At 44.3% G+C, this 122,144-nt stretch overlaps 1 protein-coding gene across 3 annotated transcripts; it reads right to left on the reverse strand.

The window, feature by feature from the left end:
- Positions 1–6,975: 6,975 nt before the first annotated feature.
- Positions 6,976–104,397, reverse strand: ASB2 (ankyrin repeat and SOCS box containing 2). Of its 3 annotated transcripts, none has more exons than XR_013269933.1 (11): positions 104,175–104,397; positions 88,403–88,655; positions 75,689–75,799; positions 55,361–55,527; positions 51,568–51,723; positions 48,654–48,899; positions 46,486–46,660; positions 38,654–39,215; positions 27,213–27,366; positions 8,510–14,708; positions 6,976–8,037 (listed from the first exon to the last, which is right to left on the reverse strand). XR_013269933.1 is itself a non-coding variant. In XM_077466669.1 (10 exons), the coding sequence occupies exons 1-10, from the start codon at positions 104,356–104,358 to the stop codon at positions 14,569–14,571; spliced, it is 2,148 nt and encodes a 715-aa protein (XP_077322795.1). In that variant the 5' UTR covers positions 104,359–104,397; the 3' UTR covers positions 6,976–14,568. The 3 variants fall into 3 exon arrangements, 1 of the variants encoding a protein (XP_077322795.1); XR_013269932.1 differs by having other exon boundaries at positions 8,128–14,708; XM_077466669.1 differs by having other exon boundaries at positions 6,976–14,708.
- Positions 104,398–122,144: the final 17,747 nt, after the last annotated feature.

A 122,144-nucleotide genomic window follows, 5' to 3' on the forward strand; every position in this document is an offset into this window, starting at 1 on the left:
GAGTAATGACCCCCGAAACACTTTGCACAATAACATTTTTTATAGGCTGTATGAACTAGTGTTGGGCTCCCATATTTTCATACACATACATCAGAAGCCTACCTGGGGTCCAACGCAAAGTCCAGGTTGATATCCCTCACCCTATGGGTATCGCTCTTCAAGCCCTGATGAAGGAGTAATGACCCCCGAAACACTTTGCACAATAACATTTTTTATAGGCTGTATGAACTAGTGTTGGGCTCCCATATTTTCATACACATACATCAGAAGCCTACCTGGGGTCCAACGCAAAGTCCAGGTTGATATACCTCACCCTATGGGTATTGCTCTTCCCGCCCCGATGAAGGAGCATTAAGCCCCCAAAAGATGGAACCTCCCAGTTTACAGATCCCTGTGAATGGATGACGTGGCTTTGTGGGCGGAGCCGCACTAAGTTTTAAATAACACATTGTTGCAGGAGGAAGAAGCACCCGCAATTCAGGTAGGAGGAGGGAGGAGTTGAAGGGGGGGGGGGGGGAAATGCGACCACGGTTAATGTCACACCCAAAAGAAGAGTCTTTAATGCCTCATTCATACAGTCAGTGCCCTATGAAGAGTAATCTACATTGGATTGCTTTTCAGAGGAGATCTGACAGTCAGTGAGGAGGCATTATGTTGCATTGCCCTATGTTATCACCTGGTGATCTGGCCGGTAACACACCTCCTGTATTAGAGCGCCCCCCTCTGGATGAAGGAGAAACAGAGACAACTCTGGGGGGGAGTGTTAGATGGACTAGCAGATTTAGATACACTAACAAATTGAAGCCAAACAACAACTCACACTTTATACTTAGTTATAGTAACAAGTTTTATTCCTTTTTGGTTTTACATAAATAACAACTGATCATTGTAAGCACCCCATCTTGCAAATGATTTGTCTCATCCCTGTAACAGCTACATCCTCAGGGCAGCTTGATCATTTGAAAAAAACAAGAGGCTTACTGACTGGATCACCAGGTGAAAAAAAAGAGAGAAAACTAATGCAGCCATCAAATCTAAGAATTGGTAAGCTGCAATATAATAATACGTACAGGTGGGCATACGTACAGGGAGGCATACGTACAGGGAGGCATACGTACAGGGAGGCATACGTACAGGGGGCATACATACAGGGGGCATACATACAGGGGGCATACATACAGGGGGCATACGTACAGGGGGCATACATACAGGGGGGCATACATACAGGGGGGCATACGCACAGGGAGGCATACGTACAGGGGGCATACGTACAGGGGGCATACATACAGGGGGCATACATACAGGGGGCATACGTACAGGGGGCATACATACAGGGGGCATACATACAGGGGGGCATACATACAGGGGGGCATACGCACAGGGAGGCATACGTACAGGGGGCATACATACAGGGGGCATACATACAGGGGGCATACGTACAGGGGGCATACATACAGGGGGCATACATACAGGGGGGCATACATACAGGGGGGCATACGCACAGGGAGGCATACGTACAGGGGGCATACATACAGGGGGCATACATACAGGGAGGCATACGTACAGGGGGCATACGTACAGGGAGGCATACATACAGGGAGGTATACGTACAGTGGGCATACGTACAGGGGGCATACGTACAGGGGGCATACGTACAGGGGGCATACGTACAGGGGGCATACATACAGGGAGGCATACGTACAGGGGGCATACGTACAGGGAGGCATACGTACAGGGGGGCATACGCACAGGGGGCATACGTACAGGGGGCATACATACAGGGAGGCATACGTACAGGGGGCATACATACAGGGAGGCATACGTACAGGGGGCATACGTACAGGGAGGCATACGTACAGGGGGCATACGTACAGGGGGCATACGTACAGGGGGCATACGTACAGGGAGGCATACGTACAGGGGGGCATACGTACAGGGAGGCATACGTACAGGGAGGCATACGTACAGGGAGGCATACGTACAGGGGGGCATACGTACAGGGGGCATACGTACAGGGGGCATACGTACAGGGGACATACGCACAGGGGGGCATACGCACAGGGAGGCACGTACAGGGGGGCATACGTACAGGGGGGAATACGTACAGGGGGCATACGTACAGGGGGGCATACGTACAGGGAGGCATATGTACAGGGGGCATACATACAGGGAGGCATACGTACAGGGGGCATACGTACAGGGGACATATGGACAGGGGGGCATACGCACAGGGGGGCATATGTACAGGGGGCATACATACAGGGGGCATACGTACAGGGAGGCATACGTACAGGGGGGAATACGTACAGGGGGGCATACGTACAGGGGACATACGCACAGGGGGCATACGCACAGGGAGGCATACGTACAGGGGGCATACGTACAGGGAGGCATACGTACAGGGAGGCATACGTACAGGGAGGCATACGTACAGGGGGGCATATGTACAGGGGGCATACGTACAGGGGGCATACGTACAGGGAGGTATACGTACAGTGGGCATACGTACAGGGGACATACGCACAGGGGGGCATACGCACAGAGAGGCACGTACAGGGGGGCATACGTACAGGGGGGAATACGTTCAGGGGGCATACGTACAGGGGGGCATACGTACAGGGGGCATACGTACAGGGGGCATACGTACAGGGGGCATACGTACAGGGAGGCATACGTACAGGGAGGCATACATACAGGGGGGAAACGTACAGGGGGTCATACCTACAGGCGAGCATACGTACAGGGGGTCATACCTACAGGTGAGCATATGTACAGGGGGGCATACGTACAGGGGGCATACGTACAGGGAGGCATATGTACAGGGGGCATACGTACGGGGGGCATACGTACAGGGGGGAAACGTACAGGGGGTCATACCTACAGGCGAGCATACGTTCAGGGGGTCATACCTACAGGTGAGCATATGTACAGGGGGGCATAGGTACAGGGGGCATACGTACAGGGGGCATACGTACATGGGGTCATAAATGCCCGCTTCTCCTCCTCTCCCTCCTGCAGACATTCGTCTGCAGAAGAGAAATGGAGGGAATCGGTTCCTCTATGTTGCTCCCGCCACCTCCCTATCCCTGTCCTGCTGTCCCGGGCCCCTGTGTGCTTCCCTGCCCCCCCCACAGTGCTGCCAGGTTTCCCCCTCCCACCTCCGGCTGCTGCAGCGTGGGACATGTCATGATGGAGAGCAGGTAAGGAGCCGGTAAATGTGTCATTCTCGGGGCCCCTTCCTTGTCTTATTGAGTCAGTAATCGATAATGATCACTGACTTTTTTTTATTATTCATTTATAGCGGAGACATAGTAAACTGTTTTTTCCTATGCTTCCGTTTGTGAATGAACAGGAAGCCTCTGTACAGAGCTATTCCTATTCATTCATTCTGTGCGGCTAAGGTTTGCGGAGAAAGGACCGATGAATCTTTACTTGGTCCCTTTCTGTGTCTCAAAAGTGAGGCATCAGGGGTTTAGACCCCTACAATTTCACCAAATGGGGGGGTCTAAAAAATATGCAAAAAATAAAATAGTAAAAAACAAAAAAAAAACACAAAAAAAGAAAAAAGAAAAAAATGACTGACACCAGTGGTGGAATTACCAGGGTCACAAAGGACTGGGCCCTGGTGTTCCGCCACCGTGGGGGTAGGGGGAACCCCTGAAATGGCAGGAAAGGGGGAGCCCGCTGCAGGACGGTAATAAAAGGGTCCCACGATGGGAGTAAAGGGCCCTGGAATCAGTGGGAAGGGCCCCTGGTCGGTGGCCAGGGGAGCCCTTCATGGTTTCTCGCACCAGGACCACGAAGGTTCAAGTTATTCCTCCGACTTTAAGTATTTAAAGCATTCGTTATCCCAGCATTTCATATTCCTGATATGTGGCTGCCGCCCCATGTACTGCTATGAGAAAGTCTCCTGGTCTCTTTGTATCGCCTTCCTTTGTGTGAAATCCCCGGCGTCCCTGCCAGTCCCTCTGCTTTACCAATTCAAAAACTGACCACACTAAGCAGGAGAGCACATTGTGGTCAGTTCCCTGGCTATGCTGGGAGACTGCTCTCTTTCAAAGATCAGATTTGTCCTGACACGCCTCCCTATTCACTGGGAAGATCAGTGTCCTGTTGTTTCTCTCCCCCCCTGCTCTCATTCAGCTGAAAACCGAGGGAATAAAAAATAAAAAATAAATAAAAAAGAAAAAAGGAATTTATAACGTATTTTTATATCTCTTCTCTCAAATGTTTTGCCTTTTATTACTATTTTAAACTGAACGCGTTGTTTTACACGGTGATCGTTTCCGATCGCTTTACGTTCCACGTAATATATCACAATAAATGCCCCCCCCCCCTCCCCGGGGTAGAATGAGGACATCCATCGGAGATTTATTTATTTCCATCAGATAATGTAATTTCCAGATTCTCCATATCCCTCGGGGGGGGGGGGGGGGGGGGGGGGGGGGTCTCTGTGTATCTTGGCTCCCCTCCCCCGGCTTTATATCCCTCTATCTTGACAAATTCACACGGAGTTTTTACATTGTAAACATTTATTTATAATTAGATCTGTAAACAAACAATACCAAATAAAAAAAAAAATGGTAAAAAAATGTTTTATTCAAATCCTACAATAAAAACACTCTGGTGGGGGGAGGGGGAGGGGGAGGGGGGAGGGGGGAAGTGCTCTCAGCAAGACAAGTGGATTGCACATTTCATTCTCGAAATACTTTAATTCTGTAAATCCCGGCCAATCACAGAAGGCGTACTTATTAAGGAGGAACTCCAGCGAAGAAAAAAAAAAAAAAAAAAAAGAGAATAAAATAGTTTGGGGTTCTGGAAAAAAAAATTGTGAAAAGTGTCCCCCCCCCCCCCCGATATGTCCCGACCTCTAATTCCCCCCTCCCCCACCTTTACATACACCCCCCCCCCCCAACACAAGCCCCTCCCAGATCGCCCGCAGTACATTTACGTCATTACTTTGACGTTAAATGCCGCTGTTATGGCGGCAGTTAGCTGCCACCCCACCCCCAACCCCCCCAGTATTTTGTTGTTCTGCGTCCAATCAAAGCCGTCCCTGCGGCACATTCGCTCCGGGATCACTTTTACACCCCTTTCACACTGCGGCGGCTTTCAGGCGTTTCAGCGCTAGAAATAGCGCTTCAAAAAAACTGCCCCCACGCCACCCAAATGTGAAAGCCCCGAGTGCGGCGCGCTTGCGGGACGATAAAAAAAAAAGTCCAGCAAGCAGCGTCTTCGGGGCGGGTTGGGAGCGCTGTATACGGCGCACCCAAAACGCCCCTCCCCCGCCCCCGCCCATTGCAATGAATGCGCCTGAAAAGCGCTTTCGGAAGTGCCGCAACACGGGCGTTTTCCTCCCCCCCCCCCACCCCAAAAAAAATTGCATTTGTGAGACCGCTGTGTAAATAAGGTGCGACATAAAATATTGCAACGACCGCCATTTTATTCTCTGGGGTCTCTGCATAACGTTTGGGGGGTTCTAAGTAATTTTCTAGCCCAAAAAAAAATATTAAATTTAAATTTCCCCAAAAAATAAAAATAAAAGCCTGGTCTTAAAGTGTTTCATTTAGCATTGGCGGTTGTGGGGGGTGGGGTTTCTCTGCCAGCCTCGCTTGAAATTGCACCAGGTGGGCACTGGAGGGAAAATGACAAATTTCATACATCCTCATACATGTGCCTCAACCCCCTTTCTTGTTTTTTTTTTTTTCCTTTTCTAAGTTTCTCCGGAGTTCCTCCTAAACATTTCCTCCTAAATATGTATACATTGCAACAATGTACAGCGATACAAAACAAACGTGACGTCTCCTTCATAAGTGCAACAAATAAAAAATAAAAATCAGTGTAATAAAAACACAAAAGATACAGCAAAATCGCTATTATAAAGGGGCACTCCGCCATCTGAAGGTACCAGACAGATAATAAATGGGCAAAATGGGGGGGCAGGGCGGGGTTAATGTTTTTTTTTTAATCATTATTAAACCATCTATATACCCAGTGAAGGGACTATCCTCAGGTGACACAGAGAGAAATGAAACAGATCCTCCTACGTAAGTTGTACTTGTTTATCTGCTGCCCTCTCTTCTGTACATCCATCCAAAGTGCAGGATTTATACAGCTTGTCTGAGCTGTCAGAAAGAAAGAAAAAAGGGGGGGGGGGGTGGAGAACTGAAATGACCCTCTGCACAGATCAGTAAGGAGAGCTAAGTGAGAGCTGATTGGAGGAAAGAGACCCCCCCCCTACCCCCTCCTCCCCGCCCCCTTTACACAGGGTTTTGTTAATTTGAGTATTTCCGAATCAATGAATTTGTCGAATTTTGTCAAAAAAACTAATTTGGAAACTAAATGAATTGCACATGTCTACTACCCAGAGGGGTGACTGGTCTCAGAGACTAAACAAATTCACCTACATAAGTTGTACCTGTTTATCTGCTGCCATCTCACCTCGACAGCCATTCAAACTGCAGAATTTATCCAGCTTTTCTGAGCTTTCAGAAGGCAGTGGGTCGTGGCGGGGGTCGATGGTCCGCTCCGCAGAGCTCAGTGAGAGCTGATTGGAGAGAAGGGACACCCCCTTCACACAGCGTACAGGGACTAGGGCAGTGATGGCGAACCTTGGCACCCCAGATGTTTTGGAACTACATTTCCCATGATCCTCCAGCACTCTGCAGTGTAGTGGAGCATCATGGGAAATGTAGTCCCAAAACATCTGGGGTGCCAAGGTTCACCATCACTGGACTAGGGTCACCCCTTCAAAACCGAACACCTATTGATTACACGGGTTCTGTGGCTGATTAAGCTGTAAATTAAACTCACTTGGTGCCTTATCTGCATTAAATTAGCTTCAGAACCCGAGTAATTCATATGAGTTCAGGTTTAAAGGGATGAGGGGGCCAGCCTAACAGGGACAGAGCTGAGGCTGTCAATCGCAGGCTGCGTGCTGGAGCTCCCCCGTCACTTTTCATCTCTTGGTGTCAGAAGTGAATCCTGCTGACAGCAGCGGAAGGGAGGCAGCAGACAGAAATTACGCTCAGTGCTCTGGACTGAGACAAGCACACGCTATAGAGGGATGTGCTTTGTTCAGATTTCACGTCTGAGGTTTACAAAGACGTTAAAGCAGAGGGGGAGGGGGGAGCTAAAACTGGCAGCCCCCCAGCTGTTGCGGAACTACAAGTCCCATCATGCCTCTGCCCATGGGAGTCACGCCTGTAGCGGTCAGCCTTGCTGGGAATTCTAGTTCTGCAACAGCTGGAGGGGCCGCCAGTTTGAGACCCCCTGCGTTTAAAGGGAGGTTATACGTTCCTCCTGCTTTCTAAACGGAAAGCCCATGTGAAAGGGCCCCCCCTTTTTTTTTTTAAGTGAACTTCTCCTTTAAGAAGGGATACTGATTCGTTAGTCTGACATTCACCAAAGGCGGGCGAATCATCTGTCTGCATGTGTTTTAAATACACAAGTGATTGGTTCACCACCAGCGAATGTTTGGGGGAAAGTATAAGTTTAGGACCCCCTCCTATTCATTCGGCCTGTGCTTGCAGTGCTCATTTTTTGCCACCAGGGGTCCCCGCTTCCCCATTATTTCTCATCTAGGTAAATTCTGTATATATTCTGTATGTATTCTATAAATTCTGTATACAATGTATATGTACAATTATCTGTGTGCCGCCTATTTACAAGAAGGTGCCTAAAAAAAAAAGTCAGTTCTTAGCAAAAAAAAATACAATGTATCTGTGAACTCTGCAGATCCATAAACTAATGAAACAATCTTTGTACATAAAGAAAACCTTTGTCCTTGTGATACTTTGTGATAAACTGGGTAATGCTAGGTGGAGACTTTTTATTGCTTCGATATATAAATACGATCATCAGAAAGCCGGGAAATGTAGAAAGTTATCATGTGGATCATAATTACATTGTGTTCATTAGTGATACGTGGTTCCAGCAGCGTGCTTTGTAAAAGATTAAACTAAGAATGAACCCAACACATGGGGGGGGGGACCTCCCTGACATGTGACGCAGTCCGTGCCGCCGCAGGGGGGAGACCTCATTGAGGTGTGACGCAGTCCGTGCCGCCGTGGACGGGGGGGACCTCCCTGACATGTGACGCAGTCCTTGCCGCCGCAGGGGGGAGACCTCATTGAGGTGTGACGCAGTCCGTGCCGCCGTGGAGGGGGGAGACCTCCTGGGGGGCAGAGACCTCCCTGACATGTGACTCAGTCCGTGTGCCACGGAGGGGGAGAGACCTCCTGGGGGGGAGACCTCCCTGACATGTGACGCAGTCCATGCCACCGCAGGGGGAGACCTCATTGAGGTGTGACGCAGTCCGTGACGCCGCAGGGGGGAGACCTCATTGAGGTGTGACGCAGTCCGTGCCGCCGTGGAGGGGGGAGACCTCCTGGGGGGCAGAGACCTCCCTGACATGTGACTCAGTCCGTGTGCCACGGAGGGGGAGAGACCTCCTGGGGGGGAGACCTCCCTGACATGTGACGCAGTCCATGCCACCGCAGGGGGAGACCTCATTGAGATGTGACGCAGTCCGTGCCGCCGCAGGGGGGAGACCTCATTGAGGTGTGACGCAGTCCGTGCCGCCGCAGGGGGGAGACCTCATTGAGGTGTGACGCAGTCCGTGCCGCCACAGGGGGGAGACCTCATTGAGGTGTGACGCAGTCCGTGCCGCCGCAGGGGGGAGACCTCATTGAGGTGTGACGCAGTCCGTGCCGCCACAGGGGGGAGACCTCATTGAGGTGTGACGCAGTCCGTGACGCCGCAGGGGGGAGACCTCATTGAGGTGTGACGCAGTCCGTGCTGCTGTGGAGGGGGGAGACCTCTTGGGGGGAGACCTCCTCGACATGTGACTCAGTCCGTGTGCCACGGAGGGGGTTGAGACCTCCTGGGGGGGAGACCTCCTTGAGGTGTGATGCAGTCTGTGCCGCAGCAGAGGGGGGGAGACCTCCCTGGCGTGTGACGCAGTCCATGTGCCACAGAGGAGGGGGGAGACCTCCCTGACGGGTGACGCAGTCCGTGTGCCACAGGGGGGGGTGGGGAGACCTCCCTGACGGGTGACGCAGTCCGTGTGCCACGGAGGGGGGAGACCTCCCTGATGGGTGATGCAATCCGTGCCGCCACGGAGGAGGGGAGAGCTCCCTGACGCAGTCCGTGCCACGCAGGGGGGCGCCCGGCCATAACATCTGCTGTAGAAAATAAACATAGCTGTTAATGGGGACAGTTGACTGGAACTTAAAATTTAAATGTTGACGGTGCCCCCCCCCCAAGCAGAACACCGAAAAGTCCTTTTACTGTAGCTGTCTGTTGTTGCCCACCCTCCAGTCACCAGTTCCTCTTTAATGACCACAAGTGGTGGTTGGTGGGGGTTTTTTTTGGGGGGGGCGCCAAACAACCACACTTCCCAGTTGGTCGACACCCCCCTTGCTCCCCGATGTTAGCCTCTGGCTCTAATTACGTTCTTAAAAAAAAATTAAACCCCCCCCCCCCCTTGGAATACATGCATCCAGTGCCCAGCATGTAGATTAGGGGGCCGGACGCATGGATAGGGGGGCGGAGACCCGTGCACCCCTAATGGACGGGCCACCACTGCCTACTAAGGGCGACCTTCATAAGCCCACCACCACACCTACCAACATTTTGAGATGGGAATGAGGGACACCTACTAGCAAATGTATGTAGGTATAGGACACACCCCCTGCCACACCCCCTTAAAGGAGAATTAACCCCCAAAAAAAGGTTAATTAAATCTACAAGTGCTTTTTTTTTTAACCACTACTATGCGTTATATCGGCTTTTTTAAATGTAAAAATGCAGCAATTTAGAAATTGAATGAAAGGTTTAGCGCTGGAAAACAGTTTTTGAAAGATAAAAAGTGCATTTTATATACAACTATAAAGATCAGACCAAAATGAGGGACAAATGAGGAGGAATGAGGGACAGAGGGACATTGCTCCAAATCTGGGACAGTCCCTCCAAATCCGGGACAGTTGGGAGGTATGCCACCACCCCCTGGGTACAGTAACTTCTCTGGGTACACTGACCGCCCCCTGGGTACACTGACCACCCTGGGCATACCTCCAACTTTTTGAGATGGAATTGAGGGACATCTATCTGCAAAAGTAGGCAGGCATAGGACACACCCCTTGCCACGCCCCCTTAAAGGGAAATTGTACAAAAAACAAGATCGGTTAAACCCACAAGTGCTTTTTTTACCACTACTATTCCTATATATTGGCTTTTGGAATTTACAAATGCAGCAATTTAGAAATCAGATGAAAGGTTTAGCGCTGGGAAACACTTTTTGATAGATAAAAAGTGCATTTTATATACAGCTCTATGGATCAGGTCAAAATGAGGGACAAATGAGGAGCAATGAGGGCCAGAGGGACATTGCTCCAAATCAGGGATAGTCCCTCGAAATCAGGGACAGTTGGGAGCTATGACCCTGGGTACACAGATCACCTTGGGTACACTGACCGCCCACTAGGTACACTGACAGCCCACTGGGTAAACTGACAACCCTGGGGACACTGACCACCTTGGGTACACTGACCGCCCCCGGGGAACACTGACCACCCCCTGGGGAACATTGACCACCCACTGGGTACACTGACCACCCCCCCGGGGAACATTGACCACCCACTGGGTACACTGACCGCCCCTGGGTACACTGACCGCCCCCCCCGGGGAACACTGACCACCCACTGGGTACACTGATCGCCCACTGAGTACAGTGACCACCCTGGGTACACTGACCACCCTGGGTACACTGACCACCCTGGGTACATCAACCAAACACTTGGAAACTGTAATATAAAACATCTACTAATGACATTCACAAAGCTACGTGCAAACTAGTCTCTAAAGTAATCACATTGAGTTGGACTTCTGTAACGTTGAAGATGTTCCACCATTCATTCTCATGGCCTCCTGATCTTACATGATTGTCAGAAACATTCTTCACGATTTATAGCCATGCAGGTAACACCTTCCATGATCACCATGAAATTTGTGAAGTTGATCGACCAAGAATAGGATGGGAGGTGTGGAACATTTGGGAACCCCCCTCCCGTCCTGTTCCTATAATCCAGCATGGTCCGACAAAAGTGTGGATGCAAGAGATCTGTTAAGATGCGCCCGGCGCGCACTTGTGCGCATGCGCACGCCTATGGGCAACGGCAAAATCCTATGCGCACAAAGTAATTCCACGTGCGCCAATGCACATGCGCGCGCCAATGCGCATGCGCGTGCGTCAACGTGCACGAGAGCGCCCCTAGCGGTAATTGGCGCCAGACGGCCTATTTAAAGGATGCTCTGACTTCTTGAAGGTGCTGACTCGTCTTCAGCTGTGTCCTGAAACTCTGGCTGACCATCATCTCAGCTTCCCTGGGTCCGGTTCTTCACCTGATGCATTACCTGCACCTCCAAGCCTGCAACTCTACTTGCAAGTACTGCACGCAACATCTACAGGCACTCGTGCTCCTCCTGACCCTAGCTACCATAGGTTCCACCTCCAGTGGGGCTGAGGCCGGAGATACAAGAGAGGCCGACCTCGTCATTTCAGACTCCTACCAGATACATGACAGTGGACATCTCTTAAAACTCTCCGAGTCACATGGTTGAAAATGTAAACTGCTGTCAGATTGCCAGAGTAGAGACGTGAAATCAGTTATCATATCTGCTAGGCGGTGTTGAAGGTCACCACTCCATTTTAGAGAACAGATGGGTTCTTCCACATCTTTGTCCTATCAGTCCAGAATGAGAACCTGAACATTACACAAGACCAGCACAATGTGGCCACTAATATACAGACACGAGAACCTCCACAGACATATATGTAAAAGCTTTCACACCTGCAGGGACGATAACAGATACGTGAAGCCTATAAAGTTGTCACCCAGTGTCAGGACCTGGATCACCTGTTGGTGGCCATATTGGCTCTTTCATTGTCTGTTGTGTCCCCTGTTGGTGGTACTGTCAGTCCCTGGGCAGAGGGTTGGAGTACCAGTATCCAGCACCAGGTGGAGACTGATTACTGGGATCTGCTGGCTGCTAGGAGACACCCGCTGGTGGACACTGGAACTAAAACCCTCTGCCCAGGGAAACACAGTGCAACCAGCAGGGGATCCAGGTCCTAACACCCAGCCTATTCTCTGCGAGCTGCCATTTTATGCTGCAGGAGGCTTAAAGGGAAATTATAATGGTTTGGGGGTCTATTTATATTTATTGTCTGTCTATATATATCTGCTTGTATTATTATTTATATAAAATCTTTGTTTTATAAATAAATATTCAATACAGGGCACAAATATCACAGTAGATTCCCAGAGGGAGCACAGCAGTAGCTGCTTGCCTTCAGACTGTCTGTATGTATTGTAAATTGCTACACTGCGGGGATGAGGAGCCACTGCTAAGAGTCGTTCAGCTGTGTGTAAATTTCAGCTTGAGCTATTGGGCTTTCTAAACAACATGATGTTTTCAGTTCTCCATTATGGCTTCTCTTTAATTGTTCTCCTTTCCAAAACATTCACCTATTTATCCACCGATGACTTTCTTATCTATTGCTAGTTGACCCTTTGATATCCACAGATTTAGCTGAAGCCAAAAAAAATATATGAGTTTAAATCAGAATTATGATTTATTCCTATTCACTACTTACCAAGTCACCGACTTGGAACGAGAAGGTGTGTGTTGTGTCCTGACACCTTCTATGTACTGCTTGCTCAGGGTCAGCAATTCACCAAGAAGAGAGGAAGAAGAGAAGTTGGCTGTTCCCTAGCCTGCCTTTCAGAAATAGGTCATTATTATAAGGAAGCCACCAACCCAGTAACCAGAAAACCTTTACAAACACCATTATAATACTGTTGGATATCAACACCAATAGGACAACCTAACACCAATAGGACAACCCAACACCAATAGGATAACCCAACACCAAAAGGACAACCCAACACCAATAGGACAACCCAACACCGAATGGACAACCCAACACCAATAGGATAACCCAACACCAAAAGGACAACCCAACTCCAATAGGACAACCCAACACCGAATGGACAACCCAACACCAATAGGATAACCCAATACTGAAAGGACAACCCAACACCGAATGGACAACCCAACACCGAATGGACAGCCCAACACCGAAAGGACAACCCAACACCAATAGGCCAACCTAACACCGAAAGGACAACCCAACACCAATAGAACAACCCAACACCAAAAAGGACAACCCAACACCGAAAGGACAACCCAACACCAAAAGAACAACCCAACACCAACAGGCCAACCCAACACCAACAGGACAACCCCTCACCAATAGGCCAACCCAACACCAGCTCCTTACATTGGTGGTCAGTGGGAAGAATGCTCTTTACATGGGTGATTAGTGGGAAGAATGTCCCTTACATTGGTGGTCAGTGAGAAGAATGTTCCTTACATTGGTGATCAGTGGGAAGAATGTTCCTTACATTGGTGGTCAGTGGGAAGAATGCCCCTTGCATTGGTGGTCAGTAGGAAGAATGTCCCTTATATTGGTGGTCAGTGAGAAGAATGTTCCTTACATTGGTGATCAGTGGGAAGAATGTTCCTTACATTGGTGATCAGTGAGAAGAATGTTCCTTACATTGGTGATCAGTGGGAAGAATGTTCCTTACATTGGTGATCAGTGGGAAGAATGTTCCTTACATTGGTGATCAGTGAGAAGAATGTTCCTTACATTGGTGATCAGTGGGAAGAATGTTCCTTACATTGGTGGTCAGTGGGAAGAATGCCCCTTGCATTGGTGGTCAGTAGGAAGAATGTCCCTTATATTGGTGGTCAGTGAGAAGAATGTTCCTTACATTGGTGATCAGTGGGAAGAATGTTCCTTACATTGGTGATCAGTGAGAAGAATGTTCCTTACATTGGTGATCAGTGGGAAGAATGTTCCTTACATTGGTGATCAGTGGGAAGAATGTTCCTTACATTGGTGATCAGTGAGAAGAATGTCCCTTACATTGGTGATCAGTGGGAAGAATGTTCCTTACATTGGTGGTCAGTGAGAAGAATGTTCCTTACATTGGTGATCAGTGGGAAGAATGTTCCTTACATTGGTGGTGAGTGGGAAGAATGTTCCTTACATTGGTGGTCAGTGGGAAGAATGTTCCTTACATTGGTGATCGGTGGGAAGAGTGCCCCTTACTTTGGAGGTCAGTGAGTAGAATGTCCACCTTACAGATGGCTAAATTGATGTCATACTGTTGACTCTCCCAGTGGTGTTGGCCTACAGAACAGGCCCCATCAGATGGGAGGTCACAGCTCAAGCAAACCCTAGCAACCTCTGGAGGAATTCTCAGGTTCCACGTACCCTGGAACGCTGTCCTATAACTTTTACACTTTTGTAACTTTTTTGATAACTTTACAGTGCATCGCTCCGTCACAGACTTCTGCAAACATCACCAAGCCGAAGTCACCACTTCGCAGCAAACCGTCTCTTGTTTGACCAAAGCAAATCCAGTCTTTAGTTTTTCAGTGGCCACTGAATTATGTTTTCCGGATACCTTCGTATCAACGTCTGTCAGAGAGCTATCACTGGCTGGAGCTGTCGTGGCCTAAATACCGGATCAGCCGACACGGGAGAGGCAAAGAGTCCAAGAGCCTCAGACGGTTCCTACCCAGCATGCTGCGAATTTTCAGGCGGCACAAGTGAGTGAGCGGCCTAGGAGGCTCTGAAAGTCAAGCAAGAGGGTCAAAGCATTAAAAATGCTATCATTTTGTTTTTTTTAAGGCTAATAGTTAGTTAAGATTTAATAACACCTATTACAATAATATCAATAACAATAATTAAAACTAATAATAAATGACATAAAAATAATAAATTCATTAAAAAGATAAATAATAAATTAAATAATACATTAAAATTACAATTATTATTAAAATATTATTATATAGCTAGTATTATATAGTATTATTATAGCGTGGCGTCATATATTATAATATTATATTATTATATTATATTATACTATATTATTCTCCTCACAATGTTTATACTCTCGTGCCCCAAATCCCAAAAACTTGTATAAACACAAGCGCTTAGTAGGCAGCAGTGGACATCATAAAAAATCTGCAGCTGCTTAAAATTACTATTCGTATGAGTAGTATTCTAAAACTGAGAAATTATTGTACCATATACCAGAAGAGACAATCTGTGACCATACAGTCACAGCTTTCCACTGGTACACTGGACAGCAGCGCTATATATAACAGTGAACCTTTGCTGTAAATACATTCAAATAATAATATGTGTATACATGTGCAATTTCTGTATGATCATCACATATATCATACACTGTGCAATCACTTTACGATATTGTTATAAAATCCGGATGAGGATATTTTTACTCCCCCCTTACTCTTCTCCCAAGTTCAAAAGCAATGTCACTACAGGAGGCAATGCACCGCTGTAGCCTGTGTGTACAAGCCACAATTCATTCCAGGAGAGTAAAACCACACATTTCGAACAAATAGTCTTTTAGTGTTGGAAAAGACTGATCACCGCCACCGTCCTTCTTATCACACCTCCACACGTGGTTTCCACAAACGGGGGGTTCTTAGTGACAGGTGGAAAGACACCCCCTTTTGGTAGAACTCTTACCGGAATATATAGGTCAAATCAGCACTTCATATATACTCAGTGTGGTCCACTCTTTCCATCATTCTCCCTTAGATCATGGTTGTGACTGTTACTTCAACCGTCCCAATAGTTGTAACGTGAATGGAGAATCAAAAAATATATATATAGTGTGATACCGTAAAACACTCCAATTTATTTAAATACAACAAAGAATACACTCACAAACAATAATTCAAAATCAGGCATATTCAGATTATCACCACAGCATAATCCACTGGATCACCTTCCCCCTGGACTGCATCGGGCATACAACTGAATGTGTACCTCTAACCTTCTCTTATGGTGCGTCCTTGTATCGTTACCCTGACGCGTTTCGTCCGTTAATGGACATCATCTGAGGGTGCCGATACATCTACTTCCTTCCTATATATACCCTGTGTCATCTAGGTAATCTGCCACAGCATATTGGCTCGATAGCGTGATAATTTCCCGCTTACCTTTTCGAAAAATACTGCGTCGCCATCTTAGTGACATCACTAAACGGCGACGCGCGTTCACGTGGGAAAACAAAGCGACCGCGCATGCGCCCTTCTTCGGATGAGGGAACCTGCCCTTCCGCCCACTCTTTAATGTGACTACAGCGCACGCGCACGCCTCGTACAGCGCCATATTATGTTAATAACATTAAATCAAGGGAAGATGCACTTCCGCCCATAGTTCCTATGAACTCACAACATCTAATACGCATGCGTGTTGATCACAAAGATACTCCTAGCGAGTTACGATTGCCGGGGGAACCATACTGTAAATAGCAGCTATAACCCCCCCTCCGTGTAATGCTAATAATGAATCAAGTCAAGATCAACATTACACTATATCGAAAATGGCTACATTTTTACTACCATTCACATCGCATTGCAATGCTGGCGTGCTGTATATTCTACCAGAACCTTAATGATATTAATAAAATCACTAACAATAATACTTCTCAGAGTATCTACAACTCTACCCGAACTATATGCAGTATGGAACATCAAAAAAAGTCCAGAATATTAGTCCCGTGTGAATAAATGTGCGAACTAAAAAACTAATAAAATCCAAAAAAGCAATGAAATATGTATACATATATATGTATATATTAAAAACCCTCCCTTACTCTTACTGAGTCCTCATAATAGACCAGCCCATAAAATCCCATTAAGTATACTCATAGAAGTGTCAATATATATATATAAAATCCTAAATATATATAAAAAATATTAAATATTATAAATGTAAGAATGGGAATTACGTATATACCTATATAGTTACGAGAGTGATAAAATAAAATGAACAATCCACAGTACATCTAAAAGAACACGTATAAAAACATATGAAAAGCCCCCCAAAATATAAAAGCGAGGGTACAGAATCAATAATTACTTATAAAACAATTTACATCTAGTTCAACATTCAATCCCTTTGGCGATAAAGTGTTCATAGAGTATATCCATTGTGATTCTCTCTTTGAAATCTCCCTAACCATATTTGAACCCCTCCAACTCGGCGAAACTTTATCTACTCCCCAAAACTTTAACAGAAAGGGATCTTGGTTGTGGTGTTTTTTAAAATGGAGGGAAACGTTATGATCTTTATATCCTATTTTTATATTATACTGATGTTCAGATACCCTCTTTTTTAAGGTGCGTTTAGTTCTACCTACATACATGAGATTGCATGGACATTGTAACACGTACACTACATGTGTCGTGTTACAAGAAATGAATTCCTTAATCACAAAAGTGCGATTATTACCTGATGAAGTGAACTCGGTCAGCCCTCTAATTGGATGTGTTGTCTTCGCACATGTCGAACACCTCCTACAAGCAAAAAAAGCCACCTTGTTCCCAAAACGGGACTGGGCGTTTAGGAGGATTCAAAACTTTTTTTACTAACTTATCACCCAAGTTTGGAGATTTCCTATACACGAAAGATGGATTCACTGGCAAAACCTGATTTAAATTCTTATCAAGATGTAAAATGTGCCAGTGATCCTTAAAGACTTTCTCTACATCTTTATACTGGTGGTGGAAATCTGAAAAGAAACTCCACTCCTGTTTTGATCCCTCTATTTTTGGTTTGTCGACCAAACATTCAGTCCTAGTTAAATTGCCCACTTCTAAAATTGTTTTGTTAAGCATACCTTCATCGTAACCCTTCTCTAAAAAACGATTCTTAATAACCTCTGATTGCACCACAAAATCTTCATTCTCTGTGCAATTTCTGCGTATCCTCATTATTTGCCCCTTAGGGATGTTTCTCAACCATCGGGGATGATGGCCACTCGAGATCGGTAAAAAACTGTTACGATCTGTCGGTTTAAAATACACCTTTGTCACTAACCTTTGCTCACGCCTCATTATTTCTACATCCAGAAAATGAATGGTGTCCTTACTAAATTCATATTCTAAACGAATATTGTTAGTGTTAGCGTTCAGGTGTCTCATAAAATCATGTAATGAGGTCTCTGTGCCTTCCCACACCATAAGCAGATCATCAATGAACCTCTTGTAAAACTTTAAGGAGCTGTTCTGATTGGAAAATACTGCCTTGTCTTCCCATTCTGCCATGAATAAATTCGCTATGCTCGGCGCAAATTTAGCGCCCATAGCGACACCCCTTTTCTGAGCATAAAAACTTTGATCGTACCAAAAATAACTATGGGATAAGCAGAAGTCTAAAGATTGACCTAAAAAAACTTTCTGCTCATGAGGTATATCCTCTCGTTGGCTCAATGCCCAATTCAGGGCTAAAAGAGCGTCATCGTGTTGAATCACACTATAAAGAGAGGAAACATCTGCTGTTACCAAAAATATCTCCTGGGTATCAGTCAGCGTTACCTGATCAATTAATTGTAATAGATTCTTTGTATCTTTCAAATAGGCTCTTGTGTTCTGCACGCTTGTTTGCAAGAAACGATCTAAATATTGGCCTAATCTGGCCGTTACTGAATCTATACAATTAACTATTGGTCTTGCAGGAGGTACTGTAGAATCCTTATGAATTTTTGGCAACGTGTAAATGATAGGTACTTTACAAAAAATAGGAACTAAATAGCGACTCTCTTTCTTGTTTAAAACTTTATTTCTAGAGCCTATAGAAACTAGTTTCTCTAAATTCCGATGATGTGCTGTTGTCGGATCGCCACTCAATTTGACATAAGTGTCCGTATCGGCTAACATAGTTTGTAATTGGTCCTCATAAAATAATTTATCTAAAATTACCACTCCTCCACCTTTATCTGCTGGTCTCACTATAATCTCTTTCTTCTCTTCCAGTGACTTAATCCCTTCCCTGATATAAAAAGGATTAATATTTTTCTTAGGTACTATAGCTTCCAAATCCCTAATCACTAAATTTTTAAAAACCTCTATGTGGTGGTTAGTAGAACTGGCAGGATTGAACAGTGATCGATTTTTCAGACCACTGTCCACCCCTATCACACCACCCTCACTTTTATTTTCTTGTACGCGATTCATATTTAAAAAATATTTTTTCATATTGACCTTCCGTATGTACTTATGAATGTCCATATACACATTAAATTTGTTAATGGGCTTTTTAGGGGCACATTTAAGACCTAATTGTAAGATATTAGATTCTTGCGAAGTTAGTGTTACCTTACTCAAATTGTAGATTCCGATTGGTCGTGATCCCTTCTTCTTTTTTTGTTGAATTCGTTTGCCTGCTCTACCCATCAACCATCATCCCCGATGGTTGAGAAACATCCCTAAGGGGCAAATAATGAGGATACGCAGAAATTGCACAGAGAATGAAGATTTTGTGGTGCAATCAGAGGTTATTAAGAATCGTTTTTTAGAGAAGGGTTACGATGAAGGTATGCTTAACAAAACAATTTTAGAAGTGGGCAATTTAACTAGGACTGAATGTTTGGTCGACAAACCAAAAATAGAGGGATCAAAACAGGAGTGGAGTTTCTTTTCAGATTTCCACCACCAGTATAAAGATGTAGAGAAAGTCTTTAAGGATCACTGGCACATTTTACATCTTGATAAGAATTTAAATCAGGTTTTGCCAGTGAATCCATCTTTCGTGTATAGGAAATCTCCAAACTTGGGTGATAAGTTAGTAAAAAAAGTTTTGAATCCTCCTAAACGCCCAGTCCCGTTTTGGGAACAAGGTGGCTTTTTTTGCTTGTAGGAGGTGTTCGACATGTGCGAAGACAACACATCCAATTAGAGGGCTGACCGAGTTCACTTCATCAGGTAATAATCGCACTTTTGTGATTAAGGAATTCATTTCTTGTAACACGACACATGTAGTGTACGTGTTACAATGTCCATGCAATCTCATGTATGTAGGTAGAACTAAACGCACCTTAAAAAAAGAGGGTATCTGAACATCAGTATAATATAGAAATAGGATATAAAGATCATAACGTTTCCCTCCATTTTAAAAAACACCACAACCAAGATCCCTCTCTGTTAAAGTTTTGGGGAGTAGATAAAGTTTCGCCGAGTTGGAGGGGTTCAAATATGGTTAGGGAGATTTCAAAGAGAGAATCACAATGGATATACTCTATGAACACTTTATCGCCAAAGGGATTGAATGTTGAACTAGATGTAAATTGTTTTATAAGTAATTATTGATTCTGTTCCCACGCTTTTATATTTTGGGGGGCTTTTCATATGTTTTTATACGTGTTCTTTTAGATGTACTGTGGATTGTTCATTTTATTTTATCACTCTCGTAACTATATAGGTATATACGTAATTCCCATTCTTACATTTATAATATTTAATATTTTTTATATATATTTAGGATTTTATATATTTATATTGATACTTCTATGAGTATACTTAATGGGATTTTATGGGCTGGTCTATTATGAGGACTCAGTAAGAGTAAGGGAGGGTTTTTAATATATACATATATATGTATACATATTTCATTGCTTTTTTGGATTTTATTAGTTTTTTAGTTCGCACATTTATTCACACGGGACTAATATTCTGGACTTTTTTTGATGTTCCATACTGCATATAGTTCGGGTAGAGTTGTAGATACTCTGAGAAGTATTATTGTTAGTGATTTTATTAATATCATTAAGGTTCTGGTAGAATATACAGCACGCCAGCATTGCAATGCGATGTGAATGGTAGTAAAAATGTAGCCATTTTCGATATAGTGTAATGTTGATCTTGAGTTGATTCATTATTAGCATTACACGGAGGGGGGTTATAGCTGCTATTTACAGTATGGTTCCCCCGGCAATCGTAACTCGCTAGGAGTATCTTTGTGATCAACACGCATGCGTATTAGATGTTGTGAGTTCATAGGAACTATGGGCGGAAGTGCATCTTCCCTTGATTTAATGTTATTAACATAATATGGCGCTGTACGAGGCGTGCGCGTGCGCTGTAGTCACATTAAAGAGTGGGCGGAAGGGCAGGTTCCCTCATCCGAAGAAGGGCGCATGCGCGGTCGCTTTGTTTTCCCACGTGAACGCGCGTCGCCGTTTAGTGATGTCACTAAGATGGCGACGCGGTATTTTTCGAAAAGGTAAGCGGGAAATTATCACGCTATCGAGCCAATATGCTGTGGCAGATTACCTAGATGACACAGGGTATATATAGGAAGGAAGTAGATGTATCGGCACCCTCAGATGATGTCCATTAACGGACGAAACGCGTCAGGGTAACGATACAAGGACGCACCATAAGAGAAGGTTAGAGGTACACATTCAGTTGTATGCCCGATGCAGTCCAGGGGGAAGGTGATCCAGTGGATTATGCTGTGGTGATAATCTGAATATGCCTGATTTTGAATTATTGTTTGTGAGTGTATTCTTTGTTGTATTTAAATAAATTGGAGTGTTTTACGGTATCACACTATATATATATTTTTTGATTCTCCATTCACGTTACAACTATTGGGACGGTTGAAGTAACAGTCACAACCATGATCTAAGGGAGAATGATGGAAAGAGTGGACCACACTGAGTATATATGAAGTGCTGATTTGACCTATATATTCCGGTAAGAGTTCTACCAAAAGGGGGTGTCTTTCCACCTGTCACTAAGAACCCCCCGTTTGTGGAAACCACGTGTGGAGGTGTGATAAGAAGGACGGTGGCGGTGATCAGTCTTTTCCAACACTAAAAGACTATTTGTTCGAAATGTGTGGTTTTACTCTCCTGGAATGAATTGTGGCTTGTACACACAGGCTACAGCGGTGCATTGCCTCCTGTAGTGACATTGCTTTTGAACTTGGGAGAAGAGTAAGGGGGGAGTAAAAATATCCTCATCCGGATTTTATAACAATATCGTAAAGTGATTGCACAATGTATGATATATGTGATGATCATACAGAAATTGCACATGTATACACATACCATTATTTGAATGTATTTACAGCAAAGGTTCACTGTTATATATAGCGCTGCTATACTATATTATTATACTATATTATTATATTATATTATTATTATTATGATATTATTATAGCATGTTGTAAATCTAAATCCCTGCAAGACTTTACCCTCTACAAATCTGCCCTTCTCAAATACAACTCCTGCCTCCGAACTGCTGAACAATCCTATTACAACCCTCTCATCAAAACCTCGTCAACTCTTTTCTACCCTTAATTCCTTACTTCACCCCCCACTGCCCCGACCCACCAACTTGCTTAGCACTCAACAGATTGCCAACCATTTCAATAGCAAAATCGAGACACAATTCGCAAGGAGATATCCAACATTCAACTTCCTCCCCTACCCAACACATCGGGTCCAACACCACACTCAATACTCTCCTCCTTTTGCCCACTTACCACAGATGAAGTTGATGAACTCCTCTCCATGGCCCATCTCACTACCTGTCCCCTGGACCCTGTCCCCTTAAAGTTACTGCGACCACCTTCCCCCTCTATCCTCAACTCCCTAACCCTCATCGTCAACCTCTCCATCTCCTCCGACACCTTTCCTTCCCCGCTCAGACATGCACTGGTTACCCCCCATACTCTAAAAACCCTCACTAGACCCCACCTGTTTGAATAACTTAAGACCCATCTCCCTGCTCCCGTTTGCCTCCAAGCCCATCGAATGCCTTGTCCATGACCAAATGAGTCGCTACCTCATGGACAACAACCTTCCCGACCCCCTACAGTCTGGCTTCCGCCCACAACATTCTACTGACACTCACCAATGACCTACTAACTGCTAAAACCAATGGCCAACACTCCATACTCCATACTCTATCCTCCATACTCCATACTCCATACTCCATACTCCATACTCTATCCTCCATACTCCATCCTCCATACTCCATACTCCATACTCCATACTCCATACTCCATACTCCATACTCTATCCTCCATACTCCATACTCCATACTCCATACTCCATACTCCATACTCCATACTCCATACTCTATCCTCCATACTCCATCCTCCATACTCCATACTCCATACTCCATACTCCATACTCCATACTCCATACTCTATCCTCCATACTCCATCCTCCATACTCCATACTCCATACTCCATACTCCATACTCCATACTCTATCCTCCATACTCCATACTCCATACTCTATCCTCCATACTCCATCCTCCATACTCCATACTCCATACTCTATCCTCCATACTCCATCCTCCATACTCCATACTCCATACTCCATACTCCATACTCTATCCTCCATACTCCATACTCCATACTCCATACTCCATACTCTATCCTCCATACTCCATCCTCCATACTCCATACTCCATACTCCATACTCTATCCTCCATACTCCATCCTCCATACTCCATACTCCATACTCCATACTCCATACTCTATCCTCCATACTCCATCCTCCATACTCCATACTCCATACTCCAAGCCCTTGTACACACGGTAGGAGATTCCGACAACCAAATCCGTCTGAGTTATTCCGATGGATTAATTCCGGAAGCGGTCCGGAAGTGATGTTGCATACACACAGTCGGACTAAGTTGTCGGAAAATCCGATTGTACATAAAGTGATGACGTTATTTCGTTATGACGGGACTACGTTCAGGCTAGTAGCCAATAGCTTTGGTGTAGGAATTTGATCTGAGCATGCGTGGCACTTTGTCCGTCGGAGTAGGCTACACATGATCGGAGTATGTCCGATCGGAGCATTTTGTCTGAAAATTTTACCGGCAAGTTGGAAAAGTTGGTCCGTCGGATATTCAGACGGAAACAGTCCGATGGAGACCACACACAGTCGGAATATCCGACAAAACGGTCCGATAGGACACATTCCGTCGGAATCTCCGACCGTGTGTACAAGGGCTGGGACCTCTCTGCTGCCTTTGACACAGTTGACCACCTGCTCCTCCTCAGAAAATTACACTCCCTTGGCCTCCGTAATTTTGCTTTATCCTGGTTCTCCTCCTACCTATCTCAGCGCACTTTCAATGTCACTTATAACTCCATCTCCTCCGCTCCCCTTCCTCTTTCTGTTGGGGTACCCCAAGGTTCTGTCCTTGGGCCTCTCCTATTCTTCATCTATACCTCTTCCCTGGGCCAGTTGATAACCTCCCATGGCTTCCAATACCCCCTCTATACCGACGACACCCAGATCTATCTCTCCACCCCTCCACTCACCCCCTCCATCTCCTCAACTCACCCCCTCCATCTCCTCAACTCACCCCCTCCATCTCCTCATCGATCTCCAACTTACTGAATGACATATCAGTATGGAGGTCACACCACTTCCTCCAACTCAGTCTTTCTAAAACTTCACCATTAATATCCACAACACAACCATTGGTCCCTCCACACATGCCTGGGTGTAATCCTTGACTCTGACCTCTCCTTCTCCCCACATCCAATCACTGGCTAAATCCTGCCGCCTTCCCCTCCACAACATCTCCAGAATTCCACCTTCCTGACTAATGACATCACAAAGCAACTTCTTCACTCCACGATTATTTCCCACCTTGACTAATGCAACTCTCTCCTTAATGGGCGACCCTTACACAGGCTCCTCCCCCTTCAGTCTATTGTGAATGCTGCTGCCAGACTAATACACCTCACTAATCGATCCGTGACTGGTGCTCCTCTCTGCCAATCCATTCACTGGCTTCCCCTCCCCCACCGTATAAAATTCAAAATGCTGACCATAACATATAAGGCCATTCACAACATCGCCCCCCCCATCTACATCACCAACCTCATCTGCAGATATCGCCCAAATCATCCCCTCCACTCCTTCCAGGACCTCCTGCTCTATATCTCCCTTGTTACCTCCTCCCATGCTCGCCTTCAGGACTTCTGCAGAGCCTCTCCCATCCTCTGGAACTCCCTGCCCCGGTATATCTGATCAGCCCCTAACCTGTCCACCTCTAGGAGAGCCCTTAAAACTAATTTATTAAGGGAAGTCTATCCCACACCCACCTAACTGTCCCTGAGCCCCCCCATCAAATCATTCTTTGCATCTATTACCTTTTGTACCACCACCCCCTCCCTTTAGAATGTAAGCTCTACGAGCCGGGCCCCCCTGTACCTTTTGTATTGTACTGTAATTGTGTTATCCCCCCTATACATTGTAAAGTGCTGCGTAAACCGTTGGCGCTATATAAATCGTGTATAATAATAATAATTATTATTATTATTATTTCTATTTTTATTTTAATGTATTATTTAATGTATTATTTATCATTTTAATTGTATTTATTATTTGAAATGTATTGTTAGTTCTAATTATTGTTAATATTATTATTAAAATTATTATCATTTTATTATTATTATACAGGGTTTATATAGTGCCAACAAAATGAAAGAAGACATTACAGTTACAATAACATTTGGTACAAGAGGAATCAGAGGGTCATGCTCTATTATTATATAACTATTTTTAAATATTATTATAATTATTATTAATATATTCTTTTTTAATGTATTATTTTGTTTATTTATCATTTTAATTAATTTAGTATTTATTATTTTATTTAATGTTTTATTAGTTATAATTATTAATAATATTTTAATACTAATAATTGTTATTATTATAAATATTATTATATGACTATTAAATATTATTAATTATTATTATTAATAACAATAATAATAATAATAATAGTAATAATAATAATACTTAATAGTTATATAATATTTAAAATAATAATAAGAAGAAGAGTAAATATTATTGTATAACTATTATTAAATATTATTATTATTATTATTATTATTATTATTATTAATAATAATAATAATAATAATAATAATAATAATAATAATAATAATAATAATAAATAATAGTTATATAATAACATTTATAATTATATAACTATATATTACTATTATATTATAATTATTATTACCATTATCATAATTGTTATTATTATTATTATTATTATTATTAATAATAATAATAATAATAATAATAACAATAATAATTAATAATATTTAATAGTCATATAATAATATTATAATTATAATAAAAATGATTAGTATTATTAGTATTACAATATTAACAATAATTATAACTAATAATAAATTAAATTTAAGAATACATAAGAAATTTATTAAAATGATAAATAAACACAATAATACATTAAAAAACATATATACTATAACAAAAAAATATTTATTAATAGTTATATAATAATAGAGCATGGCCCTCTGATTCCTCTTGTACCAAATTTTATTGTAACTGTAATGTCTGCCTTCATTTTGTAAAACGCTACATAAATCCTGTATAATAATAATAATATAATAATAATCATAATAATATTAACAATAATTATAACTAACAATAAATAAAAAATAATAAATAAAATTCAAATAATAAATGAAAATACATAATAATAATAAAATAATAATAATAGGATTAACAATAATTATAACTAATAATAAATTAAAATAAATAACAAATAAAAAATGTATAATAATAATAAAATGTAATAATAGTTAAAATTTACAAAATAATGTTTATAATAATAACATCTAATAATATTTAAAATGCACTAAATAATATTTATAATAATAATAAAAATTAACAATAGTTAAAATCTACTAAATAATATTTAGTAAATACGGAATAACAATAGTGAAAGGAAAAATTCATAGTGGAGACGTTAAAGTGCAATTAAAGTGTTTCTAGCACCGGATATATTTTAAGTTACGAACACTCATGCTTAGTAATAACACAATACTCCCCTGACAATTCCTTCATCAGCTTTTCCCTCCTGGGGGACCAGACCAGATCCTCCAGGGTCATGATCTACTTCCTGGACTGAGATGACAAATCTAAAATACAAATCCTGGTGCCTGTGCAGTTCCTGTCTGTGTTCACAAAAAGTCTGACACAGATCAGACCCTACTGCAGCCTCCCACCTCCGATCAGTGATTGGTCCGATCACTGGAGACTGAGGAAATGCTTCCTCCTGCCTGCAGGCTACGCATAGCTATTAGTGTGGAGCTCCGGGGTGCCTTTTTAGCTAAGAAAAGGTGGAGCTTTTGTGAAATAGTGATACTATTGCTCTTTATAGTCAGAAATGTAAAGCTACAGAGAGATCCCCTCCGAATACCAAATTGCAGGAGATTTATATCGATCGATCGATAGACTTACGTGATTTTATCTTGATGCCTTCCCAGTCCGCATAGCTGTCCAAATGTTCCTGCAACCGGGAGCAGAGCGTGACATTCCCTACATAATCCAGGAGGACGTCGATGATGGGACCGGCCCAGCGGCTGAGCTCGGCGGTGGAAACCATCTCACAAAACTAAGGAGGAAGAACACATCCATCACCAATATTTATTGGAAGCACCTGAATCAGATCCTGCCCTAAAAGAGGAGCTGACAATCGAGTCCCGTATGATGGTCCACAAGGACAGTTTGAGTAGAAGACAAAGCCCAATATTTTAGTACTCTTCTCTGTGTCCCCATTGGGGAGATTCCTCATCACTTCCTGTCCTGGAGACGTGGAGGAAGACTACACTCAGGGACAGGCAACAGGGGCGGCTGCCTTGGGCACTGTGAGGAGGAAGGGGTCACCACAAGGAGATTGGGTGAGGGAATTTGAGTTGGGAGGGGGAATTCAGGGTCGGCTGGGGGTAAAATATTTGTGCTCAGCAGAGGGGTGGATTTGTAGGGGGGGGGGAATTATTCTTAAGAGGTAAGCATGCAGATTAGTGCTCCATTTTTTTGGGGGGTATTAGGAATTATTAGGGTGTATTTGTGCTAGGAGAGGACATTTTTTTGGGGAGAATTTGTGCTAGGAGGGGGGATGGGGGAGGGAAGTTTTGGGTGGGGAGGGGGGGGGGAATTTGAAGGATTTGACCCTTCAAATTTAAAGGGTGGAGGATTTGTTCTAGGAGTGATTTTTTTTGAAGGGGGGGATTTGTGCTGGATGGGGTGGATTTGTACCGGGAGGAGGGGGAAATTATTCTTAGGGGGTAGGCATGCAGATTAGTGTTCAATTTTTTTTTTTGGGGGGGGGGATGCATACTCAGAGGTGCAATTTAAAGGGTGGAGGATTTGTTTTAGGAGTGATTTTTTTGAGGGGAGAGGCATTTATGCTGGGGTGGGGGGGGCAGATTGTACTGGGAGGAGGGGGCAATTATTCTTAGGAGGTAAGCATGCAGATTAGCGCTTGATTTATTTTATTTATTTTTTGGGGGGGTATTAGGAAATATTTTGGTGTATTTGTGCTAGGAGAGGAAAGTTTTTAGGGGAGGATTTGTGCTAGGAGGGGGGATGGGGGGAGGGAATTTGTGCTGGGAGGGGAGTTTTGGATGAAGGGGTTTGAGGATTTGAAGGATTTGACCCTTCACTCTAAAATTTAAAAAGGTGGAGGATTTGTTCTAGGATTGAACTTTTTGAGGGGGGCATTTGTGCTGGGGGGAGGGGTAAATTATTCTTAGGGGTTAGGCATGCAGATTAGTGCTCAATTTTTTTGTTGGGGGGGGTTGCTGACATATAATGCTCATACATCATGGGGGGGGGGCACAGTTTAGCAAATTCTCCCTGAGCCTACATGAAAGGTCTCTAATGATGGGGGGGGGGGGCCTAATGATCCAACGTATGGAAGATCCGGTCGTTTAGGTGGATCCAAGCTAATATATTGGCAGAACCCTGAAGAAGGCACCCAGAAAACCTGATGTGATGATGGGGGGGGGGGGGTCTCTGATGTAAAAGATGTGCTCTGAAATGATGGGGAACCTCTGAAATGATGGGGGGGGGGGATAGGTGGATCCAAGCTAATATATTGGCAGAACCCTGAAGAAGGCGCCCATAAAACCTGAAACGTGATGGGGGACCTCTGATGTGATAAAGGGCCTCTGATGTGAAGGACATGCTCTGATATGATGGGGGACCTCTGAAATGATGGGGGGGTGTCTCTGGGATGATGGGGGACCACTGATGTGATTGGAGGGCCTCTAATATGAAGGACAAGCTCTGATGTGAAGGGTAACCTCTCATATCATGGGGGACCACTAACGTGTTTGGGGGACTTTGATGTGATGGGAGGCCACTGAGATGATGGGGGGTCTCTGATGTGATGGGTGGTCTCTGATGTAAAAGATGTGCTCTGATATGATGGGAAACCTCTGAAATGATGGGGGGGGGATAGGTGGATCCAAGCTAATATATTGGCAGAACCCTGAAGAAGGCTCCCAGAAAACCTGAAACGTGTTGCATGGAACATCAACCATCGAAAACATGAGCAGAAAAATGTGCCTTGACCACATTTAGGTTCCTCCCCCACCAACACCCAAACAAAGTAGTATTCTTGCTCCAGGTTGGTCCACAATCTAGATTATGGGAGATCCTCTGATATGATGGGGGGCTTTGATGTGGTTGAGGGCCACTAATGTGAAGTGGAGACTTTGATGTGAAGGGGAGACCTCTGAGATGATGGGGGACCTCTGATGTGATAGAGGGCCTCTGATGTGATAGAGGGCCTCTGATGTGAAGCACATGCTCTGATATGATGGGGGACCTCTGAAATGATGGGGGGGGGGGTCTCTGGGATGATGGTGGACCTCTGATGTGATGGGAGGGCCTCTAATATGAAGGACAAGCTCTGATGTGAAGGGTAACCTCTGATGTCATGGGGGACCACTAACGTGTTTGGGGGACTTTGATGTAATGGGAGGCCACTGAGATAATGGGGGGTCTCTGATGTGATGGGTGGTCTCTGATGTAAAAGATGTGCTCTGATATGATGGGGAACCTCTGAAATGATGGGGGGACTAGGTGGATCCAAGCTAATATATTGGCAGAACCCTGAAGAAGGTGCTCATATCCTCTGATGTGATGGGGGACTTTGATGTGGTTGAGGGCCACTAATGTGAAGTGGAGACTTTGATGTTATGGGGGAGACCTCTGAGATAATGGGGGACCTTTGATGTTATAGAGGGCCTCTGATGTGAAGGACAGGCTCTGATATGATGGGGGACCTCTCAAATGATGGGGGGGGGGGCTCTGGGATGATGTGGGACCTCTGATGTGATGGGAGGGCCTCTAATGTGAAGGACAAGCTCTGATGTGAAGGGTAACCTCTCATATCATGGGGGACCACTAACGTGTTTGGGGGACTTTGATGTGATGGGAGGCCACTGAGATGATGGGGGGGTCTCTGATGTGATGGGTGGTCTCTGATGTAAAAGATGTGCTCTGATATGATGGGAAACCTCTGAAATGATGGGGGGGGGATAGGTGGATCCAAGCTAATATATTGGCAGAACCCTGAAGAAGGCTCCCAGAAAACCTGAAACGTGTTGCATGGAACATCAACCATCGAAAACATGAGCAGAAAAATGTGCCTTGACCACATTTAGGTTCCTCCCCCACCAACACCCAAACAAAGTAGTATTCTTGCTCCAGGTTGGTCCACAATCTAGATTATGGGAGATCCTCTGATATGATGGGGGGCTTTGATGTGGTTGAGGGCCACTAATGTGAAGTGGAGACTTTGATGTGAAGGGGAGACCTCTGAGATGATGGGGGACCTCTGATGTGATAGAGGGCCTCTGATGTGATAGAGGGCCTCTGATGTGAAGCACATGCTCTGATATGATGGGGGACCTCTGAAATGATGGGGGGGGGGTCTCTGGGATGATGGTGGACCTCTGATGTGATGGGAGGGCCTCTAATATGAAGGACAAGCTCTGATGTGAAGGGTAACCTCTGATGTCATGGGGGACCACTAACGTGTTTGGGGGACTTTGATGTAATGGGAGGCCACTGAGATGATGGGGGGGGGTCTCTGATGTAAAAGATGTGCTCTGATATGATGGGGAACCTCTGAAATGATGGGGGGACTAGGTGGATCCAAGCTAATATATTGGCAGAACCCTGAAGAAGGTGCTCATATCCTCTGATGTGATGGGGGACTTTGATGTAGTTGAGGGCCACTAATGTGAAGTGGAGACTTTGATGTTATGGGGGAGACCTCTGAGATAATGGGGGACCTTTGATGTTATAGAGGGCCTCTGATGTGAAGGACAGGCTCTGATATGATGGGGGACCTCTCAAATGATAGGGGGGGGGGCTCTGGGATGATGTGGGACCTCTGATGTGATGGGAGGGCCTCTAATGTGAAGGACAAGCTCTGATGTGAAGGGTAACCTCTCATATCATGGGGGACCACTAACGTGTTTGGGGGACTTTGATGTGATGTGGGGCCACTGAGATGATGGTGGGGTCTCTGATGTGATGGGTGGTCTCTGATGTAAAAGATGTGCTCTGATATGATGGGAAACCTCTGAAATGATGGGGGGACTAGGTGGATCCAAGCTAATATACTGGCAGAACCCTGAAGAAGGCTCCCAGAAAACCTGAAACGTGTTGCATGGAACATCAACCATCGAAAACATGAGCAGAAAAATGTGCCTTGACCACGTTTAGGTTCCTCCCCCACCAACACCCAAACAAAGTAGTATTCTTGCTCCAGGTTGGTCCACAATCTAGATTATGGGAGATCCTCTGATATGATGGGGGGCTTTGATGTGGTTGAGGGCCACTAATGTGAAGTGGAGACTTTGATGTGAAGGGGAGACCTCTGAGATGATGGGGGACCTCTGATGTGATAGAGGGCCTCTGATGTGATAGAGGGCCTCTGATGTGAAGGACAGGCTCTGATATGATGGGGGACCTCTGAAATGATGGGGGGGGGGGGTCTCTGGGATGATGGTGGACCTCTGATGTGATGGGAGGGCCTCTAATATGAAGGACAAGCTCTGATGTGAAGGGTAACCTCTGATGTCATGGGGGACCACTAACGTGTTTGGGGGACTTTGATGTCATGGGAGGCCACTGAGATAATGGGGGGTCTCTGATGTGATGGGTGGTCTCTGATGTAAAAGATGTGCTCTGATATGATGGGGAACCTCTGAAATGATGGGGGGACTAGGTGGATCCAAGCTAATATATTGTCAGAACCCTGAAGAAGGTGCTCATATCCTCTGATATGATGGGGGACTTTGATGTGGTTGAGGGCCACTAATGTGAAGTGGAGACTTTGATGTGAAGGGGAGACCTCTGAGATGATGGGGGACCTCTGATGTGATAGAGGGCCTCTGATGTGATAGAGGGCCTCTGATGTGAAGGACAGGCTCTGATATGATGGGGGACCTCTGAAATGATGGGGGGGGGGTCTCTGGGATGATGGTGGACCTCTGATGTGATGGGAGGGCCTCTAATATGAAGGACAAGCTCTGATGTGAAGGGTAACCTCTGATGTCATGGGGGACCACTAACGTGTTTGGGGGACTTTGATGTCATGGGAGGCCACTGAGATAATGGGGGGTCTCTGATGTGATGGGTGGTCTCTGATGTAAAAGATGTGCTCTGATATGATGGGGAACCTCTGAAATGATGGGGGGACTAGGTGGATCCAAGCTAATATATTGTCAGAACCCTGAAGAAGGTGCTCATATCCTCTGATGTGATGGGGGACTTTGATGTGGTTGAGGGCCACTAATGTGAAGTGGAGACTTTGATGTTATTGGGGAGACCTCTGAGATAATGGGGGACCTTTGATGTTATAGAGGGCCTCTGATGTGAAGGACAGGCTCTGATATGATGGGGGACCTCTCAAATGATGGGGGGGGGGGCTCTGGGATGATGGGGGACCTCTGATGTGATGGGAGGGCCTCTAATGTAAAGGACAAGCTCTGATGTGAAGGGGAACCTCTGATGTCATGGAAGACCACAAAAGTGTTTGGGGAACTTTGATGGGAGGCCATTGAGATGATGGGGGGGGGGTCTCTGATGTAAAAGGTGTGCTAATATATTGGCAGAACCTTGAAAAAGGTGCCCAGAAAACCTGAAACGTGTTGGATGGACCATCAACCATCGAAAACATGAGCAGAAAAATGTGCCTTGACCACGTTTAGGTTCCTCCTCCACCAACAAACAAAGTAGTATTCTTGCTCCAGGTTGGTCCACAATCTAGAACTAGGTGCTCTCCTAGCTCCCCACCAAGGTATATATATATATATATATATATATATATATATATATATATCGCAAGCAAACAATGGAGGTCCAGTGTCGGATATGTGTGCGTCTTTATCGTCCCGTTCTTTTGCTTCTTTCTAATTTTGCCCCTTTCCATTCGATTCATCGTACCCATCGCCCTTCAGGGATGAAGGAAGTTCTTAGGATGGAATCTCATGTTTTTGGTGTTTTCGGTTGAACGCGATGTGGAGATCTCTGGATTGATAACAGCTGATCTCAGGTTTGTCCTCTGGAAAAAGGGGGGTTCTGATTGGCTTCAAAAATGGTGGCCGTGGGCGGCCCCCCAAGAGTTGAGCATTGAGTACTAAAGGCAGGCCCATCCACGTGGGGCACCCCTCAGTCCATGCGCCCGTCCCCTAATCTACATGCGGGATACCGGACGGATGGATTCCAATTAGAAGCACATGATTAGAGCCTGAGGCTCTGATTGGCTTAAAAAAAGGGCCGCCTCGGGGCGCAGAGCACTGCTCCCTGAGCCCACCCAGTTGTGTGACAATAGTGAATTAATATTCGCTATTGTCTTCCTGATTCTCCTCCTGGCTAATCAGGAAGCAGGCGCTGAGACCCGATTGGCCGAGAGGAGACGTGATCCTATTGGCCGCCAAGGAGGAGGAGGAGATGCAGGGGAAGCGGCTGTGAAGCCGAGGTCAGAGACGCTGCCCACCGCCTCGGAGGAAACGCTGCCCGCGGCCTAGATGACGTAAGTGTGGATTATCCGACCAACCAACTGGGGGGGGGGGGGTGACATGCGGCTGATTGGCTGATCCAAGGGTGGATTGTTTGCTGCCCCCCAAAAAAAAATAACTCCAGCTGGCACAGGCTGCCAATGACTCTGATGTGTATGGGGCCCTGATATATAGGGGTACTCTCGTGTATAGGAGTACTGTGATGTATAAGGGTCACGTTGCAAAGGATGAGGCTTCTGATGTGATAAGAGGATTCTCTGATGGGGGGACTCTGATGTGAAGGGTGACCTCCGATATCATAAGGGACCACTGGCGTGATGGGGGAGGGTCTCTGATGTGAAGGGTGACCTCCGATATCATAAGGGACCACTGGCGTGATGGGGGAGGGTCTCTGATGTGAAGGGTGACTTCCGATATCATAGGGGACCACTGGCGTGATGGGGGGACTTTGATGTAAAGGAAACCTCTGAGATGATGGGGGACCTCTGATGTGATGTGAAGGGGGGACTTTGATGTGATGGGGGACCTCTGAAATTATGGGGGAAGCTAAGATTATGGGAGATTCTCTGATATGATGGGGGACTTTGATGTGGTTGAGGGCCTCCAATGTGAAGTGGAGACTTTGATGTGACGGGGAAACCTCTGAGATGATGGGAAGGACAAGCTCTAATGTGAAGGGTGACCTCTGATGTCATGGGGGAGCACTAACAAATTGGGGGGACATTGATGTGATGGGAGGCCTCTGAGATGATGGGGGGTCTCTGATGTGATGGGGGGGTCTCTGATGTAAAAGATGTGCTCTGAAATGATGGGGGGACTCTAAGTTTATGGGAGATCCTTTGATGTGATGGGGTACATTGATGTGACTGAGGGCATCTAAAGTGAAGTGGAGACTTTGATGTGATGGGGGGACCTCTCAAATGATGGAGTACCTCTGATGTGATGGGGGGCCTCTGATGTGATGGGGGGCCTCTGATGTAAAAGGTGACCTCTGATGTCATGGGGGACCACTGATGTGTTTGGGAGGACTTTAATGTGATGGGGGGCCTCTTAGATGATGGAGGATCTCTGATGTGATAGGGGGGTCTCTGATGTGATGGGAAGGACCTCTGATGTAAAGGGGAGAGTTTGATGTAATGGGGGGGGACTTCTGATGTGAAGGACAGGCTATGATATGATGGGGGGAATCTGAGATTATGGGAGGGCCTCTGAGGTGATGGAGGACCTCTTATGTGAAGGATGGGCTCTGATATGATGGGGGACCTCTGATGTGAAGGGGGGACTTTTATTTGATGGGGGGGCCTCTGAGATGGAGGATCTCTGATGTCAAGGGGGGCCTCTGATGTGAAGGACAGGCTTTGATATGAAGGGGGGCCTCTGAGAATATGGGGGATCTCTGATGTGATGTGGGGACCTCTGATGTGAAGGACAGGCTTTGATATGAAGGGGGTTCCTCTGAGATGATGGGGGATCTCTGATGTGATGGGGGGACCTCTGATGTGAAAGACAGGCTTTGATATGAAGGGGGTTCCTCTGAGATGATGGGGGATCTCTGATGGGATGGGGGGACCTCTGATGTGAAGGACAGGCTTTGATATGAAGGGGGACCTCTGAGAGTATGGGGGATCTCTGATGTGATGGGGGGACCTCTGATGTGAAGGACAGGCTTTTATATGAAGGGGGACCTCTGAGAAGATGGGGGATCTCTGATGAGATGGGGGACCTCTGATGTGAAGGACAGGCTTTGATATGAAGGGGGACCTCTTAGATGATGGGGGGGGATCTCTCATGTGATGGGGATCTCTGATGAGATGGGGGACCTCTGATGTGAAGGACAGGCTTTGATATGAAGGGGGACCTCTGAGATGATGGGGGATCTCTGATGTGATGGGGGGACCTCTGATGTGAAGGACAGGCTTTGATATGAAGGGGGACCTCTGAGAATATGGGGGATCTCTGATGTGATGGGGACCTCTGATGTGAAGGACAGGCTTTGATATGAAGGGGGTTCCTCTGAGATGATGGGGGATCTCTGATGTGATGGGGGGACCTCTGATGTGAAGGACAGGCTTTGATATGAAGGGGGACCTCTGAGAAGATGGGGGATCTCTGATGAGATGGGGGACCTCTGAAGTGAAGGACAGGCTTTGATATGAAGGGGGACCTCTTAGATTATGGGGGGGGATCTCTCATGTGATGGGGGATCTCTGATGAGATGGGGGACCTCTGATGTGAAGGACAGGCTTTGATATGAAGGGGGACCTCTGAGATGATGGGGGATCTCTGATGAGATGGGGGACCTCTGATGTGAAGGACAGGCTTTGATATGAAGGGGGACCTCTGAGATGATGGGGGATCTCTGATGTGATGGGGAAACCTCTGATGTGAAGGACAGGCTTTGATATGAAGGGGGACCTCTGATGAGATGGGGGACCTCTGAAGTGAAGGACAGGCTTTGATATGAAGGGGGATCTCTGATGTGATGGGGGCACCTCTGATGTGAAGGACAGGCTTTGATATGAAGGAGGACCTCTGAGATGATGGTGGATCTCTGATGTAATGGGGGGGACCTCTGATGTGAAGGACAGGCTTTGATTGGAAGGGGGACCTCTGAGAAGATGGGGGATCTCTGATGAGATGGGGGACCTCTGAAGTGAAGGACAGGCTTTGATATGAAGGGGGATCTCTGATGAGATGGGGGATCTCTGATGAGATGGGGGACCTCTGAAGTGAAGGAAAGGCTTTGATATGAAGGGGGTTCCTCTGAGATGATGGGGGATCTCTGATGTGATGGGGGGACCTCTGATGTGAAGGACAGGCTTTGATATGAAGGGAGACCTCTGAGAAGATGGGGGATCTCTGATGAGATGGGGGACCTCTGAAGTGAAGGACAGGCTTTGATATGAAGGGGGATCTCTGATGAGATGGGGGATCTCTGATGAGATGGGGGACCTCTGAAGTGAAGGACAGGCTTTGATATGAAGGGGGGCCTCTGAGATGATGGGGGATCTCTGATGGGATGGGGGACCTCTGATGTGAAGGACAGGCTTTGATATGAAGGGGGACATCTGAGAGGATGGGGGGTCTCTGATGGGATGGGGGGACCTCTGATGTGAAGGACAGGCTTTGATATGAAGGGGATTCCTCTGAGATGATGGGGGATCTCTGATGTGATGGGGGGACCTCTGATGTTAAGGACAGGCTTTGATATGAAGGGGGTTCCTCTGAGATGATGGGGGATCTCTGATGTGATGGGGGGACCTCTGATGTGAAGGACAGGCTTTGATGTGAAGGGGGTTCCTCTGAGATGATGGGGGATCTCTGATGTGATTGGGGGACCTCTGATGTGAAGGAAAGGCTTTGATATGAAGGGGGTTCCTCTGAGATGATGGGGGATCTCTGATGTGATGGGGGGACCTCTGATGTGAAGGACAGGCTTTGATATGAAGGGGGTTCCTCTGAGATGATGGGGGATCTCTGATGTGATTGGGGGACCTCTGATGTGAAGGACAGGCTTTGATGTGAAGGGGGTTCCTCTAAGATGATGGGGGATCTCTGATGTGATGGGGGGACCTCTCATGTGAAGGACAGGCTTTGATATGAAGCGGTACCTCTGAGATGATTGTGGATCTCTGATGTGATGGGGGGACCTCTGAAGTGAAGGACAGGCTTTGATATGAAGGGGGACCTCTGAAATGATGGGGGGGATCTCTCATGTGATGGGGGATCTCTGATGAGATGAGGGACCTCTGAAGTGAAGGACAGGCTTTGATATGAAGGGGGACCTCTGAGATGATGGGGGATCTCTGATGTGATGGGGGGACCTCTGATGTGAAGGACAGGCTTTGATATGAAGGGGGACCTCCGAGAAGATGGGGGATCTCTGATGAGATGGGGGACCTCTGAAGTGAAGGACAGGCTTTGATATGAAGGGGGACCTCTGAGATGATGGGGGATCTCTGATGTGATGGGGGGACCTCTGATGTGAAGGACAGGCTTTGATATGAAGGGGGACCTCTGAGATGATGGGGGACCTCTGATGTGAAGGACGGGCTTTGATATGAAGGGGGTTCCTCTAAGATGATGGGGGATCTCTGATGAGATGGGGGACCTCTGACGTGAAGGACAAGCTTTGATATGAAGGGGGACCTCTGAGATGATGGGGGGATCTCTCATGTTATGGGGGATCTCTGATGAGATGGGGGACCTCTGATGTGAAGGACAGGCTTTGATATGAAGGGGGACCTCTGAGATGATGGGGGGGATCTCTCATGTGATGGGGGATCTCTGATGTGATGGGGGACCTCTGAAGTGAAGGACAGGCTTTGATATGAAGGGGGACCTCTAAAGATGATGGGGGGATCTCTGATGTGATGGGGGATCTCTGATGTGATGGGGGGACCTCTGAAGTGAAGGACAGTCTTTGATATGAAGGGGGACCTCTGAGATGATGGGGGGGATCTCTCATGTGATGGGGGATCTCTCATGTGATGGGGGACCTCTGATGTGAAGGACATTCTTTGATATGAAGGGGGACCTCTGAGATGATGGGGGATCTCATGTGATGTAAATGTAATCAAAGCAGTTGTGTCCACCATCCCCGGCTCAGGCTTCCAATTGATAAAGAACATTCATGTCGGGGTGCCTTGGGATATTTTTATTCTTTTATTCTCAAAAGATTGAGAAACGTTGCTGCCTCCCAAGTGACATGAATGGGACTGCTAGCACCGGGACACATGGAACCCCCACCCAGCCCCCGCACAGGCACACGCTATAGTACATCCATGTGAATGAGGTTTATACTTTAATCGAAATTCTATATAATGAGTAGAAGTGCCAGAAAAACAAATCTCGTACCTGAACAATTTTGGGCTGTTTTTGGTTTTGGGAGTCGTCGTCTTGGCGCCTCTTGTCCTCAATAGGCGGGTGCGGCCTGTTTCCGTATTCGCATTGAAAACAGGAGTCGGCGTCACAGCCCAGGTCCATGATATACTTCAACAAGCTGAGATACTTCATGGAGAACATGATGGTGGCCGGGAAGGAGGTGGGGTGGGTGGCGATGTAGGCGTTAATATTGGCGCCGTGATCCAGGAGCATCTTCATGGTGGTCAGGCAGCCGTGCCGGATGGAGATGAGCAGCGGGTTGAGGAGGTCCACGTTGGGGTTGGCGCCGGCTTCCAGGAGCAGTTTGGTGGCGTAAATGTTGTTGTTCATGACGGAGAAGTAAAGCGCGGTGCTACGTCTGTCCTCGTACAGCCGGGCGCGGTCGAAGGAGAGCGTGAAGTTGACGTCGTAGCCGGCCTCGATGAGTTCCTCCAGGACATCGTCGTTATTGCGTTCGGCCGCAATGTGGAGGGGGCTTATTCCGCTTCTCTTCACCCGCGTACGGCTCGTCACCGGGATAAGCATGGACACGATCCTATAGGAAATAGAATGTGGGATGTAATGTGGTAACAATGTAACTGTGCCTATCATTAGCAGGGACAAGCGTGGCGTGATTGCAGCAAAATGTTCTTATGTACATGTATGTTGTGGGTGGGGCTTAAATATTTATGGGGTGCATCTTAAGAGCTTGGGTGTCATTTTTTGGGGGGAATCACAGGTAGAATCACCCAGATTTCGCCCACTATTTCAAATTGCCAAGTGTGACTGGGGCCTAATGAGATATTGGGGGAACTTTAAACCCTGAATTTCTGATTTGTCCTTCAATGAAGCGAACTGAGCACAGGTTGCGCTCCATTAGCTAAAGTGACCCCAGGACCTGGAAATTATGTTTTACACGTTACTTCAGGGTCAAGCCACCACCAGGAGACCTTAGGAACACCACCAAGCAGGGCTTTTTTTTCAACAGGAACGTGGGGGAACGCAGTTCCGGTACCTCCAGCTCTGAATGTATGTAATGGCAAGGGGTGCTGGGGTGTAAAGCAGAGTCTATTGATGTTGGCTGCTGGGGGATCTATTGTTGCTGGAGGGGATATATTTTTACAGGGGGAGAGTCTGTTGTTGCTGGGGAGGTCAGTTGTCGCTGGTGGGGGATCTATTGTTGCTGGGGGACACTTATGCTACTGGGAGACAATCGTTTCTGGGAGACATCTACTGTTGAGGGAGAGGTCTAGTGTTGCTAGCTGTTCAGAGTCTATTGTTGCTGGGGGTGAGCCATTGTTGCTGGCTACAGGGGATCTTTTTTACTTCCTATCATTAACAAATTACATACAAATTACTTAGCATCGCAAATTGATACTTGATTCTGTATCCATTACTGAGAGGTGGGTAGGGGGTGGAACCAAGGAATGGTGCTTGGAGCTGGGTAGGGAGTGGAACCAAGGAATGGTGCTCGGAGGTGGGTAAAGAGTGGAACCAAGGAATAGTGCTCAGAGGTGGGTAGGGAGAGCAACCAAGGAATGGTGCTCGGAGGTGGGTAGGGAGTGAAACCAAGGAATGGTGCTCGGAGGTGGGTAGGGAGTGGAACCAAGGAATGGTGCTCGGAGGTGGGTAAAGAGTGGAACCAAGGAATGGTGCTCAGAGGTGGGTAGGGGGTGGAACCAAGGAATGGTGCTCGGAGGTGGGTAAAGAGTGGACCCAAGGAATTGTGCTCAGAGGTGGGTAGGGGGTGGAACCAAGGAATGGTGCTCGGAGGTGGGTAAAGAGTGGACCCAAGGAATTGTGCTCGGAGGTGGGTAGGGAGTGAAACCAAGGAATGGTGCTCGGAGGTGGGTAGGGAGTGGAACCAAGGAATGGTGATCGGAGGTGGGTAGGAGGTGGAACCAAGGAATGGTGCTCGGAGGTGGGTAGGGGGTGGAACCAAGGAATGGTGCTCGGAGGTGGGTAAAGAGTGGAACCAAGGAATGGTGCTCAGAGGTGGGTAGGGGGTGGAACCAAGGAATGGTGCTCGGAGGTGGGTAAAGAGTGGAACCAAGGAATGGTGCTCGGAGGTGGGTAGGAGGTGGAACCAAGGAATGGTGCTCTGAGGTGGGTAAAGAGTGGAACCAAGGAATGGTGCTCGGAGGTGGGTAGGGGGTGAAACCAAGGAATGGTGCTCGGAGGTGGGTAGGAGGTGGAACAAAATAATGGTGCTCGGAGGTGGGTAGGAGGTGGAACCAAGGAATGGGGCTTGGAGGTGGGTAAGGGGGAACCAAGGAATGGTGCTCGGTGGTGGGTAAAGAGTGGAACCAAGGAATGGTGCTCGGAGGTGGGTAGGGGGTGGAACCAAGGAATAGTGCTCGGAGGTGGGTAGGAGGTGGAACCAAGGAATGGGGCTTGGAGGTGGGTAGGGAGAGCAACCAAGGAATGGTGCTCGGAGGTGGGTAGGGAGTGAAACCAAGGAATGGTGCTCGGAGGTGGGTAGGGAGTGGAACCAAGGAATGGTGCTCGGAGGTGGGTAAAGAGTGGAACCAAGGAATGGTGCTCAGAGGTGGGTAGGGGGTGGAACCAAGGAATGGTGCTCGGAGGTGGGTAAAGAGTGGACCCAAGGAATTGTGCTCGGAGGTGGGTAGGGAGTGAAACCAAGGAATGGTGCTCGGAGGTGGGTAGGGAGTGGAACCAAGGAATGGTGATCGGAGGTGGGTAGGAGGTGGAACCAAGGAATGGTGCTCGGAGGTGGGTAGGGGGTGGAACCAAGGAATGGTGCTCGGAGGTGGGTAAAGAGTGGAACCAAGGAATGGTGCTCAGAGGTGGGTAGGGGGTGGAACCAAGGAATGGTGCTCGGAGGTGGGTAAAGAGTGGAACCAAGGAATGGTGCTCGGAGGTGGGTAGGAGGTGGAACCAAGGAATGGTGCTCTGAGGTGGGTAAAGAGTGGAACCAAGGAATGGTGCTCGGAGGTGGGTAGGGGGTGAAACCAAGGAATGGTGCTCGGAGGTGGGTAGGAGGTGGAACAAAATAATGGTGCTCGGAGGTGGGTAGGAGGTGGAACCAAGGAATGGGGCTTGGAGGTGGGTAAGGGGGAACCAAGGAATGGTGCTCGGTGGTGGGTAAAGAGTGGAACCAAGGAATGGTGCTCGGAGGTGGGTAGGGGGTGGAACCAAGGAATAGTGCTCGGAGGTGGGTAGGAGGTGGAACCAAGGAATGGGGCTTGGAGGTGGGTAAGGGGGAACCAAGGAATGGTGCTCGGGCTGGGTAGGGGTGGAACCAAGGAATGGTGCTCGGAGGTGGGTAGGGGGTGGAACCAAGGAATAGTGCTCGGAGGTGGGTAGTTGGTGGACACAAGAGGTGACTCAGAAGGTGGGAGTTCCTGCACCTATTCTCTGAGATAAAAAGCCCTGCCACCAAGACACCAGACAGAACGCTGAGGCTGTCAGGAAACACGTAAGCTGGACACGCCTCTTTCCTCGATGTCCAGCCTTTGAAATGCTTTTCTCAAAAGGCCCGCGTTATGATAGGTGTGAATGGGGCCTCAAATATACAGGGGCCGGTGCTAGAATATTTTCTGCCCTAGGCAAGACCAACTACTAGCAAACCCCCCCCCCCCCCCCCCGAAAAAAAATAAAGGCTCCAAATGCTGCCTGTACAGGAATGCTCTCTCCCCTCCTTGCCATTGTTGGCTCCGTGTGCAGACTGACTGGGGAGCTGGGAGGAAGTGATGTAGCATGCAGCACAGCTTGCCTGGCACCTCATTGGCTGGATACCTCTTCTTCATGGATTGGCTGAAGTTTGCAGGAGACGGCTTCGTCTCCAGCTTACATCATCCAATCCTGCAGCTGTATGAGAAATGTCTGCGCAGTGTGAGGGTAACAGAGCAGCCATCAGAAATTTTGGGGCCCCTTACACAGCTTTAGGCCTGGGCTCCCTGGGCCTGACCCCTTTTCACCCCTTTCATTAGGGTCTCCAAAGTCCCCACCCCCTTACTTGAGAGTCCCAAGAGTCCCCTCTTCTTAAATCAGGGTCCTCAGAGTCCCCTCACTTACATCAGAGTCCCCAGAGTTCACCTTTACAACAGAGACCCTACTTGCATTAGGATCTCCAAAGTCTTCTCTTACATTAGAATCCCAAAACACCCCTTACATCAGGGTCCCCATAGTTCCACCTTACATCAGGGTCCCCGTAGCTCCCCTTAAATCAGGGTCTCCCTACCCCCCTTACATCAAGGTCCCCATAGCTCCCCTTACATCAGGGTCCCCATAGCTCCCCTTAAATCAAGATCCCCATAGCTCCCCCTTACATTAGGGTCCCCATAGCTCCCCCTTATATCAGGGTCCCCATAACTCCCCTTACATCGGGGTCCCCATAGCCCCCCTTACATCAGGGTTCCCATAGCCCCCCATACATCAGGGTCTCCATAGCTCCCACTTACATCAGGGTACCCATAGCTCCCCCTTACATCATGATCCCCATAGCTTCCCTTACATCAGGGTCCCCATAGCCCCCCTTACATCAGGGTCCCAATAGCTCCCCTTACATCAGGGTCCTAATAGCTCCCCCTTACATCAGGGTCCCCTTAGCCCCCCTTACATCAGGATCCCCATAGCCCCCCTTACATCAGGGTTCCAATAGCTCCCTCCTTACATCAGGGTCCCCTTAGCCCCCCTTACATTACGGTTCCCATAGCTCCCCCTTACATCAGGGTCCCCATAGCCCCCCTTACATCAGGGTTCCAATAGCTCCCTCCTTACATCAGGGTCCCCTTAGCCCCCCTTACATCAGGGTCCCCATAGCTCCCCCTTACATCAGGGTCCTAATAGCTCCCCCTTACATCAGGGTCTCCATAGCCCCCTTACATCAGGGTCCCCATAGCTTCCCCTTACATCAGGGTTCCCATAGCCCCCCTTACATCAGGGTCCCCATATTTCCCACTTACATCAGGGTCCCCATAGCTCCCCCTTACCTCAGGGTCCCCATATCTCCCCCTTACATCAGGGTCCCCATAGCTCCCCCTTGTATCAGGGGAATCGCTGCAATTCCAATTCGCACAGCAGTCACTGCAGAACATGTAACACACATTTGGGTAGCTGTTCATTCTAAACGATAACCCAAACGCGGTGCCATTTTGCCATGACTGTTGCGCGGCATTTTCGTGGCGAGATGCACCTTTAAAAAAAAATAAAACGCATGAAGCGTATCGCCCCCAAAAAGGAGCAAGAACTTATTTTGGGCAGCCAACACGCTGAAGTGAACGGGCTGCCCTGTGCGCGACACGTGGAATCGCGTGAGAATTGCGCCTTGAAAACCGCGAGCGCGTATATTGTGTGAACGAGGCTCAACTAATAAGACCGGATTCACACTGGCGCACTGCGATTTGACTGCAACGTGGGCATCTCTGCATTTTTTGTTTTTTTTTGTTTGTTTTAGTGGCGGTCAAATAGACTTTCTATTACATTGCGCCTTTTTTTTGACACATTTTCTGAAAGAGCACCCAAGATGCGGCACGCAGGACTTTTGGTGCAGAAAACGCAGCGCAATGGTACAGTCTGATGGAAAATCGCTGGAACTGCGGCTAAAACGCGCACAGGAACCACCGATACGCACACGATGCCGCCAAACCGGGAAACACCAAGAGATGTCCATTGACAGGGTTTACAGACCGTATACTTTTTCAGCCATTCGGGGAACTACAAGTCCCAGCATAACGGACCCTTGGTGTGCCCCTCCCTCCCCCCCCCCAAGCTGGAAGTCGCCAAGTCGCTCCAGGGTGATAGAGATGTAGATTGCAGTTGTGAAGCGCCTGAGATTCCTGAGCAGTGACATCGGACCCCCAGTGCAGGCGCTGCTGTTAGTGTTTGCTGTGCCAAATCCATTACTCATTATTTGTAAGATCTTCAAGACCTATCAGCCTGATCACCCCCACCCCCACCCCCCCGAGCATTAAATATGGAGGGGGGGAGATCACAGCGCAGGAACGACGGGAGAACATTCCTCCCAATGAGAGGAGAAATAGGGGCGTCCTGAGAGGGGAGCTGTACCCCGAAAAAAAACTCCTATCACAGATTACCAGTCCTTAGATGTGGTGACTGCATTAAGTATACCCATCAGAGCCCCCCTCCCCTCCCGAAGTGTTCATCAGAGCCCCCCTCCCCTCCCGAAGTGTTCATCAGAACCCCCCTCCCCTCCCGAAATGTTCATTAGAACCCCCCTCCCCTCCCGAACTCTTCATCAGAGACCCCCCCTCCCCTTCTGAAGTGTTCATCAGAGCCCCCCCCCCCCCTTACATCCATGTGTGCACAGCAAAATCCCTCCTTCCATAAAGGAGTGTCCATCAGACACCCTCCCTCCCCTCCCAAAATGTCCATCAGAGCCCCCCCTCCCCTCCCAAAGTGTCCATCAGAGCCCCACTTACATCCATGTGTGTCCATCAGAGCCCCCCCCCCTTTACATCCATGTGTACCCAGCAGAGTCCCCCCTTTCATCCATAGGTAAAACAGCAGAATCCCCCCTTCCATACAGGAATGCCCATCAGAGACCCCCCCTTCCATCCAGAAAAGCTCTGCAGAGCCCCCCCCCCCCTACATCCATATGGGCCCATCAGAATTTACATCCAGGAGTGTCCATTAGAGCCTCCTTCCATCCATGTGTGCCCATCAGAGTCCCTCTTACATCCAGGAGTGGCCGACAGAGTCCCTCTCTCCCTCCATCCAGGAGATCTCAGCAGAGTCCTCCCTTACATCCATGTGTTCTCAGCAGAGTCCCACCTTACATCCACATGTTCCCAGCAGAGTCCCACCTTATAGCCATGTGTTCCCAGCAGAGTCCTCCCTTACCTCCATGTGTTCCCAGCAGAGTCCCTCTATACATCCACGTATTCCCAGCAGAGTCCCCCCTTACATCCACATGTTCCCAGCAAAGTCCCCCATTACATCCACGTGTTCCCAGCAGAGTCCCCCTTTACATCCATGTTCCCAGCAGAGTCCCCCCCTATAGCCACGTGTTCCCATCAGAATCCCCCTTACATCTATGTGTGCCCAGCCGAGTCCCCCCTTACATCCATGTGTTCCCAGCAGAGTCCCCTTTTACATCCATGTTCCCAGCAGAGTCCCCCCCTATAGCCACGTGTTTCCATCAGAATCCCCCTTACATCTATGTGTGCCCAGCAGAGTCCCCCCTTACATCCATGTGTTCCCAGCAGAGTCCCCCCTTACATCCACATGTTCCCAGCAGAGTTCCCCTTATAGCCCTGTGTTCCCAGCAGAGTCCCCCCTTACATCCACGTGTTCCCAGCAGAATCCCCCTTATAGCCCTGTGTTCCCAGCAGAGCCCCCCTTATAGCCCTGTGTTCCCAGCAGAGTCCCCCTTACATCCACATGTTCCCAGCAGAGTCCCCCCTTATAGCCACGTGTTCCCAGCAGAGCCCCCCATACATCTATGTGTGCCCAGCAGAGTCCCCCCTTACATCCTTGTGTTCCCAGCAGAGTCCCTCCTTACATCCATGTGTGTCCAGTCCTTCTGAAATTTGATATACTTCTCTGGGAACATTGGGCGTTTGGGACCTTCTTTACACCCCTCCCCCCCATGTGGATGTGCCTGTGTCTCATGCATTTCAGTGCAGTGAATGATCTGCCCTACATGTGAGCGGCGGAACCGCATGTGCGCTCCAATGGTGTGATCGGGGCCTGACCTGGATGGGACTCTTTTATTTTTTACTTTATTTTGTTTACACAGAAAAAGTATCAACACAGAGGAGACGGGGCCTAAAACTTTTCTAGTTTAGATAGTGATTGGCTATCACTGTGATCATGGGCAGTATGGGAATGGTGGCACTTACTCGTCATTATCCCGCTTCTTGGCGGCGATGTGGATGGGAAGAAATCCGTCTTTATTCGGCTTGTTGGCGTCCGCCCCTTGCGACAGCAGGAACTTCACAATATGTTCGTGCCCATTCTTACTTGCCTCGAACAGGGCGGTGGCGTTGTCATTGGCCTGAGTGTTAATGTCGGCTCCTGTTAAAGGAACAGTCCACCCATCAGTATACAGTAGCACTATGCTGCTGAGGAGGCGTGGCCACACAGCTCCAGAAACATTGGCGGCGTGGGGGTTCCCCCAATTCATACCAGGCCCTTCGGGGTCTGATATGGATGTTAAGGGAAACCTTAACGCCAAAATAAAAAAAATGGTGTGGCCCCCCCCCCCCCAAATCTATACCAGACCCCTATCCCAGCATATAGCCCAGCAGTTCATGAAGAAGGGGGGAGGGGCCAAGCGAGTGCCCCTTCATTTCGAACCATGCCAGGCTACATGCACTCAACATGGGGGGCGGGTTGGGGAAACGGAGACTCTGCCCCTCCAAAGCACCTTGTCCACATGTTGATGGGGACAAGGGCCTCTTCCCCACAACCCTGGCCTGGTGGTTGTGAAGGTCTGTGGGTGGGAGGGGGATTATCGGAATCTGAAAGCCCCCTCTAACAAGGGGATCCCCAGATCCCTCCCCCCAACTAATTCACCAAAAAGTGTTGAAAAAGTAAATAAAAAGGCAGACAAAGATAAGGGTCTGGTATGGATTTTGGGGGAAACCCCACACAGTTTTTTTTTACATTTTTGGTGTGGGGGTTCCCCTCAAAATCCATACCAGACCCAAAGGGCTTGGTATGGATTGGGGGGACCCCATGCCGAAATAAATAAAAAATAGTGCCCCCCCCCTGAACCATACCAGGCCACATGTCCCAACATGGGGAGGTTGCTTTGGGGTAGGGGGCCCTGGCCTGGTGGTTGTGGGGGTCTGCAGGCAGGGTGCTTATTGGAATCTCAAAGCCCCCTTTAATAAGTGGAACCCCAGATCCCACCCCGCCCCTTTACACATTCACTAAAAAGTGTTGAAAAGGACTCAGATAAGGGCCTGGTTAGGTATGGATTTTGGGGTGGACCCCACACCCCTTTACCAGACCATAAGGTATAGATTAGGTGGGGGTGGGGACCCCACATGTGATTTGTTAATAACGGCAAAGCTTTTCTTTTCATTCAGCTGCCAGCAAGGAATCGCATCCTTAACAACCAATGAGCCTGTCGAGGGAACCCCGCTGACACAGCTGATGACTCATCGGTTGTTAAGGACGCGATGGCTGCCCTTCTCCTTAAAGAGTAGCTCCAGCCCCCCCCCCGAAAAAAATTAAAGTCAGCAGCTACATACAGTAAAACCTTGGAATGTGAGTAATGCGGTATACGAGATAATACATTTTTTAAAAATCCTGACTCGATTTGCGGGCGTTTGTCTCGTAAGACAAGCAGGATCCAAGCTTCTGGGGTGTGCAGCGCTGCATGTGGCCAGAGGTTCGGGGGCGCCGGTGACGCTCGGGGACACTCGGAAACACTACGTTCTCTGGCGCCCCCGCACCTCTGGCTACATGCGGTACTGCAGTGACACTGGAACAAAATAACTGAGTTCCCGTTGATTCCCAGGGGGAAACTCGCTTCGATATACAAGTGTTTTGGATTACAAGCATTCTTCTGGAACGGATTATGCTCGCAATCCCGGGGACCACTGTATACTGCAGCCGCTGACTTTTCATATTAAAAAACAAACAGAATCTTGCGAGCTACCGTGTGAAAATCCAAATGATAATTAGAGATGATTAAAGGACAGCTGCTAGCATTGATCGCGTCCCATAGGCTCGTGCCAAAAGGTTTTATACCAATAGTGGTGGTGAGATATTCTATTTTTATGTAACATTTTATATAGGAACAGAGTATCTCACCACCACTATTTAACTGCAGCCAGTAAAATGATGGTTTAGTACGGTTACCGTATGATTACATTGGTATACGCGACATTATATTGGTATAAGACGGTATTTCCGCACGTTTGTCTTAAAGTGGTAGATACCGCGTTATTAAAAAGGAGCCCGGTGTAATTCTTTCATCCAGAATGCATGGGCAGCAGCATTAGAATCACATAGAAGGGAGGTCCTCTCCTTGGCGATCCGGCCAACGGTAACCTACCGCATTTCAGGATGTACCGCAGCGCCTCCAGCTGCCCGCTCTGCGCCGCTACAAACAATGGGGTGATGCCGTAGCAGTTCTTAGCCTCGATCTTGGCGCCGGCTTTCACCAGGATGTCCATGATGTCCAGAGAGTTCCTGGCCACCGCCTCATGAAGCGCCGTCCAGCCCTGGTTACACCGGTGGTTGACGTCGGCCCTGAATGCCACCAGCGTCTGAACTGCGTCCGCGTTCTTCCGTTCGCAGGCTGTGCAGAGCAAAAACAGTGGACACATGAGCTAACGATCAGATTAATATGACCGTGGTGCAACCTGCTCTAGTCGTGACACCGAAAAGTAGACATGTGCAATTAGTTTCTTTACGGAATCAGTTTTTTATTTTTAAAAGAATTTTTAAAAATAGTAAATTTGAATATTTGAAAATGCGCAAATTCGAAAATTTGAAAATTTGTAAATTCTAAAATTCGTAAATTCGAATATTTGAAAATTTGTAAATCCATAAATTTTTATATTCGTAAATTCGTAAATTCGGAAATTAAAATGTTCAAATTTACGAATTTTCGGATTTCCATCATAACAAATGACCCAAAAATCAAACAAACAAAAAATAAAGAAACAAAAATGAAAGCAAATTTTTCTGAATATACGTAAATTTGAATATTTGAAAATTTGTAAATTCCAATATTCTAAAATTCATAAATTCGAATATTTGCAAACTTGTAAATTTGAATATTCAAAAATTCGTAAATTTTTATATTTGGAAATTCAGGATTTCGGAAATTAAAATTTTCGAATTTGTGAATTTTCGAATTTCCATCATAATGAATGACCCGAAAAAGAAAAATGAATGAAACAAAAATGAAAACAAACATTTTTTTCCATATATTCGTAAACTGGAATATTTGAAAATTCGTAAATTTGGTAATATTCTAAAACTCGTAAATCCAATATTTGAAAATTCGTAAATTTGAATATTTGAAAATTCATACATTTGAATATTTGAAAGTTTATAAATTTGAATATTCGAGAATTCATAAATTCATAAATTTGAATGTTCGGAATTTTGGAAGTAAACATTTTTGAATTTATGAATTTTTAGATTTCCATCATAACAAATGACCCAAAAAAAAAAATAGATTTTTTTTCAGCAGTGCACGTCTACCGCAAAGAAAATGTGTGTCCAGTTTATTAAATGGGAACTGCTACAAAATATTTTAACTACATAAAGGAGTTGGAAAGTCTCATGCTTTGCATTCTACGCATCAAGGTGAAAAACCTTTTTTGCCGCAGCTGCCCACCCCTACCCAGAGAGCCCCCCTTTATATTCTTACCTGAAAGTGATAAATCCATCGACGATAATGACGAGGAATTGAGCCCTTTTGTGGCTCTTTTTTTTTACAAGTTAAAATTAAGTATTGTTTTCTAGAAATTACTTATAACCCCCTCCCCTCCCCCCCCCCAAACATTATACTTTTTTTGTTTTTTGTTTTTTTAGCGGAGACCTTAGAAAATAAAATAGCAATTGCTGCAATTTTTTTATGTTGCAACGGTTTTGTGAACGCAATTTTTGGGGAAAAATACACCTTAATGATTAAAAAGAAGAAAAAATACATACTCCTTTTTTTTTGTAAAATCTGAAAAATTATTTTATGCCGAGTAAATAGAATACCTAACATGTCACACATGAAACCTCACATGTGTGGTGCGAATACCGTTTACGGTACGCGTGTGCGACTTACGAATGCATTTGCTTCTGTGTGTGAGCAGGGAGGGATGGGGGTACTTTCATTTTTTTTTTCCTTATTTATTTTATCATTTTTATTTTTTTTTACACTTTCCTTTTAATTTTTTTCTTATTTATTTTATTTATTATTTTTATTTTTATTTTACAATTTCCTTTAAATTTTTTTTTTCTTATTTATTTATTTATTTATTTTTTTACACTTTTATTCCTATTACAAGAAATGTAAACTTCCCTTGTAATAGAAATAAATGACGACAGGTCCTCTTCATGGAGAGATCCGGGGTCAAAAAGAATCCAAATCTCTTCTTTATCTTTAAAAAAAAAAAAAAAAAAACTTTATTTTCTGACCGGAAGTGATGTCATGACGTCGCTTGGGTCCTCCAAGGCCATAGAGGCGATCAAAGAGTATCTACTTCCTAAGTACAATTGACTGCCAATTTTACTTAAAATAAATGTGACAGCCCCCCCCCCCCCCCACATCAATAAAATCCCATATAAGTTTTAATACGTTAAAGCAGAACTCCAGTTAAAAAAAAATGAAATAAAATAAGCTTTGGCTGCAATATTCACCTTCAATTATTCCCCCCGCAGTACTTTCTTCTGTCACTAGAGGCCCTCAGTCTGACAGCGAGCCCAGCCGCGACAGTGAAAGGAGAAGCAGCACAATCATCTCTCCATCACTGCGCTCTCTCCTCCTATCAGCGTGCCTCTTGCCAGCGCATGAGCTGATTGGCTCCTTGTGCTGCTCCTTCTTTCCACACTCCAGCCCTGCTGCACAGGGACTGCAAGAGGGTGATACCAGGGCGCATTCTTTTTTATGTCTATATCTGCCCAAAGTTCGAAGGTCGTTTTCAGAAATGATCCCGCCATGAAGGTCCTTATTCGGGAACTTCCTGTTATAGGGTGACAACGCTCTGTCCGGTCACCCGGTTGCGCTCTTGCATTGTCACCCATGTGGACATTCCCAGCACATGTCACAGACGCGACCCATTGTTGTCACCATCAGATAATCTGCCCTGAAAAATGCCACCCAGCCTTCGCCGGGGGGTCTGTGGGCATGGAGTGGGGTGCATAGAGAAGCACAGAGAGCCAGTAATGGCATCAGGCATATTGATGAGGGGGAGGGGAGGACCAGGGAAAGGATCATGTGATCAGTTCTTAGAACCTTTTACCTTTATACAGAGGAGTCTCCCTCGACTTGTTCACAATGTCCGGCTCGGCTCCGTGCTCCAGCAAGTAATGCAAGCAATCCAAATTCCCCCGCACAGCAGCAAGATAGAGCGAGGTTTCCTCTTGCAGAGTGCGCTGGTCGATGCTCGTCGGGAACGCTGTGTGAAGGAAAATTTGTTCGGGATAAATACTTCTGTGTTCTCATAGAGCCTAACTCCAGGAGTGGGGGAGGGGATCAGTTTTTTTATAACTGTGCCCATTATTATTATTATTATTATTATTATTATTATTATTATTATTATTAATTGTTATGTATTTATTATGTATTTATTATTATTATTTTATTTATTTATAGTTCAATATTTTTAATTCAACTTGCAAAGAATAACATTTTATTGGGCTATTAATATTTATGTATTATTATTATTATTATCATTATCATTTTATTTATTATGTATTTATTATTATTATTATTATTATTTTATTTATTTCTAGTTTAATATTTTTTATTAAACTTGCAAAGAATAACATGGTGAGCAACAGTTCTGCTTATGTAGGTATTATTATTTAGTTATTTATTTTTGTCAGGGTTTCATTTATTTATTTGTTATTTTTTTGTTGGTTTATTATTATTATTATGATTATTATATTTTTATTATTATTATTTTATTTATTTTTAGTTCAATATTTTTTATTCGATTCACAAAGAATAACAGGTATTGTTTAGTTATTTATTTTTGTTAGGGTTTAATTTATTTATTTGTTAATTTTTTTTATTGGTTTATGATTATTTATTATTATCATTTCATTTATTTATTATGTATTTATTATTATTATTATTATTTTATTTATTTCTAGTTCAATATTTTTTATTCGACTTGCAAAGAATAACATGGTGAGCAACAGTTCTGCTCACACAGGTATTATTATTTAGTTATTTATTTTTGCTAGGGTTTAATTTATTTATTTGTAAAAAAAAAAATATTGGTTTATGATTATTTATTATTATTATTTATTTATTTTGAATTTATTATTATTAGTATTATTATTTTTCATTATTTATTATGTATTTATTATTATTATTTTATTTATTTTTAGTTCAATATTTTTTATTCGATTCACAAAGAATAACATGTTGAGCAACAGTTCTGCTCACACAGGTATTGTTTAGTTATTTATTTTTGTTAGGGTTTAATTTATTTATTTGTTAATTTTTTTTATTGGTTTATGATTATTTATTATTATCATTTCATTTATTTATTATGTATTTATTATTATTATTATTATTTTATTTATTTCTAGTTCAATATTTTTTATTCGACTTGCAAAGAATAACATGGTGAGCAACAGTTCTGCTCACACAGGTATTATTATTTAGTTATTTATTTTTGCTAGGGTTTAATTTATTTATTTGTAAAAAAAAAAATATTGGTTTATGATTATTTATTATTATTATTTATTTATTTTGAATTTATTATTATTAGTATTATTATTTTTCATTATTTATTATGTATTTATTATTATTATTTTATTTATTTTTAGTTCAATATTTTTTATTCGATTCACAAAGAATAACATGTTGAGCAACAGTTCTGCTCACACAGGTATTGTTTAGTTATTTATTTTTGTTAGGGTTTAATTTATTTATTTGTTATTTTTTTTATTGGTTTATGATTATTTATTATTATCATTTTATTTATTTATTATGTATTTATTATTATTATTATTATTATTTTATTTATTTCTAGTTCAATATTTTTTATTCGACTTGCAAAGAATAACATGGTGAGCAACAGTTCTGATCACACAGGTATTAATATTTCGTTATTTATTTTTGCTAGGGTTTAATTTATTTATTTGTAAAAAAAAAAAATTATTGGTTTATGATTATTTATTATTATTATTTTTTTTTTGAATTTATTATTATTAGTATTATTATTTTTCATTATTTATTATGTATTTATTATTATTATTTTATTTATTTTTAGTTCAATATTTTTTATTCAATTCATAAAGAATAACATGTTGAGCAACAGTTCTGCTCACACAGGTATTGTTTAGTTATTTATTTTTGTTAGGGTTTAATTTTTTTATTTGTTAATTTTTTTATTGGTTTATGGTTATTTATTATTATTATTTTCTTTATTTATTATGTATTTTTTATTATTATTATTATTATTATTATTTTATTTATTTCTAGTTCAATATTTTTTATTCTATTCGCAAAGAATAACATGGTGAGCAACAGTGCTGCTCACACAGGTATTGTTTAGTTATTTATTTTTGTTAGGGTTTAATTTATTTATTTGTTAATTTTTTTATTGGTTTATGATTATTTATTATTATCATTTTATTTATTTATTATGTATTTATTATTATTATTATTATTATTTTATTTATTTCTAGTTCAATATTTTTTATTCGACTCGCAAAGAATAACATGGTGAGCAACAGTGCTGCTCACACAGGTATTATTATTTAGTTATTTATTTTTGATAGGGTTTAATTTATTTATTTGTAAAAAAAAATGGATTGGTTTATGATTATTTATTATTATTATTTATTTATTATGAATTTATTATTATTAGTATTATTATTTTTCATTATTTATTATGTATTTATTATTATTATTTTATTTATTTCTAGTTTATATTTTTAATTCAACTTGCAAAGAATAACACGGTGAGCAACAGTTCTGCTCACACAGGTATTATTATTTAGTTATTTATTTTTGTTAGGGTTTAATTTATTTATTTGTTAAATTTTTTTTATTGGTTTATGATTATTTATTATCATTTTATTTATTTATTATGTATTTATTATTATTTTATTTATTTCTAGTTCAATATTTTTTTTTCGACTTGCAAAGAATAACATGGTGAGCAACAGTTCTGCTCACACAGGTATTATTATTTCGTTATTTATTTTTACAAATATTCAGAAAAATTCGTTAAACGGGTTTTCGTTAATTCGGATATTTTCTAATTAATGAATTTGTCGATATTTGTTAAAAACAAATTTGGAACGGAAGGAATTGCACGTGTCTAAGCACAGATGGGAAGGCTGGAAATATCTCTTAGACTCCTTTACACTGAAGATCGCCCCGCTAAAACGAGACATGTTTTACTGGCGCTGTGCGGGGGCGGGATCGGGGGCGGGATCGGGGGTGGGAGCGGGGGGGGGGCACTTTTAACTCCAAAGAAGGGGTTAACAAAGGGTTAAAAGCACCCAAAAAGCTCCGCTGCTGAAGCCCTTTGCAGGTGCCCCTTCATTTCAATGGCGGGGCGGTTTAGGAATTAGGAGCGATGTGTATACAAGCTCTCCCGCACCGCACCAAAGACAACGCTTGTAGAACTTTTTCTAACGTCCCACAAGCACCCCGCCCCGGTATGATGCCCGCGGGCTCTCACATTGGGGTGGCATGGGAGGGGTTTTCCAGGTGCTTTACAGGCGCTATAACTCCTGAAAAAGGCCTTCAGTGTGAAAAGGGTCTATTTGTCCCCGCTTTCCATGTGATCACCAGGACAGAAATAATTCACGTAGACAACACATGCGTGTTCGTTCTGTGTGTGAATGGGACTAAAAAAACGACTGTAAATGGGCCATACCCTGTTCTGTTTGAATATAAATGATTGATTTAAAACAGAAAATACCACATTTGGCCACTAGATGGAGGCAAAAAGCTCAGGAGTGTCCTATAATGCTTATCTCCATCTAGTGGCCACATGTGGTAATGTCCTCACAATGTTATCAATGGTTAATGAAGGATGTTGAGGGCTGTGAGCTGCTGCAGACCTTGGAGTAAGACCTTCAGACAGCCGAGGGACCCGTAATATGCCGCCTCGTGGATGGGCAGCCAACCGTCTTTGCTGGGCTCGTTCAGCCTCTTCCCCGATTTCATGGCAGCGGTCAGTCCCTCCTCGTCCCCCTTCCTGATCATCTCCTCGATGGGGTTCGGTTCTCTATGAGAGACAATGGAGGATCATCAGACAAAACTTATCCAGAGACCCCCAGAGTGTAATATATATATCCAGAGACCCCCAGAGTGTAATATATATAGAGACCCCCAGAGTGTAATATATATAGAGACCCCCATAGTGTAATATATATCCAGAGACCCCCAGAGTGTAATATATATCCATAGACCCCCTGAGTGTAATATATATCCAGAGACCCCCAGAGTGTAATATATATCCATAGACCCCCAGAGTGTAATATGTATCCATAGACCCCCAGAGTGTAATATATATATCCATAGACCCCCAGAGTGTAATATATATCCAGAGACCCCCAGAGTGTAATATATATCCATAGACCCCCAGAGTGTAATATATATATCCAGAGACCCCCAGAGTGTAATATATATATATATATATATATATATATATATATATATATATATATATATATATATATATATATATATATATCCAGAGACCCCCAGAGTGTAATATATATATATATATATATATATATATATATATATATCCAGAGACCCCCAGAGTGTAATATATATATCCATAGACCCCCAGAGTGTAATATATATATATCCAGAGACCCCCAGAGTGTAATATATATATCCATAGACCCCCCAGAGTGTAATATGTATCCATAGACCCCCAGAGTGTAATATATATATCCATAGACCCCCAGAGTGTAATATATATCCATAGACCCCCTGAGTGTAATATATATCCAGAGACCCCCAGAGTGTAATATATATATATATATATATATATATATATATCCAGAGACCCCCAGAGTGTAATATATATATCCATAGACCCCCAGAGTGTAATATATATATATATCCAGAGACCCCCAGAGTGTAATATATATATCCATAGACCCCCCAGAGTGTAATATGTATCCATAGACCCCCTGAGTGTAATATATATATCCATAGACCCCCCTGAGTGTAATATATATCCATAGACCCCCTGAGTGTAATATATATATCCATAGACCCCCAGAGTGTAATATATATATCCATAGACCCCCAGAGTGTAATATATATCCATAGACCCCCTGAGTGTAATATATATCCATAGACCCCCAGAGTGTAATATATATATCCAGAGACCCCCAGAGTGTAATATATATCCATAGACCCCCAGAGTGTAATATATATCCATAGACCCCCAGAGTGTAATATGTATCCATAGACCCCCAGAGTGTAATATATATATCCATAGACCCCCAGAGTGTAATATATATCCATAGACCCCCTGAGTGTAATATGTATCCATAGACCCCCAGAGTGTAATATATATATCCAGAGACCCCCAGAGTGTAATATATATCCATAGACCCCCTGAGTGTAATATATATCCAGAGACCCCCAGAGTGTAATATATATCCATAGACCCCCAGAGTGTAATATATATATCCAGAGACCCCCAGAGTGTAATATATATATATATATATATATATATATATATATATATCCAGAGACCCCCAGAGTGTAATATATATATATATATATATATATATATATATATATCCATAGACCCCCAGAGTGTAATATATATATCCATAGACCCCCAGAGTGTAATATATATCCATAGACCCCCTGAGTGTAATATATATCCAGAGACCCCCAGAGTGTAATATATATCCATAGACCCCCTGAGTGTAATATATATCCAGAGACCCCCAGAGTGTAATATATATCCATAGACCCCCAGAGTGTAATATGTATCCATAGACCCCCAGAGTGTAATATATATATCCATAGACCCCCAGGGTGTAATATATATCCATAGACCCCCTGAGTGTAATATGAATCCATAGACCCCCAGAGTGTAATATATATATCCAGAGACCCCCAGAGTGTAATATATATCCATAGACCCCCCTGAGTGTAATATATATCCAGAGACCCCCAGAGTGTAATATATATCCATAGACCCCCAGAGTGTAATATATATATCCAGAGACCCCCAGAGTGTAATATATATCCAGAGACCCCCAGAGTGTAATATATATATATATATATATATATATATATATATATCCAGAGACCCCCAGAGTGTAATATATCCATAGACCCCCTGAGTGTAATATATATATCCATAGACCCCCCTGAGTGTAATATATATCCAGAGACCCCCAGAGTGTAATATATATCCATAGACCCCCAGAGTGTAATATATATATCCAGAGACCCCCAGAGTGTAATATATATATATATATATATATATATATATATATCCAGAGACCCCCAGAGTGTAATATATATATCCATAGACCCCCAGAGTGTAATATATATATATCCAGAGACCCCCAGAGTGTAATATATATATCCATAGACCCCCCAGAGTGTAATATGTATCCATAGACCCCCTGAGTGTAATATATATATCCATAGACCCCCCTGAGTGTAATATATATCCAGAGACCCCCAGAGTGTAATATATATATTCAGAGACCCCCAGAGTGTAATATATCCATAGACCCCCTGAGTGTAATATATATATCCATAGACCCCCTGAGTGTAATATATATATCCATAGACCCCCCAGAGTGTAATATGTATCCATAGACCCCCAGAGTGTAATATATATATCCATAGACCCCCAGAGTGTAATATATATCCATAGACCCCCTGAGTGTAATATATATCCAGAGACCCCCAGAGTGTAATATATATCCATAGACCCCCTGAGTGTAATATATATCCAGAGACCCCCAGAGTGTAATATATATCCATAGACCCCCTGAGTGTAATATATATCCATAGACCCCCTGAGTGTAATATATATCCAGAGACCCCCAGAGTGTAATATATATCCATAGACCCCCAGAGTGTAATATATATCCATAGACCCCCTGAGTGTAATATATATCCAGAGACCCCCAGAGTGTAATATATATCCATAGACCCCCTGAGTGTAATATATATCCAGAGACCCCCAGAGTGTAATATATATCCATAGACCCCCTGAGTGTAATATATATCCAGAGACCCCCAGAGTGTAATATATATCCATAGACCCCCTGAGTGTAATATATATCCATAGACCCCCTGAGTGTAATATATATCCAGAGACCCCCAGAGTGTAATATATATCCATAGACCCCCTGAGTGTAATATATATCCATAGACCCCCAGAGTGTAATATGTATCCATAGACCCCCAGATTGTAATATATATATCCATAGACCCCCAGAGTGTAATATATATCCATAGACCCCCTGAGTGTAATATGTATCCATAGACCCCCAGAGTGTAATATATATATCCATAGACCCCCCAGAGTGTAATATATCCATAGACCCCCTGAGTGTAATATATATATCCATAGACCCCCCTGAGTGTAATATATATCCAGAGACCCCCAGAGTGTAATATATATCCATAGACCCCCAGAGTGTAATATATATATCCAGAGACCCCCAGAGTGTAATATATATATATATATATATATATATATATATATATATCCAGAGACCCCCAGAGTGTAATATATATATATATATATATATATATATATATATATATATATATATATCCAGAGACCCCCAGAGTGTAATATATATATCCATAGACCCCCCAGAGTGTAATATATATCCATAGACCCCCAGAGTGTAATATATATATATCCAGAGACCCCCAGAGTGTAATATATATATCCATAGACCCCCCAGAGTGTAATATGTATCCATAGACCCCCAGAGTGTAATATATATATCCATAGACCCCCAGAGTGTAATATATCCATAGACCCCCTGAGTGTAATATATATATCCATAGACCCCCTGAGTGTAATATATATATCCATAGACCCCCAGAGTGTAATATATCCATAGACCCCCTGAGTGTAATATATATATCCATAGACCCCCCTGAGTGTAATATATATATCCAGAGACCCCCAGAGTGTAATATATATCCATAGACCCCCAGAGTGTAATATATATATCCAGAGACCCCCAGAGTGTAATATATATCCATAGACCCCCAGAGTGTAATATATATCCATAGACCCCCAGAGTGTAATATATATATCCAGAGACCCCCAGAGTGTAATATATATCCATTGGCCCCCTGAGTGTAATATGTATCCAGAGACCCCCAGAGTGTAATATATATCCATAGACCCCCTGAGTGTAATATATACATATATATATATATATATCTATATATATATATATATATATATATATATATAGATATATATATATATATATATATATATATATAGATATATAGATATATATATATATTTTTTTTTTAATTACACTTAGGGGTATTGTAATTTAAAAAAATTAAATTGATTAAATAACACATCAAATATTTGTTAATTATTAACAATAATTATAAATTAAATACCAGTATTATTATTATTATTGTTTTGTTTATTTTATAATTATTATTACCAATAATAATAATAATAATAATAATAATAAATAAAATACTAGAAATATTTACTATTATTGTTGTTGTTGTTATTATTATTATTATTGCTATAATAATAATAATAATAATAATAATAATAATAATAATAATAATAGCAATAATAACAATAATAGTAAATATTTTATTATTATTATTTTTATATAGTTACATAGTTAGTCAGGTTGAAAAAAAAAGACACAAGTCCATCTAGTTCAACCCAAAAAACAAAAAAAAAAACAAAAAAAAAACTTACAATCCCATATACATAACACGTTCCTATACCCACAGTTGATCCAGAGGAAGCCAAAAAACCCAGCAAAGCACAATCCAATTTGCTACAGCAGGGGAAAAAAATCCTTCATGATCCTCCAAAATTATTGTTGAATAAATAAAAAAATATATATAATTGTTAATTATTAACAATATTAAATAACATCATAACAACAACAACAATAATAATAATAATAATCAAAAAATAAATAATAGCAATATTTATTATTATTGTTGTTAAATAAAAAATATATATATATATAATTGTTAATTATTAACAATGTTAAATAATATAATAATAATAATGATAATAATAATAACAATAAATATTATTTTATAAATAATAAAATAATATAAAAATATAAATAAAAAATAATAATAAATATTATTTGTTTTTATTAGTATTAATAACAAATTAAATAGCAAATTAGAATAAATAAGTAGAAAAAACACAATTTGCAATCAAAAATTGGGAAAGGGTTTAGTTAAAGGTAGAGCAAGCAAAATGAACCTGAACCGGATGGTGAATTTATCGGACAAATGAAAGTGAATATTTTGGCAAATTCCCAGCAATCCGCCTCTTATACGGGGAGTTCGGATACAATTCTATATGAGAGCTCCATACTATTAAAGCGGAACTAAACCCTCCTCCTCCTCTTTATAGCCAAGGAAGCCGCCATCTTGGCCTCTGTTGGATCTGCAGTTGGCGTGGTGCTGCACATGTGATCAGTTATGACACCGGCCATTTAATGACAGTTCGGATGAGAGCACAAGCAACTGTGACTGTCATCCATTCCCTTGCTTGTCGCTGTTTAGGGAAACAATGAGATCGATGGGTTTAGTTCCATGTCTGACCTCTAGACAGGCTGGTCCGGGGGCTCCGGCGCGTCTTCATTCGCTGACCCTGCCCCCCTGACTCTCTGGATTGGCATGCTTGGTACTGAACCCAGAGGCAGCCAGGAAACCGGCATTTTCAGAAACAGAAAAGCAATGCCCCCCCCCCCCCCCATGCAGGTTTCCTTTAAATAAGTTAAAATCCTTTTACTTTTATGCTTGAGAGGAATAATGAGTCAGGCGGGGGATGGGCGGGAAGCCAAATTTACTCTTCGGAGGTGCCGGGAGAGATGACGCCCCCGACAAATTGCTCAATTCCTGACAAGTTGAACTTTTCTTTTTTTTTTTGTCTTTTTTTTTGCCATGTAAACATTTTCTCCGCGAATCCCTCGGAAAGGCCGTGCCGCCTTTCTGGGAGAAGTCGCGGCGTTTCCTGGTAACTTAATGCGCGGCAATTAGGCGGCCGATCGCTGTAATCCACGCGGAGTATACACACATTACATAAACACGTCCGGGAGAAACGATTATTTCATTGCCGGAGATAATTGCCGCCTGTGTGGCGGAGAGCGACGAGCGCGCGGCGGAGCCAAGACAAACATGGCCGCTGAGTCCTCGCAGATGCTGCAGTCCGCCAGATTGCCCATCAGTGACCGAGCGAATAATCCGAATACAAAACGTACAGCGATTGTGCGAAGAAATACGTATATTGTGCTAGAAAATTACTCAGAACCCCCCCAACATTATATATATATACACACAGTATCTGACAAAAGTAAGTACACCCCCCAGTGACATTTGTGTAATTCTTTTCTTCTCATGTGACAACACTGATGAAATGACACTTGTCTACAATGTAAAGTAGTGAGTGTACAGCTTGTATAACAGTGTACATTTCCTGTCCCCTCAAAATAACTCAACACACAGCCATTAATGTCTAAACTGCTGGCAACAAAAGTCAGTACACCCCTAAGGGAAAATGTCCAAATTGGGCCCCAAAGTGTCAATATTTTGTGTGGCCGGCATTATTTTCCAGCACTGCCTTCACCCTCTTGGGCATGGAGGTCAGCAGAGCTTCATAGGTCATCACTGGAGTCCTCTTCCCCTCCTCCATGATGACATCACGGAGCTGGTGGATGTCGGAGACCTTACGCTCCTCCACCTTCCCTCTGAGGATGCCCCACAGATGCTCAATAAGGTTTAGGTCTGGAGACATGCTTGGCCAGTCCATCACCTTTATCCCCCAGCATACATTGAATAATTTTATAATGATACATTTTATTTGTTTTGAATTGCATAATTTCCTAATTCTCCTGCAGTTGCTGCATCTTTTTTTTTTTTTGGGGGGGGGGGGATTGCCAGGGCATTTTTGTTACCCCCACACTGAAAAAAAATGTCATTGCAATTTCCACATTGAAAGTTCTTGTATATCTTCAATTTGCAAGTTAAGGCAAAAAAACTGAATGTTAGTAGGCTAGTTCCTGTTCTCCTGTTCTGGTCAAATGTTTTGCATTGATTTAAAATGGAAAATATCGCATTTGGCCACTAGACGGCGGTAAAGATCATAAAAATGCCCTATAATATCTATCTCCACTAGATGGCGGTAAAGATCATAAGAATGCCCTATAATGTCTATCTCCACTAGATGGTGGTAAAGATCATAAGAATGCCCTATAATGTCTATCTCCACTAGATGGCGGTAAAGAGATCATAAATGTGCCCTATACAGCAAAACTTGGGATTGCGAGTAACGCGGTTTACAAACGTTTCGCAATTCAGGCTTTTTTTTTATTTTTTCGAAATCCTTGACTCGATTTGTGAGCGTTGTCTCTCAAGACAAGCGGGATTCAAGCCTCTGGGGTGTGCAGTACTGCATGTCGCCATAGGTGCCGGGGGCAGCAGTGATGCAAGTGTTTCTGAGTGTCTCCGGTGCCCCCCTCCTGGCCACATGCAGTACTGCATACACCAGCAGTGACAATGGAACAAATTATTTGAGTTTCCATTGATTCCTATGAGGAAAATCGCTTTGATATACGAGTGCTTTGGATTACAAGCATTCTTCTCGAACGAATTATGCTCTCAATTCAAGGTATTACTGTATTAATATCAAAATCCACTAGATGGCATTAAAGGCCATAAGAATGTCCTATAATATCTAGCTCCACTAGATGGCGGGGTAAAGATCATAGGAATGTCCTATAATATCTAGCTCCACTAGATGGCGGTAAAGATCATAGGAATGTCCTATAATAATTAGCTCCATCTAGTGGCCATATGCGGTATTGGCGCTATAATTTTATAAATGATTACTTCATAACGTCAATGATAGATGATTTCAGGGCTCAGACAGCCCAGGGATCCATAATATGCCGCCTCATACATGGGCAGGCAGCCATCCTTGCTGGGCTCTAGTGGCCATGTTGGGAGGGGCGGGCGGGGGGGTGCTGTACATACAGTGGTGTGAAAAAGTGTTTGCCCCCTTCCTCATTTCCTGTTCCTTTGCATGTTTGTCACACTTAAGTGTTTCGGAACATCAAACAAATTTAAACAATAGTCAAGGACAACACAAGTAAACACAAAATGCAATTTGTAAATGAAGGTGTTTATTATTAAAGGTGAAAAAAAATCCAAACCATCATGGCCCTGTGTGAAAAAGTGATTGCCCCCCTTGTTAAAACATACTATAACTGTGGTTGTCCACACCTGAGTTCAATTTCTCTAGCCACACCCAGGCCTGATTATTGCCACACCTGTTCACAATCAAGGCATCACTTAAATAGGAGCTGCTTGACACAGTAAGGTCCACCAGAAGATCCTTAAAAGCTACACATCATGCCGAGACCCAAAGAAATTCAGGAACAATTGAGAAAGAAAGTAATTGAGATCTATCAGTCTGGAAAGGGTTATAAAGCCATTTCCAAAGCTTTGGGAATCCAGCGAACCACAGTGAGAGCCATTATCCACAAATGGCGAAGACATGGAACAGTGGTGAACCTTCCCAGGAGTGGTCGGCCGCCCAAAATTACCCCAAGAGCGCAGCGACGACTCATCCAAGAGGTCACAAAAGACCCCACAACAACGTCCAAGGAACTGCAGGCCTCACTTGCCTCAGTTAAGGTCAGCGTTCATGCCTCCACCATCAGGAAAAGACTGGGCAAAAATGGCCTGCATGGCAGAGTTCCAAGGAGAAAACCACTGCTGAGCAAAAAGAACATCAAAGCTCGTCTCAATTTCTCCACAACACATCTTGATGATCCCCAAGACTTTTGGGACAACATTCTGTGGACCGATGAGACAAAAGTGGAACTCTTTGGAAGGTGTGTGTCCAAGTATATCTGGCGTAGAAGGAACACTGCATTTCATAAAAAGAACATTATACCAACAGTAAAATATGGTGGTGGTAGTGTGATGGTCTGGGGCTGTTTTGCTGCTTCAGGACCTGGAAGACTTGCCGTGATAAAAGGAACTATGAATTCTGCTGTCTACCAAGAGATCCTGAAGGAGAATGTCCGACCATCTGTTCGTGTACTCAAGCTGAAACGAACTTGGGTTCTGCAGCAGGACAATGATCCTAAACACACCAGCAAGTCCACCACCGAATGGCTGAAGAAAAACAAAATGAAGACTTTGGAGTGGCCTAGCCAAAGTCCTGACCTGAATCCTATTGAGATGTTGTGGTATGACCTTAAAAAGGCCGTTCATGCTCGAAAACCCTCTAATGTAACTGAATTAGGACAATTCTGCAAAGATGAGTGGGCCAAAATTCCTCCAGGACGCTGTAAAAGCCTCATTGCACGTTATCGCAAACGCTTGGTTGCAGTTGTTGCTGCTAAGGGTGGCCCAACCAGTTATTAGGTTTAGGGGGCAATCACTTTTTCACACAGGGCCATGATGGTTTGGATTTTTTTTCACCTTTAATAATAAACATCTTCATTTACAAATTGCATTTTGTGTTTACTTGTGTTGTCCTTGACTATTGTTTTAATTGGTTTGATGTTCCGAAACACTTAAGTGTGACAAACATGCAAAGGAACAGGAAATGAGGAAGGGGGCAAACACTTTTTCACACCACTGTATCTTCCTGAAAACATCCCAGCACCCACCTCAGTCCTGATGCAAGCAGTGGGCGGGCTCTTGGGAGGAGTTATGCAAATATCCCAAGGCCGTGATGGCCGGAGATCCGCCCCGGAGGAGTGGGAGGTATTTGCATAGGTAACGCCCACATGTGATGCTGGGCGTCCATAAACAAAGAGACTGAAATCCAATGAGTGAAAGGGGGCGGAGCCAGGCACAGTCAGGCTGGGGAGGAAAGGACTAGATGATGCTGGACGTTCTCCAGCCAGGAAATGAGGGCGGGGCTCTATCTGACTTGCTGCAGCTTCTAATGCACATTATGAGAAGCTCACAGTGTGCGATGAAATCAGAGGAAGACCTCTCAGTCCAGGATAGGAGCTGGTGTCATGTCAAATAGCATCCCTAGTCGGATGGTGTCCGCTGTGTCCGCATGCGCAGTACACAGGACAAGCAGATTCCGAAAATATCTGAAGATGAATGGCGCCTGCGCACTGAGTCCAGGTTCTAGCCCCACCATCCAAGTGGACACAGAGTTAGAATAAAAAGAGCCAAGCGCAGCGAGGCCGAGCCCGAAGCGTGGGGAGCGTATGGAGGCCGTGCCCGAAGCATGGGGAGCGTATGGAGGCCGTGCCCGAAGCATGGGGAGCGTATGGAGGCTGTGCCCGAAGCATGGGGAGCGTATGGAGGCCGTGCCCGAAGCATGGGGAGCGTATGGAGGCCTTGCCCGAAGCATGGGGAGCGTATGGAGGCCGTGCCCGAAGCGTGGGGAGTGTATGGAGGCCGTGCCCGAAGCATGGGGAGCGTATGGAGGCCTTGCCCGAAGCATGGGGAGCGTATGGAGGCCGTGCCCGAAGCGTGGGGAGCGTATGGAGGCCGTGCCCGAAGCATGGGGAGCGTATGGAGGCCGTGCCCGAAGCGTGGGGAGCGTATGGAGGCCTTGCCCGAAGCATGGGGAGCGTATGGAGGCCGTGCCCGAAGCGTGGGGAGCGTATGGAGGCCGTGCCCGAAGCATGGGGAGCGTATGGAGGCCGTGCCCGAAGCATGGGGAGCGTATTGGTGGCAGTGGGGTGTCGGTGTCAGTGGGGTGTTGGTGGCAGTGGGGTGTCGATGTCAGTGGGGTGTCGATGTCAGTGGGGTGTCGGTGTCAGTGGGGTGTCGATGTCAGTGGGGTGTCGATGTCAGTGGGGTGTCGGTGTCAGTGGGGTGTCGATGTCAGTGGGGTGTCGGTGTCAGTGGGGTGTCGGTGTCAGTGGGGTGTCGGTGTCAGTGGGGTGTCGGTGTCAGTGGGGTGTCCTGTCAGTGGGGTGTCGGTGTCAGTGGGGTGTCCTGTCAGTGGGGTGTCGGTGTCAGTGGGGTGTCCTGTCAGTGGGGTGTCGGTGGCAATAGGGTGTCGGTGACAGTGGGATGTTTGTTGGCAGTGGGGTGGCAGTGACAGTGGGGTGATTATATCACACACGTCTCGGTGTCTTTGTGAATTGCACAGTTGCTGTGACAGCTGAAATCCCCTCCATTCTTCCCTGTCCCAGGATTTCCGTCCACACTCGGGATCGGGGCATAGGACAGCTGGACACCGGTGTGGACTGCCAGCCTGACCTCGGAGGTTCAGCTGGTGTGAACAGGCCTGGCCAGCCCATGGGGCAGCTGTTCCCCCCAATATGGCTCTCAGCATTCATCCCCTTCCCATCCTCCCTTCCCCCACCCCTATGGAATCACCCGGATAATGTCAGACATGCTCCTTGTCCTGTGCTGGTTTTGTCTCAGCGGTTGCACCTTATTGAGGATCATCTCATCACGTTCCCCATCAGAGGCTCCTCTGTACCTACCTGAGAATGTGACGCCTTCCCACCGGCTGGCTTCTCCACACATCATCCGAGCCGGTGACACCGACAACCCCCCCCCCCCCCCGACAGGGTCATCCTTCTGAATAGAGACCCCCTAATGCCCCCTGCCAACTTGATGAATGACACAAATCATCCAGGAGAATCAATATGTTCTCACCTAGATGCCAACCGTCCCGGATCTGCTGGGACAGTCCCTCATCTTAGACCTCAGTCCCGGCGATGCTGTTTCCAGGCCATGTCCTGGATTTTCTGGGACAGTCCCTCATCTAGTGGGACTCTAGACCCTAGTCCCAGGTCTAATGCTGTGCCCCCGGTATATACAGTATATAGGAGGGATCACATCCAGTATATAGGAGGGATCACACCCAGTATATACAATATATAGGAGGGATCACACCCAGTATATACTGTACAGTATATAGTAGGGATTACATCCAGTATATAGGAGGGATCACACCCAGTATATACAGTATATAGGAGGGATCACATCCAGCATATACAGTATATAGGAGGGATCACATCCAGTATATAGAAGGGATCACATCCAGTATATAAGAGGGATCACACCCAGTATATACAATATATAGGAGGGATCACACCCAGTATATACAGTATATAGTAGGGATTACATCCAGTATATAGGAGGGATCACACCCAGTATATACAGTGTATATAGGAGGGATCACATCCAGTATATACAGTCTATAGGAGGGATCACATCCAGTATATACAGTGTATATAGGAGGGATCACATCCAGTATATACTGTATATAGGAGGGATCACACCCAGTATATACAGTATATAGGAGGGATCACACCCAGTATATAGGAGGGATCACATTCAGTATATGCAGTATATAGGAGGGATCACATCCCGTATATACAGTATATAGGAGGGATCACACCCAGTATATACAGTATATAGGAGGGATCACACCCAGTATATAGGAGGGATCACATCCAGTATATACAGTATATAGGAGGGATCACATCCAGTATATACAGTATATAGGAGGGATCACACCCAGTATATACAGTATATAGGAGGGATCACATCCAGTATATAGGAGGGATCACACCCAGTATATACAGTATATAGGAGGGATCACACCCAGTATATACAGTATATAGGAGGGATCACATCCAGTATATACAGTATATAGGAGGGATCACATCCAGTATATACAGTATATAGGAGGGATCAAACCCAGTATATACAGTATATAGGAGGGATCACATCCAGTATATACAGTATATAGGAGGGATCACACCCAGTATATACAGTATATAGGAGGGATCACATCCAGTATATACAGTATATAGGAGGGATCACACCCAGTATATAGGAGGGATCACATTCAGTATATACAGTATATAGGAGGGATCACATCCAGTATATACAGTATATAGGAGGGATCACACACCGTATATACAGTATATAGGAGGGATCACACCCAGTATATACAGTATATAGGAGGGATCACATCCAGTATATACAATATATAGGAGGGATCACACCCAGTATATACAGTATATAGGAGGGATCACATCCAGGATATAGGAGGGATCAGTGTATACAGTATATAGGAGGGATCATACCCAGTATATACAGTATATAGGAGGGATCACACCCAGTATATAGGAGGGATCACATTCAGTATATACAGTATATAGGAGGGATCACATCCAGTATATACAGTATATAGGAGGGATCACACCCAGTATATACAGTATATAGGAGGGATCACACCCAGTATATAGGAGGGATCACATTCAGTATATACAGTATATAGGAGGGATCACATCCAGTATATACAGTATATAGGAGGGATCACATTCAGTATATACAGTCTATAGGAGGGATCACACCCAGTATATACAGTATATAGGAGGGATCACACCCAGTATATAGGAGGGATCACATTCAGTATATACAGTATATAGGAGGGATCACACCCAGTATATACAGTATATAGGAGGGATCAAACCCAGTATATACAGTATATAGGAGGGATCACATCCAGTATATAGGAGGGATCACACCCAGTATATACAGTATATAGGAGGGATCACATCCAGTATATACAGTATATAGGAGGGATCACATCCAGTATATACAGTATATAGGAGGGATCACACCCAGTATATACAGTATATAGGAGGGATCACATCCAGTATATACAGTATATAGGAGGGATCACACCCAGTATATACAGTATATAGGAGGGATCACATCCAGTATATACAGTATATAGGAGGGATCACATTCAGTATATACAGTATATAGGAGGGATCACATCCAGTATATTCAGTATATAGGAGGGATCACACCCAGTATATACAGTATATAGGAGGGATCAAACCCAGTATATACAGTATATAGGAGGGATCACACCCAGTATATACAGTATATAGGAGGGATCACATCCAGTATATACAGTATATAGGAGGGATCACATCCAGTATATACAGTATATAGGAGGGATCACACCCAGTATATACAGTATATAGGAGGGATCACATCCAGTATATACAGTATATAGGAGGGATCACACCCAGTATATACAGTATATAGGAGGGATCACACCCAGTATATACAGTATATAGGAGGGCTCACATTCAGTATATACAGTATATAGGAGGGATCACATCCAGTATATTCAGTATATAGGAGGGATCACACCCAGTATATACAGTATATAGGAGGGATCAAACCCAGTATATACAGTATATAGGAGGGATCACACCCAGTATATACAGTATATAGGAGGGATCACACCCAGTATATACAGTATATAGGAGGGATCACATCCAGTATATTCAGTATATAGGAGGGATCACACCCAGTATATACAGTATATAGGAGGGATCAAACCCAGTATATACAGTATATAGGAGGGATCACACCCAGTATATACAGTATATAGGAGGGATCACACCCAGTATATACAGTATATAGGAGGGATCACATCCAGTATATAGGAGGGATCACATTCAGTATATACAGTATATAGGAGGGATCACATCCAGTATATACAGTATATAGGAGGGATCACACCCAGTATATACAGTATATAGGAGGGATCAAACCCAGTATATACAGTATATAGGAGGGATCACATCCAGTATATACAGTATATAGGAGGGATCACACCCAGTATATAGGAGGGATCACATCCAGTATATACAGTGTATATAGGAGGGATCACATCCAGTATATACAGTATATAGGAGGGATCACACCCAGTATATACAGTATATAGGAGGGCTCACATCCAGTATATACAGTATATAGGAGGGATCACACCCAGTATATAGGAGGGATCACATTCAGTATATACAGTATATAGGAGGGATCACATCCAGTATATACAGTATATAGGAGGGATCACACCCAGTATATACAGTATATAGGAGGGATCACACCCAGTATATACAGTATATAGGAGGGATCACATCCAGTATATACAATATATAGGAGGGATCACACCCAGTATATACAGTATATAGGAGGGATCACACCCAGTATGTACAGTATATAGGAGGGATCACATCCAGGATATAGGAGGGATCAGTGTATACAGTATATAGGAGGGATCATACCTAGTATATAGGAGAGTTCATTATATACAGTATATAGGAGGGATCAGTATATACAGTATATAAGAGGGATCAGTGTATACAGTATATAGGAGGGATCATACCCAGTATATAGGAGAGTTCCTTATATACAGTATATAGGAGGGATCAGTGTATACAATATATAGGAGAAATTGTTATATACAGTATATAGGAGTGATCAGTATATAGATAGATATAACAGATGGAGTTTCCATTTCCTTCTCTTGGTTGTCTTTGCCAAATCTCTGTTTAATCTTCTCCTGGGAAAGGATTCTGATTGGACGAGAGCTCTCATTAATGAGGATTTAGCGGACATATATGAGCATCACACAGGAAGCCGCTTCCCTTTAATCAGACATATAGATTCCGAGAGACACGACCTCCGACCTCCCCCACTGTGCATACATAGTGAGATTCACCCCGGATAACAATCTGCCTGGTGTGACCAATCACGTGTGCGGCCCCGGGGGGCATCTTCCAGGGTCTGTGCAGCCAAAACCTATTTTTTTTGGAGTACAGAAGGTGTCACTGGAAAGAAAATATATGGCCAGTGATGTCACTAAAAAGAAAAAATGAACTGATGGTGTCACTGGAATGATAAACTGTCCCTGAGTCAGCGATGATTGTTTGTTGCTTTTCTATCTGTCTGGAGATGGGCTTCATGTGTGGTCACCCGGATGTCACATGACATGGAGAGGCGGGGACATGTCTCCATTATTCATCTTCCAATTAGAGAATAAAAAACAATTCATCCTCCTCGTTCCATCAGCCCTGAGATCCCATTATAGGAAACTCTGACTGAGTTGATTTGCCGGAGAGAATAATCTGTTATATTCAGAACACGCATGGAACAGCTGCCATCACGCCCCTGCGGGATCCGTCATTAGAACACACACCTACAGGATCCATCATTAAAACACGCCCCTGCTGGATCCATCATTAGAACACACCCCTGCGGGATCCGTCATTAGAACACACCCCTGCGGGATCCATCATTAGAACACGCCCCTGTGGGATCCATCGTTAAAACACGCCCCTGCGGATCCGTCATTATAACACAGCCCTGCAGGATTCATAATTTGAACACACTCCCACAGGATCCATCATTAGAACACGTCCCTGCGGGATCCGTCATTAGAACACGCCCCTGCGGGATCCGTCATTAGAACACGCCCCTGAGGGATCCGTCATTAGAACACGCCCTTGCGGGATCCGTCATTAAAACACGCCCTTGCGGGATCTGTCATTAGAGCATGCCCCTGCAGGATCCTACAGGGGTCTGATTGTTCCTTTCTAATGATTCCGATCTCCAGAATGACAGGACAGCACTGGATTTCTGGCAGGATCAGTGGGGATTTCTTTTTGCATGAATTGTGATCTGTCTATGGCCAGCTTTAGGCTTCATACACACGGTGTACCGCATGTAGAAAAAGCGCACACGGACTGCATACAGCTAAGCATTCAGCACAGTACCTGCTTTGCGCATCACACTGAGGACACTATTGGTAAAGTATTGTAGTGCTGTTGCCCGCATTCTCCACCATTTCTCTGCCTGCTCTGAAGAGTGAGGTAGGTGCGCAATGCTATGGGCGGTAATGTTTGTTGCGTTGCAATTGCCCGCTTATTTCCTTTTCATACAAACATAACATAACTTTTGTTTCCTTTTGCACACATCAAAAAACGCACTTGATAAATTTTTGGCCAGCGCTCACGTGTTTTCAGATCTCTGGCTTCATGCATACTGCGGCAAGGGGGGGCACAGCCTGCATGGAGCATAAACTGGCCTTACGGAGCCACTGGTGCGCGGTATAGCCTCCCATTGCAATGAACTCTTGTATAGACATTCATTGCAATGAGAGACCTGTGGCTCCCTTACACGGGCTACGTGCGCTCCATTCATGTTGTATGCCTGACGCCATAAATGTAAAAACTTATGATTTTTTTGGTGAGTTGGCCAAAATTGGGCCGGTGAATTTTTTTGGTGGGCCCAACAGGCAACGAACGGGAAAATCGCAACACAACGCGTATTAATGTGTAGAGCATCGAGCATCTAACTTATCAGAGCAGGCAGAGAAATGGTGGAGAATGCGGGCAACAGCACTACAAGACTTTACCAATCACATTCTTAGTGCGACACACAGAACAGGTAATGCACTGAATGTTTAGATGTATGCAGTCCGTGCGCGCTCTGCATTCTGCACAAGGGGCCCCCAGGCTATCCATAGACATGGCGATCAGAGGACCCCCCCCCCCCCCAATCACTAGAATGGAGGGGCGTGGCCTACACCTGTATCACTGCTATGGAGCAGACACCTTAAAGTGTATCTAAAGACAAAAGTGTTTTGTTTTTTTGTTTTGTTTTTTAGCTTTGGATAGAGTACTATTGGGGAGATTTCCCTCCACTTCCTGTCCCAGAGAGACAACAGGAAGTCAGAGGAAATCTGGTGATGAACGTTTTGTATTGACCGGCAGCACAGGTAGGTATTTTCTTCATGAGTATGATTGCATTTCGATTGATTCAAATTTAATATTTGCATTGTGGAATTGATAATTTTCAGTTGTAAACTACGGTTATAACTATTATTAATATTATTGTTACTATTGTTATTTTTATTATCATTATTGTTATTGTTGTTGTTGTTGTTATTATTATTATTAGTAGTAGTATTGTTATTACTAATGTTATTATTATTATTATCTTTACTGTTGTTATTATTATGTTATTAGTAGTAGTAGTAGTAGTAGTAGTAGTATTGTTGTTATTAATATTATTATTATTAGTAGTAGTAGTATTGTTATTATTATTATTATTATTGTTATTAATATTATTGTTGTTAATAATTTTTAACAACAATAATAACATTAAACAATAGTAATAACACTACTACCACTACTACTACTAATAATATTAATAATAATTATAATAATAACACTAATACTACTACTAATAATAATATTATTATTAATAATAATAATAATAATAACACTACTACTAATAATAATAATAATATTAATAATAATAACACTACTACTACTATTAATAATAATATTAATAATAATTATAATAATAACACTAATACTACTACTAATAATAATAATATTAATAATAATACTACTACTACTACTAATAATAATAATAATAACACTACTACTAATAATAATAATAATAATAATATTAATAATAATAACACTACTACTACTACTACTAATAATAATAATATTAATAACAATAACACTACTACGACTACTACTACTAATAATAATAATAAAAATACTACTACTACTAATAATCACAATAATAACCGTGATAACAATACTATTAATAATAATAATAGGAATAATACTACTAATCATAATAATATTGTGATTATTGTTATTATTATTATTTAACTATTAATCAAAATTGAATGGGTCGTTCATTAGAGATCGATTATTCCTATCAGATCAATCAGACCAGAAATTGATCATTATTGAAGCGTGTTTGGCCATCACAATAGGAGCTATCAGATATGATCAATAAAAAAAAATGATCATTTAATTATGTGTTGTCTGACGCGTGACACAGATAACTGAGTTCGATCGATCAGAAACAATGCATAAAATCCAGTATGGCCGATTGATTAGCCAGCATTGAAATTGATCAAAATCCCACTAAAAACGATTGCCCGGAGAGCCAGTGGTTGACTATTCTTATTCGATTCCATTATTTAGTCATAACAATTGATCAATCGAATGAACATATCGATACATTTATGGTCACCTTGAAATGATCAATTTTGCAAAACCAAAGATCCTCCATTCGATCGATTTTAGTGAGCTCTTAATTGATTTCAGCTCTACCAAGCTGATTGGTCAGAACGGAATTTTATTTTAACGGTTCCGAGCGATTGGACAAAGTAGCATTTGTTGCGCGTCGCTGCCTGCAGAAAAAAAAACGCACCTGCTCGCCGCATTTGAGGTGCCATTAAAAGTGAATGACGCTGCAAACGCGGACAAGCATTTTTTTGCGCGTTTTTCGTAATTGCGTGCATTTTACAAAGCGCTCAGGTGCGAACGGAGACGGACTCTTTCTCAAAATCGCGTCGCTCCGAACTGCAGCGCCGCGCAAGTTTGATGCACTCACAGGAGGCGCCATTAACCATTTCTAGTGTGGCGTGTTTCCGCGTGCGTGTCGGGAAAAAAACGCACGTTTCTCTTTGTGAACTTATTCCCGACACGCACAAGGTGTGAACTGCGCCTGATAGATCCGTTACATTTATAACCGATCGATCGTCTTTTTTTCTGAATCAATATTTTCCCTTGCGGAACGATACATCACGCGCCGCGTCAATTGATATATTTTTTCCGTTACATTTATAACCGATTTATCGTCTTTTTTTCTCAATCAATATTTTCAGTTGCAGAGTGATACATCACGCGCCGCGTCAGTTGATATATTTTTTCCGTTACATTTATAACAGATCGATCGTCTTTTTTTCTCAATCAATATTTTCCCTTGCGGAACGATACATCACGCGCCGCGTCAATCAATATTTTTTCCATTACATTTATAACCGATCGATCGTATTTTTTTTCTGAATCATTATTTTCTGTTGCGGAACGATACAACACGCGCCGCGTCAATTGATCTTTTTAAATAACGATCGCTTCTTGGCGAACGCTTGTGTTCCAAATATACCGCGAATCGCATATGGAATTCCAATGTTCTCCCAGCCTCCCCCCCCCCCCCCCCCCGACAAGCCTCAGTTGTTGCGATCTGTGGGTGCCCCTTAGACGTTCGATCTCTTCCCGAGCCGATCGAACGTCGATCGCAGCTTCGCCTCTATGCACCACTTCTTAGCGATCGCTTGCGTTCCAAATTGATCGCAAATCACGTATGGAATTCCAATGTTTCCCCAGCCTCCCCCCGGACAAGCCGTTGCGATCTGCCGGTTCCCCCATAGACGTTCGATCTCTTTCCCGGGCCGATCAGACAGATCGCCGCCTCGTGTCTCTGCGCGGCTTTTTTTATTTATTTGTTGTTGCGTGGATCGAGAAGAAGACAAAACCCAACAGACAACATGCAATGGCAGGCGGGTGACTTACGTGGGCAGGTTGGTGCGGAAGTAGCTCCCATCGTATCGCTTGCGGATCGCCACCCGTCGGTCCGGGTTCAGGTCCTGGTTGGTGGCGGGGTTCCCCGGGGGTGACCTGGAACTGCGTCGGCAAGCGTGGAAGAGAGAGAAATATTCGGAGTAAGAGAAGCAGATCATAGCGGCAGCTTTGTGGGGGGACGGGCGAGGGACGGGTGATGGGACAGGCGGGGGACGGGAGGAGAGGACGCAGGGACGGCGGGCGGTGATGAAGCTCTGAATGGAAGCAGATGGTGGGGAATCAGCTGCTCGATTATTTTTGGCCCCGGGAGGAAATCTCCGGATATTTCAATGACCATATAAGACAACAATGGAGTCCTCTCCACCCGACAGGTTCAAGGGGCCCCGGGGGGGGTCACCTCCAGGAGTGGCACTGGGACTGTCCCCTGGCCCGAGGGGGAGGGGCGGAGGGGGCTCACCTTCTCCTCCAATCAGCGGCGTGTGTGAAGATCCAATGAAGACGTTCACGCCTAGGCGGTGCGTAAAACGGGCGCACGGACTTTTGCTTGTTAATGTGCGTTGGGTTGGGTTGGGGGGGGGAGGGGGCAATTAATTTCTAAGGGCTCCCAACGCACTAATCTGCACCATAAAAAGTGCGTTTATTTTACTTATTTATTTATTTTTTTGGACGGAGTCGCACTGCGACACGCGCACAGCAGGCTCCATTCGCATTCATGCGCATTCACGGAACATGCGAAAAAACGCATCGCGCTCGCAATGCCATTCGTTGCTAAGGGCGGCGAGCGGATGTGCGTTTTTTTTTTTTTCAAATTGAATGACCCGTTTAAAAAAAAAAATTGCTCAACGCATGTAACACATGACATAACGCAGGTAACACATGCCATAATGCATGTAACACATGACATAACGCATGTAACACATGCCATAATGCATGTAACACATGACATAACGCATGTAACACATGACATAATGCATGTAACGCATGACATAACGCATGTAACACATGATATAATGCATGTAACGCATGCCATAATGCATGTAACACATGACATAATGCAGGTAACACATGCCATAATGCATGTAACACATGACATAACGCATGTAACACATGACATAATGCATGTAACGCATGACATAACGCATGTAACACATGATATAATGCATGTAACGCATGCCATAATGCATGTAACGCATGACATAACGCATGTAACACATGCCATAATGGATGTAACTCATGACATAATGCATGTAACACATAACGCATGTAACACATGATATAATGCATGTAACACATGACATAATGCATGTAACGCATGACATAATGCATGTAACTCATGACATAACGCATGTAACACATGCCATAATGCATGTAACTCATGACATAATGCACGTAACACATGCCATAATGCATGTAACGCATGTAATGCATGACATAATGCATGTAACGCATGACATAACGCATGTAACACATGCCATAATGCATGTAACTCATGACATAATGCACGTAACACATGCCATAATGCATGTAACGCATGTAATGCATGACATAATGCATGTAACGCATGACATAACGCATGTAACACATGCCATAATGCATGTAACTCATGACATAATGCATGTAACACATGCCATAATGCATGTAACGCATGTAATGCATGACATAATGCATGTAACGCATGACATAACGCATGTAACACATGCCATAATGCATGTAACTCATGACATAATGCATGTAACACATGCCATAATGCATGTAACGCATGACATAACGCATGTAACACATGCCATAATGGATGTAACTCATGACATAACGCATGTTAACACATGACATAACGCATGTAACACATGATATAATGCATGTAACACATGACATAATGCATGTAACGCATGACATAACGCAGGTAACACATGCCATAATGCATGTAACGCATGACATAATGCATGTAACTCATGACATAACGCATGTAACACATGACATAACGCATGTAACACATGCCATAATGCATGTAACTCATGACATAATGCACGTAACACATGCCATAATGCATGTAACGCATGTAATGCATGACATAATGCATGTAACGCATGACATAACGCATGTAACACATGCCATAATGCATGTAACTCATGACATAATGCATGTAACACATGCCATAATGCATGTAACGCATGTAATGCATGACATAATGCATGTAACGCATGACATAACGCATGTAACACATGCCATAATGCATGTAACTCATGACATAATGCATGTAACACATGCCATAATGCATGTAACTCATGACATAACGCATGTTAACACATGACATAATGCATATAACACATGATATAATGCATGTAACACAACATACCGCAAGGTAACACATGACATAACGAATGTAACATGACATACCACAAGGTAACACATAATGCATGTAACACATGACATATCACATGTTAACACACGACATAACACATGTAACACGTGACATAATGTAAGGTAACACGACATACCGAAAGGTAACGCATAACGCATGTAACACATGACATAACGCATGTAACACGATGTAACACATGATATAACACCGTTTATCTGTCTGCATCGCTGCGGTGCATTAACACAAAGCACACCATGAGTGTTTCTGTGCACATTAACATGCGTTGTGATGGGGCAGCTCCTCAAGAACCTATTCACACGTTAAGGACACACGTGTCGGAGATGTGTCGGGTTAATCTGCTGGGACGCCATTGACAAATTAAAAAAAGTACATTCACCTTTTCTGATGTATTTTAGTGCTTTAGGTCTCATCTGCACCCCCCATGCCATGTGCCGCCATTAACGCACGTAACGCACATTAACGGCGGCACGCGGTACGGGGGGAGGGGGTGCGAATGAGACCTAAAGAACTAAAATTCACCAGAAAATTTGCATGTACATTTTTTTCTTATTGTAGTCGGTGCAACACAGTGGGTGGTTGTGCGTTCATGTGGATGGGGGGAGGGGGGGTGCTAATGGCACCGCAGCACCTCGTCCTGCCACGCATGCGTTTTTCCCGCGTGTGCTGCGCCATTTTTACTGCTTCCCAATTCAAACAGATTTTTCCTTCTGCAGCCCAGGGGCGTCGCTAGGAGGTGGCTATTGGGACCCATACCCCCCCCCCCCGAGTCTCTTGAACGCAGGGTCCCTGCCTAACCAGCGGGCCACGGCTTCTGCGGCGGGGGCAGGCTGGCTGCATGACATCATCTCTCACTGCCCACCCCGCATCACCGCCCTCACTGAATGGACCAGTGCTGCCAGCCTGCCACCGATGCAACGTCAATGCACATTTGGTGGCATTGGCTGGCGGGGCAGATGACAACCCACATCCAGTGGTCGGTGACGTGGCAGGTGACACGCCCGGGGGGCTCCCACTGATTCTGCAGTGCGGTGAGTTGAACCTCTTCATTATGTATTACAATGTAACAATGGAAACAATGCGCTTCGATCACCCTGACACCATATCAATCATGGTGCCGTGACCATTGAAGTGCCAACACCAGCCATTGCCCGCGAAGTAAGGTTTACCACCGGCGTGCCCCCCCCCCCCCCCCCCGGGCCTGCAAAAAGGTAGGTGACCGCTGCTCTGGGCTCTAGTCCCAGATCTTTTACAGACCTGGCAACGCCCCTGCTGCAGCCTCTTATTAGCGGGGCACGGGGTTGGCTGCGCTCTCTGGCAGGGGCGACTTCCCGGGATTGGGATCTCCCTATGGTGTCTGGACGGACCCATTGGAAAGTCTCTATATAGACGCATGTCTAGGGAGACAGGTGTATGATGGGTAATGGCCGCCTTGGAGGACAGAAGAGTCTTAAAGTGGAGCCATTAGGAGGGACGGTGGGGGGGGGACCCTTCACTGCGTCCATTATCTGCGACCCCCCCTCCCCCATCATCACTATCTCCCCCCCACCTCTATCATTATCTCTGCTTTATAAATAGAAGAGCGACTTCATCATATGGAGAAGACCCCCCCCTACTCTGTACACCATTGTCACTCTATGGGGGGTGGGGGAGGGGCACAGCTGGTTGGGGGGGGGTGGGGATAGACGTACAGCTGATTGCATATATAATAATCTGTCACTTCATGGGGGAGGGGGATGGGCAGCTGTCAGCATAATGAGCTCCGCGTCCTCTTTGCCCCCCCCCCCGCCCCATTATTGGAGGATTTGGACCAAAATCATGGCAGGGATTCGGATTGTTAAAATAATCGCCTGCGTCTACCTGGACGCCTTTAACCCCCCCCCCCCCCCCCCACGTTACAATAATGCACCTGACACTGCGAAGCTGCGCCACGCGCAATTCATTTCTTTCTTTTCTAAATGAAAAAATTTTTTTTTACGAATTTCGACAGATTTTGTTAATTTGGAAACATCCGAATCAACGAAAAACCAGTTTTAACAAATTTTTTCAGAATATTCATAAATTCCAAAACCCGGAAAATTCTAAAATCCGAAACGATAACTAATTATAAAATGATTATTAAATTACAGGCAAAAAAAAACGCTTAATGAATTTGTCCGAAAATTCGTAGATTTGTAAATTCAAAAAATGAAAATCAGAAAATTCAAAAATTCATTCAAAAAATTTGAAAATCGGAAAATTTTAAAAATGTAAAAATCGGAAAATCCAAAGAACATAAGAATGAGCATTCGAAAAACCCGAAAATTTGGAAATCCGAAATAATAACTAATAATAATAACAATTAAATTACAGGCATTGGAATTTCCTTTCAAATTTGGCTGTAAGGGAACGTAACGAATACGAATTTATCTGAAAATCACCAATTATCCGAAATAACGAACAAATGGAACGTAACAAATTATTAATAATAAATAACAATAATAATAAGAATTTTTTTTTATTTTTTATAATTATTATTATTTATTATTAATTTGTTCCGTTTTGTTCAGACACGGCATTCGTTATTTCGGATAACTCGTGATTTTCGAATAAATTCGTATCGTTATGTTCGCTTACAGCCAAATTTGAAAGGAAATTCCAATGCCTGTAATTTAATAGTTATTATTATTAGTTATTATTTCAGATTTCCAAATTTTCGGGTTTTCGAATTTTCATTCTTATGTTTGGATTTTCAGATTTTTATATTTTTTTAATTTTCTGATTTTCACATTTTTTTTAATGAATTTTTGAATTTTCTGATTTTCACATTTTCCGAATTTACAAATCGGACAAATTCATTAAGCGTTTATTTTTTTTCATTATTTCGAATATTTCAGAATTAACGAATTTCGTTGAAAAGAAAAACGAATTCGGAAATAAACGAGTTAATTTTAATTTAATAGTTATTATTAGTTATTCTTTCGAATTTTCTTCAATATTTTTAGGGGGGGGAGGGGCCAGCAGGGGGGCTGTACATAGCTTCCTGAAAACATCCCAGCCCCCCACCTCAGTACTCCTCCCAAGAGCCGCATTATGGCCGCTAGATGGAGCTGAGGGTCAAAGGAAATAAATACATCTTAGTAATTAGTAAATTAATGGGGATCCCGTAGTAGCTATGGTTGCATCTATTCACTAATTCCCTCCAGCGTTCTCTAAAATTGTACATCGCATCTCTTCTATCTAATATGTATTTATTTCCTCTGATCCCTCAGCCCCATCTGGTGGCCATAAAGTGGTATTTTCATGATTCACGCAGCTTCATTCATAACAAACATTATAACGAACTAGACATGTGCGGTTCATTTCATTCTGAATGAAAATTCTGCTGAAAATTCAAAAATGGAAATTCTGCCGAAAATTCAAAAATGAAAATTCTGCCGAAAATTCAAAAATGAAAATTCTGCCGAAAATTCAAAAATGAAAATTCTGCCGAAAATTGAAAAATGAAGATTCTGAGGAAAATTCAAAAATGAAAATTCTGAGGAAAATTGAAAAATGAAAATTCTGAAGAAAATATGAAAATTCTGACAAAAATACAAAAATGACAATTCTGATGAAAATTGAAAAAAGAAAATTCTGATGAAAATATGAAAATTCTGACGAAAATTGAAAAATGAGAATTCTGACAATAATTGAAAAATGAAAATTCTGACGAAAATTCAAAAATGAAAATTCTGACGAAAATTCAAAAATGAAAATTCTGACGAAAATTCAAAAATGAAAATTCTGACGAAAATTCAAAAATGAAAATTCTGATGAAAATTCTGCCGAGAATTCTAAAATGAAAATTCTGATGAAAATTCTGCCGAGAATTCAAAAATGAAAATTCTGCCGAGAATTCAAAAATGAAAATTCTGCCGAGAATTCAAAAATGAAAATTCTGCCGAGAATTCAAAAATGAAAATTCTGCCGAGAATTCAAAAATGAAAATTCTACCAAAAATTCAAAAATGAAAATTCTGATAAAAATTCTGTCAAAAATTCAAAAATGAAAATTCTGCCGAAAAATAAAAAATTTCAATTCTGCCGAAAATTAAAATTTTTAAATTAGGACGAAGAATCAAAAATGAAAATTCTGATAAAAATTCTGTCAAAAATTCAAAAATGAAAATTCTGCCGAAAAATAAAAAATTTCAATTCTGCCGAAAATTAAAATTTTTAAATTAGGACGAAGAATCAAAAATGAAAATTCTGACAAAAATTCAAAAATGAATATTCTGACGCAAATTCTGATGAAAATTCCAAAATGAAAATTCTGACGAAAATTCCAAAATGAAAATTCTGATGAAAATTCAAAAATTAAAATTCTGACCAATTAAAAAATGTAAATTCTGATGAATTTAAATTTTTGGGGAATTCAGATGTATGCAAATTTCCGAATTAGAACAGAACCTAATTTAAACGAATCCGGGGAAAAAAATTCACACGTAATTCGTATTCAAATCGTTTTCAAATCGTTTTAGAATACGAATAGTTTTTCAATTTCCAAAGAGAATAAAATAGACTAGAAAATAAAAGAATTAAAATCTATTTTTTTTTTTCTATTTTGGTAATTGGAAAACTATTCGAATCCGAAAACTATTCGAAAACTTTCAAATCTTTCTGAATTCGAAAAATTTGAATCGAATCCAAAATGAATAAACTAAATTAATTCCGAAAACATAATTAAACGAATGAAACAAATTTAACTAAACAAATTTATGTAAATAACGAATCGAAACGAAACCAATTTTTTCGTTTTGCACGTGTCTATAAATGAATTAGGAAAATATTGCAGTATGACCACTAGATGGTGCTGACTGAGGATCATAGGAAAAAATACATATCTGTAAGAAGAGATACATTGTTACAATTATAGAGAACGCTGGAGGGAATTAGTAAATACATGTAATCAATACTACTATAATGGGATACCCATCAATTTGAGAATTGTTGCTTTGATAATTCCCTCCAGCGTTCTCTAGAAAACTAACAGGGATCCTGTAGTAGCAGTGCTTACATTTATTTGCTATGATTTGTTTCCTGTGATCCTCAGCTCCATCTAGTGGCCATAAAGTGGTATTTTCCCGATTCTCTCAGGTTCATTCATAACAAACATATAATAAACATCAATTGAATCAGGAAAATACTGTAATACGGCCACTAGATGGAGCTGGGGGTCACAGGAAAAAAAAATACATACTTAGTAAGATGAGATACATTCTAACAATTCTAGAGAATGCTGGAGGGAATGATAAAATGAATGGGGATCCCGTAGTATTAGTATCAATGGTTACATTTATTTGCTAATTCCCTCCAACATTCTCTAGAATTGTTACATTGTATCTCCTACTAAGATTTATTTGTTTCCTGTGATCCTCAGCTCCATCTACTGGCCATCAAGTGGTATTTTCCTAAATCACTCAGGTTCATTCATAACAAACATATGATGAACATAAAGTGAATCAGGAAAATACTGCGATATGACCACTAGATGGAGCTGAGTATGATAGGAAATCAATATATCTTTGTAAAAAGTAATACAATGTAACAAATCTAGAGAACCCTGGAGGGAATGATCAAATTGATGGGGATCCCGCAGTAGTAGTAGCGATGGTTACATTTATTTGCTCATTCTCATCCGAGTCCGATGGAGATATTCAGTGATAGTCCTCATCACTACAATCTCCCTCCAACTGTCACTTTAACTGTCCTTTTATATCTGCAGTAGAGATTGGATGGTTCATAGTGAAGAGAGAATCAGAAAAATACTACATTGTGGCCACTAGATGGAGCTGAGGCTCAAAGGAAATAAATACATCTGAGTAAGAGGAGATACATTGGGGGGTCGATTCACTAAAACTGGAGAGTGCAAAATCTGGTGTAGTTATGAATTATAGTGGCGGTCCCTCCATTAAGGGCACACGGCCGCCGCCCCCTCTACCCCTTTTCGGATGTCGGGCGCCTGAATTCCAGCAATGGGGGTGTTTTTTTGAAGCACCTGATTAGAGCCAGAGGCTCTGATAAGCTTCAAGAAAGGTGGACTGCGAGCGCAGGGCATTGCGCCCAGAGCCCACCCAGGCGTATTTGAAAAACAAATTAATATTTGCTTTTCTAACACTGAACCACATCTCTGCCAATCAGGAGGCACAGGTCTAATACCTGTCACCTGATTGGCTGAAGACAGAGGCGATCCCATTGGCCACCTAGCAGAACAGGAAGAAGACATGCAGGGAGGACACAGGAGCCATCAACTGACCCACCATCAGCTGCTGCCTGACCCGGCACCACGATGGGGTAAGTGCCAGGCAGACGGCGGGCATTCAGGCATGGGGGGCACAGTGGCTGCATATGATGGGCACAGTGGCTGCATTTGCTGGGCACAGTGGCTGCATATGATGGGCACAGTTGGCTGCATATGATGGGCACAGTGGCTGTATTTGATGGGCACAGTTGGCTGCATATGATGGGCACAGTGGCTGCATATGATGGGCACAGTTAGCTGCAGATGATGGGCACATTGGCTGCATATGATGGGCAGAGTTGGCTGCATATGATGGGCATAGTTGACTGAATTTACTGGGCACAGTGGCTGCATATGATGGGCACAGTGGGCTGCATTTTATGGGCACAGCGGCTGCATATGATGGGCACAGCGGCTGCATATGATGGGCACAGCGGCTGCATATGATGGGCACAGTGGCTGCATATGATGGGCACAGTTGGCTGCATATGATCGGCACAGTGGCTGTATTTGATGGGCACAGTTGGCTGCATATGATGGGCACAGTGGCTGCATATGATGGGCACAGTGGCTGCATATGATATGCACAGTTGGCTGCATATGATGGGCACAGTTGGCTGCATTTGCTGGGCACAGTGGCTGCATATGATGAGCACAGTGGGCTGCATTTGCTGGGCACAGTGGCTGCATATGATGCACAGATGGCTGCATATGATGGGCACAGTGGCTGCATATGATGGGCACAGTTAGCTGCATATGATGGGCACATTGGCTGCATATGATGGGCACAGTTGGCTGCATATGATGGGCACAGTGGCTGTATTTTATGGGCACAGTTAGCTGCATATGATGGGCACAGTGGCTGCATATGATAGGCACAGTGGCTGCATATGATGGGCACAGTTGGCTGCATATGATGGGCACAGTGGCTGTATTTGATGGGCACAGTTAGCTGCATATGATGGGCACAGTGGCTGCATATGATGGGCACAGTGGCTGCATATGATGGGCACAGTGGCTGCATATGATGTGCACAGTTGGCTGCATATGATGGGCACAGTGGGCTGCATTTTATGGGCACAGCGGCTGCATATGATGGGCACAGTGGCTGCATATGATGGGCACAGTGGCTGCATTTGCTGGGCACAGTGGCTGCATATGATGGGCACAGTTGACTGCATATGATGGGCACAGTGGCTGTATTTGATGGGCACAGTGGGATGCATTTGCTGGGCACAGTGGCTGCATATGATGGGCACAGTGGCTGCATATGATGGGCACAGTGGCTGCATATGATGGGCACAGTGGCTGCATATGATGGGCACAGTGGCTGCATATGATGGGCACAGTGGCTGCATATGATGGGCACAGTGGCTGCATATGATGGGCACAGTGAGACTGAATTCGATGTTTTTGTTTCAGTATTTTTCTGAATTTTTCAGTTTGTTTTTCGACCCACCAAAAAATGTTGAGCACCAGCCGCCACTGTAGCCAATCAGCTTCTAACTCCATCTTGTTCAATTAGACTTTCTCAAATAAAACCTGGAAGCTGATTGGTTTTCCTGCAGAGGTGCTCCAGATTTTGGAACCCTCCAGTTTTTAGTAAATCCCCTCCAAAGTAACAATTCTGGGGAACGCTGGAGGGACTTATCAAAGTAACGGGGATCCCGTAGTAGCAATGGTCACATGTATTTGCTAATTCCCTCCAGCGTTCTCTAGAATTGTTACATTGTATCTCTTTTACCTAAGATGTATTTACTTCCCATGGCCCCGAGCGCCATCTACTGGCTGGAATTTGTTTTTTCTGATTCGCTTTATGTTCATTATATGTTTTTTTTTAATGAATGAACCTGAGTGAATCGGGGAAAATACCGCTTTATTTCCACTAGATGGAGCTGAGGATCATAGGAAATAAATACATCTTAGGTAGAAGAGATACAATGTAACAATTCTAGAGAACCCTGGAGGGAATTGGCAAATAAATATAACCATTGCTACTACGGGATCCCCGTTAGTTTTCTAGAGAACGCTGGAGGGAATTATCACAGTAATGGGGATCCTGTAGTAGCAAGGGTTACATTTATTTGCTAATTCCCTCCAGCGTTCTCTAGAATTGTTACATTATATCTCTTCTACCTAAGATGTATTTACTTCCCATGGCCCCCCAGCTCCATCTACTGGCCATAATTCTTTTTTTTTCTGATTTAATTAATGTTCATTATGAACGAAGCTGAGTGAATCAGTGAAAATACCACCTCATGGCCACTAGATGGCGCTGAGGATCATAGGAAATATATACATCCTAGCTAGAAGAGATACAATGTAACAATTCCAGAGAATGATAGAGGAAATTAGAAAATAAATGTAATCATTGCTACTACAGGGTACCCATTAATTTGTTCATTCCCTCCAGCGTTCTCTAGAATTGTTACATTGTGTCTCTTCTTACTTAGATGTATTTATTTCCTGTGCCCATCAGCTCCATCTAGTGGCCACAATTAGTTAATTTTTTTTCCTGATTCCCTCTATGTTCATTTTATGTTTGTTATGAATGAACCTGAGTGCATCTGGAAAATACCACTTTATTTCCACTAGATGGGGCTGAGGATCATAGGAAATATATACATCTTAAGTAGAAGACATACAATGTAACAATTCTAGAGAATGCTGGAGGGAATTAGCAAATAAATGTAAGCATTGCTACTAAGGGATCCCCGTTAGTTTTCTAGAGAACGGTGGAGGGAATGTCTAGAGAACGCTGGAGGGAATTATCAAAGTAATGGGGATCCCATAGTAGCAGTGGTTACATTTATTTGCTAATTCCCTCCAGTGTTCTCCAGAATTGTTACATTGTATGTCTTCTACCTAAGATGTATTTACTTTCCATGGCCCTGAGCACCATCTAGTGGCAATTTTTTTTCTGATTCAATTTATGTTCATTATGAACGAGGCTGAGTTAATCGGGAAAATACCACTTCATGGCCACTAGATGGAGCTGAGGGTCATAGGAAATAAATTCATCTTCAGTAGAAGACATACAATGTAACAATTCTAGAGAATGTTGAAGGGAATTAACAAATAAATATAACCACTGCTACTACAGGATCCCCGTTAGTTTTCTAGAGAACGCTGGAGGGAATTATCAAAGTAATGGGGATCCCGTAGCAGCAATGGTTAGATTTGTTTGCTAATTCCCTCCAGCATTCTCTAGAATTGTTACATTGTATGTCTTCTACCTAAGATGTATTTACTTCCCATGGCCCTGAGCGCCATCTACTGGCCATCATTTTTTCTTTTTTTTGTTATTCTGATTCACTTTATGTTCATCATGAACGAAGGTGAATGAATTGGGAAAATACCATCTCATGGCCACTAGATGGAGCTGAGGATCATAGGAAATAAATACATCTTAAGTAGAAGACATACAATGTAACAATTCGAGAGAACGCTGGAGGGAATTAGCAAATAAATGTACACACTGCTACTACGGGATCCCCGTTAGTTTTCTAGAGAACGCTGGAGGGAATTATCAAAGTAATGGGGATCCCGTAGTAGCAGTGGTTACATTTTTTTGCTAATTCCCTCCAGAGTTCTCTAGAATTGTTACATTGTGTTTTCGTTTTTTTTTTCCTGATTCACTTTATGTTCATTATGAATGAAGCTGAGTAAATCGGGAAAATACCACCTCATGGCCACTAGATGGGGCTGAGGATCATAGGAAATAAATTCATCTTAGGTAGAAGAGATACAATGTAATAATTCTAGAGAACGCTGGAGGGAATTAGTAAATAAATATAAACATTGCTACTACGGGATCCCTAAGGGAATGTTCTCTAGAATTGTTACAATGTATCTTGTATGCTGGGGGGGGCTGTGATGTTTTTAGGAAGTTGTACCGCCCCCTCTTGGCCCCTCCCACCAGCCATTATCTGCCCGCATTACATAGAGAAGTACAGAGACCCGGTGATGACATCAATGGGGCTAAAATAAGGAATGTAATGAAAATGTTGATGGGGGAGGGGAGGGATTCTCACACTTCGGGAACGCACGCCCCCCTGTAAAGTCACCTGTTAGTGGGCGGAGTTGGTCGGTGGGTGGGTCTCTGGTTCCAGCTGCCGGGGGCCGGCTCTGCGTTGGACCTCTTCTGCTGGCCGTGGGCGGCTGGTTGGCTGGAGCCCCCTTCAGACAGGCTCTGCTCGATGGCCATCTGTATGAGCTCCTCTTCACTCAGACTGCTGTACAGACTGTACTCCTCCGAGCCCAGAGTGCGCTGCGCCGGCCCCGACGCCGAAATCTGTGTCGCCATGTCCGCTCCAGGAGCTGCAGAGCGAGAGATGGAGGAACAACCAATCAGAAAGAGAACACGCCAACACGCAGCAGAATGCTTAAGGTGACATGAAACATGAACAAAATACATCCCCCCTTCAGCGTGTACTTATCTCTGTCCAGAGCACTAAGTGCCATTTCTGCCTGCTGCTTCGTTCCTCTGCTATCTGCATGAGTCACTTCTGACAAGTTTTCCTGACACCAAGTGAGAAAAGGTGACAGGGGAGGGAGACCCACACAGCACACAGCCTGTGATTGACAGCCTCAGCTCTGTCCCTGTATGCTTTGTGAAGGGGGGGTGTCCCTTCTCTCCAATCAGCTCTCACTGCAGAGCATACCATCATCTACCCGCCCCCCCCCCCCCGCTTTCTGAAAGTTTAGAAAATCTGTATTCATTTTGCATTTTGAATGGCTGCAGATAATCAGGTACAACTTATGTAGGTGAATTTGTTTAATCTCTGTGACCAGTCACCCCTCTGGCTATTAGACATGTGCAATTCTTTTCTTTCCGAATTTGTTTTTTTCAATGAAATTCGTTAATTCGGAAATATTCGAAATAACGAAAACCTGCGTAATTAATCTTTCCGAAAATTCGTAGATCCGAAAAATTTGAAAATCCAAAAATCTGAAATTTCAAAAATCCGAAAATTTTAAAATCCAAACATAACAATGAAAATCCGAAAAATTCTAAAATATGAAAATTTGAAATTCCAAAAATATGAAAATTCAAAAATCAGAAAATTTTTAAATCCGAGCATAAGAACAAAAATCCTAAAAATTCGAAAACCCGAAATAATAACTATTAAATTTTAGGTATTGGAATTTCCTTTCAAATTTGGCTGTTAGTGAACGTAACGAATATGAATTTATCCGAAGGTACGAATTATCCGAAATAACAAATGCCGCATCTAAATAAATGGAACGTAACAAATTAATAATTATTATTATTAATAATAATAATAATAATAATAATAAAACCTTTTTATCATTACTATTTATTATTAATAATTCGTTTATACTTTCCATTCATTTGGATTCATATTCGTTACATTCACTAACAGTCAAATTTGAAAGGAAATTCCAATTCCTATAATTTAATATTTAGTATTAGTTGGTTATTATTTCGGATTTTTGGATTTTTGAACTTTTGGATTTTGAAATTTTTGGATTTTCGGATTTTCGAATTTACGAATTTAGATTTTTCGAATTTACGAATACCACATCTAAACGAATGGAACATAACGATTTTAAATTCCGAAGTTAAGAATTTATTCGAAATAACGAATTTTGATCATAACGAATGACCCGGAAAAAGAAAAAAAAATGAAACGAAGACAAACAAATTTTTCGACAGTGCACATGTCTACTGGAAATGTGCAATTCGTTTTTCTTCAATGAAATTCGACAAATTTGTTAATTCTGAAATATTCGAAATAACGAAAGCCCACTTAAAGAATTTTTTCCGAAAATTCGTAGATTGGAAAATCTGATAATTCTAAAATTCGAAAATGTTTGGATTTTCGCATTTTTGAATTTTCAGATTTTCATTCTTATGTTTGGAATTTCAAATTTCCGCATTTTTTAATTTTTTCGATTTTCATTCTTATGTTTATGTTTGGATTTTCAAAATTTTTTATTTTTTAATTTTTCGATTTTCATTCTTATGTTTGGTTTTTCAAATTTTCAAATTTTTGAATTTTTTCGATTTTCATTCTTATGTTTATGTTTTGGATTTTCAAAATTTCGCATTTTTGAATTTTTCGATTTTCATTCTTATGTTTGGATTTTCAAATTTTTGGATAAGAATGAAAATTCGAAAAAACCCAAAATAATAACTAACTAATAATAACTAACTCTTAAATTATAGGATTTGGAATTTCCTTTCAAAGTTGACTGTTAGTGAATGTAACGAATATGAATATATCCGAAGTTACAAAATATCCGAAATAACGAATGCCGCTTCTAAATGAATGGAAGGTAATGAATTAATAATAATAAATAATAATAACTTTATTATTATTATTATTATTATTATTATTTATTATTATTAATTGGTTTATACTTTCAATTTGATTAGATGTGGCATTCGTTATTTCGGAAAAAAAATTATTCTTTAGGTTCACTAACAGCTAAATTTGAAAGGAAATGCCAATTCCTATCATTTAATAGTTAGTTATTATTTCAGATTTTCGAATTTTCGGATTTATGAATTTACAAATTTTCAAAATGATGAATTTTCAAAAAAAATAATTTTTTCAAATTTTCAGATTTTCAAATTAATGAATTTACGAGTTTTCAAAATTATGAATTTAAAAAAAAAAAACATTTTCGGATTTACGAGTTTTAGAATTTTCTAATTTTTTAATTCAGGAATACGGCATCAAAATGAATGGAACATAAAAAATTAAAATTCTGAAGTTAAGAAATTATTTAAAATAATGAATTTCGATTGGAATGACCCGAAAAAACAAACAAAAATGAAAGAATGATACGAAAACGAACACATTTTTCGGCAGTGCGCGTGGTCTGCTGGGTATATGGGGGGTTTACTGTACAACCACTTGAGGTGTGAACGGCCCCCCTAGGGGAGGTCTATCTGCTGTGCGTTCCTCCCAGCGCCCTCTAGGGGCAGATGCCGTGTCCTTCCCACTTCCTGCAGCCCGGCAAAGTCTATGGCAGGCTGTGGCTCCCAATGTTGTACCCCGTGGTGATCACATGGAGGGGCCCCTGAGTCCCGAATTGACCGAAGACTGGTGTTCATCCCTGAAAGCCTAGGGGGTCCTAAACAGCGTTCAGCCCAGCCATAGACTTTGACATGTTGCAGGCGGTGGGGGATGGATGCTGCACCTGTCCCTTCTGGGTGCACTAAAAATCTGGGGGGGGGGGTAATACAGCAGCTGGACGGCACCGGTTGCAAGGGGCCCCTGACATTTCAATGCAATCCCAAGAGTATAAGGAAAACGGACCCTCCCCCCACACCTAGTAATATGATTGGTTGTCAGCCATACACGGGAGATTTTTCAGTTTCAATTGTTTTCAACCACATTTTGATTGAAATACAAATCCTCGGATCGAGGTGAACGTTGTCACCACCAAAGCCCACAAATCATCCAATAATATATATAACATTTCCAGACCCGAGGTGACATTTGATGAGCGTGTCACCAGAGGGCGCTACAAGCCAGTCCGATATTTCCAGCCGGCGACACTGCGAAGTTCTGCGATTTACAGTCTCGCAGTTTGTCGGATTTTTCATCCAACTTTCATCTTGTTGTGTAAAGTTGAACTCTGAGCAAATCTAAAATACACAGAATAAGGCTGGGTTCACACTGGAGCGATGCGGGAACGCCGCGAATCCGCTGCGGGTTCCCGCATCGCATGCCTCCTGGCGGCAGTTCACACTGCCCTATGCGGACGGCTGGGAGTGTCAGTGAAATGTTAATGACACCCCCAGATCAGTTTGCATATCGCACTGCGATCTGCAAACTCGGACAGGAATCGGATTGCATGGTGTGAACCCCCATGCGATCCGATTCTGCTGCGGACCAAAAAAAGGGTCCTGTGCGAGTTTGCGGCGGGTGCGATGCGAATTCAGCCGATACTATCTGTATACTATCTGTATGGCTGAACTCGCATCGCACAGAGATCGCATGTGATTTGCACTGCAGTGCGGTGCGAATCACATCCGGTTCTCGTAGCCGCGGCAGTGCGAACCCAGCCTTAGCGCCTGACCTCCGGAAGATCCGGGCTCCGTTTTCCACTTGTGCGACTTGTCCTGCGACTCTGGACTGCAGAAGTCGCATGGCAAGCCGCACCCCTCCCTATGATTTCCTATGAGTACCGTTCATAAATGTGCGACTTCAAGTTGCAGCGACGTCAAAGCAGTCCCCGCGCGAAAATCAACAAATTTGTTCATTCGGATATATTATAACGAAATCCCGCTTAATTAATTTTTCTGAAAATTCCTAGATTCGTAAATTGGAAAAAGATTCGAAAATCCAAACATAAGAATGAAAATATGAAAACCCCCAAAAAATCGAAAATACTAAATAATAACTAAATAATTTCTAAAATTCGGAAATTGGAAAATCCAAACATAAGAATGAAAACGTGAAAACCCCAAAAAATCGAAAATACGAAATAATAACTAAATAATTAGTAAATTCGAAAATCCAAATAAGAATGAAAATGAGAAAACCTGAAAAAAATAACGAAATAATTCATAAATTCGAAAATTCTAAATATTAACTAACTAATAATAACTATTAAAGAGGAAGTAAACCCTGATGGGTGTTACTTCCTCTTTCATTCCCAGCAAAGGCAAAGCATAATGGACTACTATGCATCGCATCGCATCGCATCGCATCGCATAGTAGCCCATTATGTGTCACTTACCTGACACAGGAGCCAGCGAAGTCACCGCTGTCCCCTGTAGTCCGCCGCGTCCATCTTCTCGGTGGGTCTCGCAGCTCCGCCGCTGTCATTCGGCGAAGCCGCGATGACGTCACTCCCGCGCATGCGCACGGGAGCCGACATGCGCAGCAGCTCCGTCGTTGAAAATGCCGCGTTCAGTGCGCCTGCGCGCCGCTGTCTACGGTGCATGTGCCGTAGACAGCGGTGCCTGTCTTCGGGCAAATATCTCCTAAACCATATAGGTTTAGGAGATATTTCTTGGACCTACAGGTAAGCCTTAATCTAGACTTACCTGTAGGTCAAAGTGTGTTGTAAGGGTTTACAACCACTTTAAATGATAGGTATTGGAATTTCCTTTCAAATTTGGCTGTTAGGGAACGTAATGAATACAAATTCATCCGAAATAATTGTGATGCAATGAGTACTGTTCATATTTGTGCGACTTAGAATCGCAAGCGACTGTAAAGTATTTCCTGCACTAGTTTAGTCCGACTTTCATGCGACTTGAGGGCCGTAGACTTCCATGTAAACCCTGGAATGTCGCATTAAAGTCGCCCCTGCATGATATACATGCATATTGTGTCGCACTCTTCCAAAGTCACATCAAAATCTCGCCAGTCGAATCAAAGTCACATCAAGTCGCAGTGTGAAGTCTCTATGAAAATTGCACGATTTTGAAGTCACACAAATGTGAATGGACTCTAAAGAAAGAAATCTAATGCAGCCGTCACATCTAAGAATCAGTAGGCCCTTCTAAAAATTGGTTTGCTTTTGGGGTTAATACTGCTGGAAGGTCGCTTGAAAATCGCTCCGTGTCCCCGAACGTGATCTGGTATTAGTCTTGGTACAGCAGGGCTGGAGTGTGGGAGGGAGGAGCAACACAAGAAGCCAATCAGCTCATGTACTGACAAGAAGCATTCTGATAGGAGGAGAGAGCAGAGTGGCAAAAAGAATGAGCTCATGGGCTGTGCTGCTTCTCCTTTCACTGTTCAATCACATCCTGGGGGGGCGGATCCAGGACAACCTGAGCTCAGAAGGTGAATGAAGACAGCTGAGGACATCTAGTGGCAAATAAAAAGTACTGCGGGGGAATTCTCTGGACAGTTAGTTACTCTAGACTGAGGACATCTAGTGGCAAAAAAATAGTACTGCGGGGGGAAATCTCTGGATTGAAGGTTAGGTTCTCTAGACTGAGGACATCTAGTGGCAAAAAATAGTACTGCGGGGGGAAATCTCTGGATTGAAGGTTAGGTTCTCTAGACTGAGGACATCTAGTGGCAAAAAATAGTACTGCGGGGAAATCTCTGGATTGAAGGTTAGGTTCTCTAGACTGAGGACATCCTCTAGACTGAGGACATCTAGTGGCAAAAAAAGTACTGCGGGGGGGGGGGGGGGGGGGGGGGAAATACCTGGATTGAAGGTTAGGTGCTCTAGACTGAGGACATCTAGTGGCAAAAAAAAAGTACTGCGGGGGGAAATCTCTGGATTGAAGGTTAGGTGCTCTAGACTGAGGACATCTAGTGGCAAAAAAAGTACTGCGGGGGGAAATCTCTGGATTGAAGTCTAGTTGCTCTAGACTGAGGCCATCTAGTGGTAAAAAAAGTTTCTGCAGGGGGAAATCTCTGGATTGAAGGCTGGATTGAAGGTTAGTTGCTCTAGACTGAGGACATCTAGTCAAAAAATAGTACTGCGGGGGGGGTAAATCTCTGGATTGAAGGTAATTTGCTCTAGACTGAGGACATCTAGTGCCAAAAAAAGTACTTTGGGGGGAAATCTCTGGAAGGCTAGTTACTCTAGACTGAGGACATCTAGTGGCAACAAAAAGTACTGTGGGGGGAAATCTCTGGATTGAAGGTTAGTTGCTCTAGACTGAGGACATCTAGTCGGAAAAAAAAGTACTGCAGGGGGAAATCTCAGGAAGGTTAGTTGCTCTAGACCAGGGGTCTCCAAACTTTGGCTCTCCAGTTGTTCAGGAACTACAATTCCCATCGTGCCTAGTCATGTCTGTGAATGTCAGAGGTTTACAATGCCTCATGGGACGTGTAGTTCCCCCAACAGCTGGAGGGCCGTAGTTTGGAGATCCCTGCTCTAAACTGAGGATATCTAGCATACCTCCCAACCATCCCAGATTCCGCGGGACCTTCCGGTGATTTGAAGTAAGTCCCGGTGTCCCAGGATCAGTGCTGGAGTCCCGGAACCCACCCAGGGCTGGGACTCCACTCCATACTGGTATCCTCAATGGGTGCCATATGTGTTTTCACACACAGCACCAAGTGAGGATTTTTGGGAGAATATCTGGCCAGCAATCTCTGCTCCCCCCCCCTCAATGCAGTCACCAGTTGTTAGGACCACCGGCATCCCAGCAACCGATGACATCATTTGCAGGCCACTTCTCGGCTCCCATCACATCTCTCGGGAGCCCCAATCCCATCTGCCATCAGCCCAGATCCCGGCCGCATCTCAGCAGCCCCATTCTGCCTGCCGGGGCTCGTGAAAGGTAAGAAGAAGTGAACTCTCTCACACACAAGCTCTCCACCTGCTTCTGTGTGTTAGCGCCAGGCACCCGGGGGGGGGGGGGGGACATGGCCTACATTTGCTGGTGGGTGCCCTGGGTCCCGGCGCCACAACTGCCCACATTGCTGCCCTGACATTGGGGATGCCGGAGGTGTCTTTCCCCGCCAGTCAGGGACTGTAGCATGGAGCTGGTGAGGTGCTGTGACACTCCTCCTGGGCTCCATGCTACAGTCCCCTCGGAGCTGTCAGCAGCACTGTGCTTAAAAAAGCACAGGGATTCACATCAATCTGCATTTCTGAGAGCTGTGGAGGGGGGGGGGGTACTAGAAGAGGATGAGTTGGTATGAGAGCTGAGGGGGCATTAGTAAGAAAGAATGGGGAAATGGGGAGAGAGCTGGGGGGGGGGGGCATTAGTAAGAAAGAAGGGGAAATTGGTGGGAGAGCTGGGGGGGGGGGGGCACTAGAGGAGGGGGAAATTGGTGAGAGAGCTGTGGGGGGAACATTAGTAAGAGAGAATGTGGAATTGGTGAGAGAGCTGGGGGGCATTAGTAAGAGAGGAGGGTGGGAATTTGTGAGAAAGCTGGGGGGGGGCATTAGTAAGAAAGAAGGGGAAATTGGTGGGAGATTTTGGGGGGGGGCATTAGTAAGAGAGAATGTGGAATAGGTGAGAGAGCTGGAGGGGGGGCATTAGTAAGAGAGGAGGGTGGGAATTTGTGAGAGAGCTGGGAGGGGCATTAGTAATAAAAAGGGGGAAATTGGTGAGAGAGCTGGGGGGCAATGGTGAGAGAGCTGGGGGGCAATGGTAAGAGAGCTGGGGGTCATTGGTGAGAGAGCTGAGGGGCATTAGTGAGAACTGGGGGCATTGGTGAGATAGCTGGGTTTGGTTTAACCACACCCCTTAGGCCCCTCCCACCATTAAGACTTTGGCCACACCCACATTTGCCGATATGCGCGTCGCAGCTCTCTTACTCCCTCAATTGTCTCTCATTCTGAAGTTCAAAAGTTGGGAGGTATGCATCTAATGGGAAAAAAAAAAGTACTGCGGGGGAGGGGGGGAATCTCTGGATTGAAGGTTAGTTGCTCTAGACTGAGGACATCTAGTGGCAAACAAAAGTACTGCGGGGGAAATCTCTGGATTGAAGGTTAGTTGCTCTGCACTGATGACATCTAGTGGCAAAAAAAAGTACTGCGGGGGAAATCTCTGGATTGAAGGTTAGTTGCTCTGCACTGATGACATCTAGTGGCAAAAAAAAGTACTGCGGGGGAAATCTCTGGATTGAAGGTTAGTTGCTCTGCACTGATGACATCTAGTGGCAAAAAAAAGTACTGCGGGGGAAATCTCTGGATTGAAGGTTAGTTGCTCCAGCCTTCCTCTTCTCTGCTAATGTAACACATTTTTATTGCAGTCTTTGCTGCTGTTGGAGAGTTCCCATCACTTCCTGTCCGATGAAGTATTTGCCAACAGAACAGGAAGAGGAAGAGATGGAAATCCAGAACCTCAGATAGAATTAAAAACCTGACAGAGGTTCTAATCCTTCTGCACGCCATTTAAAAAACTATAGGAAAAAAAAAGATAAAAAACACTTCAAAGGCAAATTGAAAATTATAATTTCTTTTCCTTCTTTATTTCCAAGATAAAATGTTGCCATTTTTCAGAAAGCAGAAAAGTATTATTATTATTATTTTGACGTTCGATGTACCCGGCGCGGCGTGCATCGAACGAACACCCGATCGGCTGGCTCCGCCCCCACAGGAGTGTACATAGAGGAGAGGGTCTACCAACCAATCCCTGCACTCTGTATACAACCAGAACCGGCGCCTCAGCATTGTGCCAGAGGACCCCCCATATATCACCCAATCTGTTTATACGCCGACACGTGACACAGGAAAGATAATTTTACACGGCGGTGTCACCACACGTGGAGCCATCCAAGTAAACAGCGACCATCTGTCTGCCGGCACGGCGCAGTCAATCATGACTCTGCAGGAGGGGAGACACTTGGGGGGGAGGGGAGGGGGGGTGCAAACAAACCCTGAAATGAACTCTGACCAATACTGCACCTCCATGAACGGCCACAGGGGGCAGCGTTCTTCTCACACAAACAAAATGAAAGGAGAACCACCAGTTTAAGCAAAAACTTTTCTATGGTTTCTGCTTTCTTTGATCCTCTGTCTTCTGTCCTGTGCATTGCTCATTTCCCCTGCTCCCTGGTGCACCTCGTCACCCCCCCCCGCCCCCCCCCCCCCGCCGCGGGTGAGATTGTTTTGGGATGGAGAGTGGGGGAAGGGGCCGGTTAATATTTAATTTACCGGCCCCTTCCTTTTATGACTGAACACAGCGAGTGACCTGTACCAGTTGCGCCTGTGTTCGTTCTTAACGGAAGCATAGTAAACTGCGCTTACTATGCTTCAGTTTGTGAATGAACAGGAAGCCGCCCAGCACAGAGCACTAGTTCCCATTAGTTTACTGAGGCTGCAGAGAGAGAGACTGGGGGGATCTCTGTCCTCAATCCCCTCCTCTGAGTCAAAAGTGAGACATCTGAGGTCTGTTTAGACCCCTGATATTTCACCAAAACCCCCAGTGGGGCTCCTAAAAAAATAATAAAATAAAATAATATTCTAAAAAATAATTACAAATAATACAAATGAAAACGACTGACGCCAATCTCCGCTCTTCTGACTCCTCCCACTGCTCTGCTGATATACACGCATGTGTGATTGCGCTCAGGGGTACACCTAATGCAATAGGCTGCGCACACCAATGAGGTCGTCACTGGGTCTCTGTGCTTCTCTATGCAATGCGGGCAGATCATGGCTGGTGGGAGGAGCCAGCGCAGGGGGGGGGGGGGCTGTACATAGCTTCCTGAAAATATCCCATCCCCCAGTCTCTGCACTCCTCTCCAGAGCTGCATTACAGCCATTCGATGGAGCTGAGGATCATAGGAAATAAATACATCTTAGTAAGAAGAGATACAATGTAACAATTCTAGAGAACGCTGGAACTAGGACTTGGCACATTAATGGGGATCCTGTAGTAGCAATTTGATTATTTTTCTATTCTTTTAAATGGTTACATTGGGGCAAAATGCGTCAGTCTGGGGAGGAGCCAAGGGGCATCTATTTTCTCTCTAACTCTGGTGTGCTGAGTTTGCTGTTTTGTAATTCCAGAGAATGCTGGAGGGAATTAGAAAATGAATGGGCATCCCATAGTAGCAATGATTTCATTCTTTTGATAATTCCCTCCAGTGTTCTCTAAAATTGTTACATTGGGGCCAAATGCGTCAGTATGGGAGGAGCCATGCTGAAGCCTTATCTCTTTTCTCTCTAACTCCGGTGTGCGGCGTTCCTCCTTTGCTGTTTTGTAATTCCAGAGAACGCTGGAGGGAATTAGGAAATGAATGGGCATCCCATAGTAGCAATGATTTCATTCTTTTGATAATTCCCTCCAGTGTTCTCTAAAATTGTTACATTGGGGTAAAATGCGTCAGTCTGGGAGGAGCCAGGCTGAAGCCACATCTCTTTTTTTCTCTTTAACTCCACTGTGCAGCGTTTTCCTCCTTTGCTGTTTTGTAATTCCAGAGAACGCTGGAGGGAATTAGCAGATTCATGGGGATCCCGTAGTAGCAATAATTAGATCAATTTTGATAATTCCCTCCAGCGTTCTCTAAAAGTGTTACCTTTTCCTGCTGAGATTGTATTTGTGTCCTCTGATCCTCAGCTCCATCTAGTGGCCATAATGTGGAATTCTCCCCCAATTTACTCTACATTCACCATAAATGAACTGGTCTTTACTGCTGCCCATAATACCCTGTTTCCCCTAAAATAAGACCTAGCGTGATTGTCGGTGTTGGCTGCAATATAAGCCCTACCACCCAAATAAGCCCTACCCTGTTTCCTCAAAAATAAGCCCTACCCTGAAAAGAAGACCTACAAGGACTTTAACTAGGGCTTATTTGGGGGTAGGGCTTTTATTGCAGCCATCACCGACAATCACACTAGGTCTTATTTTAGGGGAAACAGGGTATGTGATAAACATTCGACTGGAAGAGAAAAATACTCGGAGGACATTCGCTTTTGCCCCATTCTCGCAACAGCTGGTTAGTTTGCACATGATGGATGTAGATGCGGAGTCCTCAGTCCTGATCTAAGCAGTGGGCGGGGCTCTTGGGAGGAGTTATGCAAATATCAAAAGGCCTTGGTGGGTGGGTGTCAAGTCTGGAGGAGTGGGTGTCGGCATTGCATAGAGAAGCACAGAGGCCCAGTGATGGGAGGGGTTTGCACCCCGGAGGTGTAAGCATGGCCTAAGTGCCATTTGCGTGGTCACCGTATTCTGTAGGTGAAGGAACATGGCGGATGGTAATTGTGGGGTGACCCCGTTCTGGAGGTGTAGGGATATCACAGATGCTATTTGTGGGGTCACCTCGTTCTGGAGGTGTAGGGACGTCACAGATGATATTTGTGGGGTGACCCCGTTCTGGAGGTGTAGGATATCACAGATGCTATTTGTGGGGTGACCCCGTTCTGGAGGTGTAGGGACGTCATAGATGCTATTTGTGGGGTCACCCCGTTCTGGAGGTGTAGGGATGTCACAGAGGATATTTGTGGGGTGACCCCGTTCTGGAGGTGTAGGGATGTCACAGATGCTATTTGTGGGGTCACCTCGTTCTGTAGGTGTAGTGATGTCACAGATGCTATTTGTGGGGTCACCCCGTTCTGTAGGTGTAGGGATGTCATAGATGCTATTTGTGGGGTGACCCCGTTCTGGAGGTGTAGGGACGTCATAGATGCTATTTGTGGGGTGACCCCGTTCTGGAGGTGTAGGGATGTCACAGATGCTATTTGTGGGGTCACCTCGTTCTGTAGATGTAGGGATATCACAGATGCCATTTGTGGGGTCACCCCGTTCTGGAGGTGTAGGGACGTCATAGATGCTATTTGTGGGGTCACCCCGTTCTGGAGGTGTAGGGATGTCACAGAGGATATTTGTGGGGTGACCCCGTTCTGGAGGTGTAGGGATGTCATAGATGCTATTTGTGGGGTCACCCCGTTCTGGAGGTGTAGGGATGTCACAGAGGATATTTGTGGGGTGACCCCGTTCTGGAGGTGTAGGGATGTCACAGATGCTATTTGTGGGGTCACCTCGTTCTGTAGGTGTAGTGATGTCACAGATGCTATTTGTGGGGTCACCCCGTTCTGTAGGTGTAGGGATGTCATAGATGCTATTTGTGGGGTGACCCCGTTCTGGAGGTGTAGGGACGTCATAGATGCTATTTGTGGGGTGACCCCGTTCTGGAGGTGTAGGGATGTCACAGATGCTATTTGTGGGGTCACCTCGTTCTGTAGATGTAGGGATATCACAGATGCTATTTGTGGGGTCACCCCGTTCTGGAGGTGTAGGGACATCATAGATGCTATTTGTGGGGTCACCCCGTTCTGTAGGTGTAGGGATGTCATAGATGCTATTTGTGGGGTCACCCCGTTCTGGAGGTGTAGGGATGTCATAGATGCTATTTGTGGGGTGACCCCGTTCTGTAGGTGTAGGGATGTCATAGATGCTATTTGTGGGGTGACCCCGTTCTGGAGGTGTAGGGATGTCATAGATGCTATTTGTGGGGTGACCCCGTTCTGGAGGTGTAGGGATGTCACAGATGCTATTTGTGGGGTCACCTCGTTCTGTAGATGTTGGGATGTCACAGATGATATTTGTGGGGTGCACTTTGGTACGTACAGTAGGTGTGGAAATGTTTTAGATTCTATTTGTGGGGTCACCTCTCTCTGTAGAGATTGGGATATCACAGATGCTATTTGTTGGGTGACCTCGTTCTTGAGGTGTAGGGACGTCATAGATGCTATTTGTGGGGGTCACATTGGTACGTACAGTAGGTGTGGAAATGTTGTAGATTCTATTTGTGGGGTCACCCCGTTCTGTAGAGATTGGGATATCACAGATGCTATTTGTTGGGTGACCTCGTTCTGTAGGTGTAGGGACGTCACAGATGCTATTTGTGGGGTGACCCCGTTCTGGAGGTGTAGGGATGTCATAGATGCTATTTGTGGGGTCACCCCGTTTTGTAGATGTAGGGACGTCACAGATGCTATTTGTGGGGTCACCCCGTTTTGTAGATGTAGGGACATCGTAGATGCTATTTGTGGGGTCACCCCGTTTTGTAGATGTAGGGACGTCACAGATGCTATTTGTGGGGTGACCTCGTTCTGGAGGTGTAGGGACATCATAGATGCTATTTGTGGGGGTCACATTGGTACATACAGTAGGTGTGGAAATGTTGTAGATTCTATTTGTGGGGTCACCTCGTTCTATAGCTGTAGGGGCGTCACAGATACTGTATGTTTTGTTACCTCCTTCTGTAGGTGTAGATATGTTAAAGATGATATTTGTGGGGTCACCTTATTTCATAGGTGTAGGGACAATAGAGGTGCTGTTTGTGGGGTGGCCTCGATCTGTAGGTGTAGGAATGTTACAGATCTTATTTGTAGGGTCACCTTAGGTGTAGGGACGTTGTAGATGCTCTTTGTGGGTGAACTTGTTCTTAAGGTGTAGGGATGTCATAGATGTTATTGGTGGGTTCACCACATTCTATAGGTGTAGGCACAGTATAGATGCTCTTTGTGGGGTGACCTCATTCTTTAGGTGTAATGACATCACAGATGGTATTATTGGGGAGACCTCATTTTTTTAGCTGTAGGGACATTACAGGGGCTGTTTGTGGGGTCACCTCTCTCTTTAAGTGTAGGGACTTCACAGATGGTATTTATGGGGTCACCTCATACTGTAGGCATAGGGACATTGCAGGTGCTGTTTGTAGGGTCACCTAATTCTTTAGGTGTAGGGTCATTGTAGATGCTCTTTGTGGGGTGACCTCATACTGTGGGTCTAGGGATGTTACCAGTGCTGTTTGTAGGGTCACCTCATCCTTTAGGTGTAGGGACGTTGTAGATGCTTATTGTGGGGTGACCTCGATCTGTAGGTGTAGTGATCTTAAAGATACTATTTGTAGGGTCACCTTAGGTGTAGGGACTTTGTAGAAGCTCTTTGTGGGGTGACCTCGTTCTTTAGGTGTAGGAACGCCATCAATGTTATTGGTGGGGGTCATCACATTCTATAGGTATAGGGACAGTATAGATGCTCTTTGTGGGGTGGCCTTGTTCTTTAGGTGTAGGGACCTCACAGATGGTAGTTATGGGGTGGCCTTGTTCTTTAGGTGTAGGGACCTCACAGATGGTAGTTATGGGGTGGCCTTGTTCTTTAGGTGTAGGGACCTCACAGAAGGTAGTTATGGGGTGGCCTTGTTCTTTAGGTGTAGGGACCTCACAGATGGTAGTTATGGGGTGGCCTTGTTCTTTAGGTGTAGGGACCTCACAGATGGTATTTATGGGGTGGCCTTGTTGTTTAGGTGTAGGGACCTCACAGATGGTAGTTATGGGGTGGCCTTGTTCTTTAGGTGTAGGGACCTCACAGATGGTAGTTATGGGGTGGCATTGTTCTTTAGGTGTAGGGACCTCACAGATGGTAGTTATGGGTTGGCCTTGTTCTTTAGGGGTAGGGACCTCACAGATGGTAGTTATGGGGTGGCCTTGTTCTTTAGGGGTAGGGACCTCACAGAAGGTAGTTATGGGGTGGCCTTGTTCTTTAGGGGTAGGGACCTCACAGATGGTAGTTATGGGGTGGCCTTGTTCTTTAGGTGTAGGGACCTCACAGATGGTAGTTATGGGGTGGCCTTGTTCTTTAGGTGTAGGGACCTCACAGCTGGTATTTATGGGGTGGCCTTGTTCTTTAGGTGTAGGGACCTCACAGAAGGTAGTTATGGGGTGGCCTTGTTCTTTAGGGGTAGGGACCTCACAGAAGGTAGTTATGGGGTGGCCTTGTTCTTTAGGGGTAGGGACCTCACAGATGGTAGTTATGGGGTGGCCTTGTTCTTTAGGGGTAGGGACCTCACAGATGGTAGTTATGGGGTGGCCTTGTTCTTTAGGTGTAGGGACCTCACAGCTGGTATTTATGGGGTGGCCTTGTTCTATAGGTGTAGGGACCTCACAGCTGGTATTTATGGGGTGGCCTTGTTCTTTAGGTGTAATGACCTCACAGATGGTAGTTATGGGGTGGCCTTGTTCTTTAGGGGTAGGGACCTCACAGATGGTAGTTATGGGGTGGCCTTGTTCTTTAGGGGTAGGGACCTCACAGATGGTAGTTATGGGGTGGCCTTGTTCTTTAGGTGTAATGACCTCACAGCTGGTAGTTATGGGGTGGCCTTGTTCTTTAGGTGTAGGGACCTCACAGCTGGTATATATGGGGTGGCCTTGTTCTTTAGGGGTAGGGACCTCACAGATGGTATTTATGGGGTGGCCTTGTTCTTTAGGGGTAGGGACCTCACAGATGGTAGTTATGGGGTGGCCTTGTTCTTTAGGTGTAGGGACCTCACAGATGGTAGTTATGGGGTGGCCTTGTTCTTTAGGTGTAGGGACCTCACAGCTGGTATTTATGGGGTGGCCTTGTTCTATAGGTGTAGGGACCTCACAGCTGGTATATATGGGGTGGCCTTGTTCTTTAGGTGTAGGGATTTGTAGCGTTACCTTGATCTGTAGGTGTGTGGACGTCTCTGATGTGATTTGTGGGGTTCCTCTGGCAGCGTACCCCAGCAGTCCCCTCCGCCGCAGGTTGTCGGTGTGACTGGCAGGCTCTTCTCTCTGGAGTATTTCTGGAGGAACACAAGATCACAAGTGACAAGCCAGGACCCCGGCCAGTCCCATATCTCATATTTCCAGTGCGGAGATTGTTGGAGGCGCCTGTTCCCTCGATCCTCTGGCTGGCACAGGAGGGTTAATGCTGCCGTTGCATCACCGTTTCTACGCCCCGAGCCGTGCGCCATATATGGCCACAGAGCTGGGAATGTTCGATCTCCCGCAAAAAAATTCCTCCTGCGAAGGAACCTGAGGCAGATCGTAATTAATGACTAAAGTTCCTGGACGCACCCAGAGGGAAACCCCCGCTCCTCACATACATGTATGGAACATGGGCGATCGTGGCACAAACCGCTCTGCAACGCAATCCGATGAAGGAGAGACAAAACGATCGTGGCTTTAGCGGCAATTTATGCAGTTAAAGCTTTACGTCCCCTGCGCACCGCGCCTTGGAACACGCGTCATCGCCTTCATTTGTATTGATGCCGGTTTTTAGTGCGTCAAAATCCCCGGTGATCCCGCCATGAAAATCCTTGGTTAGGTACTTCCTGTTATAGGGTGGCAACTTTATAAACATTGATAGAAAGATACAAAGTAACATTGTTTATAAACATTGTTCACATGGGAGACAGAGGGATACAAAGTAACATTGTTTATAAACATTGATCAAACAGGAGTTTGAGAGATACAAAGTAACATTGGTACTTTTTTGTCTACTCTGTCCCATTCATCTGCAGATCAAAGTAATGAGCTTCGATCTCACTATTACAGATTAGAGTTCCCCTTTACACCAGAGCCCCCCCCCTTCACATTAGAGTTATCTTTTCACATTTAGGTCCCTCTTCAAACCAAAGTCCCCCCATCACATCAGAGTCCCCCATCACATCAGAGTCCCCATTACATCAGAGTCCCCCCATCACATCAGAGGTCCTCCCATCACATCAGAGTCCCCCATCACATCAGAGGTCCCCCATCACATCAGAGTCCCCCATCACATCAGAGGTCCTCCCATCACATCAGAGTCCCCATTACATCAGAGTCCCCCCATCACATCAGAGGTCCTCCCATCACATCAGAGTCCCCCATCACATCAGAGGTCCCCATCACATCAGAGTCCCCCATCACATCAGAGGTCCTCCCATCACATCAGAGTCCCCCATCACATCAGAGGTCCCCCATCACATCAGAGTCCCCCCCATCACATCAGAGTCCCCCATCACATCAGAGTCCCCCCATCACATCAGAGTCCCCCCATCACATCAGAGTCCTCCCCATCACATCAGAGTCCCCCCCATCACATCAGAGTCCCCCCCATCACATCAGAGGTCCCCCATCACATCAGAATCCCCCCATCACATCAGAGTCCCCCCATCACATCAGAGTCCCCCCCATCACATCAGAGTCCCCCCATCACATCAGAGGTCCCCCATCACATCAGAATCCCCCCAATCACATCAGAGTCCCCCAATCACATCAGAGTCCCCCCATCACATCAGAGTCCCCCAATCACATCAGAGGTTCCCCATCACATCAGAGTCGCTCCCATCAAATGGAATCAAATGATGTGGTATGGCAGATGGGGGCTGGGCACTGTGCACTCATGTTGACTCCTCAAGACTAAGCAGCTCTCCCCAGCCCTCACTGGTGTCACTGGTCCTGGGGGGGAGTAATGAAATCTGGGGGCTTAGCCCACCCCAGCACCCCCCTGGATCTTGGCCTGCGAGTAGCCATTGTCTGAGTGCATGTAGACAGGAAGTGGCGGCAAAGAGGCCGCGGGAGATGAGAGGGAGATTACCATCCATCAGCTGCTCCCCACTATCAGTCAAACAAAAGACATCCAACACATTTCAGAGGCTAACCCCCCCTCATCAGGGCTTGGACAAAAGGTCAAAAGTGTCCAAAGAGATTAAAGCCGGCCAAACATGGATCAAAATTGCGCCGGTTCAGCAGGGACTGACTGAATTTCAGTCCATGAACTGTACGGACATTGTCGGTTGTGGCTGAAGGGAATCTACGGATCGTATTCTGTACAATCATCCTGTCAGTTTTTTTTTTGTCGCACATCGGTGCTGCAGGCTACCGCCGGCAGTGCTGATCAGTGTATTCTGATGGCGGGGGGGCTTTCACACTGGAGCAGTGCGCTGGCAGGACGTCGGGGAAAAGTCCTGCCAGCAGCTTCTTTGGAGCAGTGAAAGAGCCGTGTGTGTTTACCTCTCCTCCGCCGCTGCTCCCCATTGAAATTAAAGCGGAGGTCCACCCTAAAGTGGACCTTCCGCTCATCGGAACCCTCCCCCCCTCCGGCGCCACAATTGGCACCTTTCAGGGGGTAGGGGGGTGCAGATACCTGTACAGTACAGGTATCTGCACCCACTTCCGGGATAGCTCTCTGCGGAAAGGGGCGTAGATTACGCCCCTTTCCGAAAGTCCCCCCGCTGCCTACTGGGAAACACACAGATCCCAGAGGCAGCGGGGACCGTCCTTATTGCGCAGCGCGACTCGCGCATGCGCAGTAGGGAACCGGGAAATGAAGCCGAAAGGCTCCACTTCCTGATTCCCATACCCAAGATGGCGGCGGCAGCACCCGAGAGACGATCTAGAGATCGGCTTCGGGTGCCGACATCGCGGGCGCGCTGGACGGGTAAGTGTCACTATTTTAAAAGTCAGCAGCTGCAGTATTTGTAGCTGCTGGCTTTTAAAGAAAAAAAAAAAACGCGGACTCCCGCTTTAAGGGTTTTAACCCTTTCTCGCCGCTAGCGGGGGGGGTAAAAGCGCCCCGCTAGCGGGCAAAATGCGCAAATCCGACGGTATAACGCCGCTAAAAATAGCGACGTTTTACCGCCGACGCTATGGGTGGCGTGGCGTGAAAGGGGTCTATGTCCTTCCCCCCACAAATAGAGCTTTCTTTAGGTGGTATTTGATCACCTCTGTGATTTTTATTTATTTTTTTTATTTTTTTTGCGCTATAAACAAAAAAAAATGTGACAATTTTGAAAAAAAAAAATAACAATATTTTTTACTTTTTGCTATAATAAATATCCCCCCCAAAAAAATGTAAAAAATTAATTTCTTCCTCAGTTTAGGCCGATATGTATTTTTCTACATATTTTTGGTAAAAAAAAAAAAAAAATCGCAATAAGCGTACATTGATTGGTTTGTGCAAAAGTTCTAGTGTCTACAAAATAGGGGATATATTTATGGCATTTTATTATTATTATTATTATTATTTTTTTTTACTAGTTATGGTGGCAATCAGCAATTTTTTTTTTTTTTTTAGCGGGACTGCGACATTGCGGCGGACAGATCGGACACTTTTTTTTGGGACCGGTGACATCTATACAGTGCTATAAAATGTACTGATTACTGTGTAAATGTCAATGGCAGAGAAGGGGTTACCACTAGGGGGCGATCAAGGGGTTAAGTGAAGGGGTTTAACACTTGGGGGGGGGGCGATCAAGGGGTTAAGTGTTCCCTAGGAGATGTTCCTACATGTGGGAGGAGTGTAGTCACTGGAGGAGGAGAGAGAGATCGCTGTTCCTAATCACTAGGAACAGCAGATCTGTCTCTGCTCCCCTGTCAAGCATACGCATATCGGCTCCGACGTCGCACCGCGGGGCATGCGCACGCGCGTGCGCCTAATAGAACTCTTTACAAGAGGAAGGAGAGCCAACCTGGCGCAGTGTAACCGCGGCGGCTGGTCATAAAGGGGGTTGATGCAGAAGGCACAGTGCATGTCTACATAGTACTGTGCCGGACATGACGGTGGGACTTTGTTTGGCTCACTTATACATGGACTTCTCAATTTGGGGGACCCCCTATTTCTTGGGGTGGGGGGGCTACAATATCCAAGCCATAAGGCTTAATTAATTACCTTTTTTTTTTAATTTTTTATTTTTATAGATCTATAGGTGTTATTGCTGTCTGAGTCGGGAACTGAAATGCCCGTTTTAGGCGGAGTGGCCCTTTAAAGTGACACAAGAAGAACTCCGGACCCAACAAGTTGACACATCGCTGCCTGGAGCTTTAATTAAAGGTCGGATCGTGTTCTCCTCTGATTGGTTCTCGGGGTGGCGGGAGTCATTCACAGACACGGGAGAGAACAATAGATATTGTTTGAGGAACCCGACCCCGGCGCAGACAGATGATCCCACGCAGCTGCCCCCCCCCCCCCCCCCCGAGACACAAAGAAAGATCCTCCAGGGGACACAATGCATATTGTCTGCCGCTGTGTGCGTCCGCTTATAGCTGGTGGTTCCCGGTCGGTGAAGGACGACGACTGACCTTGTAGAAGGCTTTCGATCGTCCAATGTGACAAATGCCTGAATGTGCCTCCTGTTTAAAAATCACTAGGAGCCCCCCCAGGCCCTGACACCCCTTGGATGGTATTTTTTTTATTTATTTTTTTAGGCACCAAACGCCAACAAAGAAGGAAAAATCTGTAGATTTTTATTGATACAATAATTTAAAAAAAACACCACATATGGCGCAGGCCTAAAGGGATTGTAATGGTACAAAAAACAAAAAACAAACATGTCAGTGGAATCGCACAGAAGGGGCCGGGAAGCTCCTCTTTTTCCCGCCGGCGCTCTTCTCTGGCCGGTGCCCCCATTGGATTAACACAGACAGGGGGACTCGGCCCCGCCCCCTACACCCCTCCGCTCCCGGTGCCCCAGTAATACCAGCCAGACCCGGGAAAGGGAGGGGAGAAAAGATCCACCGACGTGCACGGCGCTGAGGAGCACAGATGCAGTGCTCGGGTAACGTTGAGGAGTGTAGACACAGTGGTCGGGCAATTCTGAGGAGCATAGATGCAGTGCTCGGGTAACGTTGAGGAGTGTAGACACCGTGGTCGGGCAATTCTGAGGAGCATAGATGCAGTGCTCGGGTAACGTTGAGGAGTGTAGACACAGTGGTCGGGCAATTCTGAGGAGCATAGAAGCACTGGTCAAGTAATGTTGAGGAGTGTAGACGCAGTGGTTGGACAATGCTGAGGAGTGTAGTCGCAGTGGTTGGATAACGCTGAGGAGTGTAGATGCAGTGGTCAGGTAACGCTGAGGAGTGTAGACGCAGTGGTCAGGTAATGTTGAGGAGTGTAGACGCAGTGGTCAGGTAATGTTGAGGAGTGTAGACGCAGTGGTTGGATAACGCTGATGAGTGTAGATGCAGTGGTCAGGTAACGCTGAGGAGTGTAGACGCAGTGGTCAGGTAATGTTGAGGAGTGTAGACGCAGTGGTCAGGTAATGTTGAGGAGTGTAGACGCAGTGGTCAGGTAATGTTGAGGAGTGTAGACGCAGTGGTTAGGTAATGTTGAGGAGTGTAGACGCAGTGGTCAGGTAATGTTGAGGAGTGTAGACGCAGTGGTCAGGTAACACTGAGGAGTGTAGACGCAGTGGTCAGGTAATGTTGAGGAGTGTAGACGCAGTGGTCAGGTAATGTTGAGGAGTGTAGATGCAGTGGTCAGGTAACGCTGAGGAGTGTAGACGCAGTGGTCAGGTAACGTTGAGGAGTGTAGACGCAGTGGTCAGGTAATGTTGAGGAGTGTAGACGCAGTGGTCAGGTAATGTTGAGGAGTGTAGACGCAGTGGTCAGGTAACGTTGAGGAGTGTAGACGCAGTGGTCAGGTAATGTTGAGGAGTGTAGACGCAGTGGTCAGGTAACGTTGAGGAGTGTAGACGCAGTGGTCAGGTAATGTTGAGGAGTGTAGACGCAGTGGTCAGGTAATGTTGAGGAGTGTAGACGCAGTGGTCAGGTAATGTTGAGGAGTGTAGACGCAGTGGTCAGGTAATGTTGAGGAGTGTAGACGCAGTGGTCAGGTAATGTTGAGGAGTGTAGACGCAGTGGTCAGGTAACGTTGAGGAGTGTAGACGCAGTGGTCAGGTAATGTTGAGGAGTGTAGACGCAGTGGTCAGGTAATGTTGAGGAGTGTAGACGCAGTGGTCAGGTAATGTTGAGGAGTGTAGACGCAGTGGTCAGGTAATGTTGAGGAGTGTAGACGCAGTGGTCAGGTAATGTTGAGGAGTGTAGACGCAGTGGTCAGGTAATGTTGAGGAGTGTAGACACAGTGGTCAGGTAACTGGTCAAGTAACGTTGAGGAGTGTAGATGCAGTGGTCGGGCAATTCTGAGAAGCATAGAAGCACTGGTCAAGTAATGTTGAGGAGTGTAGTCGCAGTGGTCAGGTAATGTTGAGGAGTGTAGTCGCAGTGGTCAGGTAACTGGTCAAGTAACATTGAGGAGTGCTCGGGTAGCATTCTGGAGTGTAGACTCAGTGGTCAGTAACATTGAGGAGTGTAGACGCAGTGGTCAGTAACATTGAGGAGTGTAGACGCAGTGGTCAGTAACATTGAGGAGTGTAGATGCAGTGGTCAGTAACATTGAGGAGTGTAGATGCAGTGGTCAGTAACATTGAGGAGTGTAGATGCAGTGGTCAGGCAAGGAAACTTAAAGCGGGGCTCCACCCTAAAGTGGAACTTCCGCTCATCGGAACCCTCCCCCCCCTTCCGGCGCCACAATTGGCACCTTTCAGGGGGGAGGGGGGTGCAGATACCTGTACAGTACAGGTATTTGCACCCACTTCCGGCATAAATATCCGCAGAATCTGCGGATATTTACACAACTTCCTGCGGGTCCCCCCACTGTTCGCTGGGAAACACACGGATCCCAGAGACAGCGGGGACCATCCTTATTGCGCAGCGCGATTCGCGCATTGCGCAGTTGGGAACCGGGACGTGAAGCCGCAAGGCTCCACTTCCTGATTCCCATACCGCAGATGGCGGCGGCAGCACCCGAGAGACGATCGAGAGATCGGTTTCGGATGCCGACATCGCGGGCGCGCTGGGCAGGTAAATGTCTTTATTTTAAAAGTCAGCAGCTGCTGTATTTGTAGCCGCTGACTTTAAAAAAAAAAAAAAAAACGACGGAACTCCCGCTTTAATGCAGCAAATGAAAAAGACAGCATGCTTACTTCCCTTCTACATTGGAAAGATGTCCAGCAGTGCCATCACCACAGAACTGGTGGAAACTAGTGGAACCCAGGTACACCCATCCACTGTCCGGAGAAGTCTGGAGGAAACCATTGGGACCTGGGTAACCCCATCTACTTTCCGGAGAAGTCTGGAGGAAACCATTGGGACCCAGTTACCCCAATCTACTGTCTGGAGAAGTCTGGAGGAAACCATTGGGACCCAGGTACACCCATCTACTGTCTGGAGAAGTCTGGAGGAAACCATTGGGACCCAGATACACCCATCTACAGTCTGGAGAAGTCTGGAGGAAACCATTGGGACCCAGATACACCCATCCACTGTCTGGAGAAGTCTGGTGGAAACCATTGGGACCTGGGTAGCCCCATCTACTGTCTGGAGAAGTCTGGAGGAAACCATTGGGACCCAGATACACCCATCCACTGTCTGGAGAAGTCTGGTGGAAACCATTGGGACCTGGGTAGCCCCATCTACTGTCTGGAGAAGTCTGGAGGAAACCATTGGGACCCAGGTACATCCATCTACTATCCGGAGAAGTCTGAAGGAAACCATTGGGACCCAAGTACACCCATCTACTGTCCGGAGAAGTCTGGTGGAAACCATTGGGACCTGGGTAACCCCATCTACTTTCCGGAGAAGTCTGGAGGAAACCATTGGGACCCAGTTACCCCAATCTACTGTCCGGAAAAGTCTGGCGGAAACCATTTGGACCTGGGTAACCCCATCTACTGTCTGGAGAAGTCTGGAGGAAACCATAGGGACCTGGGTAGCCCCATCTACTGTCTGGAGAAGTCTGGGGGAAACCATTGGGACCCAGGTACACCCATCCACTGTCTGGAGAAGTCCGGAGGAAACCATTGGGACCTGGGTAGCCCCATCTACTTTCCGGAAAAGTCTGGAGGAAACCATTGGGACCCAGGTACACCCATCCACTGTCCGGAGAAGTCTGGTGGAAACCATTGGGACCTGGGTAACCCCATCTACTTTCCGGAGAAGTCTGGAGGAAACCATTGGGACCCAGTTACCCCAATCTACTGTCTGGAGAAGTCTGGAGGAAACCATTGGGACCCAGGTACACCCATCTACTGTCTGGAGAAGTCTGGAGGAAACCATTGGGACCCAGATACACCCATCTACTGTCTGGAGAAGTCTGGAGGAAACCATTGGGACCCAGGTACACCCATCTACTGTCTGGAGAAGTCTGGAGGAAACCATTGGGACCCAGATACACCCATCCACTGTCTGGAGAAGTCTGGTGGAAACCATTGGGACCCGGGTAGCCCCATCTACTGTCTGGAGAAGTCTGGAGGAAACCATTGGGACCTGGGTAGCCCCATCTACTGTCTGGAGAAGTCTGGAGGAAACCATTGGGACCCAGGTACATCCATCTACTATCCGGAGAAGTCTGAAGGAAACCATTGGGACCCAAGTACACCCATCTACTGTCCGGAGAAGTCTGGTGGAAACCATTGGGACCTGGGTAACCCCATCTACTTTCTGGAGAAGTCTGGAGGAGACCATTGGGACCCAGTTACCCCAATCTACTGTCCGGAAAAGTCTGGCGGAAACCATTTGGACCTGGGTAACCCCATCTACTGTCTGGAGAAGTCTGGAGGAAACCATAGGGACCTGGGTAGCCCCATCTACTGTCTAGAGAAGTCTGGGGGAAACCATTGGGACCCAGGTACACCCATCCACTGTCTGGAGAAGTCCGGAGGAAACCATTGGGACCTGGGTAGCCCCATCTACTTTCCGGAAAAGTCTGGAGGAAACCATTGGGACCCAGTTACCCCAATCTACTGTCCGGAGAAGTCTGGAGGAAACCTTTGGGACCTGGGTAAGCCCATCTACTGTCTGGAGAAGTCTGGAGGAAACCATTGGGACCCAGGTACATCCATCTACTATCCGGAGAAGTCTGGAGGAAACCATTGGGACCTGGGTAGCCCCATCTACTGTCTGGAGAAGTCTGGAGGAAACCATTGGGACCCATGTACATCCATCTACTGTCCGGAGAAGTCTGGAGGAAACCATTGGGACCCATGTACATCCATCTACTGTCCGGAGAAGTCTGAAGGAAACCATTGGGACCCAAGTACACCCATCTACTGTCCAGAGAAGTCTGGCGGAAACCATTAGGACCTGGGTAACCCCATCTACTTTCCGGAGAAGTCTGGAGGAAACCATTGGGACCCAGTTACCCCAATCTACTGTCCGGAGAAGTCTGGAGGAAACCATTGGGACCTGGGTAACCCCATCTACTGTCTGAAGAAGTCTGGAGGAAACCATTGGGACCTGGGTAGCCCCATCTACTGTCTGGAGAAATCTGGAGGAAACCATTGGGACCTGGGTAACCCCATCTACTGTCCGGAGAAGTCTGGTGGAAACCAGTGTCACCCAGTTACACCCATCTAATGTCCAGAGAAGTCTGGTGGAAAACAGTGGGACCCGGGTACACCCATCTACTGTCAGGAAAAGTGGTCTTCATGGAAGAATTGCGGCCAAAAAGCCTCCGGCGTGGAAACAAGGCTAAGCCAGTCAACTATGCAGGAAAACATAGGAACCGGGTGGCAGAAAAACAGCAGCAGGTGCTCTGGACCGATGAGTCAAAAATGTGAAATATCTGGCTCTAGCAGGAGGCAGTTTGTTGGGGGAAGGGCTGGAGAGCGGTGCAATAATGAGTGTCTGCAGCCAACTGTGAAGCATGGTGGAGGCTCCAGGCGAAGTTTGGGGCTGCATTTCTGCAAATGGAGTTGGAGACTTGGCCAGAATCAATGGTGTCCTCAATGCTAAGAAACCCGGGCAGATACTTCTCCATCATGCCATACCATCAGGGAGGCGTGTGATTGGCACCAAATTTATTCTGCAGCAGGACAACCCCTCCCCCAAACATACAGCCAATGTCATTAAGAACTATCTTCAGTGTAAAGAAGAACAAGGAGTCCCGGAAGTGATGGTTTGGCCCCCACAGAGTCCTGATCTCACCATCATGGAGTCCGTCTGGAATGGAGGATTGGAGGCAGACGACATCCACAGAAGATCTGTGCTTAGATCTCCAGGATGTACCTAGAACAACCTACCTCAGAAAAGTAATAAAGGGGAAATCTCCCAACGGGGGCAGCTCTGGTGAGTTAGGTATTGCCTAATTTGTAGGGATTTCCTCTCACTTCCTGTTTGGCGATGGGACAGGAAGTGAAGGGTAATCTCCCCAATGGGACACAAATGTCAACAACAAAAAAAATCTGACCGGGGTTCTAACCCTCCCTTGCTCTATCCAAAATGAAAAAATAAAAAAAAAGTTTTGCCTCCAGTTCTACTTTAAGGACGGCTTTGCCCCGGGAGAATATCTGAAAACTGATCACATGTCGGGTGTTTGATCATGTCATTTTATTGAAACTTTTTTTCCGCCCTCTCCCCCCCACCGGGGTCAAGTGTCTTCTACAAAAGCCAATGTGATGTCTCTGCAGAGCTGACATGTCACACACTCCGGGCTCTGCAGCAGATCTATGTTTAGCACAGGAGAGGACGGATATCACATGGCCGGGGTCACTCCTGTGCCTGTTATCAGACACAACCCGCAGGAGTAATGAGCACAGGACTGATATCTGGAGTCACCTTGTGAGAGATCCTAACAAAGTATGAGGAGAGATGGAGGGAGGTGAGCGGAGGGTGAGGAGTCCTCTGGGTGTGAAGTCAGCACTCCTCCTCATCTCCATCATGATAGGTCAGATGTATTGAAGCCAAAGGATCGGCATGACACCAGGGCGACTTCCATTTTCAAAAAGAAAAATAAAATCTTGACAGGAGCTCTTTAAAGCTCCACTCCGGCCAAAACGCTTCTGCTCTATAAATAGATATGTGGTAACCGTGACCCCAAATGTGGCCGGACCGTGTAAAGGTCATCAGATATCTGCAACCGGCCTAAAGGGGAACTGACGCCAAAATGTTTTTGTTTTTTTAGTTATGGGGAGTGCAGGGAAGGGACTGAATTTTTTTTTATTATACAGGATTTATATTATTATTATTATTATTCAGAATTGATATCGCTATTATACAGGATTTATATTATTATTATTATTATACATGATTTATATTATTTTTAATATTATTATAACACAGGATTCATATTATTATTATTGCTATACAGGCTTTATATTATTATTATTTATTATTATTATTATTATTAATATAGTTATTATTATTCAGGATTTATATCACTATTTTACAGAATTTATATTATTATACAGGATTTATATTATTATAATACAGGATTTATGTTATTATTATTATTATTATTATAATAATACAGGATTTATATTATTATTATACAGGATTTATATTCTTGTTATTATTATACAGGATTTATATTCTTGTTATTATTATTATACAGGATATATATTATTATTGTTATTAATATTATTATTATTCAGGTTTTTTATTGCTATTATACAGGATTTATATTATTATTATGCAAGATTTATATTATTATTATTATCATTATTAATATTATTATTATTCAGGATTTAAATTGATATTATAGAGGATTTATATTATTGTTATTATCATTATTATACAGGATTTATATTATTGTACAGGATTTATATTATTATTAATACAGGATTTATATTATTATTAATAATAATATTACTATTATTCAGGATTTATATTGCTATTATACAGGATTTAAATTATTTTTATTATTATACAGGATTTATATTATTATTCAGGATTTATATTATTATTATTATTGTTTCTATTATTATTATTAATATTATTATTATTATTGTTGTTATTATTATTATTATTAAGGATGTATGTTGCTATTACTCAGAACTTAAATTATTATTATTATAAAGGACTTTTTTATTAATATTATTTATTATTCAGGATTTATATTGCTATTTTACAGGATTCATATTATTATTATAAAGGATTTATATTATTATGATTGTTTCTATCATCATTATTATTATTATTATTATTAATATGATTATTATTATTAAGGATTTATGTTACTATTACTATTATTCAGGATTTATATTGCTATTATACAGGATTTCAATTATTTTTATTATTATACAGGATTTATATTATTATTATTATTATTATTATTATTATTATTATTATTCAGGATTTATATTATTATTATTATTATTATTTTTTTCTATTATTATTATTATTACTATTATTAAGTATTTATGTTACTATTACTCAGAACTTATATTATTATTATTATTATAAAGGACTTTATTATTATTATTATTATTATTATTATTATTATTTATTCAGGATTTGTATTGCTATTATACAGGATTCTTATTATTATTATAAAGGATTTATATTATTATTATTGTTTCTATCATTACTATTATTATTATTAATATGATTATTATTATTAAGGATTTATGTTACTATTACTCAGAACTTATATTATTATTATTATAAAGGACGTTATTATTATTATTATTTATTATTCAGGATTTATATTGCCATTATACAGGATTCATATTATTATTATTAAGGATTTATGTTACTATTACTCAGAACTTATATTATTATTATTATAAAGGACGTTATTATTATTATTATTTATTATTCAGGATTTATATTGCCATTATACAGGATTCATATTATTATTATAAAGGATTTATATTATTATTATTTATTATTCAGGATTTATATTGCTATTATACAGGATTCATATTATTATTATTATTATTATTATTATTATTATTATTATTAAGGATTTATATTACTATTACTCAGAACTTATATTATTATTATTTTTATTATTATAAAGGACTTTTTTTATTATTATTATTATTATTATTATGCAGGATTTATATTATTATTATACAGGATTTATATAGCGCTAACAGTTTGCACAGCGCTTTACATTATAAAGGGGGACAGTACAATACATACACGAGGGTTGGAGGTAGAGATGTGCACAACGGAAAAAACTAATTTTGTTTCATTTCGGATTCCGTGGTTAAATGAATCGTTTTTTGTCATACTTGTTATGTTATATTTATATATTTGGATTCTGTAGATTTTTTTTTTTCTAACCGATTAAAAAAAAAAAAAAACTTTTCGAATTTCAGGAGATGGCTTTAGTCGTTTTCTATTGTATTCTATTCTCTTCTGTTCTATTGTATCCTTTTCTATTCGATTCTATTTATTTATATTCTGTTTCAATTCTATTCTATGCTAATTCTATTTATTTCAATTCCATTCTATTTTTATTCTCTTCTAGTTCATTCAATTCTACTCATCAAATCGAGCAGCAAAAACACGGCAGAAATGCACGCTTTGCGTTTTTTTTTTTGCAGCGGAGTCGCGTGGAAGCCGCCGAAGCCGGAATCTTCGTCTTCTTTCTCCTTTTATACCTTCCGGTATTTATCGCAATACGTTTCCATTTCCAATTCAAATCCATTTTCGAATTCAGACAATTTGTTACATTAATATTATTATTTTTTTATTTTTTTTTCGGATTCCTTGAAATCGGTAACTATTGCGATTGGGAAATTCGCATACATTTTCCCGAATAACGCAAATTTGGGCCGAAACCTTCGATTGGTAAGAAAACGAAGAACGTCTAGTAGGAGGGTCTTCCTCATGAGAGTCCTCAATCTGGAGAACAACCTTGAGATTTTTGATGTAGGGGGGGGGGGGGGGGGCGGGGACACCCAGTAACAGTCCCGGCAGGTTTCGCCCCCGCACCAGGAGGGCCGACTTAAGAAAGTCCTCCGCCTGCAGGGATCCCCCAATCAGCAGCAGCACGTGGAGCCTTGCTAGTGTTCTGTCAGCAGTCAGCCTTTTCACTCAGCAGCAGGACCATGAGAGAGAGAGAGAGAGACCCAATCATCACCCGCATCACATAGGCCACACCTCCCAACATTATGACATAGGAATGAGGGACACCTATTAGCAGAAGCATGTAGGCATAGGACACGCCCCCCCTGCCACGCCCATTTAAAGGAGAATTATTCAAAATAAACAGGTTGTTAAAGTGATTTTTGTAAGCACAATTATTCCTTTATACTGGCTTTTAAAATCTACAAATGCAGCCATTTAGAAATCGGATGAAAGGTTCATCACTAAGAAACGCTTTGAAAAAAAAAAAAAAGTGCATTTTATATTAAACTCTATGGATCAGACCAAAAATGGGGGACAAATGAGGAGGAAAGCGGGACCGAGGGACTTTGCTCCAAATCAGGCACAGTTGGGAGCTACCCTGTTTCCCCAAAAATAAGACCTAGCGTGATTATTGGTGATGGCTGCAATATAAGCCCTACCCCCCCAAAATAATCCCTACCCTGTTTCCCCCGAAAATAAGCCCTACCCTGAAAATAAGACCTACCACGTTTCCCCGAAAATAAGCCCTACCCTGAAAATAAGCCCTACCCTGAAAATAAGACCTACCACGTTTCCCCAAAAAATAAGCCCTACCCTGAAAATAAGACTTACAAGGACTTTAACTAGGGCTTATATTTTGGTGATATTTAATCACCGCTTGGGGGGGGGGGGGGGGTTATTAACCACTTCAGCCCCGGAAGATCTAGCTGCTGAATGACCGGGCCATTTTTTTTGCGATACGGCTCTGCGTCGCTTTAGCTGAGAATTGCGCGGTCATGCGGCGTGGCTCCCGAACAAAATTGACGTCCTTTTTTTTTCCCCCCCACAAATAGAGATTTCTTTTAGGGGTATTTGATCGCCTCTGCGGTTTTTTATTTTTCGTGCTGTAAGCAAAAAAAGAGCAACGATTTAAAAAAAACAAAAACATAATATTTTTTACTTTTTGCTACAGTAAATATCCCCATTTAAAAAAAAAAATTATAATAATTTTTCCTCAGTTTAGGTCGATACGAATTCTTCTACATATTTTTGGTTAAAAAAAAAAAATCGCAATAAGCGATTTGTGCAAAAGTTATAGCGTCTACAAAATAGGGGATAGATTTATAGCACTTTTATACTTCTTTTTTTACTAGTAATGGCAGCGATCTGCGATTTTTATCAGGACTGCGACATTGCGGCAGACACTTCAGACACTTTTGACACATTTTTGGGACCATAGACATCTATACAGCAATCAGTGCTATAAAAATGCATTGATTACTGTGTAAAGGTCACTGACAGGGAAGGGGTTAACACTAAGGGGCGATCAAGGGGTTAAGTGTGTTCCCTGTGTGTGTTCTAACTGTAGGGGGGAGGGAACTGATTAGAGGAAATTACAGATTGTGATTCCTAGCTATTAGGAACACACAATCTGTCTCTCCTCACAGAACAGTACAGGGATTTGTGTGTTTACAGACACACACGTGTCCCTGTTCTGCCTCTCGTGCCCGTGATTGCTCGTGGCCGGCGCCTGCTATCCCGATCCCATGAGCTGACGTGTAGCTAAGACGGTTTGTGGGATCGTGCTGACCTGCTGCGGAAAAATTACAGTGGCTAGTCGGCAAGCGGTTAAGCACTAATAGATGGCACTGATGAGTGGCATTGATAGGTGGCCTTGATAGGTGGCATTAATGGGTGGCATTGATAGATGGCTCTGATGTGGGGCATTAATAGATGGCACTGATGGGTAGCATTGATAGGTGGCACTGATGGGTGGCATTCATAGGTGGCATTGATGGGTAGCATTGATAGATGGCAATTATGGGTGGCATTGATAGGTGGCACTGGGATCAGGAGGGCACAATGCTGGGATCAGAAGGGCACAGTACTGTGATCAGGAGGACACAATGCTGGGATCAGGAGAGCACAATGCTGAGATCAGGAGGGCACAGTACTAGGATCAGGAGGGCACAGTACTGGGATCAGGAGGGCACAGTACTGGGATCAGGAGGACACAATGCTGGGATCAGGAGAGCACAATGCTGAGATCAGGAGGGCACAGTACTAGGATCAGGAGGGCACAGTACTGGGATCAGGAGGGCACAGTACTGGGATCAGGAGGACACAATGCTGGGATCAGGAGAGCACAATGCTGAGATCAGGAGGGCACAGTACTAGGATCAGGAGGGCACAGTACTGGGATCAGGAGGGCACAGTACTAGGATCAGGAGGGCACAGTACTGGGATCAGGAGGGCACAATGCTGTAATCAGGAGGGCACAGTACTGGGATCAGGAGGGCAGAGTACTAGGATCAGGAGGGCACAATACTGGGATCAGGAGGGCACAATGCTGTGATCAGGAGGGCACAGTACTGGGATCAGGAGGGCACAGCATTAGTAAAAAGCATGACTGTCCCGGCAAATCCGGGACAGTTGGCAAATATGTAATGCGAGATTATCAGGGGTCCCTGAGCAGTGCCCGGGAGTGCCCACGCATTCTGACAGCCCCCTCTATACCTACACAAGGGGCGTTCTGAAGTGATCGATCTGCAGGACTTCATTTTCTGACTAAAGTTCAACTTTATTGGGGAGCCGCACCCGGGCAGATCTGTGGATAGTGTTGGGGTTCGGTCACATGATCTATGATGTCATAGCAAATGTTTTATGTAAGGAAAGGTATATTATGTACGGAGATCACCGGAGGAACGGAACTGACTTACCAAACACTAAATAAATCATCTCGGCTCTGCGGCTGACGGGGATTCAGTTACCGGAAGACGTTACATTGTGTCCTCCACCGAATTCCGAGACGCAATTTATTTCTTTGTATTTCTTTGTTTGGGGTTCATCTGTAGCACCGGACACATCCCATAATAATGTGCCCATTACAGCAATGCGGTGCCATCCATTCCTAATGGCTCCCCACCACCCCTCGTGAAGGGGGTGAGGAGGGCACAGCACAGGGTCGAAGAGGGCACAGCACAGGGGCAAAGAGGGCACAGTACAGGGGTGAGGAGGGCACAGCACAGGGTCGAAGTGGGCACAGTACAGGGGTGAGGAGGGCACAGTACAGGAGCGAGGAGGGCACAACACAGGGGCAAAGAGGGCACAGTACAGGGGTGAGGAGGGCACAGCACAGGGTCGAAGTGGGCACAGTACAGGGGTGAGGAGGGCACAGTACAGGAGCGAGGAGGGCACAACACAGGGGCAAAGAGGGCACAGTACAGGGGTGAGGAGGGCACAGCACAGGGGTGAGGAGGGCACAGTACAGGGGCGAAGAGGGCACAGTACAGGGGTGAGGAGGGCACAGCACAGGGGTGAGGAGGGCACAGTACAGGGGCGAAGAGGGCACAGTACAGGGGTGAGGAGGGCACAGCACAGGGGTGAGGAGGGCACAGTACAGGGGCGAAGAGGGCACAGTACAGGGGCGAGGAGGGCCCCCAGAGCCCGCTTACATCAGAGTCCCCAGAGCCCACTTACATCAGGGTCCCCAGAGTCCCCTTACATCAGGGTCCCCAGAGCCCGCTTACACCAGGGTCCCCAGAGTCCCCTTACATCAGGGTCCCCAGAGCCCTCTTACATCAGGGTCCCCAGAGCCCCTTTACATCAGGGTCCCCAGAGCCCGCTTACATCAGAGTCCCCAGAGTCCCCTTACATCAGGGTCCCCAGAGCCCTCTTACATCAGGGTCCCCAGAGTCCCCTTACATCAGGGTCCCCAGAGCCCTCTTACATCAGGGTCCCCAGAGTCCCCTTACATCAGGGTCCCCAGAGCCCTCTTACATCAGGGTCCCCAGAGCCCTCTTACATCAGGGTCCCCAGAGTCCCCTTACATCAGGGTCCCCAGAGCCCTCTTACATCAGGGTCCCCAGAGTCCCCTTACATCAGGGTCCCCAGAGTCCCCTTACATCAGGGTCCCCAGAGCCCTCTTACATCAGGGTCCCCAGAGCCCACTTACACCAGGATCCCCAAAAGACCCTGACAGCAGGGTCCCCAGAGCCCATTCACATCCAATAGGGTCCCTAAAGTTAGAAGGGAAGAGCAGAGTGGGGC

This window comes from Lithobates pipiens, unplaced genomic scaffold (genome assembly GCF_037356315.1).
Source record: "Lithobates pipiens isolate NorthernLeopardFrog02 unplaced genomic scaffold, aLitPip1_a1.2 Scaffold_37, whole genome shotgun sequence".
NCBI lineage: Eukaryota > Metazoa > Chordata > Amphibia > Anura > Ranidae > Lithobates > Lithobates pipiens.

Excerpts from the sequence above, each read along its gene's own strand:
- ASB2 (XM_077466669.1), bottom strand. The coding sequence starts at position 104,358 with ATGAGATATGGGACTGGCCGGGGTCCTGGCTTGTCACTTGTGATCTTG. Across the intron at positions 46,661-48,653 it reads GCGGTACATCCTGAAATGCG|GAGCCGACATTAACACTCAG; the intron begins GTAGGTTACCGT and ends TTCCTTTAACAG. Across the intron at positions 39,216-46,485 it reads AAGAAGCGGGATAATGACGA|GATCGTGTCCATGCTTATCC; the intron begins GTAAGTGCCACC and ends TATTTCCTATAG.